The sequence below is a fragment of a genome, unplaced genomic scaffold (assembly GCF_019419815.1).
Source record: "Pyrus x bretschneideri cultivar Hongxiangsu unplaced genomic scaffold, Pyrus_bretschneideri_v1 Contig2, whole genome shotgun sequence".
In the NCBI taxonomy this organism is placed as follows: domain Eukaryota; kingdom Viridiplantae; phylum Streptophyta; class Magnoliopsida; order Rosales; family Rosaceae; genus Pyrus; species Pyrus x bretschneideri.
Window position 1 is genome coordinate 6,458,665 of NW_025999501.1, and position 121,896 is coordinate 6,580,560.

Genomic DNA, 121,896 nt, shown 5'->3' on the forward strand with positions numbered 1-121,896 from the left:
TGATAAACATGTTCGTACTAGTAATAAATATTGTATGTTAATATCACAAAAATTTTAAGTTTAAATTTTCTGCATCCAAAATTATTTGTGCCCTCGGACGCTGCATTTCCCCCTCTTCCTTGCCTAAATTCGAGCACACCAAAGGCTGAATTAGGGTACAATTTATACTGACGAAATTGTGGAAACCTTTTGATTTTAATTTTACTTTTTAAGTTCAACTTGCATTTTAAAACTTGTATGGTAACTATAAATTCAAAACTAAAAGTTAAATTTTGAAATGTATCTTAGTTTTGGACTTCAGTTTCCTTTTTTTAAGTGAAACCTTAAAACAATGATCAAACATGTTTTCAATCTTCTAAAAAAGTAAAAACTAAAACTTAAAAAGAACAATGATTATCGAACGATCCATTAATATACAAGAAGATTAGTTTATAACAAGAATCCAAATATTATAGTCGAAAGAGATATCGACTATTAATGAAAGACCATCGTGACTCAATTGGTACCTATTCTCTCTTCTTTTTTTTTGGGAGAAAGTCCTAAATTTAAATTCTTAGGTTCGATTTTTGCTGAAGATAAATTTGAATCACATTATTGCTAACTCATTGTGAGACTAAGTTCATCTCCTTTCCCTTAGAGTAAATAATATAGTTTGTTCAAAAAATAAAAATAAAAAGATCCCTTACGACAATTATTGATTTCAAAAAAGGAAACAAGAAAAAGAAATGAGTATTAGTTAACGTGAATCCATAGATGATAAATTTGTTGATACAACAAATAGTGTATGACAACACAACAAATATTCAATTCAGAAATCAATTGACTATTAATTACAAGGAGAAAAAAAACCACAGCCCTCCAGAGGGGAGGAGCATTTCCCTCTCCTTGTTCCCAAGTCTCATCCTTTGGCGAGAATCAAATCACTTTACTTGTAAATGAAAGATTTTAAGTTCGATTCTCACCAAACGAATTTGAACCACACTATTATGGCTAGTCGGCTAGTCCATTGTAAGACTTAGCTTACTTCTCCACCCTCTTAGTATAGATATTATCATCTGTTCGAAAAAAAAAAAAAAAAAAAAAAAAAAAAAGAAGTCCCTTGCAATGACGTAGTATGAGTTATGCATAGTTTTTAGTACCCCAATCACTTATTTTTTAGCTCATCCCTCAATATAGTTCATCCTCCAAAATGCTTTCTTTAAATTTGTCCGTTTTCTCTAATTTTATTTCTATCCTCAATTTGATTAGAGATTGTTTAGTCATCCAAATATATCAAAATAAATCAATTGTAGTAATAATCTTCATCCATTTTGTCGGAGCGTAAACTTCTCATCCTCGGTAAAGGTTATGTGTGATTCGTAATCTGCCATCACAAACATGGTTTCCAAACATGAATAAGCATCGTTGCCCAACGTGGCTAACCTAATACTAGTTTGTTGCGTAGAAGTTGAGGTTCCACAATAAAACCAATTTGTAATATGGGGAGTAGTCCAACACTTATAAGCGCATGCAATCTCTTCTTTTTTGGAAAATGAGATTAAGGGGGTGAATTCAATGGGGATTTTGAGGGATTTTAATTATTTTAATGAATTTAGGGGTGTACAATTAAGATTTTAAGTCATTCTCTAAAATTCAAGGCGTATTCAATTAGGATTTTAAGATAATTTGTTAAAATCTTTAGAAATCTAGATGTATTCAATTAGGATTGTAAAGAAGTTTATAACATTTCAGGTGCATTCAATTATAAATTGATTTTAAAGAATTTGAAAATTTTGAGGAATTCGAGGGAATTGGAGAGATTTCGTAGTGTATTTTAAGTATTCACAAATTTCATCTCTCCCCAAGAGATTTCGAAGGAATTGAATCAAAATTTTACATAGAATCTCTATAAATCAATTAAACTCCATAAAAATCTATGGATTTATAAATCCCTTAAAATCTCTCCAATTTTCAATTGAATACACCATAATACTCTCAATAAGTTGTACAAACGTCGTAATAAATCTCGTTATCGACGAACTTCAACAACACACACAATCAACAAAACCACAAAGAGAGAGCAAAATCACCACGCACACCCTGCAAAGACATGCATGCACACCCAAAAACACAAAGACAATATAGTGCTTCAACTTAACATGCATGTGTACGTCCACTCCGGTGATACCCGAGATATTTTCAGTAGTAATAACTCCTTAAGTTTACAAGTAAACCTTCTTTCTGGAGTATGGTTGCTAGCGTGCCATTACTCGGCTGAGAGAGCATGAATATTTTCATCCAACCCTAAGTTTTTCAAACGAAGGAATAAATTTCATATGTTTGTTTCAGATCGAAAGAGACGTTCTTACAGAAGACGCATCGATGTCCAAATCGTGACTTTCTGACTTTTTCAGTGAAGCAGAATGTCTAATTCGATGTACCCAAAAGTTGTTTACAGATTGGCATTTAATACGATCCAACCGTTTTAAATACACCTTGTCATCGGAAAAGTAGCCCAAGAACGACTAGTCGCCCCTCTGGTCGGTCGGATCTAGGCGAGATTAGTCAAAGCTAGACGGAGTTAGGCGGCAATAACTTGGTTTATGTTTAGAACGGAATCTGAAAAGTGTAATTGCAGAACATAGCTGCAACACGCGAAGAAGATGAAGGTCTTTGATATTTCCACGCGGCGCCATTTGGGTACGAGTTATAGCAGACATTAATATTGTCTACTATCTAAAATGATTTGATTGTCTATATTTTTTGGAACTTTTTGTCCTGTAAAATTCCGCCCCTTCACCCGTCAATTTCTAACTTCGCCATTGGTTAAGGCCACATGGCTAAAGGTAGTGCCCAACCGACATCTGAAAGGATGAAGAACGATGATGTCTTGAAACGGCCGACAAATTTCTCGATGGCGGAGGGCGACATTCAGATCCGGTTTCCGGTAGCCATCCAATGTTTTTTTCCATTCAAATACTTAATCTCTTATTCATCATGTAAAGTCTTTATTTAAAAAACAAAAATAAGATACCAGTTAGTGGCTTCGCCATAATGTCCATCATTTCAATGGTCAAGAAGACTCACAGAGGCATTTCTGACCACCATCGTACGATTCAACAGCATTACAAATCGAATCCAAAACGTGCCGTGTGACATATGGTCTTGAAATTCGTTCCTATCACTGAACCACCCGTGATGGTTCATCATTAAAGTCTTTATCTTTGTACTTTGTACTTTATACTTTATACCTATTTTATTCAATTTATGAAAGTACCTCATAGAGACCAATAGAATTCTTTATATTGTTGTTTGGACAGCAAAACTTGTATTTATGAAATGTTTTATCCACTAAAATAGTTCACCGCTTACTACTTTATATGTTTATGAAAACCCATGAACACCGCCATCTTTTCTAATTGTTGTGGCATTTTTAATAATCCTCTCCACATTTGAGACCAGCAAAACCCCTGGGCCAACCCAAACACAAGTCAGAAGTTAAGAAGAAGCCCCACAGAATTGTTGTCCGAAAACATTCCCATTTGATCTGCTTTTACATTTTACGTTTCTGATTGATTTTTTTTTTTTTAATAAATGATATTTTTTACACTAAAGAATGTAAGATTGAGCTAAGTTACACAATATTCTAGCAGTAATGCAATTTAAATTCGCCTTCAGCCAGGGCCGGCCCTGAGGGTAGCCCAAATAGGCGCCCGCCTAAGGCCCCCAAAAAAATTTTATATCCTATAATTAATTAACATATAAATACAAAAAAAAGTAAGAAATATCATAATTTATTTGTTAGTGCAATGGAAATGTTGGCATCATTTTTCTTTGAAGTGTTGAGTTCGAAACTGCCTTTTTAGTCACTAGATTTTTCTTAATTTTTCTTGTTTTTCAAATTTACTGCCAATCTATCTATCCAACTCCTAATTCATCCGTCCAAATGCATATAAAGTTATAAAACTCAAGTCTCTTTGCAATTTTTTTTTTCAACTTCTCATTCTTTCCATTTCTATCGAATGTTTAAACCAACTTCTCATTCTCTCCATTTCTATTAAATGAAACCAACTATCATATGGTCTTAAAGATTGTACTTTAAGGTAATCAAAACTTTGAATTTTATATTTTTCTTTTCAATAACTTTTTATTCAATGGATTATTTTAATATTCAATTCGTTAGTGTGATGTTGGATTTAGAAGAAAAAAAAAACACAAGAGAAACAATTGGCATTGAATTTATTATACTCATCAATCAAGTTTTATTGTTATTTACTCTCTTGATCATCAAGTTTTATTTTTCTTCACTCTCAATCTTAAACTCTTGATTGCAAACATTTAGTACATTTGTGTCTAACATGAATCGTGTAATGTTTAAATAATGTTATATAATTATCTTTTTTTTATATTAATTTTTAATGATATTTGATGTGAAAATAAAACTTTTTATGTATTTAGTGAATTCTTTTTTATACAAATCAATATACAAAGAACTGGAGATCAGAGAATTTTATGGCCCCACTTCGAAGGCTCGCCTAGGGCCCCCAAATTCTCAGGGCTGGCCCTACCTTCAGCAAGAATCAGACATAAAGCCTATCACTTACAAGTGAAAAAAAATACCAGTAGACCGATAAACAAAAATATTATAAGGATGTCAAATGCAAAAGGTGGCATATGGGTGTAAATAATCCAGTGTTTAATTGTTAATAAATGGTAGCAATAACCCTCCAGAGTCCTTTCTAATTGCATGGCAGTTTGGCAGCGGGATCAGTTAACAAATTATAAAAGTTGATCAAGTTTGTTAAGCCCTAACGTCACCAGTTTGTTGTACTTGTGCCCTAACGTCGCCAGGGCAACTTACATAAATGGGTTCACCACCATTGTGGTATATCTATCCAATGCATATTGGTCGAAAACAATATATAATGGTGAACTCATTCTACGTAAGGCTTTTTAGAACTTGTATTTTTATTTTAATATAGGAGGTATCCTGCTACATTGATGATAGACCAATTCTCATTTTCATGCAGTTCTGATATCATATGACTCCAAAAAATAGAGTTGATGATAGACCAATTCTCATTAGCGTACTTTTTAACTCCAAATAAAACAACATTTCAAAAAAGAGTTGATGACTCCAAAAAATACATTTGTGGAAATTTGAACTCTAATTAAAAATTAAATACTTCTGTTGGCTTCCAACTAGACCCACACGCTCGTATTGAAATTAAAACCAATGAGCAAGAAGCCCCAACAACAAGAACCCCATGAGTCCCAAAACCCATTCATCCATGTAAGTTTTAACGAAACACTTTCGGTACTGTTTACTTTTAACGAAAAATACAGTTTTACTCTAAAAAATTATTCATGATACTATTCACTTACAATACATTTTTGTCCTTTTGATTAACACTCAAAGTTTTTAAACAATTTTCATTAGTTTTCATTTTATCCAAATCTCACCAAAGAGAGACATCATTTTTAGAAACTCCAACGGCTCGAGGATTATACCTAAATGGAATTAATTAAAGTATTAAGATATACAACCCGACAGAGAGTGATCTGCCACCCCATTCTTTGTTTTATTTGCTTTGCCATTTCTTATTCGGTAAAAACAATGATGAATGGGAAGAAAAAAAAGAGATGAGCATCACTGCATAACTTGAATGCAATGAGTGCTAATCCACATTAAGGCACGCAATTTTTATTTTTTTTCAATTTTACAAGTGTGTATGTTTTATTTTAAGAAAGAGTTCCCCTTAATTTGTATAAGGCATCAACATTGTGGTTTTGGTTGAGTTAACGTTATTTGTTCCATATGCAGTGGGATGATTTTGACAAGGAGAATGATAACAATATAGTTTTTCGTCTCATCGCTTGTTTAATTATGATCGTTGTTTATATTTGATTTATAATTCAATGACAAAAAGTATAGAGATATGTGGATAAGTGAGAAGGAGAAAAATAGTGTGCGGTTCAAACTTACCATCTCCCTTTTGACAATAGTAGAAGACAGAAGAAAGTTAGCAAGATTGAATTAGTCATTACTTTACCCTAACCACTAGAAATGATTAGAAATCATATATTATAGTTAAGCAAATTAAATACAATTACCAATGCCAAAGAAGAAGAAGAAATCAACCGCATTGACTTGAATTGTGATAGTGTTGAGAGTATGTGTCACATCCCGGTCCGGGGCGGATCACTTCCCGGACCCGCTCTACCACCGTAGCACGATATTGTCCGCTTTGGGCTTACCATTCCCTCACGGTTTTGTTTTTGGGAACTCACGAGCAACTTCCCAGTGGGTCACCCATCATGGGATTGCTCTAGCCCTCTTCTCGCTTAACTTCGGAGTTCCTACGGAACCCGAAGCCAGTGAGCTCCCAAAAGGCCTCGTGCTAGGTAGAGATGAGAATATACATATAAGGATCACTCCCTTGGGTGATGTGGGATGTCACAATCCACCCCCCTTAGGGGCCCGACGTCCTCGTCGGCACACTACGTGACCAGGGTTTGGCTCTGATACCAATTGTCACATCCCGGCCCGGGGCGGATCACTTCCCGGGCCCGCTCCACCACAGTAGCACGATATTGTCCGCTTTGGGTTTACCATTCCCTCACGGTTTTATTTTTGGGAACTCACGAGCAACTTCCCAGTGGGTCACCCATCATGGGATTGCTCTAGCCCTCTTCTCGCTTAACTTTGGAGTTCCTACGGAACCCGAAGCCAGTGAGCTCCCAAAAGGCCTCGTGCTAGGTAGAGATGAGAATATACATATAAGGATCACTCCCTTTGGTGATGTGGGATGTCACAGTATGAATTTCATATCATGAAAAAAAAACAAAAAAAAAAGAGCTTGCATGTACTTATGAGTAATTAGGCTACTCTCCATATTGTTAATTAGTTATATGGTGGAACTCCAAATCTCTTCATGGTATCAGTGGAGGTTGTCTCGCATGTAAAGCTCAATGGCTACATGGGCTCCACAACACCCGATTTGTGTTGTCCATGTGCTAGGATTAAATTTCAAATTGGAAAAAAAAAATACCTTGTATATGCTTATAAGTAATTAGATTACTTCCCAATATTTTTTCGAATTCTTTATAGTGTAATTTGGACAGCAAAACCCGTATTTATGAATTATTTTAACTACTAGAATAATCCACCACTTACTTCTTTACATGAAAACTTATGAACACCACCATCTTTTCTAATTTTTATGGCATTTTTAATTTGGGAGATTTAACAAAAAACTTCCGGTACTGATCACTTTTAACGAAAAACCACATTTATACATTTTCCTAATACTATTCATTATACATTTAAAAATAACTTTTCATTAAAAATGAAGTTTTTTTGAATTTTTTGTTAGTTGTCCTTTTTAATTTATCCTTTCGACGTACTAGCAAAACTCGTGGGCCAACCCAAACACACGTCAGAAGTTAGAAGAAGCCCCACAGAATTGTTGTCCGAAAACATCTCATTTGATCTGTTTTTACTTTTCTACGTTTCTGATTGACCTGTTAGTTTCAAATATAGATATTTCATATAAGGATGTCAGATGCTAAGGGATATGGATGTAATTAATCATTGTTAATAAATGTTAGTAACAACATAGGCCACCGCCCTCCAGAGTACTTTGCAATTGCATGGCAGATTGGCAACGGGATCATTTAAGAAATTATAAAAGTTGACCAAGTTTGTTGTGCCCTAGCGTCAACACGACAACTTACATTAATGAATTCATTACCATTGTGGTACGTCGGTCTACTGCATTATTCATCGAAAAATATATGACGGTGAACACATTTTAAGTAAGATTTTCTTAAACTTGTGTGTGTTTTTTTTTTTTTTCTTTTATTGAATATAGGAGGTATCTCTTTTCCACCACGTATTGATAATAGACTAATTCTCATTTTCATACAACTTCAGTACTACATGAGACTATCATATTTTTTATTCTTAATCAAACAATATTCCAAAATAGAGTTGATGGCTCTACAGAATGCATTCATAGAAACTTAAACTCGAATTAAAGATTCTAAACTTTTGTTCGCTTTCCACTAAACCGACACGCTGATGTTGAGAATTGAAACCCATGAGAAAGAAGCCCCAAGAGTCCCAAAACCCATCTATGTTATGGCTATGCATTAATCCAAATCCAAATCTCACCAAAGAGAGACATCATTTTTAGAAACTCCAACGGCTCGAGGGTTACCTAAATGGAATTAATTAAGTATTAAGACATACAACCCGGCAAAGAGAGCGATCTGCCACCCCATTCTTTTGTTTTGTTTGCTTTGCCATTTCTTATTAGGTAAAAACAACAATCAATCGGAATAAAAAAGAGATGAGCATCATTGCATAATTGAATGCAATGAGTGTTAATCTGCATTAAGACCAGCAATTTTTTTCAATTTTGCAGGTGTGTTTGTATTATTTTAAGAAAGAATTGCCCCTTACATTGTATGAGGCATCAACCTTAATTGTGTTTTTGGTCGAGTTACCGTTATTTGTCCTGCATGTAGTGGGATGATTTTAACAAGGAGAACGATAACAACATACTTTGTCTTTTCTCATCACCTGTTTAATTATGATGTTGTTTATGTTTGATTTATTTAATTTGATGACAAAGAATATAAAAGAATGTGGAGAAGGAGAAAAATAATGTGCGATTATCAAACTTATCATCTCCCCCTTTTGACAATACTAGAACACAAAAGAAAGTGAGATCGAATTAGTCAGTACTTTACCTTAACAACAAGAAATGATAAAAATTCATTTATAGTTAAGCAAATTAAGTACAATTACCAATGCTAAAGAAGAAGAAGAAATAGACTGCATACTTGAATTGTGATAAGGTTGAGAGTATAAATCTTAGATCAGGAGAAAGAAGGATCTTGCATATGTTTATAAGTAAATGGGATACTTTCCATATTGCTAATTAGTTATATGGTAGAACTCCAAATCTCTTCGTTGTATCAGTGCAGGTTGTTCGCGCATGAAGCTCAATGATCACACGTGCTCCACGACACACTATTTGTGTTGTTCATATGCTAAGCTTGAATCCCAAATCGGAAACAAAAAAAAAAAAAAAGAAGAAGGCCTTGCAATGCTTATAAGTAATTTGATTACTTTACATATTGAAATTATATAGATATTGTTGATACGACGTCGATAATGGTGGCATAGCATAGATATTTGGCACTTACATTGTTAAGATGAAGTTGATATTTGGTTATTATTTTGTCATCGTGTCGTCCACATCGCTCAACTAGATCGTGCGCATGATTTAGAAAAGCTAACATGTGTAATGTTGGTCCAATTGTTATCTTAATTTGGGCAAACATAGTAACATTGCCTTTATTTATAGGCTAAATTGGATTAATGGTCCACGTGGTAATAGGATGTTTGAAAGTTTTCTCTTGTGATCAAAAAATTAGGATTTAAACACTTGTGATGAAAATTATTAGTAAATTTAACCCAAAAAAGATATTTATGTTAAATCTCAATTAAATGTAGGGATAAAAATGTCCAACCACACTCTTTCTTTCTGTTAGCCTTCTTCCCGGCGGTTTGGTCGTCAGGTCTTCCGGCGGCTCGACTCCAAGCACAGCCGCAACGCCTGCTCCCTCATCTGTAAGTGCTGGCTTGCCCTTGAGCTCCTCAGCCGCACTACCCTTCGTATCGGCGCAACCGGCGGACCTGACCTTGTTGTCGACCTCCTCGCCCGCCAATTCCGGAACGTCTGCAGCATTCACATTGACGAGCGCCTCAACATTTCGTCGGTGAGGCTGCATTTTGCCAATGGCTCTGGCGACAACGTGCTTGATTTGAACATCTTACCGGACGCTGCTATGATTGTTATCGGCGACAGATTCCCCAAGCTCGAAAAGTTGAGGTTAATCTGGTGCTCCTATGACTCTCCAGCATCGGTCAAATTTGGCTTGCTGATACGTGTAAATTGTTGAAACCATTGGATTTGCAGATAAGCTTTTGCTTAATTGGCCTTTAATCTCCGCTGTTATCGCTTTGTTAGAGTTACTTAAACTTTAACGCTTGAAGTCTCAAATTCTTCGTTTGAATACTTAATTGAAAATTTTGGTACATTCCTCGTTTGAATGCTTAATTGGCTTTCATTCTTTCGAGTATTTCTGTATGCACGAAGAACTTATATCTCATGCGATCAAGCAGTTTCTGTTAAGGTGGAACGAGAGAGAGACAGAGTTGAGGTGGTACAATTACAGAGAGAGAAGAAGAGAGAAGAAGGCTAAAAGTGTGGTTGGACATGTTTATCCCTTCATTTAATTGAGATTTAACAAAAATTTCCCTTTTGGGTTGAATTAGCTAATAATCTCCACCACCAGAGTTTAAATTCTAATTTTTTTTATCACAAGGGTTATCATCTGAATACTCTATCACTACATGGATCATTAATCCGATTTGACCTTATTTATATGGTTGGAACAAAATTCACCCACCTCAATCTAATCTCCTTGTCAATATAACAAAGAGTTGGAGTAGCATCATTTCTTCTTAATAAGTTCCAATTTTGTAAGGGTAATGCATGAGATTTGTAAACCAAATGATGTGAATGTTGATGATTTGATTATTATAAAGTGTTAATTGACGTGCATATTTCCTATTAGTGATACATCAATTAGTTTGCAAATTTAGTTTCAAATTTTGGCTTTCCTAGCATTATCCATTTTATAAAGGATAATGTTTAGGAGACTAAATTTTATACCAAATTTACAAACCAAATGATGTAATTGATGATTGAATTATTACTTAAGCATTGATTAACTTGTTTATTTTTTATTTGTGACACATCATTTAATTTGTAAATTTGATTTAAAACTTTGATTCCCTAACATTATCGTTTCTAAATATTCTCCCTAATCCTTTTTTTTTTGTTCCCTTTTCACGTGAAGCTGCTCTTGTACCCTTAAACTAGGACCCATAATTCAAAACTTCTTTTTGTAACTTTAATATGCGATTTGTGAATTTTTAGAGGGATTAAAAACTCAACTTTGTATTCAGCTTGAGCGTTTTGCGGATCTGATGAGACTGAAAAGAACCTTCTTGTTTGTAGAGATTCTACGGTATGACCACACTTATTATTTAGGTGAAATTGGATTAATAGTCTCCGTAGTAATGGGGTAATAAAAATTTGGATTTAAACCCTTTGGTAAAAACCGTTAGGATTCAAGTCTAAAATTAACATTTTTGTCAACTCTCTATTAACATTCCCCCACAGAGAGACTTTCGACTTGCCTCTTCTCTCTCTTTTTCTTTCTATCTCTCTAGCTCTTTATCAACCCTTCGTCGTTCATGCCATTGTTGAGCAGCAATAAGATTTCAGGTCAAATCCCTCCTAAGATTGGGCGTTGAAAGTTGAAACAACTACAGGTTCCGAGCCTAAGCAGGAACAACTTGACAAATGATTCCAAAGAAAAGGATTACTGAGTTTTGGTTGGTCCTGTTTTGGACGATGAATTACTGTCATTTGTTAGATGTTTGAGGGTCAGTGGGTCATTGAGCAAATTGACTTGGCACTATTAAGCAGTACTTTCTACATCTGGTGGCTATGCAGCACCATCAAGATTCCTATGCAGCATTATCCAGATTCCTATGAAAATAACAAACAAGCAATCCAATTAAAGCTCCCACATAAGTAAGGATAACTAAAGTTTTCAATTTTACTTGGATTGGCTAGTGCTGCATAAAATAAAATAAAAAATGTAGTCTCTTTGGTGGACAAAAGATTTTTGAATGAAATCGAAGCGTGGAGCAAAGGATTCATATCCTTGACTGAATGGATTTTTTATTTATTTATTTATTTGTTTATTCTCTTTTGATTATGAAGGAAGAATAGGTTAACGGTCTGTGTGCGCGCGCGCGCGCGAAGTTATGATTTTATTAGATTTCTTTTTATACGCTATGTGTACAAGAACTTATACTTTTGATACATAAACTAGTGTCAACGTAAGTTCATTTTGCTACAAGATTATTTTAAAAACGAACTAGTATTATTTCAGTTCGTATGTAATTGGAGATTTGAATTGGAGAAGGGGATTATGATGAGTTTAGCTTGATTTTTCTCACAAAGGCTAAGTGGCTTTTTGGCAACCATTAGAGAATAAATAGGAGGGATTAGTCACTACTCTAGATAGGTTGAGGTGGGATTCTATTTCTTATAGAGTATGGATGTGGCCTTTGGGTATTTGTTCACCTTGCATGATAATTTTTGTTTATGACTAACTTAACACATGTTGCTTTGCCATATCAACACATACCATTGTCAATGATTAACTTCACATTTGGTGTGTTTCTATTGGAACACATATTAGGACTAATGATTAGCTTAACATTTGTTGTTTTTCTATTGGACCACATTTCATTCTTAATGATTAGGACAACAATTGTTTTCTTGTTATTGGAACACAGTTTATGGTGATGATTAGCACAATACTTGGTTTCATTCTATTGGCACACTTGGGAGAGATTTTTTTTGGAGAGGAAGATGTCATGCAATCTCTATAAATGAAGGAGCAAGAACCAATGGAAGAGACATGGAGAGAAGAGATAGGAAGAAGAAGAAAAAAGAAAAAGAACAACTCCAACAAAAAGCCATTCTCTCTTTCATCTTACCTCTTACCTTTCTTTTACATATTGTTAAGGCTTTAAGCCATCTTTCATTGTATTTGTAAGTCTCTTATATATAGTGAAATACGATGAAAGCAAACCCCAGTGGATGTAGTCGCTCAAGTAAACCACTTAAATCTTGTGTTATTTATGCATTTACATTTTGAGATCATTGCCATGAGAAGCACTCCCACTAAACCATTGAAAATCTCCATTTACTTCCCTTGAGAATGTTGTAATAAAGACAAATCCTAAAATATGCGTGAGAGCTTACCCAACAGAATTGCTTTATGGAACTCAAATGGGGTTATGCATCAATATCACCTAGAGAGAGATGGAGTAAAATGGTAAAGTAATACTTCTCAATTAGATTGTTGTGTGTTATCCATACTATATATTATTGATAATATAATTCAATTTTGGCTACTAACAATTTGATTAGTGTTGCAAATATAATACAATTTTGGCTACTAACAGTTTGATTAGTGTTCCAGATGTTATAGAGCATGTGATTATTGATATCCTTGTGACAAGGCATATACATAAGCATTCTTGCAAAGCAAGAAAAAGAGTTGTGTTGTGTCGAGTGCTCACTTGTGTAAAGTGTTTAAATTGTGGAGATATTCAAGGGATGAAGTTTGCCTTGAATATAATTAATGAAATCTTGTATATGTCAAGCATCGGGAGAATGGCTTGAATATACATTTGGACGTCGGGGTAAGTGCCTATATGCTAAAGTGAAAATTGAGAATTTAATTACAAAAATTGGATTTAAGGGATGAACAAGAGTTAATTCATATTCTAAGATATTCGGAGCCAAGTGGTATAAGTATGGTATGGGACGTGCAAACTTGGGTGCCTTAGGTATGTGTTAGTGGGATTAGAAGGGAGTGAGTACATTCATCCATCCCATTTGCATATATTTTATGTATTTGCAAGAATTGTTACAATTTAATCATTTTTTATTGGTAGCTCTTGTTGTGAATTAAGTTTTACACTATTTTATTCGGATACGTATTCGATAAATTCTATGTAAGATTTTGTTATGTAATTTATGTGTAATCATTATAATTTTATTTCATTTTCCACCATATATTGGTTGTATAGTTTTTTTTTATAGCTAAGATATGTTTCACACCCTAACTTGTGAATACTTCTTATTCGTTAGTCGGGGCGTGGCAGTTGATTGGCTTTATAATTTGCTTTAAGTTTTAATGAATCCTAACTTTTTGTCCAAAAAAAAAAAAGTTTTAATAAATTCATTGACATAACTTACAAAAAATGACGCCACATATAAGTGAGAAATTTTAGATTCGATTCTCGCCAAAAGCGAATTTGAACTATATTATTATTAGTCCATTATAAGGCTCCTAAGCCCTCCTTGGCAATGATTAGAGTTTTTTTTTTTTTTTTTTGAACAAACGATATCATCTATAGAGATGAGGTGATATTAGCTTCACAATGGCTAACAATAATGTAGTTCAAATTCGCCTTTAACAAGAATTGAACCTAAAACCTATAATTTACAAGTAAAGAGAAATATCACTAAATCGAAGTATTAAGTGTTAAATTTTTTAAGACAAAATAAAACTAAATTGAAATTCTCTAGAGCATTGCAAAAATAAATGGAATTAGTTTTTACAGGGTCCAGTGCATCACGATGGAACCAAAAGATAGAATTGGATCTGAGGCAGTCCCTTGGGATCTTGCTGACCAGTGTTAATGGACCATTGAATTTTTATCTAACCGCTACAAATAAAAAATCCTCTAAAAATTATAATTATTGTAATCGTTTGATAAAATACAATGGCTCACTAATCCTGATCGCGAGGATCCTGAATGTTTGTCTTTGAGAGGATCCAATTCCCCAAAAAACAATCTAAACTGACACCACCCACTTGCCCACCACTAATTTACTGGGAGGAATCTATTTCCTTGAAAATACCTTTTTCTTTTTTTGGCCAGATCTAAATTTGAAATTTTATTGGTGAAAATATCTACGTCTGAAAATTCAAACGGTCTGGTAGTTAAGGTGCAGCCAGGGTGTCCAACGGTTCACCTCTCTCCTCTCAGAGCTGGCAAACCCTCATTTTAACCCGACTCCGCGGTCAACATTTAACCCCGGTTACATTTCCCCCCCTTATAATCCAGACCTAGACCTCCCTCCTTTTCCAATTCAATCGAATCCAGTCCAATCCCACCACCACTCGTCTGAGGCGTCTTGGTAAACGCCGTCCCTCCCTCCTCCTCCTTCTCCTGCCTCCTTGCAGTTGGAACCCTAACCCTCTCCCTCACCTCCCGCCAAAATGAGAGAGTGCATTTCAATCCACATCGGGCAAGCCGGAATCCAAGTTGGCAACGCCTGCTGGGAGCTCTACTGCCTCGAGCACGGCATTGGCCCCGATGGCCAGATGCCTAGCGACAAGACCGTCGGCCGCGGTGACGACGCCTTCAACACCTTCTTCTCCGAGACCGGTGCCGGCAAGCACGTCCCTCGCGCCATCTTCGTCGATCTGGAGCCCACCGTCATCGACGAGGTCCGCACCGGCACCTACCGCCAGCTCTTCCACCCTGAGCAGCTCATTTCCGGCAAGGAAGACGCCGCCAACAACTTCGCCCGTGGTCACTACACCATCGGCAAAGAGATCGTAGATCTCTGCCTCGACCGCATTAGGAAGCTCGCTGACAACTGCACCGGGCTCCAAGGGTTCTTGGTCTTCAATGCCGTCGGTGGCGGTACCGGATCGGGTCTCGGGTCGTTGCTTCTGGAGCGGCTTTCGGTTGATTACGGAAAGAAATCCAAGCTGGGATTCACTGTGTACCCTTCTCCCCAGGTTTCTACATCTGTTGTGGAGCCTTACAACAGTGTTCTCTCAACCCATTCTCTGCTGGAGCACACTGATGTGTCTGTGTTGCTTGACAATGAAGCCATCTACGACATCTGCCGTCGGTCCCTCGATATCGAGCGTCCCACCTACACCAATCTGAATCGCCTCGTCTCTCAGGTATTTCATCGAACACCTTATGTGCATAACCACTGATTCTGATTGGTTACGATTTGATGGCTGATGGGCTGTTGATTGTTTTGTGGGTTTTCAGGTCATTTCTTCGCTGACAGCCTCGCTGAGGTTCGACGGAGCTCTGAATGTGGATGTGACTGAGTTCCAGACTAACTTGGTTCCATACCCCAGGATCCATTTCATGCTTTCCTCTTATGCTCCGGTAATCTCCGCCGAGAAGGCGTACCATGAGCAGCTTTCGGTGGCTGAGATCACCAACAGTGCATTCGAGCCTGCTTCCATGATGGCCAAGTGCGATCCCCGCCATGGAAAGTACATGGCCTGCTGCTTGATGTACCGAGGTGATGTCGTTCCCAAGGACGTGAATGCCGCTGTGGCCACCATCAAGACCAAGAGGACAATCCAGTTTGTCGATTGGTGCCCTACTGGGTTCAAGTGTGGTATCAATTACCAGCCACCAACTGTTGTTCCGGGCGGTGACCTTGCCAAGGTGCAGAGGGCTGTTTGCATGATCTCCAACTCCACCAGTGTTGCTGAGGTGTTCTCTCGCATTGATCACAAGTTTGATCTGATGTACGCCAAGCGCGCTTTCGTGCATTGGTACGTGGGTGAGGGCATGGAGGAAGGAGAGTTCTCTGAGGCTCGTGAGGATCTTGCTGCTCTGGAGAAGGATTACGAGGAGGTTGGCGCTGAGTCTGCCGAGGGAGATGATGGTGATGAGGGAGACGACTACTGATTCCCAACCTCATGGTTTTTACCTGTTTTCGCATTTGCTAAGTTTCGTTTCGAATGTTATGAACTGAATGTTGTTTGTGGGTGGTGTAGCTATGCATCTTCATAGCACACTATACATTTCTAAGTCAGTATGCAATCTATCTTATATTTCTTGCTGGATGTTTCTTACAATCTTAACTCAGAATATTATTCACATATGAAAAACCGAAATCGATCTCAAACCAGACCTGGATATTTATTCACATTGCGGGGCAAAGGTTTTGGCCGAGTTTCAATCGCCAACATCAAAATTATGAAACGATTAGAATTTTCGGTTCTTTACATAATGCAATTCGAAGCATTCCATCCCAGCATTGGACTATAAACAATGCCAGATGATATCTCAGAGACGTCCAAATTTTTGGACTAGGCGGTTCTCTATTTGGAGTCTCTTCTTTGCGATCAACCCATACTTCGGAACTAGATGTATGTCGGGAATCGCTGCCAGTTTGCTCTTGAGGGATGTGTTCTCGGATTTGTGCTCATAGAGGCATTTGAAGGGCACAAAACTGCCTTTGTTGTTGCACAGCGAACCATGTGCAGCCCTCAAGGCAGCTCCTAGAGAAGCTGAATCTGTAAAAAGGTTAGAGAATGAAAAGAAATGATGAGTTGCGGTCTCTCGATCGAGCAAACGTTAAAACTTGTGAAACAAGGACATAGAAAAGGTGCACCCATTTGATTTGACAGACAAAACTTGTATAATCTTACGCATAATGCATATATTTGGCGAAATACTTACCGGGCCTTTGGACTGTGTAAACCTCACACCCAAAAACACAAGCTGCGATGCCCAGGATCGGGCGATTTACAGACGCACCCCCAGTGGCTATTAATCGTTTTGGAGGAGAAGGCATTCCAAATCTTTCTGCATGACCTCGCATTGACACAAACTGGCCCTCTATTACAGCCCGAACCTACAAAATTTGTAAATTCACCTTTCTCAGGGAGAGTTCGTGCAGGGTGTCCTCCACCCATGTGAACAATTTCCATTTAAAACGTACAAACCTCAGAAGCACTGTCAAACTCCTTTTCTACTTCACGTTCATTCACGCCCTCCAAAGTTTCACCATTGAAATTTTCAAGAACGTAGCGATGGAAACCAACTAAGACCATAAAAGTTAGAGTTTATCATTTGCTGCTTACTTCTATGATTAAATTATAGAATTACGCAGTTGAAAGGCAGTTGGATATCCAGGCACTGCAGAAATTAGAATAAATAGAGCAGAAACAACCATATAGATAAACTATGCTTTTCTCCAATTACCATTCGGCTGGAAAAGATTAACAAGTATTGTTGATTAAGAACCAAACCGGAAATGAAGGCAATTCAACTACGAAATATGGACAACCCTCAAAGAGTCAGTCAGAAAGAGATTACGAGTATAAATGGAGAAATTAAATAAGAAAAAAAATCTAACCTGGAAGTGGGGGAAGAATCTCATGCTCCTTGTAGTAGAAACCCAGCTTTCCACCTTTAGCAGAAACCAGAATATGAAATAAAGAAAAGACAACAATAATTCCAAAAAGAAAGTAGTTTAGACAAGACATATGCTAACCGTTCAGAGGTAATGTATTCAAAAGCTCTTGGGTGAATCTATCCCAGCTGCTTTCCGTGTAGCGGTTGCGAATATCTAAGATCAAGATTGTGGTCATACTAGGAAACTAGAAAAATATCCCAATTAGAACCCATAAAAATGTGTCAGCGCACAATTGTACCTTCACGAGTTAGCGACCCATTCTTGTAACACAACATAACCATGTACCCTTTTGTGTCAACAGGGTTAGGGAAAACATGTCCTTCCAAGCTAGGTTGAAGATCATCAGTAATCCCAATGAGCTAAGCAACAGATACAAGTAAAGGAGAACACAAGATATAAGTGAGAATCCAGAGAAAGAGCTACTTCAATAGTAGATTATGTAGAAGAAACCATTGATTGTGATAATGACTCGTGCAGCATTCACTATTATAACAATTTGTGATACCTCGTTAGCATTTTAATTGGTTACACAACTAAGCTCCAGCTAGGTAACATTCTAATTTTGAACTTATTTAAATGGAGAGAGGAGTATGAGAGATAGAAGACAGACACGGTATATGGGGAAAGATGATAAGAGGCTAAGAGGGAGGAGAAAATACATTAAAATGCCACACACTATGAAAACTGAAAACGATTTAGTAAAAGCAATTTAAATAGTTCATTTTTTGTTTCATACATTTTCCCTTATTTCTCTCTTCTTATTGCCATATGTTCTTCTCAAATTTTAATTAGTTTTTCCTTCCGCCTCCTTTTCCTTCGTTTCTCCCATATTCTTCTCCATCTTAGCTAAAAAGTTAAAATTAGAAGCTAATATCGAAACTTAACACAAAGGAGCCCCAAATATCATTTTCTATTTTTTTAGAACTCATCTGTTTTCCTTTTCTTTCTCACATGTTTTGACTCTCATTTCTCTCCTCTCCCCATCCAGTTAATTGGAAAAGATAGCAGAAAATAGAAATGGTATCACCATATCACAAAGATCCTAAGAATTTAATTTTAACTTACAGTGTCACTTGTGCCAAGACTGATTGCTAGATCCCCTGGGGTACTTAGTGTTAAACCTGCACGTCCAAAACGCTTACATTTGATAAGTTAAAAAAGTAAAATCTAAATCATATGATAGCCTTCCGAATATGAAAGGTTAAACTATAACAACCAACAGCAGAACTATGAGGAGTCAAAGAGATTTCACCAGTTCATTGGAAATTTACAGATATTAGGAACACAAGAATATCCAAACAATTAGAAAATCAGGCACCTGCCACACTGTTGGGGTTGTCTCCTGACCAGAGAATAACCAAACAATTCTTGTTGAAGCGAAATCTGGAAAGAGATTTGAAATTTCTTATCTGTTACGGAAATATTTTCAGACAGAAAGTATACATGAAACTACAAAGACTGCAGACTAAAATCATGACCATGCTAGCATAACTCCGTTCAATGCGAACAATTTATAATGTCAAACTTCCACAATCATCCACATTTTCAGGCTTATTATTTGAACAGTTAAACAGGTTTTGTATTTCTTTTGTAATATCATAGTCGTTTTTTCCTTTTTGATAATTAGAACTTGGATATTATAGATTAAGTTCATTTTGAAAAGGAAGAAACCGTAGTATGCAGGTTTTAGCCTTTCAATTACCATGTAAATCCCTAAACCATAAACCCTAAACAAAAGTGCTTATCAAAAAGGGCTGTGTCCTGGTTTCAGGGGTGCATTTTATTTCTCAAAAATAACATCCCATTGGTCCATTTGATTTGCTATTTTATTTAATTAGTTCACCATAATTCTGGGTTATATTACCATTTTTTCTTTTGAGGTGCACGTAGTTTATTTTGTTCTCATGTAAACTAAATGCATCACAATAAATAATGGATGAAAATTCTAATTCAGCATAAGACAATCAAATATCAAGAGAATGCTACAAGAGTAGATTGAAAAACAATATGCTTCTGAAAAACCATCACAAACGCTTTTTAGCCCCTCCAAAACACCAAAATATGAAGTCGAAATTAACTGCCAATGACCTGTCAATAAAATAGGGAGCAATGTGGCCAGCAACAGAATGGGCAGGAGCTATCATTCCAAGCTTTTCCTCCAGACCAGGGGCAGTGGCCTTCAAAAAACATGAAGCACAAAGAAAATTAATCAAAAAGGAAACAGTAAACTTATTACGAGATACTGAGACACCACTCCAAGAAGTAGTGAAGCAACTTAAAACATGACAAACCTCTAAAAGTATATTAGACCAGGCCCTTTTCTTTATATCCATCAAGTTCATCCCTGCACCGTCAGATTCATCAATGCAAGCATATTTCCCTATCAGAAGAGACGCCATAAACGAACTAACAAGGGATATCCTCTCAGTGTTTTTGTAAGCTTCAGGATGTGTCTCGAATATCTTCCTAATCTGTGGGCCTGTGAATCTTTCATAACCTCGTGACCCTGTAAGTTGGGATAACTCTAACGCTCCACCAGCAGCCTTCTCTAACTCTCTACACTGGCCTGTGGTGCTGCTGTCCATCCATACTGGGGATTCATTGACCGAAAAGGCTCCACTAAACTGATCCACCAATGGCTTCTTAGGGTCCAATGATGACAATATTGAAGAACTACCATTCTTCCAATAGACACTGCCATGCTGCTGTCCACTGCCGGAAACAGCAGCAATTTTCCCAAAATCCAAATTTGCACTGGCAAGTTTACCAAGCACGAGATCTAGAGCTTCAACCCACATCAAGGTGGGTGAGACAATTCTACCATTAACCGAAGGGTCTCGGTAAACTCCATCTTTGGTTTCGTAATGGGGCAAATCAGTGTCAAATTGGACAAGCTCAGTAGTCACAATGTTGAGATTGGCGTCTAGCACAGTTGCCTTCAGAGACCTTGAAGTAGAAACCAATATAAATTAACAAAAGTAAAATCAAGTTTTACCAATTCAGATTACAGAGCAATCAGAGAATCACAGTCCCATAAGAAACTTTTAACTTCACAGAAACAATGAGAACCCACAACCATTAACAAGTACAGATCAAGTTTTACCCAATTCAGATTACAGATAATACTAATTAACTTCATTGTGGATGGATCATGGAATGCAGTAAAACAATGGGAACCCACATCCATAACCAAGCAAAACCATGAATTTATGATGTGGGTAATTGGGATTTTGTGATCAAAGAAAGATATGAAATTGCAGGGAGAAAAAGTGAGGGATTGGTAATTTACTGCGTAGAACTGTCAAATCCAAGAAAATAAGAGTCCTTCGGGAGAGAGTAATCTGCCATTGGAGCAAGCAAAACAAAGTCTGATGGATTCTGCTCTGAATTCAGGTTCACGAAAACTGGAAGGTGACGAGTGAAACGGAAATTGGTTGATAGATATGGCGATGTATTGGATTAAAGATTGTGGATTTTGGATAAGGATGAAAAAGGGATGGAATTGATATACCAAATGGATTGCGTTGCTGACACAAATCCCGGCCAAGCAAAATTGGAGTAGGAAGGTTCACTCTGCAACGGAAAAACAGGGAGAACCAGGTATATCGAACGATATTACTGGTTACTCCTATCTCATGATTTTATCGACGGTCGCTGATCGTTGAATTTGATATTAAAATTGAAATTAAAACGTTAAAAAACAGAGTGTGTGCGTATATCGTCATTTGTATCATCTTTCTAACAGATGTAAGCTTTATCGACACATTTTTGTCTCATTTTTATTAGAAAGATAGTACAAATAGATGACAAAAATAACATTTTTATAAAAAATATCAAATATAAACTTGTATTAAGGCTTACCTTATAACGTAAATTCATAATCTGAACCGTTCATTTGCTTGATAATTATTTATAAATTAGCCTTGTAAAAATTTACCCAATTCGAAAACCGATTAGCACTTTAATTATTTTTTGCGAATATTTCATTGTTTATTGTTAATAGTGCATTCATTTATTTATCAGATCATAGTAAGATTACTAAGCGACTTCCAATTTCATTAATTTTTTGCATGAATGATCTTTAAGCAACAAAATGATTGATTCAAATTATGAAAAATATTGTAGAGTGGAGCTAAATGAGTGATTAGTGTCTTATTAAGTTACTAACTGAGTAGCTCTTAAGCTCATCTGCATTAATATACATGAACTATTACTGACACTTAAAAATCTAATCATACATCCTACATAAAAGTAATTTTTTTTATAAAAAGTTTGGAGTGCATCCATTTCCAAGTAAAATAAATGAAATACTCTATTTGGATTTGAAAAGAGAAATTCTATGGCACACTTTAATACAAATGGGTGTCGGTGCTATTCAATTTGAATGTTAGTAGTGTAATACAATTATGTCCAAGTATGATATCCTACCTTTACAGTGTAATATGACTATAGTTAAATAATGTAGTGTGACATTATTATTATTATACAAGGTTGGTGGTTATATTCAATATGATATTATACTTGGACGTAATTGCATAACACTACTAACGTTACTATAACAATGCCCTTGAACGTGATTACATTACAATATGGATTGATATTATTGATATTATAAATGTAAGATATTATAATTGGACGTAATTACATTTAACAACCAACTTTCAAACTAGATGTTACCCATTCCTTTCTTTATTAAAAGGTGTCCTGGACTAAAATGTTCAATATGAGATCATCTCAGTTTAGGAGTATTATGGTTTGTGGCCAGCCCAGTTTGCTATTGTTGTGTTGCAAAATTGAGTGCTTGGTAAGTATTTCACTTTCAATTTTGTGGTGAGAATATTCACTTAAGATAAAAAAAAAAAAAAAAATTTGAGTGCTTGATAAGTATAAAATAAATAAAGACTGATATATATGAGGAATAATTTAATTCTTTATAAGTACATATAATGTTCATTCTTTTTTAATGCGGAATTCGTATTATCAATGTTGAATGATGTATCTCGATATGAGACTCATATTCGCATCATAAGAATCGACCCTTTAAATTTTATCTAGTGTTGTGGCTGTGCATAGTGATATAAGGACACAATTTAGCTCTTAGGGAGAACTTTTGCACCATGAACTTTGGTCCTTGTAATGCTTAGGACATCTCCAATGGTCCAACCATATTTAGCCGCCGATACAGCACATAAATATATAATTTATTACTATAATTTTCCATCTTTAGCAGTGTGGGCTACATTTTATTTTTGGGAAAACTAATGAAAATGACTTGAAAACTTTGAGTTTTAACAAAAATGACAAAATAAAAGATAAAGTGAATAGTAACAGAATTGACTTTTTAATGTAAAAATATGGTTTTTCGTTAAAATGAACTCGGGGGTTTTTCATTAAAGTTCATTTTATTCAATATTTTATTATTTCTTATCATATTGGAAAATATTATGATACAACACTCACACATTAACTACTATGTGTTGTTTAAGTTAATTAACTACTATTTGTATCCATTTAAATATAATTTATTAATGAATAGTGCAGAACTATAATTTTTCATCTTTAATATTGCATGGGATACATTTTATTCCTGTCAATATTTTTTTATTTTTAGCATGTTGAGAAATACTATGGTCTAACACTCATACATGAACTAATATGAGCTGTTTAAACTAATTAAACTACTATCGTATCTATTTAAATATAATTTTTCGAAAACATTGGTTTTTGTAAGAACATGTATATCAAAAATATCTATCGTTAGAGACAATATTTTGAATATGACCTGTGTAAGATTGAGAACGTTGAGCAAGATTTCATACATTTCGTTGAATGAATTTATTTTTTTTACATTTAAAAAAAAATTAATCTGGGTTTTTGGATTAAACAATCTTGTCATCTTGTGAAGAAAAAGTTGTGTGTGCAAGATAAAACATGCAAACTGCAACACATGATTGGTGCCATGTGTTGTCCAGAGTTCATGGGGTGCATGAACAGTGGTAGGTCATTCTCCTAAATGGGCCAAATGTAGCAAGCCCTCAAGAAATTGGCCCCTGATTTTTTTGTCCCTTCATTGGAGATGGGTTTTGGAGAAAAATGGGCCAAGTTTGAGATTTAGTACTTGTTTGGTACTTGAGTTCTTTTATAAAAAGTGGATATAAAAAAAAATCTGAGCTCATAAATATGTTTGGTAAATACTTAAAAACAGCTTATTTTCATATTTTTGGGTAAAAAAAGCTGAAAACGTGAAGCAGCAAAAATGAGTTTATTCTCAAAGCACAGCAGAAATAGTTTTTTTTCAAAGCACAACAATACCAAACCAGCCCTTAGTACTACTGGTTTGGTATTGAGGTGCTTTTATAAAAAGTGGGTATCAGAAAAAGCTGAGCTTACAAAGGTGTTTGGTAAACACTTAAAAACAACTTATTTTCACCAGTTTTGGGTGAAAGAAAGTTGAAAACGTGAACCAACAAAAATGAGCTTATTCTCACAACACAGCAAAAACAATTTTTTTTTTCAAAGCACAGCAATACCAAACTAGCCCTTAGTCCTCTATTAGAGATTGCATTAATCACCTAAATTACCATGTGCAACACTTTGCCGTCTAAACATTACAGTTGAACTAATAAACCAACTCATGTAAACTTTGCTACAATTTTTGTACACAAAATCATAGGAAATGTTTTCACAGCCTCATTATCTCGCCCTACACAAGCTCCCTATTTGTGATATTTGGATTGAATAGATTAGCAAAGTGATTTAAACGCCCTTATTCTTCTCCTACCTACCCCTATTAATTTCTGATAATTGGATCGAACAAGTAAAAGAAATCAATGGAAAAAAAATGATAGCTATATCTTGCCAGGTTGACTAAAAAAGCTATGTTTGGTTTAGTAGTTGTGCTAAATACAATAAAACACATATTGCACTTAGATATGATACTTATGGACCAATGACCATTTCATCATCTTCTTTTGAGTGAAATGAATTTTTTTTAATGTCAAGAGACCAGACAACCATTAGTGTGCTGAGTAGATAATGCCTAATTGCTTTAAGACTTTTTAATGTAAGTTGAATGACAGACCAAAGTTTCACTAATACAATGCTTGATATGCAATCTAAGACAATATTTTGTTTTTCCAAGATCTTTCATTTCTTGAATTTAAAATCGTCATGTAGGACATCACCGCGTGGTTGTCAAGTGGCCTCATGTAAGGGACAAGGATTCTCTCCCCTTCTATTTGAACGGTTACAGTTTAACCATGTCAACATCTTATATTGATTTTTTTTTATAGAGACAACAAGACAAAAAACAATATATGAGAAGAGGGGAGGGAAGGGGATGAACTTGGCATTCGTGTCATGTTTCTCGTGTTCGTGTCGTTTTCGTGTCATACCCGATAGCTTGACGGGTCGTGTCGTGTAATACCTGTTAAAGTAAACGGGTAATATGACCTGACCCGAAATCAACCTGTTAATATTATTAGGTAGTATGACCCGATCCATTACCCGTTAAGAAAAATATATTTTAAATCAATAAAAATGAAAATGAAAATGAAAAACATAATTTGACCCAAAAAAATGTAAAACATAATACTAAATTAATATATACATACTAAAATTTCGGAGTTGACCCCTTCATGAAAGTTGTAAGACTTTTCATTATGAATGATTACATTTTTCACGCTTCTACAATAATTATTATTAATTTTGCACTCAAATAAAAAACACTTTTCATGAGATTTGGAGAGTTTTAAAAATCTAAACGACTATATAACCATAGTCTAAGCGTTGAGGATGCAATTATGAACGTTTATTATGTTTTCACATCATTCAAACTTATACATTAATGATTATGAATTTTGTTTATTTTGAAATCCCTTAAAAATACTATTCATGAGAATTTGTATGGTTTTAAAAATTCAAATGATCATATACCCATTCTTAAAGCGTAGAGGATGCGACTACGACTACGAGCGTTTGCATATTTTTTTCATATTTTTTCGCACGTGTCAATTAATTATTATAATTTTTTTAATGTGTTTGGTATTTTTAAATTACTTGATATTTTTATTTTTAATGTGTTTTATGATTTTTAATCTCAATCTTTACCTATAATATACTATAAAAATAAATAAATAAATAAAACTTAAAATTTAAAATTTATATAGAATAATAATTAATAAACAATATATGCATATTCATTATATATATATTGTATTTTATAGTAATTTTTTTTAGTAGTTTAAAAAATTAAAACTATCAAAATAACTTTTTTCTTATCGTGTCGAAACAAATTACCCGCATGTCACTCTTGTGTAAACCTGTTAAGGACCCGTTATTAACGGGTTATTATCGTGTGACCCAATAATGACCCGATTAGTTATCTTGTTGACCCGAAACCCGTTATTTTCTTATCGTTTACGTGTATTGTTAACAGATCGTGTAAGAAATTGCCAGATCTAAATGGGAATAGGAGGGAGAGAATCCTCCTCCCATTTTCGGGGCCATTTCCACCACACCCTCTCTTTGACATTGAGAACCAAATCAAACACCTTTTCTTTTTCTTGTGGAACCAAGTCAACATTTGGTCAAACAAACTTGGCAATCTCTCCCCAATTTTCTTTTGCCGTGAATTGGGATGAGACCATCGTTTATATTGGTAGACAAACCAAAGCCTAAACCTATACAAAGGTTGACTGAGATCTGCCCAACGGTCCAGGAATAACTGAAGCTAAGGAAGCTCCATTGCTCGTGAGGTTAGTCAACTAATTAGATTACAGTTCTCCAGTTTTTGGTGTTAATCTTGTAACTCTTTGAGTTAATGTAAGTGATATGGCGTCTAACATTTAGAGACTTAAACACGATCGAGTTCATGAAAATATAACTACTATAGATACAAGTCTTTGTAATCCAAGTGTATTGACTATAAAGTGAATATGTGTAGCTCTGTGTGTGTAGCCTTTGAGCTTCACATCTCCAAAGTTGTTCGAATTACGTAGTTTTGGTGTTTTATACACGCGATACTTGATTATAAAGTGAATATGTGTAGCTCTGTGTGTGTAGCCTTTGAGCTTCACATCTCCAAAGTTATTCGAATTACGTACTTTTGGTGTTTTATACACTTTATACACGCGATACTTGATTATAAAGTGAATATGTGTAGCTCTGTATGTGTAGCCTTTGAGCTTCACATCTCCAAAGTTATTCGAATTACGTAGTTTTGGTGTTTTATACACGCGATACTTTCGTCATTGATCATCGCGTCATGTTTCCGCTGTGAGCATTTTCTTATATCCAACACGCTTTTCATTTTACTTTTTGTTCTCTCTCTGTGTTTGTGTAGAAGTTAATAGATGGCAGAGATTGTTTCTGGACTTGCGAGTCCGATAGTGCAGCTCGGTGAGTGGTTATGGATTCCAGTAAAGCGCGGGTTGAGTTACATGATTCACTATAAGAAAAACATACAGTCTCTTAAACTTCAAGTGGAAAAGCTCGAGGCAATGAAAAATGGTTATCAAGAAATCGTTCATGCTGTTCAAATGAATGGAGAAGATGTCAAGCCTGAGATTCAAATATGGCTACAAGATGCTAATAAGGCCATAGCAGATGCAACACAATTAAATAATGAAGCCGAGGAAGCAGCTAAAAATTGCATCACCGGAAATTTGAGATGGCGTTACACTTTAGGAAAGAAAGTAATGAAGAAGAAAGTAGCTTTAAACAAGCTACAAGAGGAGGGAAAGTTTGAAACTATTTCAGTTCCAGTTATGCGGCCAATTGAAATCGAGTCCACAATGTCAACGAATGGTTTTGAAGCATTTGCAGCGACAAGACAAGCCATGGATCAAGTCATGAAAGCGCTGAAAGATGATAAGGTCACCGTCATTGGGGTCTATGGAATGGGAGGTGTGGGTAAGACAACCATGGTGAAAAATGTCGGTGTGCAAGCTTGTAGAGATGGACTCTTTGATCATGTGATTATGGCTGTCTTTACCCAAAACCCCAACTTGATGAAAATTCAAGGTCAGCTTTCAGACATGTTGGGCTTGAAATTGCAGGAGGAGACAGAATTGGGAAGAGCATGTAGACTGAGGAATAGGATACTAAGAGCGAAGAGGACGCTCATAATTTTAGATGACATTTGGAATACATTATTAGATTTGATCAGCATTGGGATTCCGAACCACACGGAGCTTCAAGGATGCAATTCCAAAGTCCTTCTCACCACAAGGAGATTAAATGTCTGTCATGCCATGGAAAGCCACGTCAAAATACCTCTCAACGTCCTATCTGAAGGAGATTCTTGGAACTTGTTTGTCAAGAAAGCGGGAAAGTCTTTTGAATCGGCTGCTTTCATCAATATAGCAAGAAAGGTAGCTAGAGAATGTGCTGGTCTTCCGATAGCATTGATAGCAGTTGCAAGGGCACTTGGAGATAAAGACATTGAGGAATGGAAAGAAGCAGCTCGACAACTTGAGATGTCCCGACCTGCCAACCTTGAAGACGAGGGGGATGTGCTCAGATGCATAAAGTTGAGCTATGATTACTTGAAAGGCGAGGATGCCAAGTCATGCTTCTTGCTTTGCTCCCTATTCCCAGAAGATGGTAAAATCCCAATACAAGACTTGTTTAATTATTGGTTTGGGAATGGATTGTTTCGAGATGGCAAGACACTGGAAGAAGCCAGAGCTAGAGCACATTCAGTGATCAAGTACCTTAAAGCTTCTAGCTTGCTTTTGGACGGCGAAAGGAAAGAATACGTCAGGATGCATGATGTCATACGCGATATGGCCATATCAATTGCATTATCAGAACAGGACCATGAGTTTTTAGTAAAAGCCGGTTGGGAATTGGAGGACTGGCCAAATGATGTCGATGAAGGCTGCTCCGCAATCTCACTAAAGAGCAACTGCATTTGCAAGCTTCCGGAAGAATTGGTATGTCCAAGACTCCGAATTTTACTTATAGATGATAATCTTAAACTAAAGAAGATCTCAGAAGCTTTTTTCCGAAGTCTGAATGCATTAAGGGTCTTAGACCTTAGCAGCACTTGTATTTCGTCACTGCCCTCTTCGCTCAATCTCCTAACCAACCTTCAAACATTGCACCTAGATTCATGTTGGTCATTAAAGGATATTTCCGTACTAAGAGAACTAACCAAACTTGAGATCCTTAGTCTGAAAGACTCGCGTTTTGAGGAATTGCCAAGGGAAATAGGAAACTTGGCCAATCTGAGGTTGTTGGATTTTGCTGGGAATACAATGATTCAGAGAGTTCCATCCAATGTGATATCTAGGCTGTCTCGGTTAGAGGAACTATACATGCAAGGTAGTTTTGGAAATTTTGGGAGTAGAATTGAAGGAGCAGGAGAAGAAACTAATGTTGGATTCGATGAGCTAACTTGCTTGTCGTACTTAAGTAATTTGACTGTTCAGATTCATTCTGCAGAATGCATTCCCGAAAATGTTGGCTTCCATCCAAATTGGGAAAAATTTTACATACTCATCAAGAGTCAAACAATACCCCTACATAAGGTTGAGTATTATGATTTTAGTAGTTCATATGGTTCAAGAATCTTGGCTCTTGATACCACAATCAATAACTTGCCTAGTTGGTTTAACAGTGCAGTGACCGAAAGGGCAAAGAAAATAGTCTACAAAGAATGTAGGGGCTTGATTAACATTATCGAGGAATATGCCATTGAGAGACTACATGAATTGATGTCTCTTCATGTCGAAAGTTGCCATCAGATGCATAGTTTGATGAACTACACGGCCACAAATTTGGTTCCGAATAAGCTCGTGTTCAAGAACTTGGAAGAGTTGTGTGTGAGTAACATGAATGAGTTAAAAGAGTTATGTGTTGGCGACTTACCAGATGGATCTCTAGGCAATCTGACGTTATTGGAAGTGAAAAAGTGTCACGCCTTTGCGAATGCACTTCTCCAATCAAATTTGTTAGAGAAACTCGGGAGTCTGGAAGTACTTATTGTTGATGGTATGAAAAGTTTGGAATACGTGTTTCAATCCGATGGACTCAAACCGGAGCAAACTGTCATGGGAAAATGCAGAGAGATGAAGCTGGAGGATCTACCAGCACTGAGAAACATATGGAATGGCCCCGCGCAACACGCGACGTTCCATAATCTTAAAATTTTGACAGTTGCATGGTGTATGAAACTGAAGAACATCTTCACAGCGGATGTGTCTCGGTGTCTTTCACAACTGGAAGAGCTGTGGCTTTCCGAGTGCGATTGCTTGGAGACAATTATCGGACCGAGCGAGGGAGCATTGAACAACAAGATCATTTTGCCACAACTAAACTACTTATCGTTGCAGTGTCTTCCACGGTTCAAGAGCTTTTATAGCGGTGCGAGTACTGATGTCGAGTGCCCTTCAATGGAGCATTTGTATGTACACTACTGCCCGGAATGTTTAATCTCTACGTCGGACTTCAACAGCCGGAAGGAAGTCCAAGTCAATGCAGACCAGCAAGTGCTCTTTGGCCCCAGAAAAATGTGCGTACGTTTTTCTTCTTGTTTGGATTTTGTACTTAAATTATCAAGCTGTAACTAATGGTAAATTAAACCACATGCAGAAAGGCTTCGTACTCGATGACCAGAGAGACTCCTACATTGATTGACGACGGCTATGCTTGGAAGAATTGCGGACAAGATGAGATCCCCGGTTCTGATCACCCAAGGTATAATACCACTTTTTTACACTTTTTTTGCACACGTTTTTGTAAGGCCCACTCTGTAATGTATTTAACAATTTGAACCGTCTTTCTTTTAAACCATCACTCACATTCTTGCAAAAAAATTGACAAATCCAAACTATTAAGACATTTATTTGTAGTGAAGAAAATTGATAAATACGGTTTTACGAAGAAACCCTAAACCTTTAATCAAACAGTTATATAGTTTCAGAGTAGGGTGATTTTTGGTTGACAAGATCTTTAAAGGAAGACCTAAAAGATAAATAGTTTAGATCGTTAAAACACATTATAAAGTTGCTCTACAAAAATTTATGTAAAAAATTGTATAAAAAAAGTGGTACCACGTGTCCGTCACGTATATAAGCTTTCTTTGATCGACTATTGACCACAAGAATTCTGACTTCATGTTATATCCACACAGGATCTACTATCGATGCATTCACAAGTTCAATAACGACTGCCAAGCAACCAAAGAAGTGCAAAAATTTCGAGATGATCCGCCAATGTACGAGACTACATATTTTGGCATTCATACATGCAGGGCACATCCTAATTACATTTGACCATCTGTGTAGGTTAATTACTCTTACAACCCCTGAGTTTTTTCATACTTTCATAAAACTTCAAGAGATCTCAAAAAACAGGAATCGTTTTCGCAAAATCCTTTGCGTGCACAAAATAAGTACATAAATTACAAAATTTCCTCCTCGTCCCTATATCTTTTATTTCGTCAAATTTGGTCCGCGTGGTTTTCAATCTGTGCCAATTTGAGGACATCCGTAGTGTCATTTGGTGCTGAAATTAACCAAAGTGAACAGATGTTCTTGAACTGGAACAGATCCGTAACTACAATAACCAAATTCGATGAAATCAAGCGTCTGCGCAAACTATCGGGACTAAAATCTTGCAAGAAGTATTAGTTTTCCGAAACTACGGATTATAACTACTACCTATTCATAATTCCAAATGAAATGAACAAAGGGAAAAAAGATAATAGCTGTACCAAATCTTATTACTTCGCACCTAATCAAACTCTGCAGGTTGCATTCCCAATCTCTACTGCCTGCTTAAATACACGATCCTTTCGACGGGAACTGTATCAAAAGTTACAGAATCTAACTAGCCTAGAATATTATGGTCCACGGGCTCGTGGCATTCCTAGAAACTTCACGTTGAGGTTGAGCCAAACAATGGCACAACTTCTACCCATAAAATGAGTTCTAAAGCTGATAATTTACAACAGCAGATGTCTTCAAGCATTTGCTCGTCCTCAATGCAGAGAAAGACGTGATGCCACCATTCAACACCCCACCTCCAAAAGAAAACTTCCTCACTTGGTCTTTTGATTGAAGGGAGGGATTACCAGATAGAGATGGGCTAGAGGAGAAGCTGCATTTGCTAGCAACAGCCATTACCGAAATATGTCTGGAAAAGACCACATGATGAATCTTGCAAAAATGTCGGACTCCAAAAACTCAATATGAGCAGCCCTTCCTATGAAGGTGTTCAAGTTCTTTCCATAAGAAGAGGTATCAAAGTTGATGTCACAGCGCATGAACACTCGATTCTCAGACTGAGGGGCCCGTATCTGTTCCAAGCAATCACTCAGCATTTCCTGAAACACTTTTCCCTTCCTTGAGAAATCCAATGAAGCAGCCTGGCACGTATCTATTCTAGCGGAATGGTAGGGAACATAACCATCCTGCAAAACACGATCCATAATATTAATTTATGGGTATGAGAGGAAAATGCAACAAACTATTAAAGAACTTTTTTTTCTGTTACAAGAAAAAGTCACTCTCAATTCGAATAACATAGATATCATGAGAATAATTTTGCCTCAAAATACGATATTTAGAATATGAAGAGCAAAGAAGTTTCATGAGATTTTAGCTCTTCCAATTTCGCGCAAGTAGATTGCTGCATAATTCTAAGACATCGACTGAAAGGTACACTTCAATACAAGTGTTTCTATGACACATCAAAATAGATAAAGAGACGAAACTGGTATTAAGAGTTCCTCCCAAGCTAACATTAAATCTTTCAGTATATGGAGCAAAAGCAAAGAAATAATGCATGTTGTCCTAGTAATTTAGACCCTGCTCATTATTGAAGCACGAATAGTTCACCAATGCAAAATCTAGCATAATGAGCATGTTTTGGAACCAGAGAACAAACTAAAAGAAGGGTTTTACAGGTCCGAGTTCACCAAGGTCCATAGAGTACTGCTCACATGAATACCAACTGAATGAGCACACTGAGTTTTTAATTAGTTCAGCAGTAGGATAAAAGCCTACAGGTTGAGGATGGATGACAAACAAGTCATTTCTTTTTGGTCAGGAATTCAGGATAATAAACAAGTCATATGGCAATTGAACTGTTAAACATAGTAGCTCACATGAGATCGTAGGTGCTCAAACTGTCAAACATAGTAGCTCACAAGAGAATTTATGGTCCGTGGATAGACCAATTGCATGTCAACTTGATGGAAAACAGCAAAGAGAAGCAACCAAAACAATGTGTTTCAATTAAGTAAACTAAGTTATGAAACCCCCAGGGAAGAGATCAAGATACCTGTGGTGAAGATAACAGGACTATGTGCTTGAAATTCTCAAGTGTCTTCTTCTGCAAAAAGAATTCCTTTAGAACATCAGCAAACAAAAACATCACAATTGTCACCATTTTTTTAAAACCAGGTTATAATTATAAAAATTAAAAAATTAAAAAAAGTCATGTTTGCCTTGACTTTGAATTACAGAAAAATGTATTGAGTATGCAATACTATTATTAAACTTTAAAAGGAAACAAAAGGCCATTATTAATATCATGATTTGATTACATTTCCCAAGATGATGAGCAGCTATCAGGCAAACACCTGATGGCTGAGCTAAATGCATTAAATACAGGAATTCAGTACCTTACACAGCTTGTAAAAGAACGTATTTTGAAGATCTGGATCATCCGTGAAGGTAAGCTGATGAATGCACTGTGTGTTCTTGAGCTTCTTCAAGAGCCACAGCCCGGAGTTGAATAAAGAGTTTGAACTGTAAAGATACCCCAAGTGTGGGCCCGATATGGAAAGATATATGTACAGGTATCTTAGGAATGGCTCCATAATGCTATCTGCAAAAATGATGGCCAATATCTTACACTGACTGCATATAATGGGAAAACATGACGTCAGTCGTTTGATACCTGTTAGTGCCGTTCTTATGATAACATTCCCAATAGAATGTCCCACAAAGCTAAGCTTAATATCAGCTATGTTTCCGGATCTCGAAACTTTATCCATTTTCTTCTTGAGGAAAGAAACTACTTCCTGAGCCAACCTTTGTCCCATTTCTCTGAAGTCACCAGATGTTTTGTCTTCATTTGCCTGTGACATTAGAAACTCTACCTTGGGATCTATCAATAGCCATTGATTTCGAATAAGCCGTAAATCCAGGTGATGACCCTGTAGTGTGAGAACTGTAATAAGCATCCACTTATCTATCTTTAATAAAAATGCAGTACAAAGTACAAATAAGTAGACTTATGTAGATGTTCCATCAACTAAACTGTTATGAAGTTGTAAACTTGCAGCATAAAACATGAATGACCAACAAATGAATATTTTAACCCATAAATCACTAACGTTTAACTCCCTTTAAAAACCAAACATACACCGACTAACACAACCAAAAACTTTTATGATCACTACGTATACAAAGTATTTTGAACCTCCATAAACATAAGTTATTACAAATAGCTAGCAAGTTTTAACCTAAATTCAAATTGATACCTTGACTAGTTCAAAATTGTTAATATTTCTACTTAAAAAAAAAAACCTAAAAAAGTCTGTCACATGATGAAAATACTGGAGGGGAGCAAGAAAAGAACAGAGAAAACAATGAAATATAAAAAAGAAAAAAAAAAGGAAGCTATAAGATGAAAATACTAGCCTGAAACCCATGCACAAAGACAACAAGTTTTAAAACACGGCCTTTCTTTGGTGAGATATAGTCAGATTTCTTGTTTATGGAGTCAGACCCAGATCCACTGAGTAAGCCAGCAGAGTTAACCACGTCCAAGTTTCTCAAGTACGAATTATCACTAGTTGTACGCCAAGGCGCATTCAACACACGCTCCACAATAACAATAGGAATGCGTGATGTATCTCCAAATATATGCATGTCTTGAATTGACCGATTGTTAATCTGCATTGAAAAATCCAATTTAGAGAAAAAATTGAAGAGGACAGACAATACGTCACTTCATCTGAAAGCAATGACTCACCTTCATTTGCGCAATACTTCGCCGATGAAGCTCAGCACGGGTAGCAGCAGTCTGTGCAGGCTGTACAGAACAAAAGTTAGATCCCTAAAAGATGCATTGGAATCTAAATTTGGCTCATAACTGAACTCTGCACAAGGAAGATTGAACACCCCCTTGACATTTCTTAAAACATGTTGGACAATTTTTACTCATCACTAACAAATCATGTGGAATACTTACATCATCAGTTAATTTCCACGTGGTTAAAACCCTTTTATGGCCACCATTGTGGGAAGACTCTTCACCCCGACTACTATTTAGAAAATGATGAGGCATCTCAACCTTAGAGTAAACCATCCATATTGACCATTCAGCTTTTCTATCCTTAGCCCATGTGTCACGCAAGTATTCCAGTATCTTTGTTGTGTTAAACCTGCAATGAATAAATATCACCATACAAACAAGTACCGAAGATCTGGAAATCAGATCAAGAGGAGCTAGTATTCCTTTTATTTATTGTGTGTACGAATAGGAGATTAATCAAGGCTATATTGACTATAACACCTTATTGGTATTGCACGTCCGTCAATTAAATAAAGGGGCATCCACTCTAGACCCTCATATGGAGGCCCTTTCTCTTAGAGAGTATGCCTGTTTCGGTATACATAGATGACATATATACATATTATACCCTGTGGTTTGCTACATATGTCAAAGTCGAATTCAAATTTCTCCTCATATAAAAGCTAAAACCACGGCTAGAAAATCAAACTTCCTAAAAATCTAATTAAAACCCTACTAAAATCCTAACTAATGCACTTTAAGTCCTCATTAAATAAATGTTTTCAGTGTAATAAATAACGCCATATTTAAAAATCAAACAAAAGCCAATATCACCTAACGGATTTATGCTTTGATTTATAGTGCAGACAAATCAATGTATTAAAAGCGTGAGGCGTGGGCGAGGTGTCCAAGGGGAAGCCCGGCCTAGGCGTGAGGCGTGAGGCGAAGCCTCATGGAACCTAAAATTTAAATATATATTACATGTAAGTATATTTATAACAATATAATACTTTGTAAAAACAAATATAACTATAACTAAATCAAAGATAATATCATCTTCTTTATTACTAAGTCTAGTTGTACTTGGAAACTATGTCATATAGCCCCAAAATGTTGTAATCATTTATTTTATTGTAAGCAATTACAGAGAACTTCAAGGAAAATAAGGATGAATGGTCACAATTATAGGAAAATTTCAAGCAAAATAAAGGCTTAACGTTGCAATTATAAGTAATTTAAAAGGAAATAAAGGCTGAGTGAAGTAGTTATAGGGTATTTAAAATGATATAAAGCAATAATTATGGGAATTTGAGGAAAATAAAGGGTTGAGTGGAGTATTTATAGGGTATTTAAAATGAAATACATGGGCTGGAGTATTTATAAGGTATTTAAAATGAAATAAATGATGAAAATAAAGAGTTGAGTGGAGTATTTATAGGGTATTTAAAGACAAAAATTAAAAAACAAACTCAGCCTAAAAACCCTAGCCGCTGTCTTCATCTCCATCTCCATCTCCTTCGCTAGTTTCTTGGTCTGCAACTCAAAAACAGCCCTACAACTAAAAGAAATCCAGATTTCTGCAACCTAAAAAAGAAAAAGGGGCGCCCAGTTGACGCCTCAGGTGCCTAGACGCGCCCCGACGAGCCTAGGCGAGTATTTCGCCCACTCCCACAAAACAGAGGCGAAAATGGTGAAGCCCCGCCTCCAAGGGAGCCTAGGCGCGCCCCGAGGCAAGTTTTTTAAAACACTGAGACAAATCAATGCGCACATCACTCCATCCATCTCTCCTGTCCTACGTATTTAACATATCATTTCCAACAACACTAATTACTATAACTAAATTTAAATATTTTATTTTCAACACAATTTAAATTTAAATATAAAAATAGGCCATAAGGTGTTGAGCCCTTACATGGCGGCGTGGGTTCAAACTCCGTTGGTGGCTAGTCTAACATCTAATCTAACAAATTCACATAAACACATAAACACTTACACCTGGAACGTGAGCTGGGGTGAGACTGATTTGGGAGGTGTGTGGGAGGAGTGGTGGCTGGGGTGTGGTCAGGCGGGATAGATCAGGGGAAATGGGATGGGGGGTTCTGGGCTGGTGTTCCAGGTGGATTGAAAAGACTAAATACCCTTACTTTGACTAAAGACAACAAACGTTAACCACAAAGGCCATATTTACAAAATGGAAACCACATTACTAATTTAACAATTATAGCAAATCACAGGTCCATTTATAAATTTTGGACAGACACACACGTGTATCATGTACATATGAAAATCTATACAAAAAAACATTCAAGTGTACACGTCTATGATTGGGACCGTCAACCAGTATTGCATTGTTTCAACTTAAAAAACAATAAAAAAAACCATAAAACCATAATAACATTGTCAAAGTAAGCGAACCTGTGGAACTTCAAAAAAGTGTTCCATAAATATAAAACTTGATCACCCAACGAATGAAAAGAATTCTGAAGGGCATCCCTCGATAAGGGGCGTACCAATTCACCACTTCCAAACTTTGATGTGCCATTTACTTTCTGTCAAAAACAGATATAAGTAAGGAAAAATACAAACCTTAAAGCATAGAAATTCCTAATAAAAAGGATAAGAACATTGTGCTGTATGAAATAAATAAGGACCTGAAGACCATTTTGTGGCTTGCCTTGTCCTGAAACTTTGTCATCTGCTGCAACCAAATTTTCTTGCAGGAAATCAAACTTTGTGTCATCAATTTTAGATATAAAATCAGTCAAATCAATTGCTTGGTCAATAGCCTTGCTAAGTTTCTGGAGCTCTTCAAGCAGTATGTCACGAGCATTTAACAATGATTTAGCACGAATAATGTCGTTCACAACTGCAGCAGCCGCCTGTGTTGATGCCTAGTCAGTCACAAATTTTAAATTGTAAGTATATAATCAAACAGCCTCTGAAGAAAAGAGCAAATAAAAAGTAAAAAACAGATTGAGAATACTCAAAACCTTTCATATCCCATGTTGGGTACATAAGCACTTTGTTTCAAACACCCATCTATAATCTATATTGTGTTCAGCACCATTTATTGTCAATGTACTTCTCCACGTAACTTTAAAACCTTGAAAACACTACTAAATCTTGCGTATCACAGAAAGTTTTTGTTATTCATTCACCCTTTTCCTAAATGCATGGCTTGTTTAGTACCTATTTGGTGAGAACATCAGGCCAAGAACTTTTACTCAACCTTGAACAAAGTTTAGATTTTAATTTTCTACATTGATATCACTTTGCAGACAATAGATGTGTACTTTTCTACTTTCCAAGACAGGTTATTTATAAATCCATATCATAACCATTTTGTAATTATGTATTAGTGCTTCTCAGATATGCAATCCCAAAAAAGTAGACATAGCCTGTTCATTAGTCAAGTCTGCTCGGTGAATTTGTTTAGTCTTTTTGCATCAAACAAAAAGTCATTAAGTGACATTCATATTATATGATTTAGATCTTAATATAATGTGAAGGACTTCCACTGAATGGTATCCTGATCTAGAACAAAGCTATTTCAAATGAATGTTTATGACAATTTATATAATAAGCAAACGCTAAGGATATCTGTAAGAAAAAAGCTCCAAGGATATTGAATAAATTATGGACAGTGAAAATAATTCAAATTGTTGTAACTAAGGAAATGACTCATAAAGTTCTCTAATATGAAAATATAAAATTAATGCTAATATAAAGTCAATTCCTAAAAACTGCAATGTGTATACAAAAGCATATCCATAGGTCCCACAACCATACAGAATTTCGTGTGCATACATGTGCCCAATCGTACGATGTTTGTGTTCTGGTATTGTGTGAAGGCCCTTGGGAAGTGCATGTGTATGCACATGTTGTTGATATTGTCAATACAAAGTACGTGAAAGAGAGAAGGAAAGATGACAAACAGCCTATAAGAAAACACTTCTAAAAGAGATAAAAATTCAAGAGTGAAAACTGCCAAGCTTCCCAAGGGTCAGAAAAAGGATCTAGTAGAATTTAATGGGTAACAACGTACTTGATTTAACCCAGAAAGACCTTCTCCACCAACATCTTCAGTAGTGGAAGAATAACTGAAATAATTCAAATATCGAGTTAATGCTACAAATAAATTGTGCACAAGAATTAGTTTCCAATATCGCAAGAGTACTAATCCCCAAAATGAATGCCAAAGTACTTGATAGACTAGAATATGTGACAAACCTGGGTACCTTCGATGGGTGTGTATAAGAGACAGCTTTCAGTAGACTGATGTGTACACTAACATCAACAAGCACCGCATGGAATGCATCAAAATGAACAGGACAATATGAATGCAAACCCAGAAGAGCTTTAGAAGGAATTCGAAATTCATGGACAGCGGCAGGGCTAGCATCTAGAGAAGCCTGCAAGTCAGACCTGCAATTATACAATACAGTCACGAACTCCAATTTCCATTGCAAACTTAATCATGTAAGAAAAGAAAAAGAAAAGAAAAAATATGAACCATGTCAACTCACCTATTTCCCAATATGGGGGCATGCAGAAGCTCAAACTTCAAAATAATAGGAGATGATGATATACCCTGAAAAGTATACACCATAAATGAATAATTTATATAAACATTTCTACATTCTACTGGCCAAAATAAAATATATAATCCTCAAGTTACAACACATGTTTTCCCAACAAAGATTCTTGAAAAGTAATCTAATTCTTTCACAAACCAGTATTTTTTTTTGTTATTTTTAAGAATTTGACCTGCTTGCCTTTAAGATAGTAAGAATGCAAATGGGACCTTTCAGCATTCAGAGGAAATAAGATAAGGCCAAATAAAAGCTAAGGCTAGTTTTCAATGTTGTAATGAATGTAGGTAACCAACCCAGATACCAACATGTTATGAGGGCTACTATCTTCAATAAAATCCTTATACGTCACAAATGCATGCAAACACACATAGATGCGCACAGAGAGGGAGTGGGAGAGAGTTTATACTACCTCATGTCCGGCAAGAGATAGATTGAACGATATCATGATTGATAAAAAAACGTCCTGCCTGGCATATTTGATACGAAACGGCTGAGTTGAGAAGCTGTTGTCTGTATCATCAATCCTCCATACTCCATATACATCATCAGAACCCAGATCAGGAGCTGCCAGTCAAATAATATAATTATCTCTAAGCTCTTGCCTCTTTAGTTTATGAACAGAGCATTACTTAAATGCCACAAGCTTATTGAAATTTTTATTCAATGAAGCAAAACATATCTATGTGCCTAATAACATGATATAAAAATATTTAATCATGTAAATATTAAAAAAGTGGTCCACCCAGTGGCCACTATTTATTTTTTGTAATTTGTGAGAAAGAGACATTTGCTCGCAAACAGATGGAATAAAACTACAAACGGATGCAAGAGTCGAGGGGACCACTACAAAAACAGAGAAACCAAAACGAAGAGAGTAAACTAGAAGGCTATCCCACAACAACACCCAATGGTCAATATGGGGAACAAAGAAGGAAACTGTGGGTGGATTCTTCTTTACTTTTCTATTAACTGTTTTAACTTTGTTCAAGGGTTATTTGTAAACCATGAGGATATCCAATGATATGTTGGCAAAAATAGATGGACCTGAGTAGGTCATGTAATGTTTTGACTCTACACTATCTATCATTTGAAATATAAACCAAAGAAAGAATAACAACATAAAGCAAACAATGAAAACCTAGCTCTTAAACGGCAGCAACCAACTTGTGATAAATTGAGAAAATTGAAAAGGAGAATCCATTGATCATTGAATATACACTTTCAATGTAAAAGGGAATTGTCAAAACTTCTAGGGCAGTTTAAGATATTTCAAGAACCAGGTTTCAAATTTTACTTAAAACCATCATTGCAACATATAACAAGGTAAAACTTGTAAATTTCATGCTGCATTACAACATTTTGGCTTAACCCATAAATAACTTAGCAAAAGCTCTCATACCATCAAGTAAGTTACCTTCATATTGCACAACTCTTGCTGGAGTCCCCACAGAAGTATATTCACTGTCCTCCCATCTCATTGTAATCTTAATTTGGTACCATCTAAACAAGCAAAATACAGAAAAGTTAACAAATTCCCATAAATTCAACTAAACAAAAACAAACACAAGCAAGGTCAAAATACACCAATTAACATCAAATGGTGGATTGCACCCAATGGGATACCGCTTTCCTCCAAAACCCATTGCGTCCCTGGTTCAAAACGCACCCTGAATTCACAAAATACAGATAGAAACAAACATACCCTTGCTGGAAAAGGTCGAGATTGTGAAATCTGTGAATGTAAACAGCAATCTCTTGAACGGCGTCCAACATAGCCACCGGCTTAATCTCAGCCGGGGGAGGCTTGGCATCTGGCAACCTCTTTGCTGATGACGATGGTGATTTATTGTTCAGACCCACAAGCCACCCCAAATGCCGAAACATGCGTAACACCACTCCCCAAAATTTGCATCCCTAGTCCACAAACACTTCCGATTTCAGCTCCAGCTTCCCGCCCTAATCCTCAGCAAATATCACCATCTCAGGAGCTCCATTTCATGGCGGAATTGACCCGAATGTGCTGCCGACGAAGAAATGTGACTGTGTGGGCGAGAAGGAAATTGGCACTGGCAGCTAGGGTTCGTAGAACATGGGATTCATCATTTGTAGTCAGAGAAAAAAGTCAGAGAAGGGAAGAAAATATCACGGACCTCATCAACGAGTAATTTTTCGGTGTACCCGGTACACAAAAAAAATTTGGTGTACTCTCACTCATAATTGTCACTTTTTGTACACCAAAAAAATTCTAATGAGTGAGGGTACACCAAAAAAATTTGGTGTACCCGGCACACCTAAAAATTTTTCCTCATCAACGAGCAATCCAATGCGCTAATTTTGCTTCTGCTCTTTTACAATATTATCCTTGGCGACCAAACCCATTGCCGATCAAAATTGGTATTTCCGTTATCTTACGAGGTTTTAGGTTCTTTTTGCAAATTCAAGAGCTTCAAAATTGGTATTTTTGTCATCTTAGAGGGATTTTTAATTTTTTTTTTTTTTTAACAAATTCAGAGTATTTAATTAAGATTTTAAAAGATTAAGGTGGATTGGAAACTATGTCGTTGTGAGATTGCAGAGAAAGAGTAGGGATTGGGTTTAGTCTTATACAATAAAGAAATATCATTAAACTGTAGCGTTAATTTCAAACCTAAATTCAGGTACTAAGGGTGGATTCTAGTACATTGCACTCTGGGTCAAAGGATTCCAGCAATGGTGCCAAAATGTCTACACCAATTTTCCATCCAATTTTGCATATCCATTCAGAAGATCTTGGCGATAGTAGATGAAAGTGTCACAGTCCTTTGGCTATGCACCCATATCATCAGAGTCACGTAGTTGATTGCTGACACTGGCTTTGCACTTGAAGATGCGATTTCTTTGATAGGAAAATTGAAAACAAGTCAAAAAAGTTGAAGTTGGGAGAGGTTTGGAAATATTCAAAGATTTCTTTTACTTAGAGATTCTTTGAAAGCATACGAAATGAAGAAGAAAAATCCAAGATATTTATAGGAGATATTTTCTGAATCGTCTCGTTGTTGAATCTGGAACGTCCCACCTCAAGATCTATCCATTCAACGGCTGAAATCACTTAGTACCCATGTTTCTCGTGCAGACATGAAGTGACATCTCTCATCATTGATATTTTTATGGCATGACTCGAGATCACACCCCTGAATCCAAAACGTCTCACTACCTTCCAACGATAACGAGACCAGATTGTCAAGCGTCAAAGAATATCATATATTAGCTATTTCTATTTACTTCGAAAGACACAGTCTTTAAATAATTATCTATCTTCAAGCATAACACCTTGTTAGATACATAGTCAGGGCATTTGTGGGACCATGAATTTTCAAAGGCTAGAGTAAGGCAAATTAGAATACGTGTACTTCAGAAGTCCGATCATGGGCTTAACAGCTCTTATTGGATTAAATTGCTCAAACGAACCAGTGATGCCACCACATCCTACTGTAATCCAGAAAGATGTAGGTGAAGTGTGCCGTGTTCGCTGAAATTGACGATTCTTATTCTACAAGGCACGAAAGCCTGATCTGATTGGGGATCAGACAACTTTCCTATATTCTTAGATATTCCTACAATCTAAGGATTGGCGCGTAACGCAAGTAATCACATTCCTAAGAGGAAACAATATCTAATCCTAGATATTCTTGTGAACACGGAAAATTCCTGAAACAAAAATACAAGAATACGTGTACAAAATAATATTTTTTGTGTTTAATGATGTTGGGGTTACGATCTCTTTGTAATTTGATCCTCTGATTCTATCTCCGTAAGATGTAGATTTGTTGATCCAAGGGCCGTCGAGGCTTGATCTTGGATGAACAGTTGTAAGTTTCTTCAATGGCCTTCGTGGCTTTGATCTTGAAGGTTGATGAAAGTTTCTTCAAGGGCCTTCGGGGTTTGATCTTGAAGGTTGATGGATGAGCGGATCTTCAAGGGCTTTTGGGCTTGATCTTGAAGAACGGTTGGTTTTCTTCAAGGGCTTTTGGGCTTGATCTTGAAGAATGGATGTGTGGATTTGTTTGTTGATCCAAGGGCCATCGGGGCTTGATCTTGGCTGAACGGATCTTCAAGGGGGCTTTTGGGCTTGATCTTGAAGAATGGGTGTATGGGTTTGTTTGTGCTGTTGATCCAAAGGGTCGTTGAGGCTTGATCTTAGGATGAACGGATGATGAATGATGAACACTTTCTTCAAGGGGCCGTCGGGGCTTAATCTTGAAGAATGGGATTTGACAAAGAACGAAGAGTACTTTCTTGATCCTTCGGGATTTTCTTGAGAGTTTTAGAACTTTAAGGCTTCAAGGTTTTGGAAGTTCTTCAAGGGCCGTTGGGGCTTGATCTTGAAGGAGGATTTGACGAAGAACGAAAAGGGCTTTCTTGATCCTTCGGGATTTTCTTGAGAGCTTTAGAACTTTAAGGCTTCAAGGTTTTGATGTGTGTAGAGAAATGTATTTGTGAATTGATGGAGAAGCCTATTTATAGGCTTTGAGAGTGAATCACCACCACAAAATTTTCCCACCCAAGCACTATTACCTAATTTTCCCACTTAATGCAATATTGAAATTGAAGTGGTCTAACAAATGGCCTAATTTTCCACTTAATGCAATATTGAAATTGAAGTGGTCTTCTTTATGGCCTAATTTCCCACTTAATACAATATTGAAATTGAAGTGGTTTAACAAATGGCCTAACTTTCCACTTAATGCAATATTGAAATTGAAGTGGTCTTATTTATGGCCTAATTTCCCACTTAATACAATTTTAAACTTGAAATGTGCTTGCTTTGTCATTGCCCAAATGAGAAAAACTTGCTTTGATCCGTAATGGATTGAAATGTGCTTACCTTGTCATTGCCCAAATTGAGAAGAAAAACTTGTTTAATCATCCAAGGGTATTTCTTCCTATTTTGTTGAGTCACATGCCATGTGTACAATTTGTACGACACGTGGCGTATGCCATGTATGCCCTGACACGTCAAAACTTTAATACGTTGGTGAACATTTGTTTCACCGAAATTTCGATGTCTACAATTCTTTTGGATTCTCCCAATTTAATACGGATTCACTATCCTAAAAAACTATCTCCTTACTAGTAGAAATACCCTCATCTAAGGCACATCCTTGTTAACGCAATTCATTCACGTAACACATACTCTTTGTTTATTCTCTTGTCCATTACTTGAGTTATGCCTTTAATGTTGGAGATAACGCAATATCTTGGAAATCAACCAAACAGACCTTAGTTGCGACTTCTTAGAACCATGCTAAAATTCTTGATGAGTCGATTTTATATTATATATTTTACCTTATTCGTAGTATATATTGGTATTTGTTTTGGTGAGATTTTAAATGTAGGACATCCTCTTGAGCAAAAAGTGTTAAAACTACAAATTTTGGAAGTGATTCCAATTGGAGAGCATTCGTGAGTCTTTCAACTTGTTTGTATCAAAGTTTCAGATTTTTATGTCAAGCCGTTAATTTATAGTGAATAAATAACGAACCAGTATGCAAAGCTATCAATTGATGTTTCATGCTTATTTTGGCTTTTTGGCGTCCATGATGGCACTTTTGGCAATTGGATCTTCTACAAAGATGTTCAAGATGACTCAAGCTCTAAAACAAGATCTTTTGGGCCATTTTTCAAGTTGGTTAGCCCATGAACGTGGTAGATTTGTAAACTAGCATATTCTTGGTGTAGGATATTGTTTCCTATATTTTTTTTCTTAGTTTTTAGAAAACATTTTTCTAGGAAGGATTTATGTTACCATCAGGGGATACTCTAGGCACCAGACTTTAAGAGAATTTGGCATAGGTTTTTGAAGATTGTTTCTTTAATACAAGGTGTTTTCCTCTTTTTCTTCTGAATGATATTTTCCTTGTTTTTAATTATGAATATGTGTAACTAACTCTCTTTGCTAGGACGAGGTCATGAGTCTTAGCAATAATATATAGTTTATTTTCAATTTCTTAGGATATTATGCATGCATGTTTTGAATTATTAATCACAATGTTTAAACTATCTATATGTTTTGATGATTTGCCACCATTAGGATATTTAGAAAAGTAATTTGATGCAATTTTGGTTGGAGTGTTGTCCTTGACTAAGGCTTTTTGTAATTGTTAATTGTAATTTCGCTTAGAATGAATATCGCATCTTAAGGGTTGCATGTTTTTTCAAGGGGTTTTCATAAAGCTTAATGAGTCTTGCATGTTCAGATTTGATCCAAATGTCTAGACAAGTTGCATATTTGATATATATTCTAGTTTGGAAGTCCAAGTAGAGCATAACTTAGGAAAACCTAAGTTTCAATACGTATGTATAAGTCATAAATAATTGGAAGAACTACGTAGGATTATTAATGTGATGATAGAACCCTAGTGTCTTTTAGATTAGAAATTCTCAAAACCGTTTTCTTTTATTTTCTTTATCTTGCTGATTTCTTTAACTGATTTTAGTTAATTTATTTTTATATTTTAAGTCACAATTTTTATTCTTCTTCTAAACTTTGTTTTGAATAATTAGTCAAGAGTTGGTTTTAAATATAAATTGTTTCAATAATCTTATGGAGAATGACCTTGCATGAACATTTATACTACAATTCCCTTGTACTCTTACAAGTACTTTGTGTGATTTTGACTTAGTTTTCGTGTGTAGTAAGATCCTATCAATTCTCGCCCTTCACAAAGCCACACGTGAATGATTTGGCTGAGAGTTGTTGTAGAGCATATTTGAAGGACTTGCAGACCTTTTGTCGTCGTTAATGTCCCCACAGCGATCTATGAAGATAAAGCCTCATGTATCAACCATATCAAGAAATGATACGTCAAATGAGACAACACCAAGCATATTGCGCCTAAACCCTAACACATATCAAGAAATTATACATTAAAGGAGACCAACAGTCATAATTCTTTTTTTCACATTAGCAACAAGAGAATCAAAAGATTGAAGTCAAACAAATCCCATCGCAGGACAACCTTGCTGATCTCTTCACCAAGTCATTACCAAAGTCTTCCAAAAGCCTATTCAAGAAATTAGTGTGTGAAAGGTGTCTGATTTGCAACGCTTTAGTTCTCATGGGGTTTTGTCAAACTCATGGGTTAATCTTGAATTATACTCATTTTTCCTTAGTATAAGTGTGACATCCCACATCGCCCAGGGGTGATCCTTAAATGTATATTCCCATCCCTACCTAGCACGAGACCTTTTGGGAGCTCACTGGCTTCGGGTTCCATGGGAACTCCGAAGTTAAGCGAGTAGCGCGCGAGAGCATTCCCAGGATGGGTGACCCATCGGGAAGTTCTCGTGTGAGTTCCCAAAAACAAAACCGTGAGGGAATGGTAAGCCCAAAGCGGACGATATCGTGCTACGGTGGTGGATCGGGCCCGGGAAGTGGTGCGCCCCGGGCCGGGATGTGACAATAAGAACGTTTGCCCTTTGGGTTTTTATTAACGGACAAGATTTTGATGAGGCACTCATTCTAGGATCATATCCTTTGTGTGCGTTCTTCTTACGTCCTAAAGATGTTAAGTTTTGACTGATTATATTAACTCACTTTTTGTTTGTTATACTATGGGTTGTTTTGTTGAGTTTTACCATAACCAGATTTTGTCAGAATCATTCCTACATTATTCCCTATTTGAGACTAGTGTTTGATACTCGTGTCGACTAGACGAGATGACTTCATTAACTTCTTCTACATCATTCATGAAGATCTGATGTGTTGACTACTTAAGCATTTACATAATCAAGGGGGAATGTTGTAGTTAGAATTATAACACATGTGTGATTGTATAAATCGTCGTAAATATAATATTTAGAAATCTTATCACTTAATACTACTGTCTAGTGGTATTTTTCTTCACTTGTAAGTGACAGGTCTTAGATTCAATTCTCGCCAAAAGTGAATTTGAACCAAATTATTATGAATAACCCATTCTTCCACTCCTTAGTGTAGATAATATCAAATGTAGTACAAAAAATTTATTTAGGAATCCTATGTGATGTTGTAGATAATTTCGTATTGGACTTTGTATTACTTGTAGGGTAATTATGCTGTTTACTATAAATAAATGCACAAAGCATGAGGAAATATCATCACACTATTTCCCCGAGCCTCCTTTTCTCTTTCCCTTTCTCTCTCCCACCACACCCATATTTCCCTCCTCCACCTAAATATAGGCCATAACATTTTGAAGTATTTTCCAAACTAATTACAACCTAATTAGTTTTGATGACATACTTCTAACATGGAGGCTATGGACTCTGTATCCTTGCTCTACTTCTTTTAATCCCTTACCCACATGTTGGAAGTGGTTGTAATGGGACATCTAATCTTGAAATGAATGACATTTCCGGCGAGATATGGTATTAGAAATTGTTCTCTTCATAAAAGATTATCACAATTTGAGTATAGAATGGATTTTGTGTTCATTTTGTCAAATACTTCTAAGCTGCACATTTGACGGTAGAACAAATTTTGTGACCAACTTTATTTTGATACTTGGTATAAAATGTCCATCAATTCTTATATAGAAAAAAGAAAGATGTTTACTTGGATCACGTATCACTTCAAAAAATTTCTTTCTTTTTAAGGTTAAACATATTACTCGCAAATGCCTCATTGTGTAAATAAAATGTGTAAATAATGGTAACTCAAAGTAGGTAAGAGTATTTTTTTTCAGTAACTCGATATCTTGTATTCGGTTTGCCTAGCCCAACCAAAAAAGAAAGAAAGAAAAAAAGTTTTCAATAATTATCGAAAAATTAGATCTCATTGTTAGTGTACATAGGAGGCAAATTTAGCCAAAATACACAAACCAAAACCGAGCCATGATGCTACGTGCAAATAGAATAATATACATTTGAGTGACTAAACAATTTTCGATTCGAATGATTTTTTGAATGAATGGTTTCCAAATAAAGATTAAAAATTAAATAGTCCTGATTATAAAATTTTTATAATAAAAATACGTTATTAGCGAATGAGGAAATAAAAATATTATTCGTGCAAATAATAGCTAAGGCTAGTATCAATTAATATTTCATGTCAAATTGATCAATATTATGAATTAACTCAATACACGTCTCTCAAACTGAAGAATAAAAAAAAAACATCTCAAATCAAGGATTGTGGATTAGGTCGGCATTTTGTTATTGGGTGACATAAAGTGAATTTGAATAAACCGTACATTATTCCAAAATTCGACAGGAACTTGCCAACCTGGTCCCTTTCAGAAAATAAAAATAAATTAAAAATGAGATGAAACTAGAAAAATTGAAAAATGAAAAGAAGAAAACGATAACGAAAAGCTACATGCAAGAATATATATAATGTTGTCTCTAGCAGTAACTTTTGTTCGGTCACTGCGTGGACCATGGTGAAGATGAGGTGTGCATGTAACGTCAAATTTTAGTCACATTATTCTCCATCACTAATATTTGTTCGATATGCTTCTTAAGCTCTTAATGTAATCTTACACTCGATATATTCTTATTTTTTTAACAAATGATATTATTTATACTACGAGGAAGAACGTGGGTTCAACCTCACAGTTGACTAACAATAATATGGTTCAAATTCGTCTTTGCACGAGAATCGAACCTAAAACTTCTCACTTACAAGTGAGAGAAGAATACCACTAGACTGTAGTAGTAAGTGACTACACTCGTTATACTCTTGGTCCATTCAAGATGCATCTTAAGCTCGTAATGTAACCTTACGTCTTATAATATTCCATTTTCTCCCACTGTAAAATTTCATGTAAGTTAATTTTCTCCTACTATAAAATTTCATGTAAGTATCATGACCAACTTTGATATCGATCGGTGTAGAGTTTAGGTCAATGAGATGTTCTTATGAACTAAGAAAGCATAGCATTGATTGATCTGTTTAACAAACGGATTTATTCTTTTCCCATGCAAGCACCAATCCTAATTGAATTAAGATTTTCATCCACTTTATATACTTACTTTCTAAGTAAAAACATATATTTATTTTTATAAGTACAATGTTAAGTTTAGTGCAAACACAATTAAGGAACTTCACATTAACTTATAATAAGGAGCAGGGTTATTGCTAATTGGTTCTCAACTAATTTCTTTCTTTGTTATAACTCCAACCTCGACTGAATAGCATTTCTTATGTCATAATCACTTCCGGGCACCATTATTTTCCGTGTGATTGTTACTCTCATGTCACCTTCACATTAATTTGTATAAGTTTGGTGCTTTGCACCCCAAGAAATTAACAAATTTATTGTTATATTTGTATCTATATCTTTGTTACATTAATGTTCTAGGTCAACCATGTTTGTCGATAATCATGCCGTCTAATGATCAAACCTAATCTGACAAAAATGGTGGGGCGGATAGAAAGAAGATAGGATGGGTCGTCATGGGTGGCTTACAAGTTACGAGTATCATGTCGCACTCTCCTGAGGAAGCCGTCCTAGGAAAAATCCAAAAAAAAAAAAAAAAAAAAAAAAAGAAGAAGAAGAAGTAGAACAAGAGAAATCTCGACATATATGTAAGATTTAATTGGATTATTAGTCCCGTTAGTAATAGGGTAGTTGAAAGAGAACTCCTGTGGTAAAAAAACGTAAGCTTTTATGTACTAAATTAACAGAAAGTTGATGAAATTTTCAATTTTGAACCTAAATCCTAACAGACTTCACCACAGAAGCTTAAATCCTAAATTTTTTTTTTTTTTTTACCATATGAGCTATCTTCTAGCTAACCTAATCACCACATGGACTAATAATCCAATTAAGCCTATAATTAGATAGAATTGTGAAAGATTGTTGTAAATACTATTTACTTATAAGTGTGATTGTGTAAATTAGGAAAGAAAAAAAAAGTAGGGTTAAAAATGAACTAGTATCATGTACTTCTGTAATTATTGTAGAACAAATAAACTCTATCTTGGATTAATATTAGTATAAACAAAGGCACTACGTAAAGGAAAACACACAAATAAAAAAATTCTTAGTGCCCCTTACTCCTTGCCGTCCCTCTCGCACTCCCTCCCTCCCTCCCTCCCTCCCTCCTCTCTCTCTCTAAACTTTCCCTACAACACAGTTGAATTTTGTGAGCTGAAACAACTATATACCGTCAACTGGGGTCGACCATTCCATGGATCGACCATGCATGCAAAGTTTATTCGTTTTTTGTTCATCGAGTATTGTGTTGTCTTCGCTGTCCGCCCACCATCTTCCATTCACACATGCAGCTAGTTATACCAAGCTAGTTCTTTTAATTATATACTGAGATTTTTTGCACCGCTGATATTTCGGGTATATATCATGCCTAACATTGACAAGTAGGGTAAATCTAGTTCACGGATCATCAAACTAGTACTAGCCGATAAGATTTTAAAACTACAACTGGATTATACAAATGCTGTAATCTTCCTGAAACTGGTGTTAAAAAAATTTACTCTTTGGTAGTTAGATTGGTCACTCATCAAGGTCGGGACAAGATTTGCTGATCTAATACAATGTTGCATCCTTATCTGCACGCAAAACTTACATGTTACAATGTTTAAGCAATGATGGTTAACGCCTACAAAATCCCAGGTCACGCATGACTGTTTTAAATAAATTTTGTCTCGTTATTACTAATTGTGGAGTCTGAAGACGTCATTTTCTTGCATATATCTGCCATGTTAACACAGCTAAGTTACAAATGAAGCTAATAAATGCATAAAATGGTGTATCTATAAGCATCCATAATAGGACATGTTATCCAAAATCAAGGGAAACTAGGAAAGCCCAAAGCATATTTACCAAATTAGGACTCAAAAAATGTGCAAGAATAATTCTAAGACTCCAGCATAAATCTATTTTTCAGAAGTTATCTTGACCTGCGTCTGGCTTGCAAAACCAAAATTCTCTCTATTCCACTCGTTTTGAATGGAATAGGATTCTCTCTGCTTCTATTATCATTCTCTTCCCTTCTCTTCCCTTCTCTTTAATCACACTTTCTTTTCTGTCTTTTTCTCTATATAAAATATTCAAAACAAGATATTAACGTGGCTTAATCATAACCGTTTAAATAGGAGAGAAAGGAATGGGAGAGAAATTAGGAGGATAGACAATCCTATTATGTTCTTAACCGCATAGATATGAATTAAAAAAGGAAGAAAACGATGCTTTCAGAAGGGTAGAAAGGAAGAAATAAATGATTTTCGTGATTGAGTTTGAGAATAAACACATGTCAAAATTCCAACCATTCTAATAAGCATATGACTGACGAAGAGAAGGAGTTCCTTAAAATAAGTAGTAAATTAATGCTTTGTTGATGCTCCACCAGCAATGGAAAAAATGCACATTATTATTCTCTACTAGTTTTGTCTTCCAAGGATCGATGAGAATATGGGAATTCTACTTTCTGCAAAATTCTACTTCTTTTATTAAAATACATTTGACCAACCAACAATTGAGAAGGAAAGAGAACCTACAAAAATCAATTTCATCCTTTTCAAGCATCCATGCCTGGCAATTGGCATTGATTTATACATGTAGAAGCCCGAAGCGCTAACTAGCTAGTACTTAACAGGGGGTTATCCATTTATTTGGATTCACTTCACAAAGTAATTTATGGAGTTCATGTGTAGAAGATCATGTGGTCTTAATGGAATCGACATATGCAAATCCATCCTGAGAAACGTTAAAAGATATTTATCTCCTTTTATTCTCATTCATACATCGTTCTTGTAAAAATCCACTCATATCTAAAAAGGCTTAGCCCTTAAATTATCATTGTGAAACTTTATTGTTCATCAAGAACATTATATTCGTTTGTTTATCATATCACAAGATAACTAAGCATCTTCCAATTTCATGAAATTTTGCAAGTATGATCATTAAGTGATAATCTAAAGATGGTCATTTAAGATTACAAAAAATATTGTGGAGCAAGCTTAGATGAGGGATGCACGCTGTACTAAGTTATCAACTAATTAGAGTTTGAGCGCTTCTATATATATTACTCTACATTAAACATACAAAAGTGATCGCAATAAGCAATAATGCATATGTATTTTGATACGGGTTCGACTCCTATTGATCCCCTCCCGGGTGCGTCACATTTGACAATTTAGCTCATTAGCTATCATTTGTAAAAACAAAAAAAAAACACACACACACGTGCACACAAATGAAAAGTAAAACACTTGTTGGCACATTCTTTGATTGAGCTAGACCTTATCATTGTATGTGGAACTCACATGTACTACAGAGGTCGGTAAGTGTGTAATTGTTTTATATCCGAATACTATGAAATCTCTAATTATATACTCTAACATGTTACATAATAAAACAGATATGTATAATATTATAATATATTTATATTTATATTACTCATCAATTAATTAAATCATAAATTGTTTAAGTTTATAGTGTAAATTGTTATGGAAATTTTCAAACTAGCTAGCAAAATCTAGAACTACTTTTACATGGATGTATTTAATTAAAATTTTCCTGGATTTAAAAGAGTTTAAAAATCTATATTTAATTAGAATTTAACATGAATCTAAGAAATCAAGCGAATTTTAAAGAAATTTATAAAAGTTTATATAAATTTTGGTGTATCAATTAAGAATTTAGCAAGTCTATAAAAATATGAGTTTATTTAATCATGATTTGATTTAATGATATTTAAAAGGGAGGGGTTTTGATGGATTTGGAGATGTTTCATAATGTATGTTAGACTATTCATGCCCTCTCTCTCAAATTTTAAATAAACTCAAATTTCACATAAAACTCATGGGAGTCCATTGTATTCCATCAAACTCCATGAATTTATAACTCTTTAAAAATCTAACCACTAGTCACTTAGTACGATGATCTGATGGTATTACTCTTCGCTTAGAAGTGAGAGGTCTTAGATTTGAATATTGTGGATAGCGAATTCGATACCAAATTAGGCTGCTTATTGTGTGGCTTAGCCGAACTCTCCCTCCCCTAGTGTAGAAATATCGATGTACTAAAAAAAATATAACCTCTAAATTAAATGTGAGAACTACGCAAAGAGTTTGAATGGATTTTAATTAATTATTATTTGATTGGATTTTAATTAATTATTATTTGAGCAGACTCAAATGCATGCCTGTATTTCAAAATTTTAATAAAAATGAGACTAGAGTTTTTAGTATATGGCAAACAAAAGTTAGCTGTTCGACATTTCCCTAATTAATAACTCATAAGGTACAATATTATGTGTTAAAGAGTTATAATTATATTGTCTCTTTGAAGATATGTACATGATGAAATATAGTCGGCAGCCGCAGGGCCAGCATACATTATGATAATCGTAAACAATTCAATGGAGGTCAATGAAATATATTTACTGTCGAATACAGGAAGGAAAGCATGTGCTAAAACAAAATAATTCCGTGCTATTTTCGAACTCTTGATGTAGAATGGTGGACTCTCTGAGACCAACCCAAGTCGCAAGCAGAGGGACCGCCCTAAAGCACAGGTGTATGAGATGTATGAGATTACACAAATGCAGAGACAGAGAGATAGAGGGGAGAGAGAGTTATTCTCACACTAACTTTCAAAATCCACAATCAATGGGTGCCATCCAAACCCTCCAAATGGATGGACCAAATCCAAAACCAACGAATGTGGGGACCTTAATTTAAGCTTACCACTATCAACGGTGCACAAGCACACTAAACCCTAATAATAATTTGGACAATTTCCAAGCCAACCATTTAGCCTAGGCTCTCAAAGCCCCTATTATTATAGCCATTTTTTGTTTCCTTTTAGGAAAAGATAAGAGAAACTACGTTCATATATTTGCAAATAATGTATTTTCACTTAATAAAATCAACTATTAGAACTGTTCAATTTATTATTCTTTATTTGACAATCAATCCTAAAAAAAAATCATTCCAATTATAGATCGTTTAATCATCTAAACATATCAAATACATGAAAGGTTAATCATAAATATATTACTTAATACCTACACCGTTTATTTGTTCTACACATTTGAATTACTAAATAATTCATATTATAGAGATGATTTTTCAATGAAGATTAAGAAATTAAATGATTCCGATTATAAAAGTAGTATGGTCAAGATACATTATTTACAAGAGGTGAATGAGCTCATCTCCAAGGGGTAAACTCATCTCCAAGGGTCTCCCCTTATTTTATTTTACTTTTTTTAACAAACGAGTATCGAGTATTATCTACACTAAGAGAGAATGAGTAAGCTTAGCCTCACAATGAACTAACACTAATGTGGTTCAAAATTGTCTTGACGAGAATCGAACCAAATACCTCTCACTTACAAGTGAAAGAGGAATACCACTAGACCGTAGTACTAAGTGGTAAAGCTCCCCCTAATATCCTTAGTGAATTTATCTATTAAGTATTTATTTTATGCCTAATTTATTGCATGCTATAAAACACTAATATGATATAAATATGTGATATTCTAGCATTATTTTTTGCTTTATTTGCATTTTCAAGTAAATTCGGTTCATAAATCGTTCAATTTCCTACCTACCATTTTGAGTCTTTGACTACACATGTTTTGCTTTTGCACAAGTTTTCGTTTTGACTATGGTCCTCACCCTTCATTGCAGTATTTTCTCCCCCAATCACCTTTTTAATGTTCCCCTCACCCACCCCCCCTTCCTTTTCACTGATTCATATATACTCTCCTCACTCCCCATTTCTCTCTATAACAACCCAAGTACCAAACCCTTTTGGTGCAATTTCTCTCTCAACTCCCCTGCAACTAAAACGAAGAGCTACAAATCAAGAGAGAGAGAGAGAGAGAGAGAGAGAGAGAGATGGCAGGCCAGTTTCAGAAGACTAGCATGTACATAGAGCACAACCCTGCAATAATCGAAAACGGTGACTTTCGCAAGAACGTGGACGACGATGGCCGTCCCAAAAGAACCGGTATACATACATACATACACACACACACACACATATATATATACACACAATTGTCGTCTAAGAGATTTGAACTCAGAATCTCATTCAATTGTTTAATAAGAAATATATGCATGTATTCATATATACTTACGTGATTTTGTGGTTTTGTGAAATTTTGAAGGGACATGGGTGACTGCTAGTGCACATATCATAACGGCTGTGATAGGGTCCGGGGTGTTGTCTCTAGCATGGACAATCGCTCAGTTGGGATGGGTTGCAGGGCCTGCTATTCTCATCGCCTTCTCTTTCATCACCTTCTTCACCTCCACTCTGCTCGCCGACTGTTACAGGTCTCCCGACCCTGTCAGCGGCAAAAGAAACTACACCTACATGGATGTCGTACAAGCCAATCTAGGTAATATATACATATTATCTTCTTATTTACTTAATTAATTTATTAGTTTATATTATATTAATCAAAGGTGTAATTAATCTGGCGATTTTTGTCGGGTTTGTTTGAGCAGGAGGCAGAAAAGTGCAGCTGTGTGGATTGGCTCAGTATGGAAATCTGATTGGTGTTACTATCGGTTATACAATTACTGCATCCATCAGCATGGTGTAAGTAGCCGCAGCCGCTCACATTAGCATCGATATTCAACAAATGACTACTACTTTTTTGACTTATTTAGTATTTATGTGACAAGAATCTCTATTTCTACTTTACTTTTTCAACGACATGAATTAGATTCGCAGAATTTGTTCACCAAATCATGCACACTAACCTATCTGTCTATGCGTTAATATATATATATATACATATATACAAATAATAAACTCGGGCTTCATAATTTGACCATAAAATGAGATAGGCAGCCAATGATATCTGTATTTTAGATTAGTTTAGTATAGAATATTATTGAAATACAATATTTGGTTGTGTGTAAGTCATTTTTAATTAGAATCTCGGTTTATTATAGCAAAAATTAGACGATAAGACCTTTAAATGTGAAAAACACTCTTATATTTTGTAACAAATAAAGAAAACAGTGAAATATTTAAGAGGTTTTAAACAAATTTTGGTACTTACGATGGTTCTATATATACCGCGCTTTCTTTAATAAAACAGAATTTATTGTAAAAAGATAAGCAAGATTGCAATAACCTTTCGTTCTTTTGTTTTCATTTTTTTGAGTGAAATTAACTTTGAGGTTTTGTAATAATGCAGGGCGGTGAAGAGGTCGAATTGTTTTCACAAGCATGGTCATCATGTCAAGTGTCACACATCAAATAACCCTTTTATGATAATCTTTGCTTGCATCCAACTCTTTCTCAGCCAAATACAAAACTTTCATAAACTCTCGTGGCTCTCAATACTTGCAGCCGTCATGTCATTTGCCTATTCATCAATAGGCCTTGGCCTCTCCGTAGCAAAAGTTATAGGTAATATTTAACCCTAATTCCCTAACATATTCAAATATGTACAGATGATATATATGTTTATATATGTAATATGGGTATATAAATGGATAATATAACTTGTTATTGTATGGAAAATGAATTAGGTGGACCACATGCAAGGACTACCTTAACCGGAACTACAGTCGGGATAGATGTGTCGGCCTCCGAGAAAGTTTGGAAGACATTCCAAGCCATTGGAGACATTGCCTTTGCTTATGCATACTCTACCGTTCTTGTGGAAATACAGGCAAGTCACTCCTTACCTATATATCTTCACCTTATCATCGTAATATTACATATCCATACACACACAAACCTAATCTATAAACCCTACCGTATTGTGCCCACTAGAACTACAAGTAAATTGACTTATTTTACGAAAGTTTTACTTTTATTAAAAGGTGTTCTATTTTAATTGTAAGAAATGTAATCAGTAACACTTAACGGACAAAATTTTAACTTTAACAAATCTTTTAAGCGACAAGTTTATTGATACTACTTAAGCATCATTAGGTATTTGTGTAGGTCTTAAAAAAATTAAGTGCAACAGTTACACTTAATTATACTATAAATATTACTAATTCACGTATTAGAGTGTTCTCAAAACATAATTTCAATTAGCTAGCAACGTTACTAATTGTTTAGCGGGAAGCGCAAATGAACAAAACAATACGAACACAAGGCTTGCTGGGGCGTGTACGTTTGTCAGATATCAATGATTTAGGTACATACATATATCTCACATGCATGCAGCATGGCTTGTTTTGTCCTTGCCAATCGAAACAAAATATTTTGGCACCATATTCTTTTACGTGTGCAACTTGATATGTGTGCCTGGTTAAATGTCGGGGGTGATCCAACTGTGCTAGTTTTTCATATATATATATATATATATAGACCTATAAAAAAATTAAGATAGGGTCGATATATGGAGTCCAGATGTAGGTCGGATATCAAATATGCTCATTTCCAATCTTATCTTAACAAATATCTCGATTTTATCTACAATCGGTCTTCATGATTATCGTTTTAAAAATCAAGAATTTGAACACACAAAACAACAATGTTTGTTTACGCATTTTTTTTAATACAAACAGATCTCACATGCATTGGTATTATCCATCTATTTTAAAGTTCGTGTTAATAAATATGTCAATTTAGTGCATTGACATATTTCTTTTACTAGATACATATAAAATCCATCTTTTTGTAGAGAAACATGGAAGCATGGAGTGTCTGGTTTTCTGCATGGATCTTTCTTGATAATTTACTCAATAATTAAGCAAGTGGCAAATTGGACTTAGGTTTTATCCGAAGTTAGCCAGAGAAAAACGTAAATGTGGTCCGATAACTTAAAAGTGATAGGGACCTAAAGTGAGAAATTGTTTTGGAATGGAAGTGGTCCGGTAACCTCTCCAATCTAACAAAAAGACAATTAATAAATGTTACAATTTTTTTTGTTTTTGCATCACGAAAATGGAATATAATTTGGAAGCTTTACGTTGTAGGTAACCATAAAGTTAAATGGTTCAAAATTTTGAGAAGATTATGTACCTTTAAATGAAAAGTCAAAACAGCATGTTTAAATCAGTTGCCGAAAGTATCATTTATCTTCATGCATTAGAGTCTCTTTTTCATAAATTAGAGTACTTTAAAATATCATCTTATATATATATATAAAATGTTTAGGCCTTTATGCTTGATGTCCTTGTTTGTAAAATACGATATCATTTTGTAAGAAAATGAAGAGTTAAAAGTTAAAACATGTTAATTTCTTCTAATCTAATATATAGCCTGCTACATACAACTAAAGAAAAAAGACCTCCGCGAACTCATTTTCTCCTTCTTTATGCTAATTTTGTTTTTTTTTTTTTTTTAGTATATTAGTTTTTATTTAACTCTTTTGACCGTACAGCCCACTTTATAAAAGATTCCAAGAGCACCATCATCAAAGGTGGTCCACAAAGGCAAAATTTGGGCCATCAAATAAGGTGGACCTTTTAAAAAAATAAGAAAAAGATACGAAATTCTTTCTACTTTTCTTGTCGTCCATCCTTTTTTCTTTTTATAAAATAAGTTAGGTCGTTGTCATCTGTCACGTCTTTCTCCTCCCAAATATGAGACGTGAAATATGAATAAATGAATCGAATCTCTTTAAAGTTGTCTCATGATCGAACGGAACTTAGCATCCTAAAATTGGACATAAATTTTAGAGAATTTTAACAAAAAGTTTCAGGTACTATTTGTTTTAACGAAAAACTATATTTTTACATTAAAAAGTCAATTTTGATACTATTCACTTTTTCCTTTATTTTGTTCTTATTGTTAAAACTCAAAATTTTCAAATAATTTTCATTAGTTTTTCTTAAATTCTATGCCATAATAATGATTAAAGGAAAATGTGCATGTCATGTCTTTATTTTCTTTTTCTTTTGATAATTTTTGGCATGATTGTTTGTTTCTTTGATTTTGGGTTCGGTTACATATACTACTATGTGATACAAGTTTATATAAGATTTAACTATTGTATTTATGGACCAAGTGATGCTAGAGAGACTACCTATTTAAACTATATTTTGTAGGTGGTCTCCTTAGCTTTTTCCTTTTGGACCACTCCTATTTTAACATATAACTGTTTTAATTTTCTATATCACTCAGTGGTATGTATTATAGAAGAAAATTTGGTTTATTTGTGGCTATACCTACAATTAGTGACTTCTTAGAAAATTGCTTTTGAATTGAGTAAAAGTGCTTATGATAATTTTAACAAGAACATTTCTTATTAAGTTTGACAGAAAAACTTCATACATTTTTGGATTGAAATTTTTAATAAAATGGTGATATATTATAATAAAAAGCAAATAGTTTCACACCAAAAAGAGTCTAAAACAAGGGGTAGGTGATCATCGTCGAAGTGAGTTGCTAGACAAGTCATTTTCTCATTAAAAAAAAGGTGATGTATATTTAAAATAATAACACAAACTATTTATCTAGTTTCTACACATTTATTTTAATCTTATTTGTTGTTTCCGTTCAATTTACTCAATCCAATGACAGAAGATAACCTTGAAAGAGATGTGTGAAAATCATCTCCCGTATTAATTACTAGACACTGCTGAAAGTGAAAATTTATAGGTTGTGGAATCCAGACTTGTAAGAATAATCCTATAAGAGTATGGTTGTGGCTCATGGAATTGGCCTAATTGCAGGACACACTGAAATCACCCCCGGCAGAGAACAAGGCCATGAAGAGGGCAACTAGCGTTGGCATTGCGACCACCACCCTGTTCTATGTTCTCTGCGGTTCCGTTGGTTATGCAGCTTTTGGGAATGATGCACCCGGAAACTTTCTCACCGGTTTCGGATTCTATGAACCCTTTTGGCTTGTTGATATCGCCAACATTTGCATCGCCATCCACCTAATCGGTGCTTACCAGGTAATTTAGCCCTTATTAACCATGACTATGTTGGGTACCATCGTTCTAGTAGAGGTGGAATAATCTATCTATCTATCTAAGGTGAATCATCAATTTAGTCATTGAATTATCAACCGAGTAAAATTAAATCCCTAAACTATTATCTCGGTAAAATAAGTCCCAAAACTCATTAAAAACTGTTAATTTCATCCCTACTATTATATTCAAAACTACTTTTATAGTTTTATCCCATTTTTTGTCAACCACATTTTAGAGGTAATACTGTTATTTTCTTGCCTATGAATCCTTAGCATTGCATATTAGTTGGAAATCTAATTTTTTGTTTATCCTCCAAAGTTAACTCTCTTTACTCTTTATTAAAAAAAAATAATCCCTTAGACTCATGAAAAACAACCATATACCCTTCAGAGTGTATCACATGCAAGTCACATGACTTAGTTGACTAAAAATTGAATATAATCACTTCGAATCTTATATTAGGGATGTACTGATAGATTTTAATTAGTTTAAGGGCTGATGTTTCCAAAACAAGAGTTTAAGGACCTAATTTTTAATCGCGTAATAATTCAGAATCTAAATTGGCACATTACTTATCTACTCATGCAACTACACATCTAAATGAAATATACCTGTATTAGAGAGATGGTACACAATACGACTGGCAGTTGCGATGGTATAAATAACAATACTCTTACTGTTTCTTATACATGACCGCGTGCATGACATGATCATCTTCTTCAGGTCTTCTGCCAGCCCATATTCGGGTTTGTGGAAAGCAAATGCGCCAAACGGTGGCCAGATAGCAAGTTCATCAACAGCGAGTACCCCATTAACATTCCGTTTTGCGGTCAATTCTGCGTCAACTCCTTCAGATTGGTGTGGAGGACTGCATACGTGGTGATGACCGCAATCCTGGCCATGTTGTTCCCGTTCTTCAATGACTTCCTGGCATTGCTCGGAGCAGCCTCGTTCTGGCCACTGACAGTCTACTTCCCGATAGAGATGTACATGGCAAGGACAAAAATCCCCAAGTTTTCTTTCACCTGGACTTGGATGAAGATTCTGAGCTGGGTGTGCTTGGTGATTTCGCTTGTTGCAGCTGCTGCATCCATTCAAGGTCTGACAACCGATGTCAAGAAATACAAGCCCTTCCACACTGAGCAATAGTAGTCCCTTTTCCCTATTTATATAACATATATATATATAGGTTTGAGTAGTGTGTGATTAATTGTTTCCAGCAAAACCCTCATAGTAATAAAGTCTGTAATTTTCAATATCTCCTAAAGTTTGAAGTTATCAAACTGGTCACGGTTGCAATGTATTTCTCAAACAAGAGAAAAAGTAAATGGAAGGAACAACCAAAATAAAGGAATGTGGATTACGGAAACAATATTTGAGAACATACAGTTTCGTAGATGCATATATCTTTAAGCCAACAAGATAGTACTATATACTATAACACACCCTCCAGTTACTCTTAATTCATTTACGAAGGCTTTTCGGTAGGGCAAGTTGGACTTCCCTTATTTCCGGTGAAGGGAACCAAACTCTTAACCTAGCCTAAACCTAATTCTTCTTCCCACTTATCCTCAGAGGTCTCACCACTATCCCCAGGGGTTTCGACACCGCTGAATTTTCACAATAGGTAAACGAAACTGAGCTTGTTTCTCTATAAATGACAACGACAGATGAGTCAGATGGGTCAAACTTTGAACACTATGTTGTGATTTATGCTGATCATAACATAAAAATGTTTACCCTACCAGAAATAAATAAGACATTATATTTAAACATGAATATTTAAGCACAAAATAAAAGAAAATAATTACGCAACACCATCCACCGTATTGTCAACATGGATCCAAGGTTAATACATCTAACAACTTGCCTCTGTAATTAATCAGATTTTCAGTATAGGCACAATGGAGGTTATAGATTCTATGTTGCATGTTACAATCTATAGTTAGAGAGAAAAATAAGTCGAGTGCGAAAGACAGCATACAAACCTGAACCTTAACTAAAACTGTTCTAATCAAGACATTCACTTCAAAACAACGTAACCAAATGTTTGCCAAACACAAGAGTAAATATCTAAACTCATCTAAGCACCTGACAAGGACCGGTTTTGTTTACTGTTCTGATATTAACATTAACGTCATTAATTGGAGTCTTACTGAAAAAGGATAGCTTAGCATGTACTAGGAAGTAATGGTAAGGCATGTTTCATTGCGCAGACGCACACAGAAATGAATGAAAGACAAAGTTGTCATGCTTTCTGAAATTTTTTTTTTATTTCCTTTTGAGAAAAAAATAGTTTAGACTGGATTTACCTAAAATTGACATGGCAAGGTTATCTAACATTTCATATAAAAGTTTCACACATGCTCAGATTATCGGATACACAAGACAGGTTAGAATGTGATATTAAAACTTTCTCGAAACTTACTACAACCTTATTATCCAAGCCAATCTTTTCTTCAACTTTCATGGATGCCAAAAGGGATCCTCGCATAACTTGAAAAGGAGGAACACTCTTCATGTATGGACCAACGAATTTGCACTGTTAGGTTCAGAAATCTCACGATTATTGGGACTGCAACATTATGGTTCTGCAGATCTAAATCTTCAGAGTCTTCAGCTGACAAACTGTTTTCCAATAGCAGACGTTACAAACTATATGGAGTGTTCTTTCATGCAACTTAGCGAGAGCATGAGAGACCTGACTTATAACAAAACAATAACAAAAGCATAATTTGATACTATTGTGGTACAGTGTATATGTATATAATACCAACTTCTATATATTGTGCTATTTGTGCTATAAATGTACCCAGTTATGATGACCAAATTAAGAAGAAGAAAAGCATTACCCTAAATCAAGAAGATTCGGTCTCACCCATCACAAATGCTTGAATAAGGCTCTGCGCAGCGTGCGTTTGTTCAGGTGTTCCGGATATTATAATAACAGTTTCAACTGCTCCAGGCTTGGGCTCGGTAATGGTAACTTTTGCTTCAGAAATCTGGAACAGTGTTGGTCATATTAGAAGTGTAAATGCTATGCAACAAAGCATGTTCTTACTAAATGAAACTGTAGAATCATAAATAATTAAATATATGTATATATACGCTTCCAAATTCCAATAAATTTGTAAGTTGGAACTTTATCATGCAATGAAAACCAAGCACACAGTAAGCAAAGGACAGGCCAATCGAATTTGAGGTTTTTTTTACAAAAATAATAACGATAATCAGCATATTGCGAACAGCTCAATTTATTTCCAAGCACAAGGCAAGGCAAGGCCTGTTGCATATAACACCAAGCATAGTGAGATCCACTTAATGTAGCGTACGAATTTAAACTCGATTATGCAAACAATTGAAGAATATTGAAATCCTAGACTACCCTCTTCTGTCCTCTCTCGCGGCCCTCTTTCTTTCTTAGTTTCACCTCCCTTCTTTCTCCATATTTCTATCTATCTATGCCACTCCATTGGTTTTAGTTCAACTGGTGTATCCTGACAATTAATTTATTTGCGTTGATTCTAGACATAAGTAGACTATGTCTGAAGCGACGAACATAGATTCTCTAATTAACATTGTGCAAAAGCAATAGAAAAAAATTGGTCACCTAATTTTGTGGAATTAGGAGTAATGGGGAAGGGCGATTATGAGCAAGCAAACGTCAATCAGGTGGGAGCAGTTTTTCTGAGCAGATGTACACTACCCCATATACTTACAGGCTTCTCAGTGTATTTCATTCCATTTCCAAATATCCTCACGGCCATCTATTTAATAATATGTTATTAATCCTTGTTTTCTTCCTTTACGCCAACAAGGTCAGATCAAGAATGTACCTGACGTATTTGCTTCAAGCATTCACCATCTTCCCCATTTATAATAGGAACAAGGGAACTAGGCACGACAACTTCAATAGTGGTGTTGGTAACTATTGCTGGTTGGCTTCCTCCAAACCCTGGAATTCTTCTTTGAGGAGCACCTGGAAAGTTTGGCAAGCCTAGTGGACCACCACCTTCATGAAGTCCCTGTGGATAAGTTTGGGATACAAACGTAAATCAGCAACTTACGTACAATTAGACTTGCCCGTTTCAAACTAACATAGAGTGCAGATCAATTTCCACACATAATTATCTCAAGATGAAACAAACATATGATGAAAAATTTTGAAGTACCTGACTGAAAAAATCAACAAAAGTTGAAACAGATGTATGTGGAGAAATACAGAAACCATCTAAAGCAGAACTATAAGTAAAAGTGTCTATAACAACTAAATACCTGAGGGCCCCAAGGTCTTCTCTCGGATAAATGTGGGCGGGCACCTAACCTATGAATATTGTGCACAAAGGGAGGACGATCGTCGTGAGGATGAAAACTACCATGAGGGGGCAGGCCACCAACAGCAACAAACTTGTGCAATGATGGGCCTAAATTAGAATGCATTCCTGGAGGTGAGAAGTCCCTCCTCAGATATGATTGAAATGGAGGTTGATCCAAAAATGCAGGATTTTGATGATAATGTATAGAAGGAAATGCATCACGAAAAAGGTGATGCTGCAACCTAGTGGTAATCTGCAGAAGAGCATCTTTAACGGCCTCAAATTCTCCATTTATCTGTAATAAGAGGAACCGTTTAGCAGCGACCACAGCTGATTAGAAAAAAAAGGCTGAGTTTGTTAAATATGATAAAACACGGAACACTTGCGTGCAAACAAAGACAGCATTTCTGGACTATTAATATCAACAACATGCACAAATCCACATAAAGTTTACAGCAACTAAACTGAGAAGCAAAAGCAGCCACTTCACATAATGATACCCAAGATAGAGATCTGGCCAACCTTTTCAGACTCAAAGAACCACGCATGCACTAAGGAAAACACACCTGAACAACTTCTTCATCAACTGAAGCGCATCTCAGAATTTGATCCTTCCCCATTATACGGATATGGGCCCTAGATAACTTTCTCATCTCCGCAATAATGGTACCACCATTTCCGAGGAGACAACCTACTTGATTAGAGGAAACAAGAAGCCTCGCCATCATGGATTGTTCCTTGCTATTAGGTACAGCCCTGAATATCCTACTTTGCACACGAATAACGGCATCTTGGACTGGTGATATCCTGTCATCTGGATGCTGCAATAGTAAATTGTATGTCAAACAGCTTAGATTGTGTCCGTGTGCATGCTTGTGTGTGCCTCTATTTGTCAATGTGTGTGTATCGTTTTTCTCTTGTGTGCGCCAAAAACATGTGTCCAATAAGAAGAAAAAGCCAAAACCATACCACAGGACCAGATATAACAATAAGACGGTCGTCTGAGTCAGGAACACCTTCCATAACCCTGATTTCGCAGCCTGTCTCTAGCTTAAGTGTCTTTATTATGGTTCCTCCCTTGCCAATTACACCACCTACTCTCTCTTCAGGGCACAATAAGCGGAAAGTTAGGACTTCCTGAGAAGGCTTCATCCTACCAGGGATGCCACTTCCATGTAATTTAGGGTTTACTGGATGAGCAGCAAAATCTCCAGGCTTATAAATATCAGGAGCCCCTTCGGAGTGGTTAGGTGGTGGATGTATTTCTTGTCTTAGAAGAGGTTGACCGAATGAATTAGATGATGTCCCAGTGGTGTTGGCAAGGGAAGTGTCACTATCATGAGGTAGATTATCCAAAAGCTGCCGGGAAACATATTCAATAGCTTTCCCAACTGCATCAATGTTCCCCGAAATCTGCAGCAGAATTATCAAAATAGGATGTCCAAATAGAAATTTTTGCATCAGAATCATCAACATATACACGTAAACCAAATTCTACTGTACTGTGCAAATTTCCAATGCTTAAAGATTACATACAATGCGTAAATATTACATCCGCAATATTTCATTGCATGAGCATTTTGACAACCCTGCTGATTAAATAAGATCTGAGTGACGGAAACTGTTAAAGTAGGCACAACTCACTTATTCATATCTTGACTAAAATAAAATTATGTACTCTGCAGCAATGCTTGATGGTATTACATAATATATAGTGATATTTGAAGTTACCTGAACTAGTTCATCGCAAACTGCCGCACATGACGGAAGTTTATCTGTGGGAAGGATCTGGATTTGTGCCCCACTTTCAGATGACATTTGTTTGATAACACTACCACCCTTTCCCAAGAGGCATCCCACTTGAGATGAAAGGACTAGTAATCTGCAAACAAATGTCAAAGACTTATTACTTTCTTCATCCGCTCCATCGCTCTCTGTTTCCCCTTCAACTATTCTCTCAAAAACAAGTTTCAGAGCCCTCAGCAAAGATGGAGATACATCATGCTTTTCTCTTGGCTCCCTAGTACCATCATGCTTTTCATCCACATTTGCCTCTTCAACACCATCCTCCTTTATATGCTCGCTACCAACATCATTCTCTCCATCAGAACCCACAACAATAACCCTTTCATCACATCCCGGGACAGCTTCCTCAATTCTAACCCTTACAAAAGTTTCTTGAAAAATCTGTGATATGACAGAGCCACCTTCCCCAGTGACATTATCAACTTTGGACGCAGGGCACAGTACCCTGAAAGCAACATTGCCAGGGGAGAGTTCAGAAGCTTGATTTTCAGACTTCTGCAACTTCCCTTTCCCATTAGTCTCTGCAAGGCTCTCCTCATGTGGTCTCTTCGACGGCGTCAATGGAGCCGACATTTCCACCCAAAATTATAGCAGACCAACAGCCCTTTGCATGTAACACAAAAACAATAAAACATACGAAAATCTAAAATTCGGATCCTCTCAAAAACATTCTCAAAATGTCTTCCACTGAAACATTGTATTTAAACAAACAGAGCTCTAAAAACACAGTAAACGTTACACTAACATATCCCGGTTCGAATCCCCCTCCTCATAGTTTAGATTAGAATTGAATATCGCTTGAATAAAAATAAACAAAAAAGTCCTTGTCCCAGTCATTACTATGTTTGGATTAAACTTGAAATTTAGGTAAAAATCAGAATTTATAAATTGACATACATTAATTCTCTTGTTTTGATTCATAAACATAGAAATTTAGAATTTTTGCATGGAAAAAAAACTTGGGATTTGGAAGCTCCAATTCCCAAGTTTAAATTTCATGTAAATAAGTGTCATTTCCCAATTTTTGTGATTTACACTATGTTTAGATGAAGAAATTTAAGATTACTAAGCAATTTCAAAATGACGGAAATTAAAATGACGAGATTTTATTTTCTAGAATTTGTAAATTTTTTTGTTTGGTTAACCTAAAAGAACAATGAAATTGAATACGGAATTTATGATTTTTAAACTCTCAATCATAGAAATTGGGAAATAACACATATTTGCATGGAATTTGAACTTGGAAATTGGAGCTCTCAAATTCCAAGTTTTTTTTTCACGCGAAAATTCTAAATTTCTATGTGTATGAATCCAAACAAAGGAATTGGTATATGTCAATTTATAAATTTAGACTTTTACCAAAATTTTAAGTTTATTTTCCTTGCCCAAACATAATGTTAGAGTTTAAAAATAACAAATTCCGTATTCAATTCCACTGTCCTTTTAGATTTACCAAATAAGAAAATTCACAAATTCTAAAAAATAAAATCTTGTCATTTCAATTTTCATCATTTTAAAATTTCTTAATAATTTTAAATTTTTTCATCCAAATACAGTGTTAGTCTTTTACCAACAATGATACAAAAGCCAGCAGACAAAACATAACCCCTAATATTTTTTGATTGGCAGCCGGGAAAATATCGGTACAACGAAAGTTCCCTCATCTGCCCCAAATTGCAAAAAAAAAAAAAAAAAAAAAAAAAAAAAAAAATTGTGTCTTGGGAAAATGAAATGAAGAGACGAGAACATGAGAGACTGATTGACAAAGGTAGACTCACCGGTTGTGGTGGATTCGGAAGAAGCAGGGGTTTCAGTTTGGTCGGAAGACAGAATTTGTTCAACTCCTGGACATTGATTTTGCTTCCTTCTTCCGATGAACGAGTGTTTTGGTTTTGGGAAGCCAAAAGCATGAAATCCCTAGTAAAAGTGAACCGGGTCTGGTTAAGCGAGAAAGCCTCGATCCATAACTGAGATTTTCTAATAAAAAAAAAAAAGACGACAATAAATACTTCGATCTAAAGAGAAGATCTTGGTTCCATAAGATTAAGGAGTTTTCATCAAAACATTCTAATCACTTAACTTTGTGTTTACGGTAGAAATCGTTTGCATTATAAATTATTTTTTTTATAATCAATTAAAATTAATATCGTTTAATCGACCAATTATCGTAAATAAATTAGATCGTTTGTAATGTAATATGTTTTTATATAGTTTGATCACTAAATAATATTATTTTTGCAAAAAAAATATTCTTATAGAATGATTTATAATATAAACAATTTCCTTATAAAAAATTATCCTTATAGAATTTAAAATTCAATACAAAATGTTAACGTGATTTAATCGTAACTGTTTAAATAAGAAGAGTATGAAAGGAAGAGAGATTAAGAGGGAAAAATATTACTCCAAAATGTAATTGGATGCATCCTTCGCATTAGGAATTCTTATGTACCTGTACTTTCCTTAATCAAGCACATAATAAAATAAAAATCCCTTTAGCCCATAAATATTTTTTTCATTAAACCGTAGTAGGCACAGTATATGTTTAATCATGTTCCTTACCTTAATTAAATTGAGTAATTGCTATTAACACATTCTTTTTTATTTCTCATATACTTTTTTTTAATTGAAGATTTAGTGGTATTTCTTAACTTATAATGGAGAGGTATTAGGTTTGTGTAAGATTATACATCTCCAGGGATGAGGATCCTGTAAGGTTTATATGTATATTCTCATCTCTACCTAGCACGAAGACTTTTGGAAGCTCGTTAGCTTCGGGTTCCATCGGAACTCCAAAGTTAAGCAAATTTGCGCGAGAGTAATCCTAGGATGGGTGACTCACTAGGAAATTCTCGTGTGAGTTCTCAGAAATAAAACCGTGAGGACGTGGTCGGGGCCTGAGGTCTCAGAAATAAAACCATGAGGACGTGATCAGAATCCAAAGCGGTGACAGTTTGATTCTACAAATTTGAATTAAATTATTGTTAGCCTACCAGATTTAATCCTTTCTTGCACTCTATTTTATGTAAATAATATATTGTTTGTTCCCCAAACAAAAAAAAAGGCCCAATAATTTCCGTTATCACGTGCCATTCACGTGTACATGTAACCGTTTATAATTCATTTTCCCAGTGAGGATGGGTTTCCTATACTCAATGGGATTCCTACCGCGATGGGGATTTATTCCCCTCCGCCTTTTGCACCGTATAAAACTCATCCAAACAACAAATATCCACATCATCAAAACCCATTCCAACGGTTCTCTCTCCTCCCGCTCTCTCTCTCTCTAAATAATTTTCTTTGGGCCGAAGGAAACAGATACGCCAGCCGCATAACGCACATGTGAATTACCGAGTTTACCCTTTCATAAACTCAAACTATTCGAACAAAAAGCACCGCCATAGAGGGGTGTTCTAGTAATTCACACTCCATATTCCGCCCAATAAATCCTAACGCCAACCCAACATCCCCTGATTCTACGAGTTTCTTTGAGTTCTGTGAGGCCGTCGCATCAGCTCGAAAAGCTCCACACAGTAGAATCCATGGCCTCCAGCGCAACCCCCACCCCCAAGAAAATTGTCCAATCTGTCACCGTTAGGGTACCGCAGGGGATGCTTTCGCCGTCGTCTTCTTCGGCGAGTTCTAAAAACTTCTGCAATCGGCCCTCCAATCGGATGTACTACCCCTCCAATTTCAAGCGGAGCGCCGCCCCGGCCCGTGTTATGTTCTTCCAGAACGATTCATGGAATGACTTGCCGACCCCGATCGTCGAATTTCTGCGTTCGGGTTTCGTGGAGCGGAAGGCGGTCGTCAGCGTTGAAATCGAGGGGTCAACGGTTTTGTTTGACTTTGTGCGGATGTTGCAGATTGATTTGGGGGCTGGGACTCAGAGATCGATCGCTTGGATTGACGTGAACGCCAAGCCCTTCTTCCCTAGGGCGTTTGTCAGCGAGGATTTGGTGGACGGGTCGGATAGTCCCAAGGTCCAAATCAACAAACGGATCAACGTATCGGGTCGGGTATTGGGCAAGAGGCAGACGGGGGAACGGCCGATGGATGAGGACGAAGTGACGTCGTCAATAACGCCGCGGAGTTCGGAGTGGCCGAATGTGAGGTTGGTGGGAGAACCTGAGAGGGTTTATACTGTTTGCAGCAATTTGTTTCTCGCCGGGATGAAGAAGGTTGATCTCGCGGCTGCTGTGACGGCAATTCATCAGTGCGTTCGGGACGGGCCGTTGGATAAGGCTCGATTGGAGGTCTTTCAGAAGCAAATTGAGATCACCACGGCGGCTCGGGGCTCGGCCAATGTCATATACGCCTGGTGCGGAGTGTCGGGCAACGATGTGAAAGGCATTTTGACACATGGGTTTGGCGCACCCAGCAAGGTTTCTGGGCCGCAGTCGCATGGCATTGGTCTTCATCTTTCGCATTTATCGGTGCCTTTTCTAAGGTACTTTCAATTGGTGTTTCATTTCCTTTTTCTGGCGGTTTAATTTAAGGGCTTTGAGTTTTTTGAATTGTTGATAATTTGATGTTGTAATGGCTGAACTCTACAGTGCTGGGCAGTCGGAGTGGGATGATAATGGCGAAAAATATGCTATTTTGTGCCGGGTTATACTAGGCAATGTTGAAAAAATTGAGGCAGGTTCTAAACAATGTTACCCTTCTGGTGTGGAATTCGATAACGGTGCAGATGATCCTAAGAATCCCAAGTGGTATGTCATATGGTCTACCAACATGAATAGACATGTGCTTCCGGAGTGTGTTGTGAGTTACAAGTCGAATTACGTGCCAGGTATGTTTCTTCTATGCTTTTTTGTTACATCTGTTTTATTTATGTTATACTTTTTCATTGATGATAACTGATTTTGTTTTGTGGATTTTCAGCTCAATCGGTGCGAAGAGCATACCCTGTTGATATGTTAATTTCGAAGATTAAGAGCCATCTTCCTCCTTCTAAAGTTCAGGAACTTTCCTCTTTGGTATGCGAGTTGAAGGTGAGCAATCTTCCTTTCACTTGTTCAGAATTGTGGTTCATAGTCTCTCTGTGCATTATAAAATATATGAACAATTAAATGTAATCTAAGAATCAAATGTTTTCGGTATTTCTCAATGTTGCAGGGTGGAAAGCTGGCCAGGGATGATTTCGTCAAACAGTGCAGATCAGTTACTGGAGAGCAATTGATGGCATCTGCTCTTAACGACTTGCGTCTCCAGAAGCAAGGTTCTTAGGTTTTGTTTTGCTAGGAGGCATATATAAATGTGTTGTCATGGTCTTTACAATTGATGGAACCATGTTTGACCGCTTCGTTAAAGTCCTACTAGGATTAGGGTGAAATGCCCAACCATACAAAAGAGCGAAAACTATGTGTGAAAATGCCCAACCATATCATACATATAGCAAATATGCTTCCTGTTTAGTGTTTTCAAAAAAAAGGCAGTGTTCATTGTCTGTTAGTACTTGTGTTTTCTTGGCATGTAATTCAACAAAGAGCGTTCCTACATCTTTTGTACTTAGTAGTTACCCCTTTTAGCTATGAAGCTGGCATTGAGGTTGAGACTGGTTTTTCTATATCCAAGGTTGTACGGAAATTTAAACGTTGTCAAGTATGACACTTGGTGGTCCTGTGTTTGTGAATGCTTGTACAGCTTATGCTCATGTGCGTGTATTTGTGTGGTGAGCCATGTCTGCTGTTACAAAATTGCTGTAAAAGTTCTTTATGTTGATTCACAATTTGGAATGCCATCTTCTTACGATATTCTCTTTCATTGAAGAAGCTTGTGTTTTTTTTTTTGTGTGTGTGTGTGTGTGTGTGTGGGGCTGTGTGGGTGCCTCGTGAGCGTTGTAAATTCAACAAATGAGTATTAAGATTTTGGGAGAATTTGTTCTATCACTAATTCAAAGAAGTAGATTATTAGGAGAGTCATCCCACTGATTTCTATGTTGACATCAGTTTTACATGGGTCAGTGTTTACAGCTTTGGTTGCTTCTATATTAGTACCATGTGTCTGGGTATTAAGATTAAACACATTGTATTGGAGTAAACAGAGACTTCAATTAGAGGTTCAGTTGCTCCTGTCAGATACAGAATTTGAAAAGATTATTCGAGTAACTCATCAAGCAGATCAGAAGATCAAATGTAGATTGTTCTTAAGGGAGGGTAGTTAAGATACACTGAAGTATTTTGTTTACATTAACTTGTATTGTTTGTGGTATGCGCCTGGATCTGTTATGACGGCTTATGTGGAAGTTTGCTTTTAAGCAGAAAGAGTGCATCAATCAGACTTCGGTTGCTTGACATGGATGGCTGAAGGTGTATTGTCATGTAAGTCAAGCCATCTAAAATGTATCGTTGCATGCACTGACCTTCTAAAATGTCTCGTTCCCGTCACAGGTGTGCAGTGATGTGGCAACTGGTGTGGCAGGGTTTTGTGGATCAATAAATGCAGATTACATTCATGGAACGCGAGGTGCAACTCCTCCAAATCTTCAACGTGAACTGTGAGTATTTATTTTGATGATCGTTATCCAGCAATTCTGTTTATGTTTTGTGTTAATTGATAGTATATCAGGTGTGCTCTGTGATTTTATTATTTGATGTGTTGCTCATAAAGAAAGCAAGCTATTTTAAATCAGCAAGGGCCGAGGGGTGGTAGACAATTTTGTGAGAGTATATTTGTTCTGGTGGTTTCCCATAAAGACTTTTTATTGTTAGTATTACAGTTGTGCAGAAACATGTGCTGTGCCGCAGCTTTCAAGCTGAGCGCACGTTTTAGAGCGGCTTACTGGTCCCAATCCCAATCACTTTGTCCATCTGGGTGAAACAGATTTCCCAGCTGGTGGTGGAAACCTGAGTTCAGAGTCCTCAGACCCCAATCCAGTCGACTTTGAATGTGCGGCCTAATTCCGAATGAAACTGTAATCATGTAAATGTTGTCTGAAGGCGGTAAGTGCTATAACAGGAGCGAAAAATGTGCAAGTGAGGATATCATTTCCTGAAAGATATGGGGATTTTGTTGAAGTCCTCAGTTATAAATTTTTTATTTTTCTGAGAAGGAACATGGAAACCAGAGCAAAAGGGCAGCCAAGCCGCAGAGCCCAATCAGCCCGGACTCGCACCATAAACAAGCCAGCATGGAGGATAAAAAAATAAAGAAGAAACTGCAGAAGGACCAAGCAATCTACAGAGAAGGAGCAATGCTGATAAATCGAAGGCCGGCCAAATATTTTACGGTCAGGGAGAACATAAGTCCGACAATCCACAGGTGATAATCGGCTGCTCATCCCCAGTTTCATCCCAGTATGGTTTCTGTTGGTTGTTGAGGCCGTGACATATATCTGGTTCTGGAAAAACAAAGTCGCGTACCTCTTGGCGAGTTATGGAGTTGATCATTTTGAGACACGCGGTGACTTGAGGGCTCGATTGTTTCTGTAGATATCATTTGGGTTCTGACAATTCTTAGTAATCTTAAACTTCTTCGTCCAAATGGAATATATTATGTTCTCCACAAATCAAAAGGTTGAAGGAGTTCAATTACCAAGAAATTTCTCTGTTCATCAATATGAATGCCATTAAAATCTGAAATTCTCTCCCCGCACCCCATTTCTGCAACTTGCAAGTCTTGCGTTATGCCACTCCAGTTGAAATCCCAAGTTTCATAATGTCCAAACAAATGAGTTCAAATTCTGACTCTGATGATTCATTTTAAACAAGTAAATATTAATTGAAATTAAACAAACAGCTTCAAATCTCCAGATATAAATTAGACAAAACATAACAACATGAATTAATTGGGGGTAAATAAGAAGCTCCACTGACTGAGACCGACTACTCGGCAGTGGAAGGCTCTTCCGGAGAAGATGCAGAAGCGGAAGCAGCTTCGTCGGCACTGGAGAGCAAGGTCCACTCTGCAGGGGAGCGTACACAGTGGGCTTGCGTTTAACGAACCACGGCTGCGTTTTGCGTGGCCGAGTCTTCCGGTGGTGCGCAGTCGCCTTCTTCTGTGGCCTTGACGAGCACTCTATCATCAACCCACCACCATTACCGGTGGTTGAGCCGCACAATGGGGCTGAATTGGTCACTCCAAACGACCCACCGGCACCGAATGAGACCCCAACACAGCTGACACTGACATCTTCGCTTGCTCTTGCTTAGCTCCTCCTCTGTTGCTTCTTTTGGGGATAACGTTGAGGATACCACATTGTATAGTCCATGTACCCATTATTATTGGAGTAGGTTTTTCTCCTCCTCCTTCTCTTCTCATGAATCACGTTAATATCTTATTTTGAATTTTTTATATAAAAAAAAAAAAAAAAGACAAAAGAGAAAGTGTGATAAAAGGACACTGCAAAAAAATGAGAGAGACTCGTATTCCATTATTAGATAAAGTGGATCCCTCCCACTCCTAAGGCACATCATCATACAACACAATTTTATAAAGTTTTGACATAATGACGATATTGATGTACGGTTTTCATATTCAAGGACGACATTGATAAATTTTTCATTAGTGTTATACTTACTATTTATTTGTACTGTTATACATACCATCTTCCTAATAAAAGTAGGATCCGTCAACATACGTGAGTCTTTTCTCTATTAAAAATATAATACAAATGATGATATATTTAGATGAAAATATAAGCACCGGGTCCAATTTACCAATATGAGCAACAAAAGTAATACCCTTTTTCATTTTTTTGCACGGACGTTTGTTAACGCGCGGTGGAAACTGTGTCCTCTGAATCCCCTTTATTTCTGAATTTACCGGAAATGGCCCAAGTTGACTGTTGAACTGACATAACATGTTCATATAAATAATTAGGGTTTACAGTTGGAAGCTGGTACAATGGCGGCAAAATCAGCTCCGCACCTTTTCCTTGAAGATTGGCTGAGGAGTGTGAGCGGCGGTGGCAGCAGCAGGAACACCTCCGCCGCCGTCTCCAGAAACTCATCCACCTCATCCGCAAGAGCCATAATTCAGGCATGGGCCGAGCTCCGCGACTGCCTCCAACACCAATCGTTCCAATCCCGCCATCTCCAGTCCCTCAAAACCCTCGCCAATTCCCAGACTTCTCTCCACGTTGCCGAGCCCCAAGCCAAGCTTCTGCTCTCCATTCTCTCCTCTCCCGACCTCTCTCTTCCTCCTCAGTCCTATCCGCTCTTCCTCCGACTGCTTTATATTTGGGTCCGGAAATCCGCCCGGCCCAATTCGGGTCTCATTGATTCCGCTGTGGAAGTTCTCTCTAATCTCTTCTCTACCCAGTATGTATCAAACAAGAGTCCTGCCCTCTTTTCTGAAGGCGTTCTCCTTCTGGGTGCCTTCTCTTTCGCTCATTCGGCCTCCGAAAGCTCGAAAAAAGATTGCTTGGGGCTGCTCTGTAGGCTGTTGGCGGAGGACTACCAGGTACTTGGGTCATTTGGTGAATTGATTCCGGACTTGCTTGCCGGAATTGGGTATGCTCTATCTTCTTCTGTGAATGTTCATTTTGTTACTGTTTTGGATTTCGTGTTGAGCGTTTGGGGTAAGGAAAGTGGGCCTCCTGGTAGTGTTTGTCATGGGTTGATGATTCTGCATTTGATGGAATGGGTAATGTCTGGTTTGAGCAGTTTTCGCTCTGTCGAAAAAGTTGATACCTTTTCCCGGGAGGTTTTAGAGACCGATAAAGCAAATTATGTTCCGTTTGCTGTTGTCATGGCTGCAGCTGGAGTACTGAGGGCGTTAAGTAGATCTATAGTGAGTGGTCTTGGGATGGACACTATTTCCAGATTGAGAAGGTCTGCAGAAGATCGGATAGAATCTGTAGCAAGAGAGTTAGTTTCAAGAACTATAGAGTTTGCCAGCTCAGATAATGATCTCGCAGATAATCTTCTGCTACAGTGTGTTTCGATAGCATTGGCTCGAACTGGTGCGGTCTCTGCTCGTGCCCCTTTGCTTATATGCCTTGCTTCTGCATTGTTGACTGAAATCTTTCCCTTGAGACGTTTATACATGAAGGTACTTAAACCAATGCATGACAGTTCAGCTGTACCAAGGATTAATGAGGTCAGGGAACACCTGGAAAGTCTTGCTTTTAAGGAAGCGGGGGCCATTACCGGTGTTTTCTGCAATCTCTATGTTTCAGTTGATGAACAGAGCCAACATATGGTGGAGAATCTTCTGTGGGATTACTGTCAACAGATATACATGGAGCACAGACAGGTGGCTTTGGTTCTTCGTGGTAAAGAGGATGAAGTACTTGGAGATTTGGAGAAAATTGCTGAATCTGCTTTTCTTATGGTTGTACTTTTTGCATTGACCGTCACAAAGCACAAGTTGAATTCAAAATTCACTCAAGAAACTCAAATGGATACATCAGTACGAATACTTATTTCGTTTTCTTGTCTCGAGTATTTCCGCCGCATTCGTTTGCCAGAATACATGGATACAATTCGAGGTATTGTTGTGAGTGTCCAGGAAAGTGATTCTGCTTGTGTATCTTTTGTAAGATCCATGCCCACTTATGGTGACTTGACGAACGGCCCAGGTATGCTTTGGTTGCCGTCTTAGCCCTAAATTTCATTTAACATTTGACTTTTCTGGAATGAGGTCTTAAATTTAGTTTTGTCACCCTCTCATTTTTGTATTGATACTTTGATTTGATAGATTTCTAATGTTGCTTATCAGAATTTTCTTTCCTGCGAAAGATGGAATATGTGTGGACCAAGGATGAGGTTCAAACTGCGCGCGTTCTGTTTTACCTACGGGTCATACCAACTTGCATTGCACGTTTGCCTAGCCCTGTATTTGGTGATGTGGTTGCTCCAACTATGTTCTTGTATCCTATGCCGAAATCTTTCATGAACTTATATAGGATATTGTGAATAATTTAACTCCTTATTACAAATTTAATCAGATATATGGGTCATCCTAATGGAAAAGTACCTCGAGCCTCACATTCTATGTTTTCTGCATTCATATCTTCGGGGAAGGATGCTGATCAGGATGAAAGAGAGTTATTAAAGGAGAAGCTTGTTTTCTACTACATGCAAAGATCACTACAGGTATGTTAAGCAGATAGTGACTATATTGGTTAAACTTGCACTTCATTGATTAAAGGTACCAACAGCAAGATTTCTCTGTAATATGAGGGCAGGAATATCCCAAGATTACCCCTTTTGAGGGAATGGCTTCTGGAGTTGCAGCCTTGGTTCGACATCTTCCTGCTGGAAGCCCAGCCATATTTTATTGTATACATTGTCTTGTCGAGAAAGCTAAAAGGCTTTGCATTGAAGACTTCGCTCACCAGGCTGATATGTGGAAGAACTGGCAAGGAGAGTCAGAGCCTGGCAAGAAAATCCTAGACTTACTTTTACGGCTGATTTCCCTAGTTGATATACAGGTAAGCTAATATTTTGCTTCTTTTCTTCATATGGTTGGTTTCCATCAGAAATTTTACCACGTTTTTTCTCTTTATTCTGTGTTCTGCATGTGGAATCTAGTTTCAAGCCCTAGTTTGTTTGCATAACACTTGATATAGAAGTAATTTAGTGACATCTAGTGACATCATTAAAATTCGAGAGAGAGTCAGTTCCAATTTACCACGAGCATCAGTGTTGATGTTTGAATAAAGGTGTTATGCCTTCTTTTCTCTCCACTTTGGTGTCTAAACTTACTGAACATTAAGATTTACTTATTCAGGTACTACCAGACTTGATGAAGCAGTTGGCACAGCTAATAGCCCAACTACCAAAGGATGGCCAGAATATGATTCTAAATGAGTTATATTCACAGGTTGCAGAATCTGACGATGTTACTCGCAAGCCTACTTTAGTTTCTTGGCTGCAATCATTGTCTTACCTTTGTTTTCAAGAAACAAGTGGGAGTGCAGCATCCAGAAAGGTGGTAACTGAAGCAAAAATCACTTCCAAGCAGACTCCAGACCTATCACATGAGACTAGCCTAAATGCACGATTATGAGATTGAGGTGCAGTAAGCAAATTACTCACCCTCCTTATAAATGTATTTTTTTTTATTTTTGATTTTGGTAGCGTGACTATATTGTGCATTTGGTTTCACTATGTCTGATTATGGAATAATGAAAAAAACTATCATAATTAATTACTCATGAAACGCATTGGTTTTTTAGTATCTCAGTAATGCAAATAATTAAATGTACCACTTGGTATAATTAATTAATGATGAGACTATATAACTGTCATCTATAGTTCCTATATTCTCTTGTAATGTTGAAATCGATTCACGGGGCATTTCATGAAAAGAGAAAGTCCCACTTTTTTTACTTTAATCAAAGCACACTGATCTCTGTTGCATAGATGTTTGGATCCTCCTCCTGGAATTTCAGTTTGCCCTCGTAAGATTAGGTGTCCATCATGCATTCTGTTCTTTCAGATGAGTGCTGACTGCATGACTTGTGAAGTTGCTACTTTGGTACCTTTAAAAGTCCAATTATCATCTGGGTTTGTTCAAACTGTTCATTCATGTAGAAGGACTGGGTTAGCCAATGGATTTCATACAGCAAATTAGCTGGCGAAGATGAACTCTTGAATTATGTTGGGTGATATAATGGCATTGTCGATTATCTTGGTCATAGGGTATTTGATTCAAGGCACTTGGGGTGGTAGACTACCGTGCTGTGTGAGATTAGTTTGGTTTGGTTTGGTTTGTGAGATTAGTTTGAATGCAATGGAAGGAATTGAGTTTTGCCCTTTCTGCAAAAAGTTGAAGTGTTATAGGTGTTGATCGACTAATAAATCTTATGCTGTTTGAAGTTTGTTCAGTGCGTTGGGGTTTTGGGTTGTGAATCAGGAAAGCACAGGTGAACTTGAGGAGGCTGGCTTCGACTATTGATTTGTTTACAGAAGACAATTGTGTTACAAGCTGCTCCTCGCCAACGTAACTAGGAAAACTTGTACATGTATGACCTTTTGCAGAGACGATCTTTCAATGATAACCTAATAAATGATTTGTCCAGATTTTGAGAAATATTGTTGAAGTTAATGTCCTATTTTGTTTGGAATTGTATTAGGGAAATTAAAGTTGCGCCGATTCTCTCCTAATAGGGGTAGGAGAAAATCAAAGTTTCCTTGTACAATTAGACTAGGAATTCTTGAAGTCTAATTGGAACAAGTAAGAAAATGTATTTTCCCATTCCATATAGAATAGGAAACTTAATCAGAAAATAGGCATGTAAACCACAACTGGACGTAACTAGTATAAATCTTGTGTGTTTTTAGTTTTCTTTATTTTCCCAAGTTTTAGTCTATTACCGAATTCATCAAAGAGTAGGATTCAGAGGGAGTCAGAATTATAACAATAAGTGCTTGAGGTTAGTTACTGGCACGCTAAAAATCGAAAATAGTTATTGCCCGAACGATTTATTGTCTCACATGTACTGTAGCCAGTCCCGAAATGATCAGGCGAAATTTGTAGGCCGAGGCCGATGAAACAATAAAATTGGGCCTATATATCTTTTAAATAAGAATTGGTGGGCCTAAAACAGAGAGATTTTTTTATGTGTCCGCGACACGATCTAATATACCTAGTTTTATAATACAAATAGTTGAATATTTAAAAAAAAAAATTTCTTCACTTGTATTAGGACACTTGATGTAATGAACAGTGTTTAAGCACACAAGAAAAATTTCCTTAAAACGGGTGATGTATAAACTGGTTGATCAAAGGTTGCTTACGTTTAGCATTCAATTCGACCAACATTATGGGCGTTTACAGATCATGCACTTGAGTTTGCAATCTTCCGCCATGCCTCGTTTTACCCGGGACAATCATCGGTATGGGCGTAGCATTCTCGACATATTCATCGCCGATTTGCAATAAGCCTGGAACAGTGCGAGAGGGTTTGGTGGCCTTTGCCCTAATACTACTTGTACTCGCTGCACTGCATGTTGTCGAACCCATTGCCCGTACTAAATCAGTTGGCTATAACAAGGATGAATATTGGAAGAAGCAGCTGCAGCACTTGCGTTTGGTTGCTCTGATTGTTGTGCTTTTCTTCTTGGGGTATCAGCAGTCTAAAATCCATACCAACAACTGGCTTTGGGGGATTTAAACCGTCAAGGTTTTTTTGTCATTGTAATTGATTTTCTATCTGCATGGGATATTTGTTGTACAGATTCCTTGACATTATTGTAACTTGTAATTACGGTGACTGGAAAATGTTTCTCCATGTATGACATGCACCAGAGTAACAACCCATCCCTATTTTTACAATTTCATTAATTTTAAAAGTGTGAATTGACGAAAATGCACCTAGTGGTGAGATTGTTGACTTTCGTTGACCATCATTTCGTGATGCGTACAAGTTATTATTCTACCGTATTCTCGAAGTACTCGGCGGTACGAATGCGTAGGCGCAAGCGGAATCGAATTAGGAGTTACCTTTGATGGTATAATTTTCATTCTACCTTTACTGTACTTTACTTATACTTTGATATCACGAGTGAAATGAGATCATTTCCGCTCATATACGCACTCTTACATTTAGACACTTTTAGATTTAAATTTACTCATATTTTTCACATAATTACACTATATGGATTCGTCACCTTACTGGTGTTAGCCATCATAACTCGATTTGAAGTCTAGGTAGACATTCTGGGTCGGGGTGTTTCACTAGTGTTTGAGATGCAAACATAACAGTTAGTTGTATGGGTAATTTTTTTTTTTTTTTTATCTAATTCTTGAATTTGCTTTGTCATCCCTCAATATTGTTTGTATAAGAAAAAGTACCGGTCTTTAGTTTCTTTTTTCAAAGGAAAATTAATGAAAATGGTTAAAAAACTTTCAATTTTAACGATAAGGACAACATAAAGAGTAAAGTGAATAGTACCATACTTTTTAGTGTAAAAATGTGGTTTTTTTTGTTAAAGTGAACAGTACCAGGAGTTTTTTTGTTAAATTTCCTTTTTTTCAATCAGGTGATTTGGTAGGATGCGCTAGTTTGAGATCTAAACGTGTGCATCTAGGTCTGTATTTTAGCATTTTATGAAAATTTTCTTAAGAGGAAATTGTAGCAATAGTTTCTCAACTTTAAATCAATTTGAGCAATGATCTCTTAACTAAAAATTCATGACTATTGGTCCCTTAACTCATCAAAACATGCGACTATTGTTCTTTTCGTCAACTCCGTTAGAACTTTTGTCAAGATAAGTCACGTGCCATGCACGTGAGGCTGAATCAAGGGGTTCATATGGAAAATCAAATGAGAAAAATTGTAGCAATAGTCCCTTAACTTTAACCCAATTGGAGAAATGATTTCTCAACTTTAACCCAATTGGAGAAATGGTCCCTCAACTTTAATCCAATTGGAGCAATGGTCCCTCAATTTTAGTCCAATTTGAGCAATAGTCATTCCAACATGACTCATTTTGACAGAATTATGAAGGAGTTGATGAAAAGGATCAAAGCTGCATGTTTTGACGAATTTAGCCCCAATTGGGTTAAAGTTGAGGGATCATTGCCATAATTTTCTCTTCTCCTAATGTTACATGCGTTCCTTCTATACTTTCAGTTTCCAGGAATCCAAAGTTAAAAGCCATTTCCATGAATAAGAATTGGAATTGGAAATGCTTTAAAAAAAACTGAAAACACTCTTGATGAAAGTGTTTTTGGAACCAATCCTTATTAAAAATACAAGTGAATCTTGAAAAAGCACTTGATCAAGTGCTTTTTGAAAGAAGCATTTGACTGGTGCTTATTCCAAAATGAAAGAAGCACATTACTGATACTTCTTTCCAAAATATTTTTGAAACTCAACAAAATTTTAAAGGCACTTCCAAATAATCCCTATTTACCGGCATGCGGTATTCTGTGGGAATAATTCTGCCTTTCATAGACGTTTTTTTAACTTCAATTATACAACAATTATGGGTCATCTACAAATAAATACATTGAAAAGGTTGACATGATCCTGGTAAGTCAACGGTTCCATTGAAAAGAAAAGCAATTAAGAGCAGGATATCACTCCGCCTCACACACCATAGCAGATACGGACGATGACAAAAACTCTTATCCTTTTAACTATGACCGAATTCAAGTGAAGAGCCATGAAACTTGAAGGAAGAATAAATTGTTCGAGGCATTGTTTAAAAACAATTTGATTGTTTGGTTGTAGCCTTGTTGGCAAGATTAGCGATCGAGGTAGGCAGTGGCAGGTCCTGGAGCCATTGACTGCTACGGAGGCCTCCAGCCCCTGAAAAGGGGAGTTGCAGATGCAAGCCTAAAACATTAGAGAAACATCAAAGCATTGTCTAGGATCCAATGTGAGTACTCTCTGCTAGCACTAGCTGACTGACCAGATCTGCTCTGTTTCCTTCCCCTTCTTGGGACGACCACCACTGTAGAAAGATCAGCTTAAGTTGCAAATTATTAGCAAATTTTTCACAAAAAAGTAAACCAAACAGAAAAACATAAATCATTATAACTACGTACGCGAAGTTTTAACTAACTTTACAGTATACTACGCCATATGATTGAATATTACTCATAATCTATAATTACTTGCAACTTTTCTGATGAGCTTGCATGTCAGATGTTTATCCACTTCTCAATTGGTCTTGTATTTTCATGTGTAGTTCGCAAGCTCCTAAAGTAGTCACTCTATATTTACCAGTACTTGAAATTAGTTACTTTATATTGCAGTGACAATACTAGAACAGTTTGACAACAAGATTGAACTTATAGTGCCTAGAGAGGAAGAAAAGTAATCGCATAGCCATGGAGCAAAGCTGAGTGCTCAAGTAACAGGTTAACAATGTTTCATCTATGTGCGGACGCATGTGTGGATATTTGTACATACAAATTTTTGATTTTCTAGGTAAGCTTGGCAAACGAAGCTCACATTTCCATTTACTCACCAGATCATGACGCCAGTAAAGAGAAAGTAATTAATAGCTGGCTTGCAGTGAGAAGGAAGAAACCTAGCCAGCTATCTTTGCAGGTACAAGAAAACAGTTTTTGGGTCAGAGATGATGATGGCCATCTACTGCTTAAGGGAATAATACAATGAACTAGTATCATTCTTTTGGAAAGCACTAGTATCGGAGACACATAAATTACCAAATTAATCTACCGAGGATGATCCCCTCAAAGGGACTCCATTGAGATTATGACCAACATTTAGACATGGGAAAGACTTACAAATTAAGGGCACCACTACATATAATAAACTACAGAATATGTTCTTGAGAAATTATCAGATCCATATATGCGATAAGGAAACCCTAGCACAACAAATTTATGTAAAAACTCTTTTAAAAACGTTTTTATTCCAAGTTGTTAGGTTTCAAAAAATCTGTCATCGAACTAGCCACCAAGAAAAAGTATGAAGCAGTATCTATAAATTCATAGTACCTAAACAAGAATATAACTAATCCATCACCATAAAGTATAGTTGCATTCACCCGTAACTTGGTCAATTGTACTACTAGGGCAAAGGAAGCTTGATAAGTTTTCCAATTTCCATTTACTCACCAGATATTAAAGGCAACTAAATTAAAAGTTGGATTATTTCCATTGACTATCAATCAGGGTAAGAAAAACATTGAATTGGGATTATTAAACATCGCTGATATAGGAGAATACCAAATGAGCTCAAAGGGAACTCAACAATCGAAGCCTGATAAAATTTGACGATAGGTTATTTGAAACCTGGGAAGAATATTTAAGAAGAGGTACCGAGATATACAATGGAAAATTAACTGCAGAAAAGTTGAAAAGATTATTATTTGCCCCATATATTACGTATGACAGTGATTAAGGATCCCCTAGAAGATAAAACTTATATTAAAACTAATGATGTTCCAGATTGGTTTTTTTTCTTTTTTTTTTTTCCAGTACATTTTAGTAGGCAATGGAAGATCGATGGATTTGCTAAATTCAGGAAATTAAAACACATCGTTTGTCCGCTCTTGCCAAAGAAATAAAAAAGAAATAGATTTGATGAATACGAAGGACTACCTGAGCAACCTTAGTGTCATACTCTTTTTTGCCCACATATACTATTCGATCGGCAAGAATTCTATAAAACAAACTCAAATCTAATTGTTAAAGAAGAAATAGAATGAAAATATGTCTAATAAAGAAGGAAAATGAAACCCTAAAGCACAACTCTATACATTGTTGGTGGAAAAATGATCAAAGGATAATTGTTGTAGAAATGTCGTGCCTTGGCCGAAGCTTGATAATCTTTACAAGTAGTAACTGGTCGAAGATAACGTTAGTCTTGGTGATGTCAAAAGTGTATACCTTTGATGTCTTGACAGTTGCTTCAACAGAGGCCGAGCATATTTTGACGTCTTTGAAACTAGCATGAGCCAGTGCCTTGCATACATAAGGTTTGTCAATTACTATCTCAACTGCGTTTATATTGACATATTGGGATTCGTCACTCCAAGCTAATATGTAGCTCACCGTTGGATTCTTGGAAATTGTCCCACGGGTTAGAGCTTTCAAGATCTTTTCTTCTTTGAGCAAATAATCATATTGCTCGACGTGCTGTGCCAACTCATACATATCTCAAAAATTTGCTCCCAAAATTTCTTATTGTATTCCACATCCAAACCATTTTGAGCGAGCCTAACAAATTTGACTTCATGGAGGGGTACCCTACACCAATTCCTGGCCGATTTGAACCTGGTAAGAAATTCCATTGGTGACTTATCAAACGACTAGGCTATTTTAGCCAAACAAGACGCCGACACTTCTATTATGGGTCGATAGAATTGCTCGTGAAATTTCTTGACCATTTCTTCCCAATTCTGAATAGAATTCAGTGGAAGGTTGATGTACCACGCAAACAACGTGCCCGTTAAAAGAAGTTAAACAATCGTAGTTTATGGAAATAGCTATTGGCATCTCCACATTGGGCAATGAATCTGGCCACATGTTCCAATGAAGACAAGGATGATTCCTGAGTGAAGAGACTAAAATTTAGAATCTTGAAACCTCAGGGATACTCAAACCTTTCAACAAAGGTCGGATATGGATGGATAAACTTTGAGAATTTTGACCCTTTTGTCAAAGCCGAATCGATCATTCTATGGACTTCACCCATATCAATAGATGTCGTTTATGTTGTTCGGCCAAATTTGGCCGAACTGGTGCTTGGCTCATTGTATGGTCTCTCGAGATCGATTACCTGGTAATTGAGTTTTATCTTGGCTTACACTGGCGACGGCGTTTCCCCTCCCAAAGGAGTATTCTTCTTTAAAAAGAGATTATGTCTGGGCTGATCGATGGGCCCATTCTCATGAGCTTTGTTAACTAGAATTTCAAGGAACTTATTAGTCACCGAGTTGCTCTCAAGCACCTTGTCATGTAGGTTTTTCACCTTTCAACTAAAAACTTGCTCAAATTGCCAAGATTATTCTTCCAACCGTCATCGAAAGAAAGATTTAGATGGTGCACCAGAGGTCTCATCGTCTTTGTTGTCACAATCATCTACCAAGCCTTCAATAAAACCATATTTTGCCACCCTGGTGGTTTGGGTGAAGACCACGACATTATGGTTCTGTTCGCTAAGATTAATGTCCGTTTATCAGCGGACTGTGATGTGGTTTCAGGTGTCATGGCAACAGGGATATCATGTGTCTGCGACACATTGCCTTAGACTAGACTTTGAACTATAAGTGCTAAACTGGCAGTTGATTTACCTATAATTGTTTTCTTCTTGATTGATCGTGTTTCAATGGTCATGAACTTCGTAGCTTTAGCATTGATTCCCAATGGGCGTGCCAAAATGCTGACCCTAAAAACAACTTAGCCTATGTAGACCGCAAGCTGAGTAAATAATAAGCTAACTATGTCACTCGATTGAATGCAGGGTGTGCCAACTCATCGACTGAGCTCGACTGGAGAGTAAATGAATGTTGATGTGGCGTTAGGCACACTGCTAACTTCTTAATCTCTCGATTGCGACGGAGGAAGGAACATGTCTCGGCCTTTGGGTTCTAGAGCCTGAAGACAAGGCTGCTAGTTCTGCGAAGTTCAATATCAAATTCGGCTTTCAGTGTGCCAAATGCAGTAACCTGATAACACCTCACTTTGCCGAGAGAGCTAATGAGATGACCTCTTCCAACAAGGACTTGAAAATCCTTGTTGGCAAGACTTAGATAGCTAACCAATCAGTCTTGAAGCAGTGCTGTTTATCCAAACTGAAGGTGTTCATCGACTGATTCTATGGCTCCAGTGTTGTTTATCCAAACTGAAGATGTTGCCGGTTGCCTCCACAATGTTGTTTATCTAAACTAAAGGTGTGTTGGCAAGAAAAAGGAAAATAAAAATCTCGAGGTCTTTGATAGGTTGTTTGTGCAAGGCAATTGTGTGTTGATTTGGAGGGGGTTTTGAATGATGGACTCCCTTCTCTATTTATAGTAGCAATCTCCCTAATGACCAAGTTAGAATTTCACTCGAACTAGAATTCCTTAACCTAATCTAATCAAGTCTTGACCAATCCTAACCCCCAATAGGATTTTGAACCAAGCTCTCCAATCACCCAAATTCAAATCTTGTCTTTCAGCATCTTTTTCTGATTCGAAGCATCTTTAGCTTCTAAAGAATCCTTATTGTACTAGGATTTGACCACTTCACCCTTATCCATATAGAACCATTTCCTGATAGGACTCAACCGAACTTTACTAGGCTCAGCCCATGGTAAAGAATATTCCCGATATTCCTTATTGAACCGAGAACAATTTTCGGTTCGGTCCAAAGTGTTATTTTGGGCCCAAACAGAGTTACAGAAAAAATCACGAAAAAATTATGGAGAACTTTCTTTGTCGATTAATTAGTACCTATGGAAGGATAGTAAAGTTAGATTTTGAATTTCGATTCACTCGCATTGAGATCATGAATGTTTGGTCATCCTTGTTAAGGAAAGATTGTTTTTGGTAATTGAAATAGAATGGTGATACAAAACCGGTCTATTTTTCCTAAACCCTAGGACATTAAATCAGATTTCGAAATTCGATTCACTTGCATTGAAATCATGAATGTTTGATCATCCATTTGTAGAAGGATTGTTTTTGTTAATTCAAATAGAATGGTAATACAAAACCGATCTACTTTCCCTAAACCCTAAAACATTCACGTACCATAACTAGAAGCTGATCTTGCTCCATCTCGAAGTCATCGGCCAGTTTCCATCTTCATTTATTTATTAAGAGAATTGTTATTGGCACATTAAAAAGTCATCACACATTTTCTTCACATGTATATTTGTTCCCTTTTGTTATCATTAAGAAAAAATGCACTATGACATTTTTAGAGTGCCAAAAACATCTTCCTTTATATGTTTGAACCAAACAGTATTATTTTCAACAAAACAACGATGATCTTTTTATCAACAAGTTCTCCCTTCATATATTTGAACCGAACTCTATTATTTTCAACAAAACAACAATGCTCTTTCATAAAATGTTAAAATTACGTAACTTACACTAAATAATTAAAATTTTAAATTCACAAAACTTGTTTTTAAAAAATCAAAATTAAACAAAAACAGAAAATGGTCCTCTCTTTTCTTAAACAAATACGTGAAATTGATATAATAGCTTAAATCAGGCAGATCAACTAAACACACGTGCCAGACGAAACCTTGTGAATTAACGTTGCTGAGGCAGCAGATAAGATTAAGCCACCAAACCCTAATACCAGACAGAGGTATTGACGCCAATAGTTTTTCAAAACCGCCGTCCGCTTATTCTATAAAACTGAGGCAAACACTGCTCAGTTGATGTGTGTACGAATCTGCCCACCTTTCTCTTTCTCTTATTTCTTATTAGAATTTCAATTCAATGTATGGAGGGAATGGTTTTGGCTTACGAGTGACCACCAGGTACGAGGAAACGCTGAAAAGAAAAGGCTGCTCAAGTAATTAACCCTTCATATACCGATCTATTTTATTTTTTATTTGTTTTTGTTTGGCATTGGCGAGACAGCGGCCGTTGTGTTTTGGTTTGTTACTTGGTAAATTGATCGATCTTCCATCGCTGCCAAATTTATTGAAAAGAAAAAAAAACGAAAAACGGATCTGGAACACCTTGGTTTTGACATAATTTGTGTGCTGGGGTTTTCTTGTCATACGTCATTTCATCTGATAATTTCCTAAAGAGCATAGGTCTTTGTGCCCTTTAGTTTTGATATGTTCCAAAAAACCTATGAGCAATTTCGGTTTATAGATTTGATATTGTGTCCGATATCACAGCTTTCCAAAAGAATGATCCCAATTCATTGTTTTTCTACCCTGAGTGATAGCCAACGGCTATGATCTCTGGCCCAATAATTGTTTTCTTTATACCTGAAAAGCTCCCTACCTAGGTTTCTTCCATCTTAAACAAGCCAGCTTTTAATTCAGTTTATTATGTTCAAGACCTGGTGAGTAAATTGAAACCTGATAAACAAGCCAGCTTTTGGAGTCAGCTTTTGATTTTTTTGCCAGCTTTTAATCCTTCTTATTTATTAAAAATGTGGTTTTCGAACAGTACGGAGAGTTTTTTGTTAAAGTTTCTTTCTTTTTATTTGTTATCCATGAGTGGAACGAGTAATGTGTTTCAGTTTTTTAAATTTCTTAAATGAATTGATCCGCCAAATTTCTCAAAAAAAGAAAAACAGATATGACAGTTTTGATGTGAACTTCTTGTGTGCTAGGGATTCCTTATCACTGTTATGTGTTCTATATGGTTACGAGTTTCAGAGCGGTAATAAAAAGTTATGTTTGTCATCAACATTACTAACGTCCTCAGTTCTGGTGCAGACGTTGCCTTGATCAAGATTTCCCTGTATATCCAAATCTTCAAGTACAGGGAGGAAAGATAAAACCTTTTTCACTGAGTTGCCTAATTTCAGTGAAAACTTATAGACAAAATGGTGGTCCTCACAGCATACTTCGTTGGAAGAAACAAAAATATGCGGGAAGAAGATCATTTTGTTTATCACTTATCCTATCACTAACTCCTTCTTGACGCTTTGGCAACCCATTTGTACCACGATACTTGAGTTAGACATTTGTATGTACATTTCGGTTAAAATTGAAAAATGTAAACTCTTTATGTAGCTCTACATATATATTGTTACTTAGATTCTATTGTAAAGCATGAATGCTCCAAAATTTTAGCTTTGATATTTTGATATCATATCTCGAATTCAAAAATGAATGCCAACGATTTTGCATTTAACCGTAATCTCCCCGAATGATAATTTCCGTACTGTCACAGATATCTAATTCCACTGCCAAGAAAACTTTATTTCAAGAGAAACAAACATATCTAAGAAGTAAATATTCAATACTGGAACACTTGTGCAAGAAATTTTTATTCAATGAGGAAATAGAAGCAACAAAATAAAAATCTCAGATGATCCAGTCTCTCTACTACCCACAAATCCTCTCCCAGTCTCTCTTATTGTTTTTCAAATGATCCAGTTAGGCATATATATATATAACCTATCAATTTTCCAATTGCAAATTATTCTTCTTTTGGAAAATAATATTGGTCGATGGCCATTTGGTGGTGTTTGGAATTAATTCTACATAATTTCAAGAAAAAGAAGAAAGGGAGAAATCTTGGTAGGGAGATCCTTGTGCGACTTTCCTCTCTCACCAAATCAAAGTCATTCTAACTCGTTCTAAGTTCAATTATCAATCGATCTGAGTTCGTTCTTTGTCGATCCTCCAGCTTGCGACAGCGAGCAAGGTTATGGCAATAGCAACATGTGGTGGCGAGTGAACAATATCGTGAAAGTATATGTTAAGGAAGATATCTAAATTATTTTTTTTTTAAACAAAATCTCAAATTAATTAGTCAATATTGGAAATTGATCATATTTAGTTATTTACTTCATTGTTTAGTCTCTTTTAGCCTTGTTTGTAGGCAATAGTTTAGGATCATATTGTGAGAGTCATTGTATAAAGATGTAACCCTAGTTGATAAATATACTACGGAAATTATTCTCTCATTCTACGCTTCTTATGATGGTATCAGAGCATCCTTGCAGTTGATGACACTCCCTAAGGTTTCCTTTGACATGGATCCTAAGAGCCACAACTTAACCAGATTGTTGCATAGATTCCATTGCTGCAATTCTTCAGGTTTATTTTCACTTGGCTTCTTGATCGTTCCATCAACAAGCCCTGATTTGTTTTTGACCATTAAGGCCATGCTCATGGATTGAATCCATGTACTGTTATTGTCCTCCACCAGCGGCTGCAGCACAACACTAGACTAGGTTGGTCCGAATGGTGGAGATAGAGTCGGTGATTAAGGCATTCCCACTTTAGATGTGAAGTCATGCATGAAGAGGTTGAATTTTCATCTACGTTGTCACATATGGCTGCGTTTGCTAGGGTTTGTATTTGTCTTTGTATTTTGCTTTTTATTTTCCCAGATCAATCATTCTATTACCATCATAAGAAGCATAGAATGGGAGAATAATTTCTGTAGTATATTCATCAACTAGAGTTACATTTTTATACAATGACTCTCATAATATGATTCTAAACTACTGCCTACAAACAAGGCTAATTAGAGACTAAACAATGAAGTAAATAACTAAATATTTCAAATTAATTAGTCAATATTGTAAATTGATATTTAGTTATTTACTTCCTTGTTTAGTCTTTGATTAGCCTCGTTTGTAGGCAATAGTTTAGGATCATATTGTGAGAGATCATTGTATAAAGATGTAACCCTAGTTGATGAATATATCCTACAGAAATCATTCTCTTATTCTACGTTTCTTATGATGGTACCAGAGTAATTGCCCTAGGAAAATAAAAGGCAAAACACAAATACAAACCCTAGCAAACGCAGCCATGGGTGACAATGTAGACAACAAGCCAACCTCTTTAGGCATGATCTGAAGTGGGAAAGCCTTGATCACTTACTCTATCGCCACCATTCGGACCAACTTTGAACAATGCTTGTGTCGCAGCCGTTGATGGAAGATAATTACACATAGGTTCATTCCATGACCATGGCCTTAACGGTCAAAAACAAACTAGGGCTTGTTGATGGAACGGTCAAGAAGCTAAGTGAAGATAAACCTGAAGAATTGCAGCAATGGAATTGATGCGACAATCTGGTTAAGACATGGCTCTTAGGATCCATATCGAAGGAAATCTTAGGAAGTGTCAACTACAAGGATGCTATGATACCATCATCAGAAAGTGTGGAATGGGAGTCTTTGATTAGCCTTGTTTGTAGGCAATAGTTTACGTTCATATTTTGAGAGGCATTGTATAAATGAGATATCCAACATATCGATAGCTATCTATTACCATATCATCATAAAGATGTAACCCTAGTTGTTGAATATACTACGGAAATTATTCTCCCATTCTATGCTTCTTTGAGTATATATGAGATATCCAACATATCGATAACTATCTATTACCATGTCAACAACATTGTGGATATAGACATGGTTTACATACATTATAGATATCATATAAACAATATCTATACTACATGCTAATAGCCTAATACTATATATATGGTATATATCTAAGTTTTATCTATAAGCTTATGTACATAAAAGGCCGAACATATTATCAAGGAGGACAAGCTCAAAGTAGCCCTACTCGAGTTATTCCCCCATTCTTTGGCCGTCAACCTTTATCATCTGAAGTCGTTGTATGTAACAATCCATATTGAAGGATACCTGATATCCAAAATTTTCGTTCACTGCGAAGCAATGATTAACATAATGCTCGTGTTCATAATGAATGATTTACGCCACTCCAAAGATGAGCTCATTCCATCTAGCGTAACCATGAGTAGCTTTGTTGGCGATAAGTCTCAAACTAAAGGAATACTACCTTTGGAAGTAAATATCGCAAGTCAAAATCATATGATTGTTTTTTTTTATAGTTGATTCAAAGACCGAGTACAATGCATTGCTTGGTCGTGAGCCACTCCAAAGATGAGCTCATTCCATCTGGCGTAACCATGAGCAGCTTTATTGGCGATAAGTCTCAAACTAAAGGAGTACTACCTTTGGAAGTAAATATCGCAAGTCAAAATCATATGACCGTTTTTTTTTTATAGTTGGTTCAAAGACCGAGTACAATGCATTGCTTGGTCGTGACTAGATCTACCAGACTAGTTGTACCCTTTCTTCGCTATACCAGATCTTTATTTTTTAGGATGACAAATCAGATGTGGTTCATCCGGCCGATAATCAGCCGTTCGAGGCTAACATGACTCAAGCCCCTTATTATGACAAATAGGTCGGCTATATCACTCTGCAAGGTTTTAACGATGAAGGAAGGTCTACCAGAATCTCTGTCAAAAAAACCATCGAGGTTGGCACCGAAACTATTCAACAGGATTCAGCGATGTTACCAGTTGAGATCAAGGATCCTAGGTTTGGAAAATGGTCGCTGAATTAGGAAAGACCGTTTGTCGTTCACAAGGTTCTCGACAAGAGGGCTTATCATCTCAAGGATCGAGCTGGTTTAATATACAAGTTGCCAATCAATAGGAAGTTCTTAAAGAAGTATTATCCAATTACTGGGGAGATGCAAGAATGAGAAGATATTTCAATAAGACTGCAAAAAGTACATATGTATATACATAAAAAGTCGACCAGTCCACAAGTTGGCACTAGGAACATAATCTATGGGGTCAAGGGAAGAAAGGCTTCAGGTGTAGCTTTTAACTCTAGTCATTTTACTTCGCCCATAATGATCTCGGCATGCCGAATCCTCTTGCTAGCCTTCAGCACTTGTATCCGCTTTGCGCTGGCCGCATACTCTGCCAACCGAGGTTTGTTTACCTCAAAATCCTTCTCAAGCTCAGAAGCAATGGCAGATCTTTGGGATTGAAGCTTGGCAATTTAACAGTCGAGATCTGCCATCTTCTTTTTCTTTGCTTTATTGGCCTTTAGGTTTGGTAAGATAGCCTCCTGAGCAGCTGTTGCAGCTTTCAAGTCTTCGTCAGCTTGAAGAACCTTCTAAAAAATATCAAAGTATAGCCGAGTTCACTCCAAGATAGTTGTTAAGTGAACAACACTTTTATTGCTTACTAGACCGTCAGTTGCAAGGTTATTCAGACACTCTCCAACAGAGTCGAGACCTTTCATCTAAAGAGCTTGCAAAGCTGAGAGAGATAGAGTTTCTTGTAGTTTGGTTAGAGCATTGGACTCGGTCGGGGCTACAGAAGGGTTGGTCGTCCCAAATGTTCTGGTGAGATAGGCGTCAAGATCGATTTCCTATGAAGGCTATACAAACAGAAAGGTTAGATGAGGAAATTTAAAAGAATGAATGACAAAAGAAAAGTGTTTTTAGACTTGTCGAGAAATGACTTTGGCCATATCTTCTGGGCTGTTGGTCGAACCCACAGAGCTTAATAGCCAATGCCAATGTTTAAGACATATTTTTCATTCATATGGCCGATGAAGTTATATATGTTTGATGGCCACCGAGGCGGCCACATAATATAGATAACGCCCTTCGACTCATAGAATTTTTGATGAAATGAACGATTAGGCACCTGACAGTTAACGATTTTACTTCGTTTTAGCGTTCTAAGACAAGTCAAAATCAAAATAAAAGGAGACTTACAAAGGCCAAGATGACATCTTGGGCAGGGATGCCAAGATCTTAGTCTTGAGGATGAACTCGCGTTTCTACGGTCGCTTCTTATTCTACAGAAACTATCGGTTCGACGGTTGGCCCTTCAACGGCTGCTTTAGGATCGACACAGCTAGTCACCTCGGCCAGTAAGTGGGTATCGCCTTGGCCTAGACTGGGTATAAAAGATGCAACATTTTTGCCTTTATCAAGGAGAAGGGGAGTAGCACTCGGTTGCCCAGCCAATCGATGATGCCTCACCAAAGGACTCGGCTCGTTGTCGTCATCTTAATAACAAGAGTTAGAAATTTTAGTGAAGTTAATTGAGATATATGAGATGAATGCTAGGGCGCTTCCATACTTTTTCGTCCAAAATGAACTGTGCAATAATGTTTGTTGGATTGGATAAGGGAGTTGCCAAGGCCGAGTCGACCATTGTCTCATCAGGAATGCCATCGGGTTCTAGACTGACAACAACTGTGTCAAGTTGAGGATCGACCGGAGGTTAAATTATAGGTTCCTCGACTGTCGGGTTTTGTGTTGACTATTCAACCAAGACGGTAAGTTCTTCTATTGGTTGTACAGTGGTTGTTTGGTTAACAGTCGGGAATGAGGAATCTGGTAGGGTCCCCATGGGTACCTTAGCAGCAGCAGAATGATGAGTGGTTTCAGGAATGGTTGCTTGTGTGTCTTCACTTGAGATGACAAAAATCTCATGTGTCCATTTCTTAGCCTTTTTCTTTACTCGTTTTGAGGGTTGTGCGATGTTGACAGTTGTCTCGATCAAGGGAAAAGGCCATTTACCCGTCATCGTTGGCTAGCAATAGTATCCACTGAACTTGGCATAATTGAGGCCATTTTGTGAGGAACGATCAAAATGGTAATGGCCTGCGCAACAGCAACATCACCTGGGGTTCGGGTGGTTGAAGTTATCTTAGGAGAGGTAGCGGCGACATCAACGACCTTCTTTGGGGGATAGGCGAGCTTTTTCTTGGCCGCGACCATTGCAATCATTTCGGCCTGTTTTAGTGAATGGCCAACTAAAAAAACTTTTGAGAAATTAGTTGCGAAGGAAATCAATCGAATGTATAAAATATATCTAAAAAAACAATTGAAAAATACCTTGAGCCACCTCCTTAGATTTCAAGACATGAGCTTTTTTGGGCCGATCACTGAAGATTTGCTTTAGTCTTTCTTTGACTGGTATACCAACAAAGTCCTTAATATAAGCGATCTACCAGTAAACAAAAGTACTAATGCCGTGAGTTTTAGAGGCATATGGTCGAAGATGAATTTAGCACACCGTTCTTTGAGTTAATTCTCTGCTTCATTGCACTCCCTTTCTGAGGAGCCAGAAAGTTGTTCTCGGCTCAGAAGTGAGTGAAACTTGGGCAAAGGCAAAGGGCAGCCCTGAAGGTAACCAAGCTGCCGAGCCAAGAAGTGGGGATGGTATACTTCCCAGCTAGCTTGATGTGTATCACAACAAAATAGAAGGTCACGAGCTAACAGAAATTATCCCCAATTTTGCCAAAGAGCGGCGTCTTCTGTTTCTCCCCAAGCTGATGTTGGGAGATGGATAGAGGGGGGATAGTTCATTTGACGGTAAATTAGGAATTCATCATAAAAAAGGTCGTCTAGGCCGAATAAGTATCTAAATATTTATTCAGCCGGGTGGGTTGGTGTTGGTTGAAAGGCTAATTGGGGACCCATTACTTCGGAAGAATCAAAGCCGAGGCATTCTGGCCATAAGGTTGTAAAATAAACCTATAGCCAAAGCTGGAAGACCCAGAGTGGGTCGTTTTTGTGTGGATCGATTTTCTCGATCGTGGCCTTGGCGAGGCAATGTGTGAGATTGGCTTTGGCAATCGGTATGTTCTCGGTGAGGCACTTGTTTGATTTGGTACAAAAGATGAACTTATTGTACCAATAAAACACGGTATGTTCTCGATGAGGCACTTGTTTGATTTGGTACAAAAGATGAACTTATTGTACCAATAAAACAAGAAGGCCTCATGTTCTCCTTTCTTGAGGCCACTTTTATCCTAACCAGTAAAGTGGGTGATGAGCGTGCTATAATTGAAGAAATTCTTATGGAGTTTGTATTCTTCATTTGGCACTTCTTGGTCCTTTCCCTTCAGAACCTCATAAGCATATTCCTCGAAGACCGTTTTCAAGTCTAAGTCAAATTAATACCTAGAGAAGGCGGTATCAATTAGAAGGCCAGACGGGGAGGTGCCGAGAATGGTCGTCACATCCAATATAGTCGACCCCATAGGGTTAAGAGGGAGTACCATGGTGTTAGTGGCTGAACACAATAAACTTAAAGCAACCATCAAGAGATATTGGTTCATGTTAATCTCAATGGTCGAGAGTTTGATGGTGTCGAAGATACCAAGCTCTTTCCAAGCTACACCGAAGTGAGGTTCTAATCGGTCAACCCAAGTGGCCTAGGCCATTAGGGTAGAACGCCACGCCCCTTGGGGTTTGGCTGAATCCTATTTCGACCAGTCGTGGCCTTGGAATAGAGGATTCAGGCAATTGGTGTTTAATAGCTTGGTGATAGGTTCTGGGATGGCATCGGTGATAGGTAATATCATTGGGGGATATTACGGTTAAATGCAAATTTGTTGTCATTCATTTGTGAATTCGAGATTTGAAATATCAAATGCTAAAATTTTGGTGCATTCACGCTTTTACAATAGATTCCAAGTAACAATACGTAAAGCTTACATAAAGGGTTTATATATATATGCACACACACACGTTTTTCAGTTTAACAGAAATGTACATACAAATGTCTAAATTAAGTATCGTGGTACAAATGGGTTGCCGAAGTGTCAAGGAGTTAGCGATAGGATAAGTGATTAACAAAATGATATTCTTCTCGCATACTTTTTTTCTTTTTCTCTTTTAAAAAGGGGTCTACTGGTGGTTTCGCCATGGCAGTCCACCCTTCTAGGGTTTGGGAAGACTCACAGAGGCATTTCAACCTTTCCTAGCCACCATCGTGCAATTCATTAGAGCCAGGAATCGAATCCAGGACGTACCGTGTGAAATACGGGCCTGAAATTTGTCCCCAACCACTGGGCCACCTCGTGGTGCTTCTTCTCACATACTTTCCTTTCTTCCAACGAAATATGCTGTGAGGACCACCATTTTGTCTAAGTTTTCACTGAAATTAGGCAACTCAGTGAAAAAGATTTTATCTTACCTCCCTGTATTTGAAGATTTGGATATACAGGGAAGTCTTGATGAAGGCAACATCTGCACCAGAAATGAGGACGTTAGTACGTTATAGTTTTAGGGTTTGAAAATGTTGATCGCAAACATAATTTTTATTAATGCTCTGAAATTCGTAACCATGCATATATGTAGGACACATAACAGTGATAAGGAATCCGTAGCACAAGAAGTTCATATCAAAACTTTGTCAAATCTGTTTTTGGTTTTTTTTTTTTTTTTTTTTTTTTTGAAATTTCGCAGATCGATTCATTTATGAAATTTAAAATACTGAAACACATTACTTGTTCCACTCATGAAAAACAAATAAAAAGAAATTATCTTTAATAAATAAGAAGGATTAAAAGCTGGCAAAAAAAACCAAAATCTGGCTTGTTTATCAGGGTTATTGAGCATAATCAACTGAATTAAAACACATTTACAAAATTTAAAATACTGAAACATATTACTTGTTCCACTCATGAAAAACAAATAAAAAGAAATTATCTTTAATAAATAAGAAGGATTAAAAGCTGGCAAAAAAAAACCAAAATCTGGCTTGTTTATCGGGTTTCAATTTACTCACCAGGTATTGAACATAATAAACTGAATTAAAACATGGCTGGTTTAAGATGGAAGAAACCTAGGTAGGGAGCTTTTCAGGTATAAGAAAACAATTTTTTTAAGAAATTTTTTGGACCAGAGATCATAACCATTGGCTATCACTCTGTAGAAAAACAATGAATTGGGATCATTCTTTTGAAAAGCTGTGATATCGGACACAATAACAAGTCTGTAAACCGAAATTGCTAACCGGTTTTTTGGAACATGGAAGAATTATGAAATGGCACAAAAATCTATGCTCTTGAGAAAATTATCAGATTAAATGACGTATGACAAGGAAACCCTAGCACTCAAATTATGTCAAAACTAAGGTTTTCCAGATCTGTTTTTCATTGTCCCTTTTCAGTAAATTTGGCAGCGATGGAAGATCGATCAATTTACCAACAAACCAAAGCACATCGGTCGTTGTCTCGCCAATGCCAAACAAAAACAAATAATAAAAAAAAAAAGATCAGTATATGAAGGGTTAATTACTTGAGCAGCCTTCTCTTTTCAGCGTTTCCTCGTACCTGGTGGTCACTCGATTGGGACAAGTTCTACAAAATAAAATCAAATATAATGGTTAAAGACGAAACAGAACGGCAATATATCTTATGACCAGGAAAACGAAACTTGAATCAAAGGGTAATTCATGTGTATATACCTCTGGTAAATCATGAATGCGACAACAAGTCAAATTCTTCGGTCTTTTAGCATCATCTTCCTCTTCATCTTGGCCTTCGCACAAAGCCCCGTAAACCAAAACCATTCCCAACTGAAAATCTTATAAGAAATAAGAGAAAGAGAGAGGTGGGCAGATTCGTACACACACCAACTGAGGAGTGTTTGCCTCAGTTTTATAGAATAAGCGGACGGCGGTTTTGAAAAACTGTTGGCTTCAATACCTCTGTCTGGTATTAGGGTTTGGTGGCTTAATCTTATCTGCTGCCTCAGCAACATTAATTCACCAGGTTCCGTTGGCACGTGTGTTTGGTTGACGTGCCTGGTTTAAGCTATTATATCAATTTCACGTATTTGTTTATGAAAAGAGAGGAGCATTTTCTGTTTTTGTTTAATTTTGATTTTTAAAAACAAGTTTTGTAAATTTAAAATTTTTATTGTTTAGTGTAAGTTACGTAACTTTAACTTTTTATGAAGGAACATTGTTGTTTTGTCGAAAAGAATAGAGTTCGGTTCAAATATATGACCGGAGAATTTGTTGATGAAAAAAGGTATTACTGTTTTGTCAAAAATAATGCAGTTCGGTTCAAATATATGAAGGAAGATGTTTTTGACACTCTAAAAATGGCATAGTGCATTTCTTCTTAATGAAAACAAAAAGGAACAAATATACATACGAAGTTGTGCGATGACTTTTTTTAATGTGCCAATAAGAATTCTCTTAATAAATAAATGGAGATGGAAAACCGCCGATGACTTCAAGATGCAAGCTTCTAGTTATGGTACATGAATGTTTTAGGGTTTAGAGAAAGTAGACCGGTTTTGTATTACAATTCTATTTGAATTACCAAAACAATCCTTCTATAATATGGATGACCAAACATTCATGATCTCAATGCGAGTGAATCGAATTTCAAAATCTGACTTTAATATCCAAGGGTTTAGGAAAAATAGACAGGTTTTGTATCACCATTCTATTTGAATTACCAAAAACAATCCTTCCTTAACGTGGATGACCAAACATTCATGATCTCAATGGGAGTGAATCGAATTTCGAAATCTAACTTAAATATCCTAGGGTTTAGGAAAATTAGGCTGGTTTTGTATCACCATTCTATTTAAATTACCAAAAACAATCCTTACTTAACGTGAATGACCAAACATTGATGATCTCAATGCAAGTGAATCAAATTTCGAAATCTGACTTTAATATCCTTCCATACGTACTAATTAATCGGCAAAGAGAATTCTCTTTAATTTTTCCATGATTTTTTTTCTGTAACTCGTATTAGAATAAGTTGCCTCAACTATTACACACAAAATTTGAGAGAACTCTCTTTCGCAATTAATGACAATAGTAAATCAATTATACGCTTTTATCACTAAACAATTGAATAATAAACATAAAAATTTAGGCCAATAATAGTAGTTACACTCCACTTTCTTTAACAAGGAACTGAAGAAATTGAAGAAATTGAAGGACTGATTCTAAATTTTCAAGGCTCTGACAAGGCTTGCTTCAGTAACAGAAGCATTTGCTATTATGAAGAAACTAAGATTGCTCCAACTCAACTATATAAGTCAAGCTCGATTGAGAGTACCAATATCTTCCCAAAAAGTTAACATGGTTGTGCTGGCATGGCTCTTTAACGTCCATACCAAATGACCTTTTGAATCAACCATAGCCAGTTGCTATAGACATGCAGTTTAGCAAACTAGCACAAGTTTGGGAGGGTTTTAAGGTATGACAACCCAAATGTCCAGTAATTAATTTTCTCTTTCATAGTTTATGCACAACACAATTTGTTTATTACGAGACCTTCGTATTGGAATCTAATTTATCTTGACCTTTTGTTTTGTGTAACAATTACTTGAGAAGTTGAAAATCCCTAATCTCAGTCATTCCCATGACCTAACAAAATCACCGGACTTTGTAAATCTCCCAAATCTTGAAGAATTGATATTCGAAGACTGTTAAAGTTTATTCAAGATTCACCCATTCATTGGTCATCTTGAAAGACTTTCTTTCATGAATCTTGACCGCTGCACAATGCTTCAGGATCTTCCAGGGGGCTTCCATAAGTCAAAATCGATTAAGATTCTTCTTCTTAATGGTTGTTCTCAATTCACAAAGCTACCTGAGCGCTTAGGGAAGATGGTATCATTAACAACACTTGAAGCAAACTACAAGACCATGAGAAAAGTATCATCTTCCATAGTAAGATTGAAGAAACTCAAATCTTTATCTCTATGGGGTTTGCATGTGTACGTGTATGGGTCACCATCGACATATTAGCGTCGCACAAGAGTAATTTTTAATAAAAAAAATTAAATAGAATAAAAAAAATATTATTAAAAAAATATATTTCATACAATTGACAAAAAGAAAAAAAACAAATTAATGAATAAAAAGACAATTTATTTATAATATAAATAAAAATGTATGTACAAATACAAAGTTTAAAAAGAAAGTGGGAACAAAAACTATGAAAAAATGAGGAATAATCTATGGGCAAGTCGTTCGGAGGTGCTTGGTAATCTTGCTGCTGGAAGGGGGTGTGTTGGGGATGGGGTTGGAGGTCTATAAGCCTGATTGCTGTGTATGCTCGGGGTGGAGGGGCTCTAACGGTGGTGGTATAGAAAAACCGAGGAGATGGATCTCGGAGGAATTGAGGGCTTATACAAGTAATGACATTTGAGACTTGTACGATGCAAGTTCACTCCTTAGGCCAGCGACTTCTTGCGTCAAAGTCGTAACCTCACCCTTCAACTGCTAGGATGAAAAGGCTCTACTCTCCCGCCGCCTGGCATTTCCCATCCCCTGACAATATGTCCCTAGCCTTCGAACGAAAGTTTAGTCCAACATCTCTGTGAGGATGTGAAACCCCGCATCTTTAAGGGGATCCACAGACTCGATCAGCGTGTCCGAGGGAAGCTGGGAGGCGAACTCCTGAAGCACCGACTGACCCTTCTCCACCATAGTTGCCTATGAAAAAAAAACATGGATTATTAATAGAACACAATTTGAAATAATTAGTATAAATCTTTAATGCCTAAGAAATTACTTACATGAAGGGACTCGGTCAACTCATCCCTAAGCCGACCATAAACGTCAGCAAAGACGTTGATCTCTAGAAAATTTGAACCTTCATGAAATAGAAAAAGATAAGGAAAATGTTAGTACGAAAACAAAAAAAAACAAAAAAAAATTTAGCGACATTTTAAAATTGGAAGCTATAATATATACCTTCTGCTGCGCTTCCATCCTATATGAGAAAGGCCTCGAACCAGAATGGTGGAGAAAAGTCTTCTTCTCCCAATTACTCTTGTTCACCTTCACCTTCTTCTATTATACACAAAATAAATGTATTAGTTGTAATATTTAAAGAACATAAAAAAAATTCATAATAAACATTAGTCAACATTTAAAAATGTAAAATGAAAGAAGTCCTAATTAAAAACGCACCACATAGTGCAGCTCCTGAAAATGACCGCAGAGCCAAACCCAATTATCTTGTCGATCTTCTAGCTCATTTGGGCAACCCTCCTCGAGAGCGACCTGCGAATCATCAAACATCTCAAAATACCGACGCATGTCACTTTTCCACTGCTTGTAATGTTCGGAGAAGAGCCGATTGAGGTACGCCAACATGTCCTCGTTGATGTCATTGAAATTGTAGTTTGTCTGCAATGTAACAAATATTAAGAAAGTATTAGTAATAAAAAGACATTAATAAATATAAATATATAAATTCTACATGAAAATCATTAAAAATGCGAACGATACTTACCGACAATTGATTGCGCACCGTGTTCTTCACCTCCTCCGGCATCGCCTTCCAAGACTTCCATTGCATAGGGCAAAAGGTCCGCATGACGTGCCCAATGTCGTGGACCAATGCACTATGTTACTCCACCATTAGTGCTGCTCGATGTCGCTTATCATATTCGATTGTGATACGACCGTTGGTCACCCGGGTGACCCTCGCCGTCTTCAATTGCCGACAAGGTCCCCGGGTGTTTTTCTTGGCTACAAAGAAATGAAAAATTAATGTTAACCCAAAAATAATAACAAATCCAATTAAAATTTCGGCATAACCTCCCTATAATTAAAACATTTCCTAAAACCCTGAAAAAAACATAAACAATATATGTATCCAACACAATGATCACAACAGTTTAATAATAGGTTCGGAACGATGACAACAAACATGGGAATGAGGGAGTAAATTAGGATAGTATACCTGGCTGTGTACCCTGAGGCATCGGTTGTGGATCCCGATGGCGACATCTAGTCCGAAGTGCGGGGATGTCGATGAGCACGTCGGTAGTGCCACCGAAGAAGTTGAAGATGCCGGCACCTATGGGACTGGAGGACCAACTGGGTCAACCAGATTCACCAAACTATGGTTCATCTATGCCGAAGTAGTGGTAGTAGTAGTAGGTGTAGTCGTCGGACAAGGTGTAGAAGTCATCGCCTTCCGGGTTACAAAATTGGAAATAAATTTGTTAGATTACAAAGATTTAAATTACCATACACATGCATAATAATTTCTAGTTAAATTTAAAACGAAATTTAAAAACCCTAATTCTAAACCCAATTCAAGTTTGGCAGAAACAAAACTTAAAACTGATCTACTATACACAAACTAATCAATGTCAAATAGGATATACACCCAGAAATTATAATTTATAAGAAGAAACTAGCATAAAGGAGTAGTTGGAGGCAAAATCATAGCTCAACAGCTTATCATGAAGAGTGTGCAGTTTAATACTAATTTGAGTACTTTAGAAAAGTCCGAACTGATACTCTTCAATACAATAGAATGTATGCATGTCATATACAATCGTAAAACTGTTACAATCATAAAACTGCAATGTCGAGTTGAAAAACAAGAAAAGTTGCACATCTTGAACATTTGAAGACAATCTTCAATGATGGGGAATCTTATGAAGAAATATATAAATTTATGGAAACTCACATGGTTCCATATGGCAGAAAATAAAATGCATATATGCAGGTATCTATATTATTCCCCAACCAATAGTATAATCGATTGCTCTGAGGCAGCAGCTACTACGCTTTTACTTTGATAAAGAAGTATCAAGTCTGAACCATTTAAAATCACAATAGATTTGTTCACTTTCAAAGATAAAATCACAATCTGCTTGGTGATATAATATGTGGATTTGATATATATATATATATATATATATGCGCTGAGGCAGCAGCTACTAAGCTTTTACTTTGATAAAGAAGTATCAAGTCTGAACCATTTAAAATCACAATAGATTTGTGCACTTGCAAAGATAAAATCACAATCTGCTTGGTGATATAATATGTGGATTTGATATATATATATATATATATATATGAATTTCATCTAATATTTGTTCTACCATCGTTGAATTTGATCTAATAATTGATAGGTACATAGTCTATGAGTGTAAGCGTCTGTATGTATGTACATGCTTTGTGTGTGTGGGTGTGTGTATGTACCATGCCTGTGTGTGTGTGTGTGTGTGTCCATGTATACTGATTTTGGGTGTGTGTGTTGATGTATGCTAATTTTGTGTGTGTGCGCTTTTCGTGCACGCGCTGTGTATCCATGTACTCTATGTGTGTGTGTTAATGTATGCAAGTCGTGTGCGTGTGATGTGTGTGTATGTACTAAAAACATAAATACAAACAGTCTCCACCAGAGTCCAACTCCATAAATACTTAATAGTTTCACAAGTAGCAACAAGAAAATGGACCATATAAAGTGATTCTTAGTCTCTTTAAACATCCACATTACATATAGAAATCATATGCGTATTGGATATAAATAGAGCTTGCAAACTAAAATAATTAACAATGCAATATATTTAGAAAATAATGATTAGCACCAAATAAGACTTTCTCTCTATTTAGGAGTGAAGACTTTCAAGAGAGAAGCATTAGTAGGCTAATTAAGCTATTTATGTTCTTCAAATTAAAAAACCCCACGGCCCTAATTCTAACCGTTTACTTGAAGAACATAAAAACTGAATTCATTGGACAGAGATAGTTATAGAAACTGTTTTCCTCTGCGATTTGTTCATAGTGTTAGAACATAAAAAACCAAATTCAAATTAAAAATGTGTTCATATTGGAAGATCATGCATGTAATATGTGTTCGTAACTTGGAATGTATGTAATATGTATGCATATACATATGCATGTATTTATGTACATATTCAAATGCATATAGGCAAAAACACACACAAAAACAAGAAGAAACACAAATACAATCTGAATTTGAATAAGGAATAGTTAAGCATGACTCGTCACTTACTTTTTGCCGAAGTCTAACCCAGTTGTGAATTCCTTGATTGAATTCTAATTAAGGACATGAGGTTAACATTTTCTTCATATTAGAAAAGCAGGAACTTTAAAACAGTTACGAAACTAAAGGGGCGATACGTGTCTCTTACCCTAGACTCTAATCCGTGGCTTAAACACTATCACATTACAAAATCAACTAAGTATCCAAAGGCTGACGGCACAATTTACAAACCCTAAATCTAACCCCACTGCCCTAATTCTAACCCCCCAATTTGAAAAAAATAAACCCTCAATCAATAAACCCTAATTAACGTGGTTGATAAAGAAAATTGAAAAAAAAAATGAAGAGGAAATTACCTCTTGGAGACGAAGACACAAAGGCCAGAGAGAGGGACGGAGAGACGAGGTGAGTGAAGGAGAGAGGGACAGAGAAACAAAGGAAGGAGAGAGAGGGTATCGCACGGGGCAAAAAGGAAGAGGAGGGAAGTGAGGGGAGGAATGAGACACACAAGGTTTAAATTATAGAATCTTGCGCGATGAAGGCTTTGTCGCGCAAGGTTAAAAAATTCGTCTCACAAGTTTTTTAAAATTTTTGCGAAAAAAAAGCGCTTTAATTGAATTTTCAAACACTTACGCAAAGAATTCACATATAAAATGGGAACCATTCATACCATTTTTTTTCCATCACTGTATATAATGCATTAACCATTTAATGTGTTTTACAAAAAAAGCTACAAATAAATTGCATTAATCTTCATCCGAACTATAATAACTTTCACTTTCGTCACTATCATCATTTTCAATGTCCCATTCCTCATCATCGATAGGTATGTCACCATCGTCGTTTGTGCGCACTAGACCATCATATCGTGGAAGATTACTAAGGTTAATTGTGATCGATTGAATCGGTTTTTCGATTGAAGATATTCCTTCTATCTGAAATGGTTCTTGGATAAGATTAGTATCTCATAGAGTTTCTGCACCAATTTCCATTGAAGATTCTAGACGTTGGTCAGCAACATTGTCGATGTCATCATCAGTAGGGTCTTGTTCTGGTATAGCATGCACATTCCTATGTCATCTAGATACACAATTTGTTTTGCCATGTTTGCTAAGATGTAAGGGTCGTCATCGTACCAAGTTTTGGTAATGTTCACTGATAGTAATCCATGATCCCTTTTCACACTTCCCTGCCTATTTGGGTTTGTATGAAACCATCGACACTTAAATAAGATCACTTGACACCGGTCTTTGTAAAGCAATTGCACGACACTTGTTAGTTTGCCATAAAATTCAATGTATGTACTTTCGCCTCCCCCTGGGACATAAACACCGTTGTTTTGCGTACACAACTTGCCATCTCATGCACCCGCTAAGAATTTGACGTCCTTGACATGGCAACCCGAGTACAATTCAACGTGTATTGATCTGAACGTCAAGTTATATAACTATTCACTGTACGCCAGGGAATTCAATGCTTTTAATTGATTCAACTAATATTACACAAACACTTAAATTTGTTAGTTTGAGCAAAATAATTGGTACAATATATATGTCCAATACAAAACACTTCAAACTTACATATTCGAGAAACCACCGTGGAAACAATTCACAATGTTTCTTGGCATACAAATGTGAAGGATGTGCCTGCTTCATCATATCTTCATGCTTCTCCGGAAAGTGAACCATCACGTGGATCATACGTGTGAAGAAAGCTAGAGGAAATATCATCTCAAACTTGCACAATGTCATGAAGCAACTAATTAACATCCGTTTTTCGCAACGTTCTTGACGCCAATTGCGAAAAAAAAACTGAACAACAACATGATTGGTTTCACTACATCGGTTGGCAAGAGATGTCAAATACCAATAGGAAGTAGGCGTTGAAAAACCACATGGCAGTCATGACTCTTTAGGCCAGCAAATTTACCCCCGTCAACGTTCACGCAACGCGCAATATTTGAAGCATACCCATCGAGAAACTTTACAGATGATAAAAACTTTAAAAATTCTTTTTTACCATTCGATTTCATGGAAAAAAAAACGCAAGATCCCTTCTGACTTTGTCACTGTCCCTATTCTTCCATAAACCCTATCGTATTCCCATTCGTTCCAAATTAAGACAAGCTTTGATCGTGTCCTTTGTCCTGCCCTTAATATCTAAAATTGCGCCGACCAATGTGTTAAATACATTTTTCTCAACATGTATAACATCGAGGTTGTGTCTCAATTTTAGTTTCAACCAATATGGGAGCTCAAAAAACATAGACTTATGTGTCCAGTTCATATGTGTATAAGGTCTGGTCCTACTAACATTGGTCCCGAACGAAGCAAAATCCAAACGGTTAAGCTGTTCCAAAATCTAATCACCAGACCATTCTCTGGGTCTGAGGTGATGCTCTTTTTCCCCGTTAAACTCATTATCCTTCTCTCATCACTCGTGATCCCATGACAACCATTTCCGATGACCAAGGTAACAAACTGTTTCGGCGTGCTTACTAAATGTTACATCTTTCTTGCATATAAGGCATGCCATATAACCCCTAGTGCTTCACCCGAAAACCATTGCATATGCGGGGAAATCATTCATAATCCACGTCACTGCTGCCCTCAAAGTGAACATCTTGTCAGTACACATATCGTATATGCGCACACCGTGTGTCCGTAAATCCTTTGGTTATCCACCAACAGCCGTAGGTATACATCGATTCACCTACCAGGATCCCCAGTTATCAATAGAGTTACCATCATGAATTCTTTTTTCATACATTTCCATGGCAGCAAATTATACGGAAATATGAAAATCGGCCAAGTACTGTGGTGTTGGTTTAGAACCCTGAACGGATTAAATTCGTCAGTGGCAAGTCTCAATCTAACGTTCCGAGGGTCAGCAGCAAAATCAGGGAACATTCGATCAAACTCTTTCCGTGCCTCTCTATCTGCAGGATGCCTCATGACATCGTTATCTAACCGTTTTTCCTTATACCATCTCATGTATGTGGCAGTATGCATTGACATATACAACCGTTGCAACCTAGGCTTCAAAAGCAAATCACGCATGACTTTTTTTTGGGATCTTTGTCGATCTATTCTGAGATGTAATTTTGAATCTCAACTCATTGCATATAGGACATTTATCCAACATTTCATTCTCCTTATAGAACAATACACAATTGTTTTTTCAAGTGTGAATTTTTTCATAACCCAATCCAAGTCACCATTCAACACCCTTTGAGCGTTTCTATGGTCTTTCGGCAAACAATTGTCCTTTGGTAGCATTCTCTTGAAAACCCCCAAAAAAATTATCAAAACACTGGTTCGACATACGATACTTTATTTTCCAGTGCATTAGTTCCACAATAACAGAAAATCCCTTGCACCCCGGGTATAACTCTTGGTTGGCATTTTTCAATAATTTTTCATATTCTTCAAATTCTCCCTTATCCATTGGTGTAGGCACGTCATCTTCCACTTCCTGATTGATATTTGTCGACGCAAATGGAAAAACATCATTTAAGATTTCCATGACTTGTTCATTAGGATCCATATTAGGTTCAATGTTGCATACTCTTGTCATGTTTAAAGGCGAAGCATTGTATAATTGTTCCCCGTGATGGTTCTAAATATTATATGTCTCTACCATTCCATTTCTTACTAAATGAAATCGAACATTTTCAAAAGTTTCCCTTAAGTGTTGTTACACCTCCTACAAGGACACCGAATTCTAGTTGCACACGGGTTGTGTGTACGTGCAAAATCAATAAAATCCTCAATTCCATTCAAGTATTCGTTGGCACATCTGTTCGGGTAATGTATCCACGTTCTGTCCATCATTCCTGCAACCACAATAACAGTACAACAATCACAACATCTTCTACATGATCTTGTCACTTTATGCCTCTGGTAAGGGTCATATCCCATTCGGGAATGCAAAATTATGTCATGTAATTTACTGCTACTTCGGCTTAGATTTCGACGTGGAGAAATTTCGGCAACATCTCTGTGCAATTCTTCAAGTGCACGACATTGGTATAAAATACCTATGTGCCATCCAAAGAACGCACGAAGATGACATCGAAATCCCCACGATAGAAACCTAATTCTTTAATCGTAAACTACGCGACATAACTTTGCATTCCCAAACTGTCCAAATAATGGGACAATTCAAGAATCAATTAGACCGCAATCATGCTTTCGCATTCATGCGCAACATCCAACTAATCCTCAAATGGGAAACTAAGTTTTACTAAAAAAAATAAGTACGAAGTTAATTACAATTAACTCCGTACATCACAACACATATTTCTATGTCACGTACAAATTTGTACATATACAATCCAACATTATACATAATTATAACATAAAAATTAATATAATTTAACTTAATATAAACAAATTTAACAACATAATTTCAATATACTTTAACTAATTCATATTTTAAAAAAATAAAATGAAAAAAATACCTTCCAAATCATTATCCACCGAGCGCTAGTCACACAATAGTCCTATACACAACGAATTTTACGGTGTTAGTATCAATTGACATTGATAATTTTAAATGAAAATAAAAAAAACCCTTACCAAACACAACGAAATAGCTCGATCAACCTAAAGATTTAGATGGACGAAGTTTTAGAGGAAGAAATTGAGAGAAAATGGGACCGACGGATCCCGAATTGAAGATAATCAAAGGGAAAAATTGCAGGGGGAGAAATATGCAGAAAGCTGCAGTTTTCTCCCTCTACAACTAACGTCAACTTATAAAGATTACTTTTAGAAAACCACTTTGCACGACGAACATAGAATTTGTCGCGCAAGTTCCCTTCGCATGATGAAATTTTATTTCATTGCTCAAGTGTTTTTTTTTTATCTGTCCAAAATTCTCTTTTTCGTTTTCTTTATAATTTAATAATGTAATCTATTTGCATGATGAACACTATATTCGTCACACAAGTTGCATTATTTATTTATTTAATTTTTTACCATTTTCTTTCTTACTAATGTAAATATTTTTTTTATCCAATTAAAATTATCAAACCAAATTATATATTGCCAAAATATTTATTAACTAAAATATATATTATAACTAATGTAAACTTTAAGCCTTCCATGCATGTAACATAAATTTAAAAAAAAAAAAAACCTCCAACATAACATTCAAATAAATTTTATTTCATAAATAAATAAAAAATAAAATTTGGTTCACTCTTCCTCTGCATCATCAAGAGGAGCATCGACAACGACATTATCAACTTGTGCGCACTCAGCAGCCCGCTGTACATCGAACTTCCACTGCAAGAACTGCTTCTTGAAAAGGTCGTCCACATACTTCCGCTGCTTCTCATCGGTTTCATCAACATCCCAAACAACCTGTAATGGCAACAAAATTAAATTAAATATCGCAAAAATATTATTTTTAAACAAAAACAATTATACATTCTTTAATATAAACTTACCGATAATTGTTGCACCATGGAGTTCTTCATGTCCACAAGCACTATTTTCCAAGAGTTAAACTTGATAGAACACCTCTCCTGCACCAAACCCCTATATCGCTTCAGCCAAACTTTTGTCAGCAAACGAGGTTAAATGCTTACATCAGTACCTCTCTAACGTCATCACAACTTTCTTCATTTATTGAAACAATAATTTTAACCATATCAAATGTAAAACAATTAACTCAACAATAATTTTTTTTTTTTACCTTTCCTTTCATGAGAGCCTTCTCCCTCCCAACTTTTCGTTGACTTTGAAGCCGAATTGGCCATCATTTGATATAAAACCTTTGCAAAATAGTGTTCTGAAACTATGTTTTATATAAAACTGGACACACTTTGCGCGACAAATCCTTGGTCGCGCAAGGTTGTCATAACTGCCCGCTGTAAATGGGAGCATTTAATGTGGGACTGACCAATCTAACTGACCATTTGTGCGACGAATAGTAGTAGTCATCGCACTAAGTGGTCTTGTGTGATGATAGCCTTAGTCACACAAAGTTGTCTTGTGCGATATTACTACTATTTGTCATGCAAACATCGGAAGAAAAAAAAAAACCCTTTGCGCAAAATAATTAAAACCTTAAATAATTACAAACAAATATTCAATTATAATATTTATTCTACAAATAATTAAAACCTTAAATAAATTGAATTAATCCATTCAATTATTTAAAAACCTAAATAGGAATTAAAGCCTAATTAATTAATTCCAAATACATAACTTATAAAAAAACCTTAAATTTAAATATTGTCCTAAAAAACATTAATTTAAAACTACTATTTCGATGGTGCTCCATTCTGCTCGACATCATAACGCCACTGGTTGTAACCTCCCTCCAATGCTGCCTCCATCAACTTCATCAACTCTTCGTTCGTATCATCATCAAGAATATACTTATACTGTTACATATAAATGCAAATAATTAATTCCAACATATAACAAAAAAATTTCACAAAATTAATTATTGATCCATCAATAGTATACTCACTAATAATTCATCCATCACCACCTTCTTGACATTCTTGAGCAAATATTTCTAAGAACGCCACTCAGCAGTAGGACAATTATTCCCTATGGTTACATCAATCACATAAGCGAACTCCACATGTTGCCTCAAATCATACGGGTTGGCGAGCACATCTCATCCCTGTTTTTATCCTCCATCACAGCAAGAACAGAATTATGAAGAATAAGAAGAGCATAAGCGCATATTTATAGGAATGTTAGGGACTTTGCGCGACGAAGGCTTTGTCGCGCAAACATCCGCACTAAATACAGTATTGATTCCTCTGATTCACATGCACTGATTTGTTAGAGGAAAACTAACAGTAACTTGCGCGACAAAGAATTCATCTTCGTCGCGCATGTTTTTCGTGCCAAAAAATTTACATGCGTTTTTTCTTACTGACTTTGCATGACGAGTATACTATTTTCGTCGAGCAAAGTTGTTTTGTGCGACAAAGTTATATGTTGCGCAAAGTTGACCTTTCTTGTGCGACTAATATCTTCTTCTGTCATGCAAAACTGTCTTGCGTGACGATTTTTTTGTTGTCGCGCAAATAGTTTTTCCAACTAGTGTAATGGATCGCCCAAACTCACTGAAGTTCCAGACTTAGGCTTAGATAAGTCATTAAAGTCTATGCAATTGATTCGTATGGAAGGGTGCACCTATCTCACTTCTAGGAAGAACATCTTGCATCTCTCTCTCTCTCTCTATGTTACACACACAAACGCACATTCAGGTGTATATGACACTACTTATATTGTTGTATAGGGGTGGGGTGGACTTCTTATGGGTTTGGTGGCATTTTTTTAGTGGAAAAATATGTTCTTGAATGGTTTGATTTTGTTGAAGAAGGTGATGTAGTCCATTTGATACTCCTTTAAGTGTTGGTCGTAATTTTGACCAGTTGGCTGTGTTCTACATTTACTCAACGTTTGACGATGATTGGTGCCCTCTTGGCATTACTGTTAAATATTACCAAACGTAGTGCATTGCGAGCGTCGTTAACAAATATATATCAAACCAAGATGCCTCAATGACGAGTATCGTCCTAAATACAATGACGGTAATTATCATCATAAAGGCGAAGACTTTGGCAGGGGCAATTATCAAACGATAAACTCAATTTGCAGAGTGGGGACAAGGTTGGTGTACAGTACTTTAGTGTTTGGTCGGTCAAAACTGCGGATGATTATTCTGTGAGAGTGAAGAAAATAGAGGTTAATCTAATATGGGACAAACTTATCAAGGAAAATTTATTAATGACCCTTTTATTTATGGTTCTGAGCTATCTCCAGATTGCTTGTCGAGTGGTGATGATGATGCATGAGCAAGCAATGACGCATCTGATCATCTCAGTGATGAAATGATTAGTACTACAAATGATGAAGATGAACGATTAGCAGTGCTACATCATGATCAGCGTAAGTCACCGCGGTCAGCATCACCATCAAAGCTTTTAGTTTTCGTTTCCCTAGTTCGACTATTCTTCTCGGCTCTTTGGGTGGCTCCTTGGCAGGCCCTTTAGTTTGGGGCTTTGTGATGGATTCTTTGGCATTCATCTTTTCCAAGACGGTTTACTAGCACCTTTAACTTTGTCATTTGGGGCTCAACTCATATATGCTCTTTATAGTTTTGTTTTTGGAATTTTGGTGATTTGAAATTAAAGTTAATATCATCATTTAAGGTTGGTTTGGGATTGTGATGCTTTAAAAAAAAAAAAAAAAACTAATGAAAAGGGCTTGAAAACTTTGAGTTTTAATAATAAGGACAAAATAAAGAGTAAAGTGAATAGTACCATGATTGATTTTTTAGTGTAAAAGTATGGTTTTTCGTTAAAGTAAACATTACCAAGAGCTTTTCGTTAAAGTTCTCTTAAAAAAAAAATAGCTCATTAAAAAATCTGGAATATTGAATGTGTTTGGGAAAAAAAAAAAAGTGTTTTTTTTTAAACTACCGTCAATGAAAGTAGAAAAGCATAAAAAGCAGAAGCAGGATCTACCATGCTTCTAAAATAAGTGTTTTTTTTCTTTTCAAAGCATAGTAATCAGTGCTCATGTAATGAAATTTTCAAATGATAAGTATACCTCCATATGTTTTACAAAATTACAATATTTGCCCTTACATTGTTGTCTTTGACAATTATTATATAACAATAAATATCGTATCATTTTTTAGTTATTTAACATATTTAAATCAATTTATAAAAAATAAAAAAAATAAAAAAGTTTACCAAACACTTAGACAATGTTTTTTTTTTTAATTAAAAGTACTTTTACAAAAAAAAGTTTACCAAACACTCAACAACTTTATTTTACAGCTGTTTATTCTCACAGCATAACATAATCATTTTTTTTTAAAGCACAGCAATACCAAATTGGCCCTTAGTACTACCATGGTGTATTGGTATTTCTTCTTTCAGAAAAATGTAGCAATAATCCCTCAACTTTAACCTAATTGGAGCAATGGTCCCTCAAGTAAAAATTCATGACCATGGTCCCTTAACTCATCAAAACGTGCATCTATGGTTCTTTTCGTCAACTACGTTAAAACTTCCATGAAAATCAGTCATGTGCCACCCACATGAGACTGAATCAAGAAGCAAATATGAGAAACTAAATGAGAAAATTGTAGAAATTGTCCCTCAACTTTAACCTAATTGAAGAAATGGTCCTGCAACTTTAACTCAATTGGAGCAATAGTCTCTCAATTTTAACCCAAGTGTAGCAATAATTCTTCTAACATGAGTCATTTTGACGAAAGTTTTAACGAAGTTGACGAAAATGATCATAACTGCGCATTTTGAGGAGTTAAAAGACCAATGGTTATGGATTTTTTGTTGAGGGAGCACTGGTCCAATTGGGTTAAAGCTGAAAGACTATTGCTACAATTTCCCCTTCTTCAATTGTAACTTGAGAGAACTGTCTGAGGGGTTAAGGGAGATGGTATCACTGTACTTGAAGCAAGCTAGATGTCAACCATTGTTGTTTAACAGATGATGAAATCTGTAGAGATCTATGGTGTCTATTTGGAACTGGATGTTGGAAGCCATCATTTTCATAGCCTACCAAGTCTCAATGATCTTTTCAACGCTTGTAACGTCGTTTCTACCCCTCAGATTTTAAGATTAAGAGGTTTCTCGACATATTCAATAGTAAAAGCTTTCAATGGTGACATCTCTAAGTTTCTCGCCAAGATGTGAAAGGTATAATTTCATAAAATATTAGTAGGACGATAAGATTAGAAAACCCTCAATCTGTATATAACTCAAAACCAAACCAAACCAAAAAAACATGGGAATGAGGGCAGTTTGACCATTGCATTTGCACTTGTGTTCTCCACAAAGACACTTCACAAAGATCCGGACAGAATGACTAGAGATGGGTTACAAGCGGTGCCAATATGAGTGCATAAACTCCGGTGACTAAGTTCTTAATCTAAAGGTATCAATAGTGTCACGCCTAGTTTGTCACAATGAGGAAGTAGAAATGGTGCCACTTTATATTTGTAGTTAAACCACAATACATAACTTAAACAATTTACAAGAAGATTAGAACAATGTTTGATGTTCTTTTATGGGAAGTCATTTATATGTTACAACAAAAAAGAAAATTGCAACGGCCAAAGTTTATTTATTTTAATGTAGTAAACATCGACTTTTTTATAAAAAAAAATGAGACCAGCTGGTAGGTTCGTCACTTGTCGGCAGTCCACTCTTCTGGGGACTGGAAAGACTCACAAAAGTATTTCAGCCTTCCCGTAACCTACATAATGCGATTTACCAGTGCTAAGAACTGAACCTAGAACGTGTCATGTGAAATACGGGTCTGAAATTCATCCTCAACCACTCACCCCATTGACACACCCGACCCTGATATTCTCCAAACACTAGGGTAGGCATGTGTTGGCCAACACCCAAAGTTGACAAAGCCATACTAACATGCATGAGAAGTAACTAACATAATTAAAACTTATAAATTTAAATACAATGATTATGTAATTGTGGAACGTGTTCAGAGTATACAACTAATCTAAGATACTAAAAAGGAATAATATAAAATTGAATGAACAAAGAGATGGGTCCTACATTGAGAGGACTCGAAGATGCCGATGCGGAAGTGCCTTGACGCTGGGATTGTACGCCTCGATTCTAAGTCCTGAGGGGGCTTAAAGCAAAACATGAGTGTACCAAGTTGATATATAAGTAATACTCAAACATTTATTTCTCAACGTACTAACCCCCAAAGTTTATGAAAACTCAATAGTATAATATGTAATAGGTTTTCCGAAAACCCTAGCATGACATAAAACCTTCGTAAAACATATATTATATATAGTGTGCTAAGTAGTGGTATCAGTATCACTCGAAGGTATATAGAACACTTCATTTAGAATACTTCATTTAGAACACTTCATTTAGAACACTTCATTCAGAACACTTCATTCGCGCAAAGGTCTTCATTCGCCCTTAGTCTCCTATAGCACCCGTCCGAAGCCATGTATAAATATCAATCGTCTGTAGGTTCTTACAACACCCACGCGAAGGCATTTAAGTATCAATCACCCGTAGGCTCCCACAACACCTACCCAAAGGCATATATAGAAGTATCATTCGGCCGTAGGCAGATTATATGAATATATATATATATATATCTCAAATCGGAGCTTAGTAACTAAAACGTCATATAGTAAAACCACGTTCGTAAGTAGGTATACAGTCATCAATCATATATATCACAAAGAACGTAAAGTCGATATAGCATAATATATTATAAAGTGTAAATCCAATTTACTCATAAACGTTTCATAAAACGTAGCCATTAAATCATGCTTTTCATGTATGCATTTCTACTAATAAAATATACATTTTGGAAGGGGTCCACTCACCTTACACCATTGGCGAAGAGCCATGCAAATAAGGGTCGATAAAAACGTCACTAACAAACGCACCTAAGCACATAAAGGGTCCAATTAATAAAACTCTACCATGATGATTGAATTTTAGAAAATGGACGTCGTAAACGGATTCAAGACATCGAAAAACATAAATGAAGACCTCGGGTACCCCCACGCGCCGCCGCATGCACCACCACTCGCCAATTTGGGTGGCCTAAAAAATCGTCGATGCCGCCGTGGACAACAACGAACCACAGTACCTCCAATAGAGGCACGTGTGCTCCACGCGAAGGCCAAGACAGGTGGCCACGCGCTGCCTTAGAACCTGGGATTGGGCCGGTTCAGTTCTGGGTTTTGAGCTTGGGTTATTTAGGTTTGGGCCTAGAGTTTGGGCCAAGTTTCATGGCCCAAAGGCCTGGTTTGAGCTTTGGGCTTTGGATTCAGTGTTGTTTTCGGGTCGGGTCGACCGAGTCCCCATTGTGAGTCTAGTCGTTGGTTTCTGGGCTGGTTTAGCCGGAATACGTTCCCAAGCTCCGATCGAGCTCGATCTTCCACCATTTTACTCTTAAATTATACCAAAATGAAGATGAAAAGACGAGGGAGTTGAGCCTACCTCACCTAAATAGCATAAGTGGTCGGAGAGGGCTGAGTGCTACACAGGAAGGAAGAAGAAAGAGAAAGAGAGACAGTGCCGGGGACCAAAAAGTGAGGGTGGGCCCCACTAGCACACCAAACATGACCAATCAAAAACCACAATTTAAAATAAAGTATCCCACCCATAGTGAAATTATGAATTTGCCCTCATGTTACGTAATATCTAGGACGGATCGTTACACCGTGGTGGTTAGTAAAGATCAATTCAATGCTATTAGAGTATACTATTTTTAATCTACTTTTTAGTAATAAAATATCTGCCCATCCCTTCTAAAATTTCTAACTTGATTCTAGTTAACGTGATTTCTTGATTTTTATGTCCTTGATTTTGTATAATTTTTTCAAGGGGAAAAAAGTTCGAGTAAAATTACGATTTTTAAGTATGGATGTTTGAAGTTGAATTTAGATGTCGGAAAGGCCCTTCAACTATTCGATAAAACGCCTCGATGGTGTTGTGGTGTGGTTATTTTGGCTTAAAATATTATCCAGTTGAGTCATAGGCTCATAGCGTACTAAAAATTTGTGCATTTTCGAAATGTAGCATTTTAGAAAGATGCATACTGAAGATGTAAGAAAGAAAGGTGTAAATTTACTTTCTTCAATGAAGATGGAAATTTTACTTCTCCTTAAATATTGAGCATAAGAGCATTTAAAATGGAAGATGCAAATTGCCTTGAAATTGGTGTTTACATTTTTATGAAGAAAAAAAAAACCTCCAATTGTAGGATGTAAAATATCCAACTTTGTGCGGGAGATGTAAGTTTATACAATTTTTTTTTCATCTACTGGGGATGATCCCCGCTAACCAAAGGGAAATAATGAATGGAATCCCAAATTTATATATTTCCTATTAGAGTAAAACTAACATTTACATCTCCAATTGGAGATGCTCTTAAGACGACATGGTAGATCAAACTCTTGCCTCCAACATCAAAGGATAAAGTTCAATAGCAACTTACATAACTCAGATACACAATTATTATGGTGTCTCATGCCGATGATTAAAAAGTAATACTATACACACTATTTTCTACCTCTTACACACCTATATTAATTATTATTTTTTAATTTATTCGACTTGACAGTCAAAATTTAAAAAAGACATATAAAAATAAAAAATAAATATATAAATAACACAACCTTAATAAAATTTCATACATAAGTTTTAATTTAACATGACAACGTATCATTAGAATCGCCAGCAGGGTTACAATGCACCGGTGTCACATAAATGAATCATTCCTGTGAATCACAGGCAGCCGAAAAACACGTGGCACTAGAGGGAATCATCACCTGTGATTCAACAGAGTTTGGTAGTAAAGCAACAATAAATAAATCAAATAAAAATAAATAACAGCAATTGCGTTCATGCCTAACTAATGAGCTGGACACACGTGGTTGCCGGGCTATCATCGGGTGGCACAGGGATTCCACGTGTGGGTGGGGGAGGAAGAAGCAGCACATAGATTGAGAGCGGGTTACACACTTGACATAGAGAGCCGGAGATTCCCTCCACTCCATAGCTGGATAAATTTAATAATCATTAGACCTTTTAGTTAACACGGCGATAGGATTGTCGTAAGTCTTGGTTTTGGTCTTTGGTCATTAAAATTTGAAACCGATATAATGTTTTTTGTGTTTCTCTACTATCATTTGATAAAAATTGAGTGCTCTTGTCATTTTATTTTTTATTTAATGAATATTTTTTATAGAATAACTTAAATTATTAATGATGAAAAAAATTCAAAGATCATTTGTAACATTCCACATCGTTTAGGGAAGTGGACCATGTAAGTTCTTATATTTATATTCTCATCTCTATCTAGCACGAGTCCTTTTGGGAGCTCACTGGCTTCGTAGCGCGTGAGAGAATTCCTATGATGGATGACCCACTGAGAAGTTCTTATGTTAGTTCTAAAAAATAAAACCGTGAAGACGTAATCATAGCCTATTCTATCGATATCAAATCTTAAAAATAAAAGTAAAAAGTAATACCATTCGCTGAGATGATGTTGGCTTAAAAAACCCTTATTATCATGGAGAAATGGGAAAATTGAAATTAAAGATTGAGTGCAGTGAGTGGAGTGGACCAGCGTGAGTTGGCTTGGAGAGGGGAGAGGGAGAGAGTTGGTCAGACTCAGGAGTCTGGATAGGTGGGGTCCACTGTTCCTATTCATCCACGGTCCTGGAAATGGCGTCACCTTGGGTCCGAGCTGGCAGTGATACCAGGCTGTACCCAGCTGTCTCCCAACCCCAAAATAAATAAATCAAAAAATACGATGCCCTTTGCACTTTCCAATTTAGAAAACTCCAAATCCAAATCCAAATCAGAAATCAATGGCAGGAGCAACACCATTTGCCCTAAGACTCAACTGAGAAAGGGAGAGAGGCACGGGCGCATTAGCATTTCCTCTTTGATTTTATTTTGCTGGTGAAAAATGGATCCATGCCCATTTGTGCGGGTCATGGTGGGCAATCTCGCTCTCAAGATCCCCGTCGCCTCCAAGCCCGCTCGCTCCGTCGTTCACCCTTCCTCCTCCCCATGCTTCTGCAAGATCAAGCTCAACATCCTCAACCTCCCCCCTCAAAACGCCGTCGTCCCCTGCCTCCCTCCAGACACCCAAACCCTCGACAACCCCGCCACCGCCGCCACCTTCCACCTCAGCAAGTCCGATCTGGACCGCCTCGCCTCCAAGTCCATTTTCGCATCCAGGCTCTGCCTCAAAATCTCCATATACACCGGCCGAAGGGGCACCACTTGCGGCGTCAACTCCGGGAGGCTTTTGGGCCGGGTCTCCGTGCCGTTGGATCTGGCGGGAACGGAGTCCAAGCCCAGCGTTTTCCACAACGGATGGGTCTCCGTGGGGAAAGGCCCCAACAAGGGTGGGTCGGCGGCCCAGACCCAGTTCCATTTGAATGTGAAGGCCGAACCCGACCCGAGATTTGTTTTTCAGTTCGACGGCGAACCTGAGTGCAGCCCGCAAGTGTTTCAGATCCGAGGCAACATCCGGCAGCCAGTCTTCACCTGCAAGTTCAGCTTCCGAACCTCCGCCGACCGCACTCAGAGATCCAGGTATAATTCCCTTTTTTCCAATTTAGGGTTTCAGTGTGATTTTCTATTTGCTTTAGGACGACATTTTGTTCCATGTTCGTCTGAATTAAATCCTTCAAGCGGACTCTGATATCGTTAAATCTCTTTACGTAGCTTCCAAGCCCAATTTTTAATCCAAGCGAACGTTTGTTTAGTCTTTTTATTCCCATTTTGCCCCTCTAATCTTCTAAATTTTCAAGAGATAGGGTTCTAACAGATTCGAATTGTTTGATTCATGATTCGTTGCGTTTTGAATGCCAATGGCTCAAATCACAAATTAATTTTTGTATTCCCATTTTGCCCCTGTTTTCAGGTCTTTACAGTCGGAACAAGGCAGCTCTCGAAGCTGGCTGAGCTCGTTCGGGAGCGAACGAGAGCGACCCGGGAAGGAACGAAAGGGCTGGTCCATAACGGTCCACGACCTCTCCGGGTCGCCTGTCGCTGCGGCCTCGATGGTCACGCCCTTTGTGGCCTCGCCCGGGTCGGACCGCGTCAGCCGCTCCAACCCTGGCTCCTGGCTCATTCTCCGGCCCGGCGACAACACCTGGAAGCCCTGGGGCCGTCTCGAGGCCTGGCGCGAACGAGGTGGCGCTGACGGCCTGGGATACCGATTTGAACTCATCCCCGACACCAGCGGCGCCGGCATTGTGTTGGCCGAGTCCACAATCAGCTTAAACAAGGGCGGCAAATTCGTCCTGGATCTCGGGTCAGGGTCCAGTAACCGACTCGGCCCAAATTCTCCGGGGTGTAGCCCGAGGGGGAGCGGGGACTTCGGGTACGGGTTGTGGCCTTACAGCATGTACAGAGGGTTCGTGATGTCGGCGAAGGTGGAGGGGGAAGGGAGGTGCAGCAAACCGGCGGTGGAGGTGAGCGTGCAGCACGTGAACTGCACGGAGGACGCAGCGGCTTTCGTGGCGTTGGCCGCAGCCGTTGATCTGAGCATGGACGCTTGCAGGCTTTTCTCGCAGCGGCTGAGGAAGGAGCTGTGTCAGCAGTCGGATCTGGTCGGCTGACTCGGATAGGGCCACGTCGCCTTTTTATGGGGTTTTGGACCTTTTCTTGTAATTTTGGAGGGAGTGGAGTTTGGTGGAAGATTTGATTTTTATTAGTACTACTAACAAACGGACTGATGAGAGAGAATGTGTAGGTGTATATAGTGAGAGAGGTAGACAGGGCACGCTTTGTTTTTAATCGTGTGGCTTGTGTTTAATTTTTCCTTTTAGTTTTTTAAATGGAGGGTTTGATTTGGCTGTAATTTTTGTTTTTTTTTTATTTGAAGATATTGTAGTTACTGACTTCGAAAAAAAAATATTTGATGTTAGTTTAGTTTTGGATTAATGAAATAGTTGGAGTGTTGGATCCGCCTTGTGATCTAATTGTTGGCAGCTAAAACGCATTAATTAATTTTATGTTAGTTACTTTTCTGTGTTTGTAGTTTGTATAAAGTAGTAATTAAATGATTGAGTTTATGGATACTCAATTATGTATGGAATTGAAAAGGTTGGAGGGAGGTGTTGAAGATTTGGGCAAGGGATGGCCGTGCATGCAAGTGGCAGATTATTTTGGTAGTTAGATTTATTTTTGTGGTTAGATTTTTTGAGTCACTTACATAAAATGTATTCATCAAACATATCATCTCAATTTTAATAATGTAATGTCATCTTAATTTAATAATGTAATGTCATTTGACGATAAAACGGTTTGATGGCGAATCCATTATGTGGCATTATGTTGGTAACTTGGTATCTATCGAATACTTTTTACGAATCTATTGATTACATTCTTACCAAAAAAAAACAAAAAAACAAAAACAAAACTCTTTTGTCAACCAAAATGTGGAAAGTAGTATATAAGATGTTTCATT

General features: G+C 36.7%; 9 protein-coding genes and 2 long non-coding RNA genes across 23 annotated transcripts; 7 read left to right on the top strand and 4 right to left on the bottom strand.

Moving 5' to 3' along the window:
- The first annotated feature begins 14,797 nt into the window (after positions 1-14,797).
- LOC103947965 (tubulin alpha chain-like) lies at positions 14,798-16,541 on the top strand. 2 transcript variants are annotated; one of them, XM_048583181.1, is made up of 3 exons: positions 14,798-15,636; positions 15,731-16,191; positions 16,274-16,541. In XM_048583181.1, the coding sequence occupies exons 1-3, from the start codon at positions 14,938-14,940 to the stop codon at positions 16,452-16,454; spliced, it is 1,341 nt and encodes a 446-aa protein (XP_048439138.1). In that variant the 5' UTR covers positions 14,798-14,937; the 3' UTR covers positions 16,455-16,541. The 2 variants fall into 2 exon arrangements, with proteins under 2 accessions (XP_048439138.1, XP_009357230.1); XM_009358955.3 differs by having other exon boundaries at positions 14,799-15,636; positions 15,731-16,541.
- Positions 16,542-16,596: 55 nt separating this feature from the next.
- Positions 16,597-21,461, bottom strand: LOC103947966 (xylulose kinase 2). The gene is made up of 11 exons (XM_009358957.3): positions 21,193-21,461; positions 20,195-20,849; positions 19,992-20,080; positions 19,222-19,286; positions 18,969-19,024; positions 18,142-18,262; positions 17,982-18,056; positions 17,844-17,897; positions 17,431-17,528; positions 17,165-17,339; positions 16,597-16,998 (listed from the first exon to the last, which is right to left on the bottom strand). Exons 1-11 carry the CDS (start codon positions 21,249-21,251, stop codon positions 16,769-16,771), a joined length of 1,677 nt encoding a protein of 558 aa, XP_009357232.2. The 5' UTR covers positions 21,252-21,461; the 3' UTR covers positions 16,597-16,768.
- A 4,957-nt stretch (positions 21,462-26,418) lies between these two features.
- Positions 26,419-31,940, top strand: LOC103947963 (probable disease resistance protein At4g27220). 2 transcript variants are annotated; one of them, XR_007258037.1, is made up of 4 exons: positions 26,419-26,659; positions 27,247-30,424; positions 30,501-30,605; positions 31,042-31,179. XR_007258037.1 is itself a non-coding variant. In XM_009358954.2 (4 exons), exons 2-4 carry the CDS (start codon positions 27,257-27,259, stop codon positions 31,181-31,183), a joined length of 3,411 nt encoding a protein of 1,136 aa, XP_009357229.2. In that variant the 5' UTR covers positions 26,419-26,659; positions 27,247-27,256; the 3' UTR covers positions 31,184-31,940. The 2 variants fall into 2 exon arrangements, 1 of the variants encoding a protein (XP_009357229.2); XM_009358954.2 differs by having other exon boundaries at positions 27,247-30,420; positions 31,042-31,940.
- On the bottom strand, positions 31,607-41,416 carry LOC103947962 (protein FAM135B). The gene is made up of 15 exons (XM_009358951.3): positions 41,235-41,416; positions 40,947-41,032; positions 39,942-40,096; positions 39,464-39,528; positions 39,168-39,362; positions 38,983-39,037; positions 37,589-37,828; positions 37,353-37,486; positions 35,115-35,307; positions 34,896-34,955; positions 34,562-34,816; positions 33,816-34,074; positions 33,538-33,743; positions 33,195-33,245; positions 31,607-32,322 (listed from the first exon to the last, which is right to left on the bottom strand). The coding sequence occupies exons 1-15, from the start codon at positions 41,414-41,416 to the stop codon at positions 32,032-32,034; spliced, it is 2,427 nt and encodes an 808-aa protein (XP_009357226.2). The 3' UTR covers positions 31,607-32,031.
- Positions 41,417-53,768: 12,352 nt separating this feature from the next.
- LOC125476742 lies at positions 53,769-55,744 on the bottom strand. The gene is made up of 2 exons (XR_007258038.1): positions 55,607-55,744; positions 53,769-54,023 (listed from the first exon to the last, which is right to left on the bottom strand). It is a non-coding gene; the product is annotated as an uncharacterized LOC125476742 (long non-coding RNA).
- Positions 55,212-61,626, top strand: LOC103947957 (amino acid permease 6). The gene is made up of 7 exons (XM_009358946.3): positions 55,212-55,476; positions 55,637-55,870; positions 55,980-56,073; positions 56,681-56,895; positions 57,018-57,160; positions 60,123-60,350; positions 61,092-61,626. The coding sequence occupies exons 1-7, from the start codon at positions 55,365-55,367 to the stop codon at positions 61,515-61,517; spliced, it is 1,452 nt and encodes a 483-aa protein (XP_009357221.1). The 5' UTR covers positions 55,212-55,364; the 3' UTR covers positions 61,518-61,626.
- A 1,049-nt stretch (positions 61,627-62,675) lies between these two features.
- LOC103947958 (KH domain-containing protein HEN4) lies at positions 62,676-68,554 on the bottom strand. Of its 2 annotated transcripts, XM_048583182.1 has the most exons (9): positions 68,269-68,554; positions 67,007-67,094; positions 66,416-66,949; positions 65,654-66,097; positions 65,251-65,505; positions 64,644-64,979; positions 64,205-64,393; positions 63,221-63,370; positions 62,676-62,996 (listed from the first exon to the last, which is right to left on the bottom strand). In XM_048583182.1, exons 2-8 carry the CDS (start codon positions 67,061-67,063, stop codon positions 63,227-63,229), a joined length of 1,959 nt encoding a protein of 652 aa, XP_048439139.1. In that variant the 5' UTR covers positions 67,064-67,094; positions 68,269-68,554; the 3' UTR covers positions 62,676-62,996; positions 63,221-63,226. The 2 variants fall into 2 exon arrangements, with proteins under 2 accessions (XP_048439139.1, XP_009357222.2); XM_009358947.2 differs by having other exon boundaries at positions 66,416-67,094.
- Positions 68,555-70,081: 1,527 nt separating this feature from the next.
- On the top strand, positions 70,082-73,985 carry LOC103947959 (probable inactive poly [ADP-ribose] polymerase SRO3). 8 transcript variants are annotated; one of them, XR_007258042.1, is made up of 7 exons: positions 70,082-70,940; positions 71,047-71,285; positions 71,378-71,487; positions 71,612-71,714; positions 72,757-72,816; positions 72,886-72,992; positions 73,215-73,985. XR_007258042.1 is itself a non-coding variant. In XM_048583184.1 (6 exons), exons 1-6 carry the CDS (start codon positions 70,102-70,104, stop codon positions 72,894-72,896), a joined length of 1,362 nt encoding a protein of 453 aa, XP_048439141.1. In that variant the 5' UTR covers positions 70,082-70,101; the 3' UTR covers positions 72,897-73,985. The 8 variants fall into 8 exon arrangements, 2 of the variants coding, with proteins under 2 accessions (XP_048439141.1, XP_048439140.1); XR_007258043.1 differs by having other exon boundaries at positions 73,319-73,985; XR_007258044.1 differs by having other exon boundaries at positions 73,454-73,985.
- Positions 73,986-75,181: 1,196 nt separating this feature from the next.
- LOC103947995 lies at positions 75,182-79,477 on the top strand. Of its 3 annotated transcripts, none has more exons than XM_018647652.2 (6): positions 75,182-77,018; positions 77,159-77,309; positions 77,388-77,535; positions 77,628-77,873; positions 78,173-78,458; positions 78,979-79,477. In XM_018647652.2, the coding sequence occupies exons 1-5, from the start codon at positions 75,341-75,343 to the stop codon at positions 78,449-78,451; spliced, it is 2,502 nt and encodes an 833-aa protein (XP_018503168.2). In that variant the 5' UTR covers positions 75,182-75,340; the 3' UTR covers positions 78,452-78,458; positions 78,979-79,477. The 3 variants fall into 3 exon arrangements, with proteins under 3 accessions (XP_018503168.2, XP_018503170.2, XP_018503166.2); XM_018647654.2 differs by having other exon boundaries at positions 79,264-79,477; XM_018647650.2 differs by lacking the exon at positions 78,979-79,477 and having other exon boundaries at positions 78,173-78,681.
- Positions 79,478-88,321: 8,844 nt separating this feature from the next.
- On the top strand, positions 88,322-89,630 carry LOC125476896. The gene is made up of 2 exons (XR_007258129.1): positions 88,322-88,381; positions 89,265-89,630. It is a non-coding gene; the product is annotated as an uncharacterized LOC125476896 (long non-coding RNA).
- Positions 89,631-119,221: 29,591 nt separating this feature from the next.
- On the top strand, positions 119,222-121,408 carry LOC103947956. The gene is made up of 2 exons (XM_018647649.2): positions 119,222-120,014; positions 120,346-121,408. The coding sequence occupies exons 1-2, from the start codon at positions 119,380-119,382 to the stop codon at positions 121,043-121,045; spliced, it is 1,335 nt and encodes a 444-aa protein (XP_018503165.2). The 5' UTR covers positions 119,222-119,379; the 3' UTR covers positions 121,046-121,408.
- The last annotated feature ends 488 nt before the right edge of the window (positions 121,409-121,896 follow it).

Excerpts from the sequence above, each read along its gene's own strand:
- LOC103947965 (XM_009358955.3), top strand. The coding sequence starts at position 14,938 with ATGAGAGAGTGCATTTCAATCCACATCGGGCAAGCCGGAATCCAAGTT. Across the intron at positions 15,637-15,730 it reads TGAATCGCCTCGTCTCTCAG|GTCATTTCTTCGCTGACAGC; the intron begins GTATTTCATCGA and ends GTGGGTTTTCAG.
- LOC103947966 (XM_009358957.3), bottom strand. The coding sequence starts at position 21,251 with ATGGCAGATTACTCTCTCCCGAAGGACTCTTATTTTCTTGGATTTGAC. Across the intron at positions 17,340-17,430 it reads AGTTTGACAGTGCTTCTGAG|GTTCGGGCTGTAATAGAGGG; the intron begins GTTTGTACGTTT and ends CAAATTTTGTAG. Across the intron at positions 16,999-17,164 it reads TTACACAGTCCAAAGGCCCG|ATTCAGCTTCTCTAGGAGCT; the intron begins GTAAGTATTTCG and ends ACCTTTTTACAG.
- LOC103947963 (XM_009358954.2), top strand. The coding sequence starts at position 27,257 with ATGGCAGAGATTGTTTCTGGACTTGCGAGTCCGATAGTGCAGCTCGGT. Across the intron at positions 30,421-30,500 it reads CTCTTTGGCCCCAGAAAAAT|AAAGGCTTCGTACTCGATGA; the intron begins GTGCGTACGTTT and ends AACCACATGCAG. Across the intron at positions 30,606-31,041 it reads CCCGGTTCTGATCACCCAAG|GATCTACTATCGATGCATTC; the intron begins GTATAATACCAC and ends ATATCCACACAG.
- LOC103947962 (XM_009358951.3), bottom strand. The coding sequence starts at position 41,416 with ATGTTTCGGCATTTGGGGTGGCTTGTGGGTCTGAACAATAAATCACCA. Across the intron at positions 34,956-35,114 it reads CGTGGAAATTAACTGATGAT|CCTGCACAGACTGCTGCTAC; the intron begins GTAAGTATTCCA and ends TGTTCTGTACAG. Across the intron at positions 34,817-34,895 it reads GAAGTATTGCGCAAATGAAG|ATTAACAATCGGTCAATTCA; the intron begins GTGAGTCATTGC and ends TTTTCAATGCAG.
- LOC103947957 (XM_009358946.3), top strand. The coding sequence starts at position 55,365 with ATGGCAGGCCAGTTTCAGAAGACTAGCATGTACATAGAGCACAACCCT. Across the intron at positions 55,871-55,979 it reads TGTCGTACAAGCCAATCTAG|GAGGCAGAAAAGTGCAGCTG; the intron begins GTAATATATACA and ends TTGTTTGAGCAG. Across the intron at positions 57,161-60,122 it reads CCGTTCTTGTGGAAATACAG|GACACACTGAAATCACCCCC; the intron begins GCAAGTCACTCC and ends GCCTAATTGCAG.
- LOC103947958 (XM_009358947.2), bottom strand. The coding sequence starts at position 67,063 with ATGTCGGCTCCATTGACGCCGTCGAAGAGACCACATGAGGAGAGCCTT. Across the intron at positions 66,098-66,415 it reads TTTGCGATGAACTAGTTCAG|ATTTCGGGGAACATTGATGC; the intron begins GTAACTTCAAAT and ends ATTCTGCTGCAG. Across the intron at positions 65,506-65,653 it reads TTGTTATATCTGGTCCTGTG|CATCCAGATGACAGGATATC; the intron begins GTATGGTTTTGG and ends TTACTATTGCAG.
- LOC103947959 (XM_048583183.1), top strand. The coding sequence starts at position 70,102 with ATGCTTTCGCCGTCGTCTTCTTCGGCGAGTTCTAAAAACTTCTGCAAT. Across the intron at positions 71,286-71,377 it reads CAAGTCGAATTACGTGCCAG|CTCAATCGGTGCGAAGAGCA; the intron begins GTATGTTTCTTC and ends GTGGATTTTCAG. Across the intron at positions 71,715-72,756 it reads CTTGCGTCTCCAGAAGCAAG|AAAGAGTGCATCAATCAGAC; the intron begins GTTCTTAGGTTT and ends GCTTTTAAGCAG.
- LOC103947995 (XM_018647652.2), top strand. The coding sequence starts at position 75,341 with ATGGCGGCAAAATCAGCTCCGCACCTTTTCCTTGAAGATTGGCTGAGG. Across the intron at positions 77,310-77,387 it reads GTTGCTCCAACTATGTTCTT|ATATATGGGTCATCCTAATG; the intron begins GTATCCTATGCC and ends AAATTTAATCAG. Across the intron at positions 77,536-77,627 it reads ACATGCAAAGATCACTACAG|GAATATCCCAAGATTACCCC; the intron begins GTATGTTAAGCA and ends ATATGAGGGCAG.
- LOC103947956 (XM_018647649.2), top strand. The coding sequence starts at position 119,380 with ATGGATCCATGCCCATTTGTGCGGGTCATGGTGGGCAATCTCGCTCTC. Across the intron at positions 120,015-120,345 it reads GACCGCACTCAGAGATCCAG|GTCTTTACAGTCGGAACAAG; the intron begins GTATAATTCCCT and ends CCCTGTTTTCAG.